The sequence below is a fragment of the Oryx dammah genome, unplaced genomic scaffold, assembly GCF_014754425.2.
Source record: "Oryx dammah isolate SB20612 unplaced genomic scaffold, SCBI_Odam_1.1 HiC_scaffold_12, whole genome shotgun sequence".
Classification (NCBI taxonomy): Eukaryota; Metazoa; Chordata; class Mammalia; order Artiodactyla; family Bovidae; genus Oryx; species Oryx dammah.
The window spans coordinates 14,501,953-14,646,131 of record NW_024070196.1 but is presented as its reverse complement, the minus strand read 5'-3'; the positions used below and the strand labels follow the sequence as shown (position 1 = coordinate 14,646,131).

At 39.4% G+C, this 144,179-nt stretch overlaps 1 protein-coding gene and 1 long non-coding RNA gene across 3 annotated transcripts; one reads left to right on the top strand and one right to left on the bottom strand.

Annotated features, from left to right (window-relative positions):
* Positions 1–30,103: 30,103 nt before the first annotated feature.
* Positions 30,104–110,478, bottom strand: LOC120870898. 2 transcript variants are annotated; one of them, XR_005722887.1, is made up of 5 exons: positions 110,313–110,478; positions 69,546–69,586; positions 42,661–42,718; positions 41,879–41,969; positions 30,104–30,447 (listed from the first exon to the last, which is right to left on the bottom strand). It is a non-coding gene; the product is annotated as an uncharacterized LOC120870898 (long non-coding RNA). The 2 variants fall into 2 exon arrangements; XR_005722888.1 differs by lacking the exon at positions 30,104–30,447 and adding an exon at positions 32,170–32,570 and having other exon boundaries at positions 110,313–110,454.
* A 583-nt stretch (positions 110,479–111,061) lies between these two features.
* Positions 111,062–142,681, top strand: USP38 (ubiquitin specific peptidase 38). The gene is made up of 10 exons (XM_040250453.1): positions 111,062–111,765; positions 113,291–113,426; positions 120,052–120,181; positions 122,606–122,707; positions 126,980–127,138; positions 129,009–129,202; positions 131,764–131,857; positions 134,355–134,461; positions 135,370–136,726; positions 141,483–142,681. The coding sequence occupies exons 1-10, from the start codon at positions 111,084–111,086 to the stop codon at positions 141,642–141,644; spliced, it is 3,123 nt and encodes a 1,040-aa protein (XP_040106387.1). The 5' UTR covers positions 111,062–111,083; the 3' UTR covers positions 141,645–142,681.
* Positions 142,682–144,179: the final 1,498 nt, after the last annotated feature.

Genomic DNA, 144,179 nt, shown 5'->3' with positions numbered 1-144,179 from the left:
TATGAATCTTTTTTCTGTAATTAGTAAAATGTTTCTATGCTAGTCTGAAAGGAAAAAGAACTCTTCCCCTTTTCCCAATATTTTACCTTCAGAAGAACTAGATAGAGAGGAGGAGGATGCAGGAAAAAAGCATAAGAGGACACGAGGCATCTCATTGTAGTCACAGTGATGCTGTATTAAGCTGCTAAGACAGCCTAGCAACTGCAGCTCTAAAATGTTCCTATGGTACAGATAAATTATAGCTCGGGCAGAAATCTAAATAGACATCTTAATAATAGATATTTGAAGAGGTGTATCATAATAAAATATCTCATATGTATTTAACACTTTCTCCTAAGAATTTTTACGACTATTACATTGAGTCTTACACCGAGCCTGTAAAAGAGTCTGAACAGATTTCTTTTAAAATTATTTATAAAAATCTTACCATTTTAAATATAGCAGTGTGTACATGTCTGCCAAAGGAAAAAAAAAATCTTACATACATTTTTACTGTTAAAAGTTCAAATAATACAGTACATAGATAAAAACACGAGGGACCCCCTTGGTAAAGCCCAGTGTCCTTTCAACCATTTGCCTGTGCGTTTGTGCACAAGCACACGCAAGCACAGAGTTCAGGGTGGCAGGTGTGCATATAAGTAAGTGGGGTATTATACATACTATTTTGTGAAATTCTTTTCATACTTAACAGCATAGTCTGGTGGTGTTGACAGAATCAAAAATCTTCCCAATCCTGGCCACACAGCCATCCATAATATGGAAGTACCACAAGTTATTAATTCATTCCCCTAGATGTATATCGGAGAAGGCAATGGCACCCCACTCCAGTACTCTTGCCTGGAAAATCCCATGGACGGAGGAGCCTGGTGGGCTGCAGTCCATGGAGTCGCTAAGAGTCGGCACAACTGAGCGACTTCATTTTCACTTTTCACTTTCATGCATTGGAGAAGGAAATGACAACCCACTCCAATATTCTTGCCTGGAGAATCCCAGGGACAGAGGAGCCTAGTGGGCTGCTGTCTATGGGGTCGCACAGAGTCGGACACAACTGAAGCAACTTAGCAGCAGTAGCAGCAGACGTATATCAGATTTTATTAATTAGGCTAGAGCTATAACAGATATGAAACTTTAACAGTTTAACTCAGTAAAGTTTATGGCCAAACTCAGGTCACAGTCCAGTGAGTCAGTAGGGGATATTCTCTTTCACATGGTCCTACAAGTATCAATCGCCTTTCTTCCTCAAGCAGATAGGAGGAAGAGAAAATATGAAGACACTCCACTTTTCACTGGATAGAAGTACTTTATTTCTCCTACTCATGTTCTATTGGTAAGAACTATTCATGGAGTCCACCAAAAAGACTGGAAAATTTGTTCAAATTTTTGCACAGGAAGTAGAAGAAGGCTTGGTGATTATTTAGCCAGTCTATCCCATGTAGATTAATTTCATTTTTTTCACTATTAAAAGCAATGTTATAGTAAATACCTTCTACATACATCTTTACATACTTATCCCAGTAGGATAGATAGTTACACTAGGAACTGCTAGGCAAAAAAATATACAAAAGATATTTTCTAAAATTTTGTTTTAAAATGGCTTATATATAAGACATGATAACATAAAATTCCTAGAAGAGAACATAGACAAAACTTTCTCTGACATAAATCATAGCAATGTTTTTTTTAAGTCAGTATCCCAAGGCAATAGAAATAAACAAATGGGATCTAATTAAACTCATAAGCTTTTGCACAGCAAAGGAAACTATAACCAAAACAAAAAGATAACCTATGGGCTGGGAAAAAATATTTGCAAGTGATGAGACTCACAAGGGGTTAATTTCCAAAATATACAAACAGTTCATACAACTCAATAATAAAAAGCAATCAAAAAATGGGCAAAAGACCCAAAGAGACATTTCTCGAAAGAAAACATGCAGGATGGCCAACAGACACATGAAAAGAGGCTCAGCATTGCTCATGATTAGACAAAATGCAAATCAAAACCACAATGAGGTATCACCTTGCACCTGTCAGAATGACCACCACCAAAAAGCCTACAAATAATAAATGCTGGAAAGGGTGTGGAGGAAAGGCAACACTACCATACAGTTGGTAGGGAAGTAAACTGGTGCAGCCACTATGGAAAATAGGCTGTTATTGTTGTTGTTTAGTTGCTCAGTCACGTCCAACTCCTTGCAACCCCATGGACTGCAGTACACTAGGCTTCCCTGTCCTTCACCATCTCCTGGAGCTTGCTCAAACTCATGCCCATTGAGTCGGTGACACCATCCAACGAACTCATCCTCTCCTGTCCCCTTCTCCTCCTGTCTTCAATCTTTTCCAACATCAGGGTCTTTTCTAATCAGTCAGCTCTTTGCATCAGGTGGCCAAAGTATTATACGAGGTTCCTTTAAAAACTAAAAACAGAGTTACCATATGACCCAGCAATCTCACTCTTGGACATAATATCCAGAAAGGATAAAAACCCTAATTTGAAAAAATACAGGCATGCCAATGTTCACAACATCATTATTTATAATAGCCAAGACATGGAAGTAACTTAATGTCCATTGACAGATAAATGGATAAAGATGTGGCATATATATACATTATATATATATGTATATATATAATATATAATGTAATATTATATAATATGTAATATCATTGTCACAAAAAATAATGAAATAATTCCATTTGCAGCAATTTGAAAGGACCTAATATTATCGTACCAAGTAAATCAAAGACAAATGTCATATGACATCACTTATATATGGAATCTAAAAATGATACAAATGAACTTATTTTCAAAACAGAAGTAGACTCAGACATAAAAAACAAACTTATGGTTGCCAAAGGGTAAAGGAAGAGGAGGGATAAATCAGGAGCCTGGGATTAATATACAGATACTACCATATATATAAAATGGATAACCAACAAGGACCTACTGTATAGCACAGGGAACTCTATACAATATTCTTTAATAATGTACATGGCTAAAGAATCTGAAAAGGAGTTAATGTATATATATATATGTTTAAGTGTATGTATAATTGAATCACTTGGTTGTATACCTTAACTAACACAGCACTGTAAATCAACTGTACTTCAATTAAGAAATTCTAATAAAAATTTTAAAATACAACAAAGTTTATCTCTACCTTTCTAAAATAAAAATAATATTTAATAGTATTAAATCAATCTTCTAGCACACATTACATACACACTAAGAAGCTAGCATTCAAAGCATTATATGATCTGGTCTTTATCATTAAAGATCTTTCTACTATACCCCATAAAGCCTTCCACTTCTCTGAGACTTTTACTTCTGAACATGTTAAGACTATTCATCTTAAATCCTGGATTGCAACTTATTATCTCTGGGTTCTTGGGAATACCATTTTGCTCACTCTGAGTCTTGTTTCATCATTTTGAAAAGAGGTAGCATTATAAACCTCCCAGTTTCTTGAAATGATTAAATAATGGAAAATGGTGTGGACGTGCTCAGCTGGGTCTGACTCTGAGACCCCACGGACCGTAGCCCTTCAGGCTCCTCTATCCATGGAATCTTCCAGGCAATAATACTGGAGCAGGTTCCCATCTCCTCTTCCAGGGGATCTTCCCGGCCCAGGGACTGAACCCGTGTCTCCTGGGTCTCCTGCACTGGCAGGCGGACTCTCTACCACTGGGCCACCTAGAAAGCCCACAGTGGAAAATGGCACACGTGAAAAGCCTCGGCATAATAAACACTCAATGACTGTTTGATTCTGCCCTTCCTTCTCTATCTCAGGCTATAATAATGCTCCTATTCATGAATTCTTATAATACTTGTTTATGTTACTTTTTTTGTTACCTAGCATATATAACCTTCTTCATTATTTATCTTTCCATGTGATAGCTTGTCTCCTCATTGCAACTATAAACAACTAGAAGCATACCATATTCTTTGGGTCCCCATTTCTCTGTACAGTGCCATACCATGTAGCCCCCAGCAAATGTTTGGGATGATGCCAATTAAACTGAGCATGCCAGTGGTGTGGAAGAGAGAAAGCAAAACAAACAAACAAAAATCCATCCCAGCTATTCAATTTTAGAAAAAAAAAAAAAAAACACTTGAAAACCTGTAGAGATATTGAATGATAGCATTTAAAAATTAAATAATCCACAGGAAGCTGGAAAATATTTGTGAACACTTCACTGAAAACCCAAGATAAACATATGTCTTAAAACACCAAGGTGTGTGTGTGTGTGTGTGTCCATGTCTATACAAGGTTAAAGGACTGTAGAAGCGTATTTTTCCATTTAATACAACTATTTGAAAAAGAATTATTTTAAAAGAAGAATAAAGGAAGGGAAGTAGGGGGAGTAAGGGAAGTCTGGGAAGAGAGAGGGAGAGAGAAAAAAGTAAAGAATCTTTCCAACACTAGAAAAGTGGTTCATTATTTACAAAATAGAAACAGACTCATAAACATAGAAAACAAATTTATGGCTACCAAAAGGGAAGGGAAGGAGGAGGAATAAACTGGGAGTTTGGGATTGACATGTACACATTGCTATATTTAAAATGGATAATCAACAAGGACCTACTATGTAGCACAGGGAACTCTGCTCAACATTCTGTAATAATCTAAATGGGAAAGAATTTTAAAAAGAATAGATTTATGTATATGTATAACTGAATCACTTTGCTATACACCTGAAATTAACACCACATTGTAAATCAACTAGAGTTCAATATAAAATTTTAAAAAAATTTAAAAGTATTCCAGCTAAAGAGAGCAGGGAAACTCAGGATGGATATAGGATACGTACAAGCTGGAAATGAGGCAGATCAAAGCGGAATTATGTGGAACTTTTGAAGAATGTTCCAAACCATCAGCACAACTGAAAACAACTTACGTGCTGCGTGCTTAGTCACATCAGTCGTGTCTGACTCTCTGCGACCCCATGGCCCACAACCCGCCAGGTTCCTCTGTCCATGGGATTCTCCAGGCAAGAATACTGGAGTGGGTTGTCATTTCCTTCTCCAGGGATAAAGTATGAAGTGAGTGAAGTGAAGTTGCTCAGTTGTGTCTGACTCTTTGCGACCCCATGGACTGTAGCCTACCAGGCTTCTCCACCCATGGGATTTCCCAGGCAAGAGTACTGGAGTAGGTTGCCATTTCCTTCTTCAGTTCAGTTCAGTTCAGTTCAGTCGCTCAGTCATGTCCGACTCCTTGCCACCCCATGAATCACAGCATGCCAGGCCTCCCTGTCCATCACCAACTCCCAGAGTTCACTCAGACTCATGTCCATCAAGTCAGTGATGCCATCCAGCCATCTCATCCTCTGTTGTCCCCTTCTCCTCCTGCCCCCAATCCCTCCCAGCATCAGAGTCTTTTCCAATGAGTCAACCCTTCTCATGAGGTGGCCAAAGTACTGGAGTTTCAGCTTTAGCATCAATCCTTCCAAAGAAATCCCATGGCTGATCTCCTTCAGAATGGACTGGTTGGATCTCCTTGCAGTCCAAGGGACTCTCAAGAGTCTTCTCCAACACCACAGTTCAAAAGCATCAATTCTTCGGCGCTCAGCCTTCTTCACAGTCCAACTCTCACATCCGTACATGACCACAGGAAAAACCATAGCCTTGACTAGACGGACCTTAGTCGGCAAAGTAATGTCTCTGCTTTTCAATATGCTATCTAGGTTGGTCATAACTTTTCTTCCAAGGAGTAAGCGTCTTTGAATTTCATGGCTGCAGTCACCATCTGCAGTGATTTTGGAGCCCAGAAAAATAAAGTCTGACACTGTTTCCCCATCTATTTCCCATGAAGTGATGGGACCAGATGCCATGATCTTCGTTTTCTGAATGTTGAGCTTTAAGCCAACTTTTTCTCTCTCCACTTTCATTTTCATCAAGAGGTTCTTTAGTTCCTCTTCACTTTCTGCCATAAAGGTGGTGTCAGCTGCATATCTGAGGTTACTGATATTTCTCCCGGCAATCTTTATTCCAGCTTGTGTTTCTTCCAGTCCAGCGTTTCTCATGATGTACTCTGCATAGAAGTTAAATAAGCAAGGTGACAATATACAGCCTTGATGTACTCCTTTTCCTTTTGGAACCAGTCTGTTGTTCCATGTCCAGTTCTAACTGTTGCTTCCTGACCTGCATACAGGTTCCATAGACACAAAGAACTGGTACTGAGTAGCTTCAGCTGCACTAGACAGAAGTATATCCTGCGTCCATTCAGTTTCAGCCCTGCCCGATTAATCAACAGAGTTATCTGACAGCCCCACTCCCAAGATGGAAGTTTGTCCCTCTGCAAGCATTCCTATTGTTCTTTGTTCTTTTTTGTGGAATTCCTTCCTGACATTTCCATAAGCTGTAACTTTAGTACATATTCAATATTTAACTGAAAAAATAGAAACATTTAGTCTCTTTATTTCATACCACCCTTATTCCATATTATATGGTTTTAAATTAGTCTCTGACTAAGATAAAAATATCTTTTGCAATATCCAAAAATCAACAAAAAGCCATTTGACCCTTGCTTTTTTAAAAAAATTAATTTATTTTTTATTGAAGGATAAGTGCTTTACAGAATTTTGTTGTTTTCTGTCAAACCTCAACATGACTCAGCCATCAGTTCAGTTCAGTTCACTCAGTCGTGTCTGACTCTTTGCAACCCCATGAATCGCAGCACGCCAGGCCTCCCTGTCCATCACCAACTCCCGGAGTTCACTTCAATTCACGTCCATCGAGTCAGTGATGCCATCCAGCCATATCATCCTTGGTCGTCCCCTTCTCCTCCTGACCCCAATCCCTCCCAGCATCATAGTCTTTTCCAATGAGTCAACTCTTCACATGAGATGGCCAAAGTACTGGAGTTTCAGCTTTAGCATCAGTCCTTCCAAAGAAATCCCAGGGCTGATCTCCTTCAGAATGGACTGGTTGGACCTCCTTGCAGTCCAAGGGACTCTCAAGAGTCTTCTCCAACACCACAGTTCAAAAGCATCAATTCTTCAGCGCTCAGCCTTCTTCACAGTCCAACTCTCACATGCATACATGACCGCAGGTAAAACCATAGCCTTGACTAGACGGACCTTAGTCGGCAAAGTAATATCTCTGCTTTTTAATATGCTATCTAGGTTGATCATAACTTTTCTTCCAAGGAGTAAGCATCTTTTAATTTCATGGCTGCAGTGATTTTGGAGCCCCAAAAAATAAAGTCTCACACTGTTTCCACTGTTTCCCCATCTATTTCCCATGGAGTGATGGGACCGGATGTCATGATCTTCGTTTTCTGAATGTTGAGCTTTAAGACAACTTTTTCACTCTGCTCTTTCACTTTCATCAAGAGGCTCTTTAGTTCCCCTTCACTTTCTGCCATAAGGATGGTGTCATCTGCATATCTGAGGTTATTGATATTTCTCCCGGCAATCTTGATTCCAGCTTGTGTTTCTTCCAGTCCAGCGTTTCTCATGATGTACTCTGCATATAAGCTAAATAAGCAGGATGACAATATACAGCCTTGACGCACTCCTTTTCCTATTTGGAACCAGTCTGTTGTTCCATGTCCAGTTCGAACTGTTGCTTCCTGAACCTGCATACAGATCTCAAAAGGCAGGTCAGGTGGTCTGGTATCCCCATCTCTCTCAGAATTTTCCACAGTTTATGGTGATCCACACAGTCAAAGGCTTTGGCATGGTCAATCAGCCATAGGTAGATATATATCCCCTCCCTTTTCAACCTCCCTCCCCATCCCACCCCTCTAGGTTGATACAGAGCCCCTGTTTGAGTTTCCTGAACCATACAGCAAATTCCCATTGGCTATCTATTTTACACATGGTAATGTAATTTCCCATGTTACTCTTTTCATACCCCTCACCCTCTTCACCCTTGCTTTATTGCTATTTCTAAACCAGTACTAGTGATAATGTTAAAGAGTGTTACAGCAGTGAAAATAGGATAAATATTTTAATAGACACAAACTTCTCTTTGACAACCATGAATACAGAGGTTTTGCTTTTTTTAAATAGGAATTCTTAGCCTCTGTTTCTGTTCCCAGAAAAAACAAACATCACTTTCGTGCCCTAATATTCACTGTGAATAAAAATGTAGGCTTTGCATTTGTGTTAATGAGGAGCCTCCCAGTGATCTCTCTGCATAGGTGTTGTATCATAGTGAGTTCTTGATCTACTCAGCTTCACCTGCATTGACATCCTACCTCCCCTACCAATGAACCATGACTTCATTGCCAATAGATTCTTCATTTACATAATGATTTGCATACTTAAAATTCCTTAACATAATTCTCATAATTATGCATCCTTCTGGGCATATGTATCATGATGATCCTGCCATGCTTCTGAAGATGTCAGGTGAGACTCATTGCTAGAACTTTATTAACTTAGTCAACAAATGTTAATGGAGGGCCTGCTTAGTGCCAGGTATTGCTCTAGGTGCTGGGAAAGAGACATGGAATATGATACAGTCTCCACATTCCAAGGGCCTACAATAAAATAAACGGGAACAGGCATGAAAAGAGGCAATTAAAATACAGTGGATAGATGTCTAACAAATGGCCTCTCTTTATTGCCTTCACAGCAAAAAGTGGTTGAGCAAACTCTCTTGTACACAATAATTATAAAAACTGGACAGACTATTTTAAAAACAATTATTGTCAGACACTAACAACCAAAAGGCCACAGAAACTAATGGAGACAGTACTAGGATGGATAAGGATTAAATCTGTGGCTGAGGTTGGTCTTCGTCCCTCCACTAAGTTTCTAAAGAATCCCTTGGTCATAAGAGAAATTAGAAAATTTAATGATAATAAAAATATAACAGATCAAAGTTTGTGGGCTGGTTCTAAAGCAGTGTTGAGAGGGAGATTTACAAATTTAAATAACCAATATTAGAAAAAAAGAGAAAGGCAAGCTCAATGATATAAGATTCCATTTTAAGAAGCTAGGAAAAAAAATAAACCCCAATTATACAAAAGGAATAAAATAATAAAGATAAGAGTAAAAATAAATGAAATATAAATTAGACTAGCAAGAGATAAACCAATAAAACCTAAAGATCAATAAAATCAATAAACTTCTACCCAAAAGGGAAAAAAATTCAAGACACAAATTACCAATTTCAATACCATTAGAGTTATGACAGACCATAAAAACTTAAAGTATTATTTTTCTCGGGCTGCTGAAAAAAATTGTTGCAATTTTATAGCTTAAAGTAACACAAATGTATTATCTTACTGTTCCAGAGGCAATAAATCTGAAATCAAGGTGTCAGCCGGGCCATATCTCCCCAAAATTAACAACAAACCAAAACGGACAAATTTTTTGAAAGATACAAATTACAAATAAGACACAAGAAAAAACAGACAATAAAAATAGTCCTACATCAATATAAATAGTCCTAAGTAAATTGCATTTTTAACTAAAGATCTTTCTACAAGGAACATTTGAGGTCCAGATGGCCTCACTGATAAATTGAAGTCAACATTTAATAAGAAATAAGACCAATCTTACACAAATTCTTTCAGAAAGTAGAGTCTACAAACATACATCCTGTGCAGGAAAAGGGTTAATGCAACACGCCTGGGTTGTTCAAACCCTGCACATTCTCAAGAACATCCTTTTTCTAGTATTGGCCCTTGGCCACCTCCTGGGATATGAGCTCTAAGCCCTTGGGATATTCTGACTGATAAGAAAGATTTTATATGCATGAAGCCTTGGATCACATGATACGAGTTTGATCAGATGTTCATGGGAATATGACTTATGATGAACACCTGTTTTTGCTTTGAAGCTCTATCTAAACATCAATACTCAGGTGAGCACCCCTGGTTGGTAACATGTGTCATCACACATCATTGTGAGGAGAATAAAAGACATCATGTGACTCCATTAAGAGGATACTTGGAAGCTCAGGTTTGGTTTCCCCTGGACTTAAACCCACGTACCTTGTCCTTTGCTGAATTTAATGTGTATTCTCTCACTGCAATGGGCTTCCCTTGTGGCTCAGCTGGTAAAGAATCTGCCTGCAATGCAGGAGACCTGGGTTCTATCCCTGGGTTGGGAAGATCCCCTGGAAAAGGGAAAGGCTACCCACTCCAACATTCTGGCCTGGACAATTCCACGGACTGTATAGTCCATGGGGTCACAAAGAGTTGGACACGACTGACTGACTTTCACTTTCACTTCTCACTGTAATAAACCAGATAAGTATACTAGTTTTCTGAGTCCTCTGAGACTTCCAGTGAGCCATCAAGCTGAAGATGGCCCTGGGGAATCCCAATACACTTCCCAACTCATTTAATATTATGAGGTCAATATTATCTTGATGCTAAAAGCAAAGGAATCATGAGAAAATTATAGACCTGTATTTCTCATGAATATATATGCAAAATTTCTTTTAAAATACTAACAGAAAGAATCCAATAATAGAGAAAAAGGATAATACATCATGAACATGCAGGTTTTATTTTAGAAATACAAGGTTGATTTAATATTTATAAATAAATCAATGTAATTATCCACATTAACATAATAAAAGAGAAAAGCCACATGATTTGTCTCAATAGATGGAGGAAAAGCATTTGAGCAAAAATTCACCAACCATTAATGATGAGTTCTCAACAAATTAAGAATTAAAGGGAACTTCATCAACCTGATAAAAGACATCAGTGGAGAATTTATAGCTAAAAATCTCATTTAATGGTGAGTCTCATACTGGGGGAATTATTTCCGAAACATTTTATATGATAAAGGACTCATATCCAGAATATATATGGAACTCACATTACCTAAATAAGAGAAAAACTAACAACCCAATATAAATATGTTAACTAACACTTCACCAAAGAAAATACATGAATGGCAAACACACACTTGAAAAGATGGTTGATATTATTAATTATCATTCCCTGGTGGTCCAGATGGCAAAGAATCTGTGCAATGCAGGAGACCTGAGTTTGAACCCCGAGTAAGGAAAATCCCCTGGAGAAGGAAATGGCAACCCACTCCAGTATTTTTCCCTGGAGAATTCCATGGAATTACAATGAGATATCACTACATCTCCATTAAAACAACTAACATTCCAAAACCTGAGAACACTAAGTGCTGATAACTGCAAACAACTATGAAGTCCGTTTCAGAGCTGATAAAAATGTTCTGTGTCTTGGCTGTGGGGTGGTGAGTATACACATTTATTGAAACACAGTGGACTGTACTTTAAATGGGTGCATTTTATTATATGTAGATTATACCACAATCACGTTTGTAAAAGTACAGCAAACACTAAATAAAAGTGTTCATACTACAGTAATGAATGAAATGAACACATTCAAGATACTCATTCTGTTTAAATAAATGCACTTACACCATATTCTCCTAAGCTCTTTTCTAAAGCATTAAGAACTTTCTCCATAAATCCTGCATTCACATGTCAGTATCCATTGAAAAATATATGATTACAACCTAGATATCCATCAGCAGATGAATGGATAAGAAAGCTGTGGTACATATACACAATGGAGTATTACTCAGCCGTTAAAAAGAATACATTTGAATCAGTTCTAATGAGGTAGATGAAACTGGAGCCAATTATACAGAGTGAAGTAAGCCAGAAAGAAAAACACCAATACAGTATACTAACACATATATATGGAATTTAGAAAGATGGCAATGATGACCCTGTATGCAGGACAGCAAAAAAGACACAGATGTGTATAGCGGACTTTTGGACTCAGAGGGAGAGGGAAAAGGTGAGATGATTTGGGAGAATGGCATTGAAACATGTATAATATCATGTAAGAATCAAATCGCCAGTCTGTGTTCGATGCAGGATATGGCATGCTTGGGGCTGGTACACAGGGATGACCCAGAGAGATGTTGTGGGGAGGGGAGTGGGAGGGGGATTCATGTTTGGGAACGCATGTACACCCGTGGTGGATTCATGTCAATGTATGGCAAAACCAATACAGAATTGTAAAGTAAAATAAAAAATAAATAAATAAATAAAATAATAATTCAAAAAAAAAAGAAAAAGAAAAATATATGATTATTTTCAATTTTTTATTGATAAGGAACCAAAGATAACTAGAGGTTTCTCTCAATATCCCTAACATCCAAAAGAGTTAATGCAATAGGAGGTCCAAATTTATATAATTATTCTTTCCCAAGATTAGATACCTGTTTTGACTTTTTCCCTTAATGTAGGGGTCCCCAACCTCTGGGACCTGATGAACTGAGGTGGAGTTGATGCAGTAATAATAATGAAGTACACAATAAATGTGATGCACTTGAATCATCCTGAAACTACCTCCCACCAGCCCCAGTCAGGAGAAAAAGCGTCTTCCACGAAACTGGTGTCTGGTGCCAAAAAAGTTGGGGACCACTGCCTTAAGGGCCTTGGTTTATTTTTCCTTCCTCTGTTTTCACTCATACAGCTCATCCAACTGTCTTTCATTAAACTCAAGGAAGATTTCATGTTCAGACTAGAAAACGGAAACACGTATGTTGTTTATATGCTCAGACATTAGCTTCTTGGGGCAGAGCTTCTTTGTATATTAATGAACCCTAGTGTTTGTGAAACTTAGGTCTTTTATTCTTACATTTAAAATTTTTCTTTTTTTTTTCTTAATATGTATTTACTTTTTTCTCTTCATCTCTCCACAAACTGGGGTAAAAGACTTCCAACTAAAGTATTGCAAAATAAACTCCACAGGAAATTCAGAGGTAGTAATTACAGGCAGTCTGACATTCCTGCTTGTTTAAGTAGGTGTTTTAAAAAATAATTGGCACAGCTTTACTTACAATGATCCCTATTTTTAATTTTTTTTATTTCTGCCATGTTTTTCAGTCATACCACTTTTAAAAATTCTTATATTTCTAACATTTGGAGGTAGTTTCTTGTGACAGTCATGATAAACTTCTTTGAATAAGTATTTTTCATATTTTAAATCTGAAGACCAGGCAGGATATGTTAAAAGTCTATTGCAAACTGGATATTTTAAATGTCTATTGCAAATGAAAATGGAATGGAATTGGTGAATTTAACTCAGATGACCATTATATCTGTTATTATGGGCAAGAATCCCTTAGAAGAAATGGACTAGCCCTCACAGTCAACAAGAGTCTGAAATGCAGTACTTAGATGCAATCTCAAAAATGACAGAATGATCTCTATTCGTTTCCAAGGCAAACCACTCATTATTACAGTAATCCAAGTCTAAACCCAAATCCCAACTAGTAATGCTAAAGAACCTGAAGCTGAATAGTTCGATGAAGACCTACAAGGCCTTTTAGAACTAACACCCAAAAAAGATGTCCTTTTCATTAGAGGGGACTGGAAGGCAAAAGTCAGAAGTCAAGAAATACCTGGAGTAACAGGCAAATTTGGCCTTGGAGTACAGAATGAAGTAGGGCAAAGACTAACAGAGTTTTGCCAAGAGAACACACTGGTCATAGCAAACACCCTCTTCCAACAACACAAGAGAAGACTCTACACATGGACATCACCAGATGCTCAATACCGAAATCAGATTGATTATATTCTTTGCAGCCAAATATGGAGAAGCTCTATACAGTCAGCAAAAATAAGACCAGGAGTGACTGTGGGTCAGGTCATGAATTCCTTATTGTCAAATTCAGACTTAAATTGAAGAAAGTAGGAAAAACTACTAGACCTAACTAGGTCATTCAGGTATGACCTAAATCAAATCCCTTACGATTACACAATGGAAGTGACAAATAGAGTCAAAGGATTATATCTGATAGACAGAGTGCCTGGAGAAATATGGACGGAGGTTCATGACATTGTACAGGAGGCAGTGTACGAGATCATCCCCAAGAAAAAGAAATGCCAAAAGGCAAAATGGCTGTCTGAGGAGGCCTTACAAATAGTTGAGAAAAGAAGAGAAGCGAAAGGCAAAGGAGAAAAGAAAACAACGTTTGAGTTCTTTTGAACGCAGAGTTCCAAAGAATAGCAAGGAGAGATATGAATGCCTTCCATAGTGATCAATGCAAAGAAAGAGAAAAAGAACAGAATGGGAAAGACTAGAGATCTTGTCAAGAAAATGAGAGATACCAAGGGAACATTTCATGCAAAGATAGGCATAATAAAGGACAGAAATGGTAGGGACCTAACAGAAGCAGAAGATATTAAGAGGTGGCAAGAATACACAGAAAAACTATACAAAGAAGATCTTCACAATGCAGATAATCACAATGATATGATCACTCACCTAGAGCCAGACAACCTCGAGTGCAAAGTCAAGTAAGCTTTAGGAAGCATCACTACAAACAAAGCTAGTGGAGGTGATGGAATTCCAACTAAGCTATTTCAAATCCTAAAGGATGATGCTGTGAAAGTGCTGCACTCAATATGCTAGCAAATTTGGACAACTCAGCAGTGGCCACAGGACTGGAAAAGGTCAGTTTTCATTCCAATCCCAAAGAAAGGCAATGCCAAAGAATGTTCAAACTACTGCACAATTGCACGCACCCCACATGCTAGCAAAGTAATGGTCAAAATTCTCCAAGCCAGGCTTCAACAGTATGTGAATCATGAAATTCCAGATGTTCAAGCTGAATTTAGAAAAGGCAGAGGAACCAGAGATCAAATTGACAACATCTGTTGGATCATTGAAAAAGCAAGAGAATTCCAGAAAAACATCTACTTCAAAGCCTTTGAAGATTGTGTAGATCACAACAAACCTTTTCAAAGCCTTTTGAAGACTGTGTGGATCACAACAAACTGGAAAATTCTTTAAGAGATGGGAATACCAGACCACCTGACCTGCCCCCTGAGAAATCTGTATACAGGTCAGGAGGCAACAGTTAGAACTGGACATGGAACAACAGACTGGTTCCAAATAGGAAAAGGAATACGTCAAGGCTACATATTGTCACCCTGCTTATTTAACTTATATGCAGAGTACATCATGAGAAATGCTGGGCTGGATGAAGCACAAGATGGAATCAAGATTGCCAGAAGAAATTTCAGTAACTTCAGATATGCAGATGACATCACCCCTATGGCAGAAAGTGAAGAAACAGCCTCTTGATGAAAGTGAAAGAGGAGAGTGAAAAGGTTGGCTTAAAACACAACATTCAGAAAACAAGATCATGGCATCTGGTCCCATCACTTCATGGCAAATAGATGGCGAAACAGTGGAAACAGTGACAGGCTTAATTTTGGGGGGCTCCAAAATCACTGCAGATAGTGACTGCGGCCATAAAGTTAAAAGATGCTTGCTCCTTGGAAGGAAAGTTATGACCAACCTAAACAGCATATTAAAAAGCAAAGACATTACTTTGCCAACAAATGTCTGTCTAGTCAAAGCTATGGTTTTTCCAGTGGTCATGTATGGATGTGAGAGTTGGACTATAAAGAAAGCTAAGAGGGCAGTCCCAAGATGGAGGAGGAATAGGACGGGGAGACCACTTTCTCCCCCACAAATTCATCAAAATAACATTTGAACGCTGAGCAGATTCCACAAAACAACTTCTGAATGCTGGTAGAGGACATCAGGCACCCAAAAAGGCAGTCCATTGTCTTCAAAAGGAGGTAGGAAAAAATAGAAAAGATAAAAAGAGAGACAAAAGAGGGAGGGTCCATCCCAGGAAAGGAGTCTTAAAAAAGAGAGAAGTTTCCAAACACCAGGAAACACTCTCACCGGCAAATCTGTGGCAAATCTTGGAACTTCAGAGGGCAACATAACCAGGAGGAAAAATAAATAATTAAAAGCCACAGATTACGTGCCTAAGGCAACTCCCAGCGGAGACAGCACAGATGCCTGCATCCGCCACTAGCAAGTGGGGACTGGACAGGGAGCCCCCGGCTGCATTGCTTAGGGTCAGGACCAGGCCTGAATGCCCCAAGGGCAATCTGAGGGAACTAACTACAGATAGCAACCCAGACTGTGGGATAAGCCTTAACCTAAGACACCGCCAGGCCCGCTCACAGAACAAAGGACTGAGCAGAGCTAGCGACTACGGACCAGCCATCCCCCGCTGGAGACAGGCAGGAGAGAGCAGCCAGAGCCAGAAAGGGGCAATCATGGCCCCAGAGAGGCATCATCTACCAAACTACAAGCAGGCTTCATTGCTAACCAAGACTCCTTGGGATTCTGGATGGTCGACATCCACCGGGAGGGTCGCAGCCAGGGATCAGCTCCCCAGAGGAGACACACAGCACATCTGAGAAGGTGCACTCATTGTACACCCAGAAAACCGAGCGACTGGGACAGGGGAGGTGATAAGTCGCAGCCTGCAACTGGGGGCGACTATACGCATCAAGGACCTGGTCACCTGAGCTGCTCGGACCTGGGACAAGCACAAAACTCAGGCCCAACCAAGTCTGTGCCTCTGTGGAGAACCCAGAACCTGAACCTGGGCAGCTTTGGCCTGGGAAGCTCACTCAACCCAGGACAGGCCTCAGATAGTCCCGGCAGAGCAACCCAGAGCCTGAGCAGTGTAGACTGGGAAAGCACACACGCTGTGAGCAGGGACAAACCCAGTGTGTGGCCAAGACACTCTGAGCACTCCCCACAGACACCAGTGATATTTGTTTGCAGTGTTTCCCCCTCCCCACAGCACAACTAAAAAGTGAGCCTAAAAAAAGTGACCACCACCGCCCCCTTGTGTCAGGGTGGAAATTAAGACACCGAAGGGGCCAGCAAACAGAAGCTAAAATAAACAGAGGGAACCATATTGGAAGTGACAGTTGCAATAGATTAAAACCCTGCAGTTAGCACTGACTACATAGGAAGGGGCCTATAGATCTTGAGAAGTGTAAGCCGGATCAAGGAACTATCTGAAAATGAACTGACCCCACTCTGTCCACAACCACACCAGAGAAAGTCCTAGATATTATCATTTTTTTAATTAAAAAAATTTTTTTAATTTTTAAGTCCTCTATTATTCCTTTAATTTTCATTTTTATAACCTAATATTACTTTGAAAAAACAAAAAGACCCTGTTTTTAAAGCAAACTTCATATATATATTATAATTTTTGTTTTTTTCTTTAATATTGTATTTTTGAGAATCTAACCTCTACTCTAGATTTTTAATCTTTGCTTTTTGGTATTTGTTGTCAATTCTGTACCTTTAAGAACCCAATCTTCAGTACCCAATTTTACTTGGGAGCAAGATTACTGGCTTGACTGCTCTCTCCCCCTTTGGACTCTCCTTTTTCTCTACCAGGTCGCCTCTATCTCCTCCCTCCCCCTGCTCTTCTCTACCCAACTCTGTTAATCTCTTTGTGTGTTCCAGGCTGTGGAGAACACTTAGGGAACTGATTAGTAACTGGATCTGTCTCTCCCTTTTTGATTCCCCCTTTTATCCTCTGGCCACCTCTGTCTCCTTTCTCCCTCTTCTTTTTTCTGTGTAACTCTGTGAACATCTCTGAGGGATCCAGACTGTGGAGAGCACATAGGGAAGTGATTACTGGCTAGCTTGCTCTCTCCCTTTTGATTTCCCCTCTACTCCTTCTGGTCACCTCGATCTCCTTCCTCCCTGTTCTCTTCTCTGTGTAACTCTGTGTACCTCTCCAGGTGTCCCCCACTGTGGAGAAACTTTTCATCATTAACCTAGATGTATTATCAATGGTGCTGTATAGATGGAGAAGTCTTGAGGCTACTGTAAGAATATGACTGAAAACCAGAGGCAGGAGGCTTAAGTCCAAATCCTGAGAACATCAGAGAACTCCTGACTCCAGGGAACATTAATACCTAGGAGCTCATCAAACCATACCTACACTGAAACCAAGCACCACCCAAGGGCCAACAAGTTCCAGAGCAAGACATACCACGCAAATTCTCCAGCAAAACAGGAACATAGCCCTGATCTTCAATATGCAGGCTGCCCAAAGTCATACCAAACCCACTGACATCTCAAAACTCGTTACTGGACACTTCAGTGCACTCCAGAGAGAAGAAATCCAGCTCCACCCACCAGAACACTGATACAAGCTTCCCTAACTAGAAACCTTGACAAGCCACACGTCCAACCCCACCCACACTGAGGAACCTCCACAATAAAGAGGAACCACAAACTACCAGAATATGGAAAGGCCACCCCAAACACAGCAATATAAACTAGATGAAAAAGCAGAGAAATACCCAGCAGGTAAAGGAACAGGATAAATGCCCACCAAACTAAACAAAAGAAGAACAATGATAGTGAAAATGATCCAAAATCTTGAAAACAAAATGGAGCTACAGATAAATAGCATGGAGACAAGGACTGAGAAGATGCAAGAAATGTTTAACAGAGACCTAGAAGAAATAAAAAAGAGTCAACATATAATGAATAATGCAATAAATGAGATCAAAAACACTCTGGAGGGAACCAACAGTAGAATAATGGAGGCAGAAGATAGGATAAGTGAGGTAGAAGATAGAATGGTAGAAATAAATGAAACAGAGAGGAAAAAAGAAAAATTAAAAGAAATGAGGACAGTCTCAGAGACCTCTGGGACAATGTTAAATGCCCCAACATTCAAATCGCAGGAGTCCCAGAAGAAGAAGACAAAAAGAAAGGTCATGAAAAATACTTGAGGAGATAATAGTTGAAAACTTCCCTAAAATGGGGAAGGAAATAATCACCCAAGTCCAAGAAACCCAGGGAGTCCCAAACAGGATAAACCCAAGGTGAAACACCCCAAGACACATATTAATCAAATTAACAAAGGTCAAACACAAAGAACAAATATTAAAAACAGCAAGGGAAAAACAACAAATAACACACAAGGGGATTCCCATAAGGATAACAGCTGATCTTTCAATAGAAACTCTTCAGGCCAGGAGGGAATGGCAGGACATACTTAAAGGGATGAAAGAAAATAACCTACAGCCCAGATTACTGTACCCAGCAAGGATCTCATTCAAATATGAAGGAGAAATCAAAAGTTTTACAGACAAGCAAAAGCTGAGAATTCAGCATCACCAAACCAGCTCTCCAACAAATCCTGAAGGATATTCTCTAGACAGGAAACACAGAAACGGTGTATAAACTCAAACCCAAAACAATAAAGTAAATGGCAATGGGATCGTACTTATCAATAATTACCTTAAATGTAAATGGGTTGAACGCCCCAACCAAAAGACAAAGACTGGCTGAATGGATAAAAAAACAAGACCCCTATATATGTTGTCTACAAGAGACCCACCTCGAAACAAGGGACAAATACAGACTGAAAGTGAAGGGCTGGAAAAAGATATTCCACGCAAATAGAGACCAAAAGAAAGCAGGAGTAGCAATACTCATATCAGATAAAATAGACTTTTAAAAAAAGGCTGTGAAAAGAGACAAAGAAGGACACTACATAATGATCAAAAGATCAATCCAAGAAGAAGATATAACAATTATATATGCACCCAACATAGGAGCACTGCAATATGTAAGACAAATGCTGCTGCTGCTGCTAAGTTGCTTCAATCGTGTCCGACTCTGTGTGACCCCATAGACGGAAGCCCATCAGGCTCCCCTGTCCCTGGGATTTTCCAGGCAAGAACACTGGAGTGGGTTGCCATTTCCTTCTCCATTGCATGGAAGTGAAAAGTGAAAGTGAAGTCGCTCAGTTGTTTCTGACTCTTGGCAACCCCATGGACTGCATCCCACCAGGCTCCTCCGTCCATGGGATTTTCTAGGCAAGAGTATGGGAGTGGGGTGCCATTGCCTTCTCCGAGACAAATGCTAACAAGTATGAAAGGGGAAATTAACAATAACACAATAATAGTGGGAGACTTTAATACCCCCACTCACACCTATGGATAGATCAACCAAACCGAAAATTAATAAGAAAACACAAACTTTAAATGATACAATAGACCAGTTAGACCTAATTGATATCTATAGGACATTTCACCCCCAAACAATGAATTTCACCTTTTTCTCAAGCGCACACAGAACCTTCTCCAGGATAGATCACATCCTGGGCCATAAATCTAGCCTTGGTAAATTCAAAAAAATTGAACTCATCCCAAGCATCTTTTCTGATCACAATGCAGTAAGATAAGATGTCAATTACAGGAGAAAAACTATTAAAAATTCCAACATATGGAGGCTGAACAACACACTGCTGAATAACCAACAAATCACAGAAGAAATCAAAATATGCATAGAAATTAATGAAAATGAAAACACAACAACCCAAAACCTGTGGGACACTGTAAAAGCAGTGCTACGGGGAAGGTTTATAGTAATACAGGCATACCTCAAGAAACAAGAAAAAAGTCAAATAAATAACCTAACCCTACACCTAAAGCAACTAGAAAAGGAAGAAATGAAGAACCCCAGGGTTATTAGAAGGAAAGAAATCTTTAAAATTAGGGCAGAAATAAATGCAAAAGAAACAAAAGAGACCATAGCAAAAATCAACAAAGCCAAAAGCTGGTTCTTTGAAAGGATAAATAAAATTGACAAACCATTAGCCAGACTCATCAGAAAACAAAGGGAGAAAAATCAGATCAATAAAATTAGAAATGAAAATGGAGAGATCACAACAGACAACACAGAAATACAAAGGATTGTAAGAGACTACTATCAGTAATTATATGCCAATAAAATGGACAACGTGGAAGAAATGGACAAATTCTTAGAAAAGTACAACTTTCCAAAACTGAACTGGGAAAAAATAGAAAATCTTAACAGACCCATCACAAGCACGGAAATTGAAACAGTAATCAGAAATCTTCCAGCAAGCAGAAGCCCAGGTCCAGACAGCTTCACAGATGACTTCTACCAAAAATTTAGAGAAGAGCTAACACCTATCCTACTCAAACTCTTCCAGAAAATTGCAGAGGAAGGTAAACTTCCAAACTCATTCTATGAGGCCATCATCACCCTAATACCAAACCTGACAAAGATGCCACAAAAAAAGAAAACTACAGGCCAATATCACTGATGAACATAGATGCAAAAATCCTTAACAAAATTCTAGCAATCAGAATCCAACAACACATTAAAAAGATCATACATCATGACCAAGAGGGCTTTATCCCAGGGATGTAAGGATTCTTCAGTATCTGCAAATCAATCAATGTAATACACCACATTAACAAATTGAAAAATAAAAGCCATATGATTATCTCAATAGATGCAGAGAATACCTTTGACAAAATTCAACATCCATTTATGATAAAAACTCTCCAGAAAGCAGGAATAGAAGGAACATAGCTCAACATAATAAAAGCTATATATGACAAACCCACAGCAAACATTATCCTCAATGGTGAAAAATTGAAAGCATTTCCCCTAAAGTCAGGAACAAGACAAGGGTGCCCACTTTCACCACTACTATTCAGCATAGTTTTGGAAGTTTTGGCTACAGCAATCAGAGCAGAGAAAGAAAAAAAAAGGAATCTAAATTGGAAAAGAAGAAGTAAAACTCTCACTGTTTGCAGATGACATGATCCTCTACATAGAAAACCCTAAAGACTCCACCAGAAAATTACTAGAGCTAATCAATGAATATAGTAAAGTTGCAGGATATAAAATCAACACACAGAAATCCCTTGCATTCCTATACACTAATAATGAGAAAATATAAAGAGAAATTAGGGAAACAATTCCATTCACCATTGCAATGAAAAGAATAAAATACTTAGCAATATATCTACCTAAAGAAACTAAAGACCTATATATAGAAAACTATAAAACACTGGTGAAAGAAATCAAAGAGGACACTAATAGATGGAGAAATATATCGTGTTCATGGATCAGAAGAATCAATATAGTGAAAATGAGTATACTACCCAAAGCAATCTATAGATTCAGTACAATCCTTATCAAGCTACCAACAGTATTTTTCACAGAGCTTGAACAAATAATTTCACAATTTGTATGGAAATACAAAAAACCTCAAATAGCCAAAGCAATCTTGAGAAAGAAGAATGGAACTGGAGGAATCAACCTGCCTGACTTCAGGCTCTACTACAAAGCCACAGTCATCAAGACAGTATGGTACTGGCACAAAGACAGAAATATAGATCAATGGAACAAAATAGAAAGCCTAGAGATAAATCCACACACCTATGGACACCTTATCTTTGACAAAGGAGGCAAGAATATACAATGGAGAAAAGACAATCTCTTTATCAAGTGGTGCTGGGAAAACTGGTCAAAGAGTAAAAGAATGAAACTTGTAAAAGAATGAAACTAGAACATTTTCTAACACCATACACAAAAATAAACTCAAAATGGATTAAATATCTAAATGTAAGACTAAAAACTATAAAACTCCTAGAGGAGAACATAGGCAAACACTCTCTGACATACATCACAGCAGGATCCTCTATGATCCACCTCCCAGAATATTGGAAATAAAAGCAAAAATAAACAAATGGGACCCAATTAAAATTAAAAGCTTCTGCACAACAAAGGAAACTATAAGCAAGGTGGAAAGACAGCCTTCAGAATGGGAGAAAACAACAGCAAATGAAGCAACTGACAAAGAATTAATCTCAAAAACATACAAGCAATTCCTGCAGCTCAATTCCAGAAAAATTAAACGACCCAATCAAAAAATGGGCCAAAGAACTATAAACAGACATTTCTCCAAAGAAGACATACAGATGGCTAACAAACACATGAAAAGATGCTCAACATCACTCATTATTGGAGAAATACAGATCAAAACCACAATGGGGTACCATTTCACGCCAGTCAGAATGGCTGCGATCCAAGTCTACAAGCAATAAATGCTGGAGAGGGTGTAGAGAAAAGGGAATGCTCTTACACTGTTGGTGGGAATGCAAACTAGTACAGCCACTATGGAGAACAGTGTGGAGATTCCTTAAAAAACTGGAAATAGAACTGCCATGTGACCCAGCAATCCCACTGCTGGGCATACACACCAAGGAAACTAGAACTGAAAGAGACACATATACCCCAATGTTCATCACAGCACTGTTTATAATAGCCAGAACATGGAAACAACCTGGATGTCCATCAGCAGATGAATGGATAAGAAAGCTGTGGTACATATACACAATGGAATATTACTCAGCCGTTAAAAAGAAGGCATTTGAATCAGTTCTAATGAAGTGGATGAAACTGGAGCCTATTGTACAGAGTGAAGTAAGCCAGAAAGAAAAACACCGATACAGTATACTAATGCATATATATGGAATTTAGAAAGATGGTAATGATAACCCTGTATGCGAGACAGCAAAAGAGACGCAGCTGTATAGAACAGTCTTTTGGACTCTGTGGGAGAGGATGAGGGTGGGATGATTTGGGAGAATGGCACTGAAACATGTATATTATCACATGTGAAACGAATCACCAGTCCAGGTTTGATGCATGATACAGGTGCTTGGGGCTGGTGCACTGGGATGACCCAGAGGGATGGGATGGGGAGGGACGTGGAAGGGGGGATTCAGGACTGGGAACACAAGTACACCTGTGGCGGATTCATGTCAATGTATGGCAACACCAATACAATATTGTAAAGTAATTAGCCTCCCCAAAAATAATTAATTAGTTAATTTTAAAAAGAAAAAATGTGTCATCCCCGAGGGGAATATTTGCATGATTAATAGCACATGATATACTACACAAATAACAGCACCACATCACAAAGGTTTGTCATGAACCCTCTGATGGCAGATAGTCCTATCTGGAGAAGGCAATGGCACCCCACTTCAGTACTCTTGCCTGGGAAATCCCACGGATGGAGGAGCCTCGTAGGCTACAGTCCATGGGGTGGCTAAGAGTCGGACATGATTGAGTGACTTCATTTTCACTTTTCACTTTCATGCACTGGAGAAGGAAATGGCAACCCACTCCAGTGTTCTTGCCTGGAGAATCCCAGGGACAGAGGAGCCTAGTGGGCTTCCGTCTATGGGGTCACACAGAGTCGGACATGACTGATGCGACTTAGCAGCAGCAGCAGCAGTCCTATTTGTGATTCTTGAAAAGTAAAATAAAATGAGTAAGGCTTACAAAAAAATAAAAGAAAGCTGAGCACCAAAGAATTGATGCTTTTGAACTGTGGTGTTGGAGAAGACTCTTGAGAGTCCCTTGGACTGTAAGGAGATCCAACCGGTCCATCCTAAAGGAAATCAGCCCTGAATATTCATTGGAAGGACTGATGCTGAAGCTGAAACTCCAGTACTTTGGCCACCTGATGTGAAGAACTGACTCACTGGAAAAGACCCTGATGCTGGGAAAGATTGAGGGCAGGAGAAGGGGACAACAGGATGAGATGGCTGGATGGCATCACTGACTCAATGGACATGAGTCTGAGTAAACTCCAGGAGTTGGTGATGGACAGGGAGGCCTGGCGTGCTGCAGTCCATGGCATCGCAAAGAGTCAGATACAACTGAGCGACTAAACTGAACTGAACTGATTGCAAACTGATAATTCTTCTCTTTGGGGCTCTTGGAGAAGTCCTGGATGCCTGGATTTCCATCACTATTAAAACTCAGGTTACCATTTTTCTTACAATTGTAAAGTGAACTCCGTTTTAAATCCCTTTTCATCTCCTTACTTCCAGTTCTGTCACTGACACTAATTACTTTGGTCAATTGCAATCAGTAAAGGTTCTCCCTCTGCTGTGGGCTAGTGATATTTTATTTTTATTTTCTAAAGGTTAGATTACCCCTCCCCACCTACCAGCCCGCCAACACACAGTATATTGTCTATGCTCCTAGGTCTGATTCCATGTACACAAGCTCCAGTTTTCCACATCCTCAGAACTTAGGAAGGAGGGCGCCCTGAGACCATAGTGAGCGTCCCAGTTACTATATAACAGGTTTACTTAGCCTCCATCATATTAATAAGTCAGTAAGATCACATTTTGGCTTATCTATCTACATCAGGAGAACTGAGGCAACATGAGTCAGCCATGGAACAGCTGAATATGCTGAAAAAGTCCCATTTCTAGAACTGGGAAGTCAAGGATTAGTCCATGGCAGTAGTGAAATGATGAAAAGCCCCATCTCACCAGCGTGCACTGCCGCGAAAACCTACCACTAGCAAAATGGCGCCAGTACTAAGTATGTGTCAAATGCCATGTGAAATTCTATGATGTGTACAATATGCAGCTCTGCTGGGTTTTCAGTCAACCTTCATCGCTTTCCCTCAGCGCCAGGATTGTGCGAAAGGGGATTACAGAAGGGGACGTGTTTTAATGTAATTCAAACAGGAGAAAAGAGACAGAGATGCCTTTAGCAGAATAACAGTAGGGCTTAGAAGCACTATGAACAGCCAATATTTTTGGTACAAACTTGATTTTTATTATACATGCTTTTACCGCAAGGCTAGACTGATGAGGGCAATTTTCCTTCTTACATGTACATGGATTAGAAGCATATCCAGGCAACCTTAACCAGAAAAAGACTGAAAAGAATTAGTAACTATATAAGACCCAAGACAGGGATAGGGAAAACTCCATCATGAGAAGAGCCTCCCAAGCAACAAGGAAATCACCAATTTAGGGAAAGGACTACTATGTGGATCTGACTGCACAGCCTTTCCTGTTTTCCACACATTCTTGGGGGTGCACGTGCTATGTGCTCAGTTGTGTCTGACTCTTTACAACCCCATGGACTGTAGTCCGCCAGGTTCCTTGGTCCATGGAATTCTCCAGGTAAGAATCCTGGAGTGGTTTGCCATTCCCTTCTCCAGGGGATCTTCTTGACCAAAGGACAGAACCTGCATCTCCTGTAAGTCTCCTGCCTGTAGCCAGATTCTTCACTGCTGAACCACCAGGAAAGCCCTTACTCCTGGAGGAGACAAGGGTTAAAAAGTCTTTCCCCTTGCTTTCTCACTGGAGTCAACAAACAGTGCGAGCTTCTTGCCTCCCACAGAATGGGACTAACCTGTATTATCCCACCCTTCTGTTGTATGCCACGTAATAAAGGGTTTAAAACAGACCAAGAAACAAAAATATCCTACTCTCAGGAAGTTAATGCTCTAAAGCTACATGTGCTGAGTTTTGTAATAGTACAGGTATTTTTTAAGCTTATTTAAGACACACCATCAGCTTAATAATTACTTTCCTGAGTGTGTGTGTTCAGTTGTAAGATGTATCTTTATTTCAGAAATATTCATTAGACAGAGGGCTAAATGGAATATTAACAACGGAAGTGCAAATATTGCCTATGTTGATGGTGCAAATTAAACCTATGTCTAATTTCCACTATTTGTAAAAATTTAAAAAGTGACAAACTCAATTAATATACATAGGGTAAAAATGCAATCAGATAAATCTTCTCTTGACCATGGTAGTTCTTTTAAAATAATTTTTCTGTGGGGGTAAAAAAAAAACACCGAGAAAGAAAAATACCACATACTGAGCTGGGGCAGAATTCTGGGATGTGATGTTATTAGCAGCACCTTCTGGGGAATAGTTGGTATTCATGATAAAATGCTGGAGCAATTTTATGACAGATGATAATGAGATTCAAACTCCTTTTGAGAAATTTGAGTAACATCACTCAGCTAATAGTCATCTTGCAATAAGCCTAATGATCTCTAAGTAGACATGCTTTTTTTTTAAGAAATCTAATTTAACAATGATTACTTAACCACTTATTTCCCCAGAAGATGTCTCTACCAAGAGTAAATCTTTGGATTGGCTTTCTTAGGTGTCTTCTCCCTATGGCAAGTTTGAAATAAAACTGACACATGCTTACAATCCTAGAAGTTGTTACACAAGAATTAAATCACAAGTGACACTGATGAATTAGGTGTGCCTCTGCTCTCCCCTGGGAGAGTCAGGACTTCCCTCGTGGCTCAGTGGGTAAAGAATTCGCCTGAAATGCAGGAAACACAGGAGATCTGGGTTCGATCCCTAGGTTGGGAAGATTCTCTGGAGTAGGAAACGGCAATCCACTCCAGTATTCTTGCATGGAGAATGCCAGGGACAGAGGAGCCTGGCTGGCTACAGTCCGTGGAGTCACAAAGAGCTGGACACGACTGAAGCGACTGAGCACACTGCTCTCCTCAAGGAAGACCATGGGATATGAGGGGCAATACTTGACAGAAAGAAGGCCTAGGACAAAACAAAACAAAAAAACAACCAGGAAAAAAAACAGGAGAGAATGGGGCTGGGGTGCGGGAGGGGTGGGGGTTGGGGGGAGAGGGAGGGAAGAAGGAAGAAAGAAAATAAAAGTTTTCATTCAGTGAAAGCTGGAAGCCAGAGGACAGATTCTCCTTTAACTGAGGAAGAAAGAAGCTTAGCTTGAGATGAAAAAAAACAGTGTAAAACTCAAGACACTTAGACTTCTTCATGCAAAAAGTTCAGCTTTGCCAATTCAAAGAGAAGAATACACATTTGGACGAGCATGCTCAGTGCCTCAGTCACGTCTGATTCTTTGTGACCCTATGGACTGTAGCCTGCCAGCCTCCTCTGTTGTTGGGATTTCTCAGACAAGAATACTGGAGGTGGGTAGCCATTCCCTTCTCCAGGGGATTTTCCTGACCCAGGGATCCAACCACGTCCTGCATCTCCTACGTTGGGAGGTGGATTCTTTACTGCTGAGCCACCTGGGAAGTCCCATACAAATGGGAGGGAGGGTAATTTAAACAAAGTATTCAAACAGGTAGAAAAATATATGAAACTTTTTTTAAGGCATTGTTCAAGTTTCTCTGACTCTATGCTGAATGTCTACACCTTTCTTCCTGATTTGTCCTCCCCATTGGTGGCAAGGTCTTTTTCATTGAGTTCCTAGAAAATTGCTCTCAGAAAGTCATACTCTGCAGCAAAGGGATGATACAGGAAATAATCAGCAGGACTGACCCACTGACCATAAACTAGCCTCATCCCACAGTGCCAGGGTCAGAGGGAGAAGCCTGCTGCAAGTTTCATTTCAGCTAATCAGATCTATTGACTATGGTGTGCCTTCTGGAAAGAAAGGAAGGGTAGGGACATTTTAGTAATAAAATAGCTTTAGGTCTGCCTGAGGCAGCAGAAAGGGTAGAATATCTTTTTCTCATGCTGTGGTGACACATCAGGTTTTCTATTTGCCAAGTAACAACTGTAGATTCAAGCAGGAATCTTCTGAAAATAGTGCTATGGCAAAGAGATAGAATTTCAGGTGCATGGCAAGCTTTTCATGGCCTCTCTTATCAATCAATAGACTTCTGTCTATCAGAATCCTCCTCCCTGACCCAACCAGAGAACAGATGATGCCTGAGTTAAAAAAAAAAAAAAGACACAATTCCTACAATCTCCAACTTCCTCAACTACTTCTATGATTCACTCAATAAATGTTCGCTGAGAGCATGTCACTTTTAGAAATTGCCCTAGATCCTATAAAGCATTTTAAAAATGAATAATAAATGAGGTGGAATCCCTGTATTCAAGAAAATTAGTCTTTTTTTCCCCAAATACATATATAACATCCAAAGATAAACAATTACATAAAAATTTTAAAGTTAGGAATTCCATGAGAGGGAGTTCAGAAATAGTTCCATGAGTATATGTAAATTTAATTATGTAAAAGATCATACTTCAAATCCCAACAGAAGAAAGGACAACCTATTGACTGTTATCTAGAAAAATTTAAAGAAATACCTTATCTGAACATAAAAACACATTAAAACACATCAGATGAATCTAAGAATCATAAAGCAAAACTATACATGTATTAGCACAATTTCTATTAGAACATTCTTATAATCTTTGCTTCTAGAAAAGGCCTTTCCAGGACTCCCCAGCTGGCCCAGTGGTTAAGACTCAACACTTACATTGCAGGGGATGTGATTTTGATCCCTGGTTATGGAACTAAGATCCTACATGCTGCAAGGCATAGCCAAAAGATTTAAAAAAAAAAAAAAATCTTAAAAAACAGAAAAGGTCTTTCCAAGCACAAAGAGAAAAGATGCCAAAATTTAATATTCTAAAAATAAGATCTTCTGAATAAAAATTTCACCATGAATAAAGTTAAAAACAAGCAATAGAAGAGAAAAAACATTTGCAGAATATAATAAATGATCATTCTTGAGAATAAAAAGTATAAAAAGTTCTAATTAAGCAAAAGAAGAAGGAAAATAACCCAATAAAAAAATGGGCAAAAGAGATGAACTGACAAACTATAAACCATTCACTCAACCAGTATTTATTGAGTCTTCCTCTATGACAGCCACTGCCCTAGCAAGTAGACATACAGCATGAACAAAAAATACAAAAAGGAAAGGAAGAGAATATAATTTATATGATTGGCAAAACTTACAGAGATGTGTAATATCAAGTGCTGGTGAGGATACGGAAAAATGGGCATGTCGTGAAGTTTGGGAGTACAAACTTCACGGAACTTTTGAAGTACTAAAAGTTTTTGATTGTGTATTAATGCCTATATACAGAAACTTTTTGCCTTTTCATACTGCAAAAGCCTGGCATGCTGCAGTCCATGGGGCCACAAAGAGTCAGAAACGACTGCGTCACTGAACTGAACTGATATATGGAATCTAGAAAAATGGTACTGATCAACCTACTTGCAGGGCAGGAATAGAGATGTAGACACAGAGAATGGGCTTGAGGACACAACAGGGAAAGTAGAGGGTGGGACAAATTGAGAGAGGAGCATTGACACATGTATATTACCGTGTGTAGAAGAGCCAGCTAGTTTGAAGCAGCCATACAGCACAGGGAGCTCAGCTCAGTGCTGTGATGACCTAGATGAGCGGGATGGGGATGGGTGGGAGGGAGGCTCAAGAGAGAGGGGACATGTGTGTACTTATAACTGATTCATGCTGTACAGCAGACATCAACATAATGTTGTAAAGCTGCTGCTGCTGCTGTTAAGTCGCTTCAGTCGTGTCCGACTCTGTGCGACCCCATAGGTAGCAGCCTAGCAGGCTCCCCCATCCCTGGGATTCTCCAGGGAAGAACACTAGAGTAGGTTGCCATTTCCTTCTCCAATGCATCAAAGTGAAAAGTGAAAGTGATTAAGTGATTAATTAAGTGATTAATTAGAAGTCACTCGATCTTGTCTGACTCTTAGCGACCCCATGGAGTGCAGCCTATCAGGCTCCTCCATCCATGGGCTTTTCCAGGCAAGAGTACTGGAGCAGGTTGCCATTACCTTCTCCGGTTGTAAAGCTATTATCCTTCAATTAAATTTTTTTTTTAAGTATTTGAAGTATTCTGTAAGTAACATCTTATGGAAAACCCCAAATGAATTATTTGGCCAGTTGAATACAAATTAGCAGGATCAAGTAAAGTCGTTCATATAGTTTTATAAGCAATTTCATTTCATAGAGTCTATCCTACAGAAATATTCATACCTGGCTGAAAAGCTGCAAGGACGGTGATATCAGACAGCTAGTATCTGTGGTGGGGAGAGAAAGTGGTAGCACGGGGTCCATGGAGGCCTCTCTCCACGCACTGCTGCCGAGTAGACTGAAGAGAAATTTAGAGCACGTAACAGGCTTCGGAGTCAAACTACATGGGGTCAAATTTGATTCTGCTGCCTTCCAAATGTACAAATCCAGATTCTCCTTCTGTGAAATAATTATTGTGCATAATTCATAAAATTGTCAGAATTCTGAGAATTCAATTAGGAAACCCATCAAAAATCACGCCAAGCAGGCACATAGAATTCATCTAGTAAGTATTAATTATTAATTAATTTTTGAAGTACTTGAATCAATTATAATGAGGCTACATTCACATGTTATTTGTGTAGTTGAGAAAACAATCAAAACCACTCTCTAACGAAAGGCACAAATGGAGGGCTGTGAGAATTCAGAAGAGTGAGAAACCTATCAATTATAAATTTTGCCACATCCTAGACCAGCTTCTGCCTTGAATGCAACAAATGCAGAAGAATAACAAATTTTGTTGGGCAGAACCACAAACCAAAATTTGTCTTACATCTCCTTCCATAAAAATGTAGAAAAGAAAAATATAACTAATCCAATGGTCTCCTAATTGGAGAATCTAAGTCTTCTGCTCCTCTAAAGATCTGTACATTTCTTTTTTTATTTTATCAAGTTAGACACAGTTATAAAACAGTCTCTTAGTAACTAAAGCAAGTTTCAAACTTCTGAAGAAATAATTCTCCTTTATGGGAATTATATTTTTTCCTAAGTGATTCATCATTCAGTTGCTCATTCATGTCCATTTCTTTGCAACCCCATGGGCTGCAGCATGCCAGGCTTCCATGTCTTTCATCATCTCCCGGAGTTTCCCCAAACTAATATCCATCGAGTCGGTGATGCCATCCAACCATCTCATCCTCAGTCATCCACTTGTCCTCCTGCCTTCAATCTTTCCCAGAATCAGGGTCTTTCCAGTGAGTCATTTCTTCACATCAGGTGGCCAAAGTATTGGAGTTTCAGCTTCAGCATCAGTCCTTCCAATGAATATTCAGGACTGATTTCCTTCAGGATGGACTGGTTGGATCTCCTTACAGTCCAAGGGACTCTCAAGAGTCTTCAACATCACAGTTTGAAAGCATCAATTCTTCAGTGCTCAACCTTCTTTATGGTCCAACTCTCACATCCATACATGACTACTGGAATGATCCCATCCATACATGACTACCTAAAATGATTACTATTACTTTAAAACTATGTATAAATTTTTACAACTGTGTTTTATCACTTGTTTCTTTCTAACAACAATTATTCTTTAAGGAAGTTCTCAGTGTTATACAACCATGCCAAATCAGAAGAACCACCTGGGCAGGCTATTAAATATATAGGTTCCCAGGATCCTCCTTTGGAGAGTTTGATTCCGTGGGGCTAGAAAGTGGCAAAGGAATCTGCAGTTTTAACAACCATTTGAGGCAATTCTCATCACTAGGCAAGGCTGGAAATGCCTGAGCTTGATTATCTGTGTCATAAGCTATGTCTCAATTTCACAGGAACCAGCTGATCCATGAGCTGAAATGTTTCTGTGTACCAGAGCAAGTATTGACAAATTGTGTTCCTGCTCTTCTGTATGGCTTTTTCAAAAGGCTTGTCTACAAATGTTATCTCGATTTCTTCATTCCCCAGTCTTTTTTTCTTTTTTAAGAAACAAAATATATTAATACATGTTGTGTGAATTTTTTTAAATTTTTTATTTCATTTTATTTTCATTATTGGAGTATAATTGTTTTATAACGTTGTGTTTAGTTTCTGCTGTACAAGTGAATCAGCTACATGTAAACATATATCCCATCCCTCTTGAGCCTCCCTACGACCCCCACATGCCACCTCTCTGGGTCATCACAGAGCACCGAACTGAGCTCCCTGTGCTATACAGCAGCTTCCCACTAGCTATCTATTTTACACACGGTAGTGTATATATGCCGATGCTTCTCTCCCAGTTCATTCCTTATCCTGTACCTCCATTTATATTGGCAAGTCTAGGTCCTTTACCTTTCCACAGAGTTTATGGTCAGCTTATCAAAAGCCCACCAAAAGAAAAACAAAGAAAATGCATAAACGTAAAATTAATTTGAGAAGAATCACCATCTTTTCACTCACCAAACTGAGTCCCAGTGCCACGGTTGCTCATTTTCTCACTGTATGCCCTTCAAGAAAGTTTCAAAATTCTCTCCATAAGAGTTACACGTGCTTCTGCAGATTTACTCCTAAGTAATCTTCAGTTTTTATTGCGAACATGAATAGGGTTCCTTGAGTGTGGGTGTGGATATGAAAGAAACAAAGGAAGAAATATATATTTATATAAAACAGAAAATGTGTGAAATATTGTAGATGTTGAACACTGAAAACAGCAATATAAAAAAACCATCTACTTCCTTCCCCACAAGAACCAAGACTTAACCAGAATCTCATGTGGAATCTTACCTCCATGATCTTATTTCTCCCTTCCTTTGATCGTTATAAATTCTATCGTAACTTTTGTGTTAGACATTCAGTGTTTTTCTTTACGGTGCTATCACCTATTTACGTATCTGTGAACAATACACTTATCAGGTTTTGATGGTTTTCAACTCAGTGAGATAAAATTATGCTGTATGTATTCTCTATACTTCATTCAGTCAAAATCATGTTTTTCAACTGAACCATACTGATACATGTGATGATTGCTCAATAACTGTCATAGCTGTAGAGTGTCTCCAAGAGTGAACATTCTAAATTTTGTCTCTTCTATTGTAGATGGCCATTTTACTTGTTTTCAGTTTGGGGCTATTATACAGAAACTGCTGGTATGAACAGTACTATATGTATATCTTTAGGGAACTGTACCAGTTTTTATCAAGTCTATGCGTAGGTGTGGAAATGCTGAATAACAGTGTCTACTTATGTTTAAATTGAAAACTATTATTAAGTAGTGTATCATTTTAGATGCCAAAATTGAGAATTTCTGCTGCTCCATATTAATGATAACACTTAGCATAAGGCTTCTTAATTTTTGCTCATTTGTTAAGTATAGAATGGTATCTGATTGCAGTTTTATTCGTAGTTCTTTAATTCTACTGAGCTAAGCACCTTTTCATAAGTATATTGGCCTTTTGATCTTCTCTTTTGTGATATGCCTGTTTAAAAATTTGCTTCTTTTTCAAAACTGCATCCCTCTTTTTTGTTGATTTCTAGGAAATCACTATGTATTCTGAATATTAATCCTGTTTCAGTTATATCTGATACTGAAAATTATCTTCCCACTATGACTTTTTATGCTCCCTTCATGTGTCTTTTGATGGAGAAGTTCATCATATAAAGTGAATAAATTTAGTCTTTTTCTCTGTAGGTTGCATTTTTTTGCATCCTATTTAAGAACTCCTTCCCTATTCCAATATTATAAACCTAATTTCTCATATTACTTTTGAAAAGTTTCACAGTTTTGCATTAAATATATGTCCTTTATCTACTTGGAATTCATATTTGTGTATGACATGAGGTAGGGATTGAATGAACTTTAAAAATTATGTCTTGCATATTCTATTTGCTTACTGCTGATGTATAGGAACAAGAGCAAATTCATCTGTATTCAGGAACTTTGCAGATTTTCTCATTAGGTCTAATAGTTACCTGTTATTGTTTATACCAAAGACTTTGACTGTGTAGATCACAATCAACTGTTGAAAATTCTTAAAGAGATGGGAATACCAGACCTCCTGAGAAACATGTGTGCAGATCAAGAATTAATAGTCAGAACCAGACATGGAACAATGGACTGGTTCCAATCGGGAAAGGAATACATCAAAGCTGTATACTGTCACCCTGCTTATTTAATTTACATGCAGAGTGCATCATGCAAAAAGCCAGGCTGGATGAAGCACAAGCTGGAATCAAGATTGCCAGGAGAAATATCAATAACCTCAGATACACAGATGATACCACCCTTATGGCAGAAAGTGAAGAGGAACTAAAGAGGCTCTTGATGAAAGAGGAGAGTGAAAAATCTCACTTAAAACTCAACATTCAAAAACTAAGATCATGACATCTGGTCCCATCATTTCATGGCAAATAGATAGGGAAACAAAGGATACAGTGACAGACTTCATTTTCTTGGGCTCCAAAATCACTGTAGATGGTGCCTGCAGCCATGAAATTAAAAGATGCTTGCTCCTTGGAAGAAAAGCTATGACCAACCTAGACAGCATATTAAAAAGCAGAGACATTACTTTGCAAACAAAGGTCTGTCTAGTCAAGGCGATGGTTTTTCCAGTGGTTATGTATGGATGTGAGAGTTGGACTATGAAGAAAGATGAGCACCAAAGAATTGATGCTTTTGAACTATGGTGTTGGAGAAGATTCTTGAGAGTGCCTTGAACTGCAAGGAGATTCAACCAGTCCATCCTAAAGGAAATAAATCTGAATATTCACTGGAAGGACTGATGCTGAAGGTGAAACTCCAATATTTTGGCCACCTAATGGGAGGAGCTGACTCACTGGAAAACACCCTGATGCTGGGAAAGATTGAAGGCAGGAGGAGAAGAGGATGACAGAAGATTAGATGGTTGGATGGCATCACTGGCCCAATGGATAGGAGTTTGAGCAAGCCCCAGGAGTTGGTAATGGACACGGAAGCCTGGCGTCCATGGGGCTGCAAAGAGTCAGACAGGACTGAGCAACTGAACTGAGATATTCTTAAGTTTTCTCTGGTGGAAATTTCTTCATCAACAGTTTTTTTTTTCTTTATTTCTGTCTAGTACTTTACCATTTATTTCATTATTGTATCTATTTCATTGGTTCAGACCTCCAGCACAATACTGAGTAGAAGCAATGATAATGAGAATTCTTACATAGTTCCTGATCTTAAAAAACAAAAATGTTCCTAAAGATACAGTTCTTTCTATTTTCTGCTGAGTTTTTTTTTTTATCATTGTTGTTTATTTTAAAATCATGAACACATGTTAAGTTTTACCAAATTATTTTTCTAAGGTGTAGTAGAGTGAATGATAACCCCTAATAGATAGCTTCATTCTAAACCCCAGATCCCGTGAATATTTTGTTTTATATAATAAAAGGTACTTTGCATAAAAATGGTACAGATTAACCTATTTGCAGGGCAGGAATAGAGACGCAGATGTACAGAACAGACGTGCAGACACAGGTGAAGGGGCAGGAAGGGGGAGTGGAACGAATTTAGAGTAACACTGACAGTATATACACTGCCATGTGTGAAATAGAGAGCTGGTGCGAAGCTGCTGTGCTGCGCAGGGAGCTCAGCTCGGTGCTCTGTGGTGACCTAGCGGGTGGGATAGGAGCGGGGGTGAAGTTCAAGAGGGATGAGATATATGTCTATGCATGGCTGATTCACTGTGTTGTACAGCAGAGACTAACACAATATTGTAAAGCAACAATCCCTCAGTTAAAAAGAAAAAAAAAAAAGAATTTTGAGACGGGGAAAATGTCCTGAAATAGCTGAGTGAATTCGATGTAATCACACTGATCCCTATAAAAGGGAGTCAGGAGCATTAGGGTGAGAGAGAAAGAGATTGGAATAGGCTACACTGCTGGCTTTGAAGATAGATGAGACCATAAGGCCATAAGAATGTGAGCAGCTCCCAGAAGCTAGAAAAAGAAAGGGAGTGAATTTTCCTCTAAAGACTCCAGAACAAATGCAGCCCTATCAGCACCTTGATTTTAGCACACTGAGACTGACTTTGGACTTCTGACTTCCAGAACCATAAGACACTAAATTTGTGTTATTTGAAGACAATAAATTTGTGATGATTTCTTTACAGCAGCAATACAGGACACAAGGGCTATTGTACTGAGTTTTAACCTTGCTTCACCTGTGATTAAGGTAAATTTTAGTGAATCATCCTTACATTCGTGAGATGACTCTTGCTTGGTTAAGGTATTTCTTTTAATTCAGTGGTAGATTTACTTTAGGAATATTATATTTAGATTATTGTAACTTTGTTCATAAATAAGATTAGCCTTTAACTGTCCTTTTTTATACTACTTTTTTGGGGTAGCACAATTACCTGGCCTCCTGAAAGGAACCAAGGAGCACACCCTCTTCTACTCTTGTATATGTTAATAAACACGTCTTATAAGATTGGGATTATTGTTTTCCTTAAAAGCTTCATAAAATTCAGCTATAAAAGGTTCAGAGAAGACTGCCATTAGTTGAGACACAAACATGTCAATTGGTTTGGAAATATCTGATACTCTAAGAATCATGGCATTTGTTTTGATAGAAAAAAGAAAAAGCCTGCCACTGTTGTTGTGTCAATATGTGAATGTTCATTCAGTGTTTTAGTGCGTATAAGTCTTTACAGGTTTTATAATTTCTTTTGAATCTATTTTCTAGAAAAGTATTTCAGTTCTTTTTCGATCATTAACATGTCTGTTTATAACATTCTCTTCTTAAGCTTTTACTTTACATGTAGTGATGCCTGTTATTTAATGCCTAATATTATTTGTGCTTTCTCTTTATTTATTCAGTCTTAGAAAAAGTTATTTTATTAGTATTTTCCATCTGACAATCAGCTTTTTATTTAGTCGATCTTATATTGCTTTTTAATTTCTATTTCTTTAATCATGCTCATATCATTATTATTTTCTTCTATGTCATTTGGGCTTACTCTATTTTTCTCTTTCAAAAATTTTAGGTGACTACTTAGCTTATGAATTTTTAGCCTTGTTCTTTGCAAATATGTTTAGCTATTCAAGAAAAACTGGAATACAAACAAATCATTGTACCCCCTTCTTGCCCATTAAAATTTTATTAAGCGAGTTCTTTACAGTAAACTCTGTGACAAAACTCACAACATTTTCCTTCATCTCTGTCAGAGAGGAAGAAAATTTCCTCTACCGTTCTGGGTTCTTCTGGATGGTCTAAGAATTAAATTGACAATGAGACAGATGAACAGGAGAAAATCAAACAGAAGTTTAGTAACATGTATACATGGGAGGGACCTAGGAAAACTGAGTAACTCGCCAAAATGGCTGAAACCCTCACCTGAAGTATCATCTTCGGCTTAAAAAAAAGAAGAAGAAGAAAAAAAGAAAAAGATATAAGGGGTAGTGGGACTTTGGGACTTGAGAGAGGAAGAAGGCAACTGCATGGAGACAGAAAAGCAGGCGTATGGTAAATAAATTTTCCTGGGCCATATAAAGAAAATGGTATGCAGAAAGAACTCTGATCTTTATGGACCACACCTAGTCTGAATTCTTTTCAAATATCTCGGAGATAGCTCTATTCTTTATCTAAATTCTTTAGGCAACTATGGAGGAGGGAAAAAGCAAGACTTCCAGAGCCTTCTGTTTCTTAAAAAAAATCAGCTTAAATAATCTTCAAGCCAAAAAGACACATTTTGGAACAGCAATTTTTGCTTCCCTATATCACAAATGATAAAAATCTTTTGGTCATTTCAGTCCCAAGAATAGTCTAATAATTGTAATACTTAAAACAGTTGGTCCCATGTAATAGTCAAAACTCTGAAATTCATGAAAAGTCAAAACATATTCCCAATGTTCATTCAGGCCTGCTTCAGAATCTGTTGTGCAAAGAGGGTTTTGGGGTGCACTGCTTCTGTGTTCCCCATCCTCTCATCCTCTTCCCACTGAGGATCTCTACCCCTCACCCCCACCCCAGTCCATTAGTGAAACCATGCAACTCTAATTGAGACTTGAACCTACGATCTTTTAATTGAGATCATACCTGGTCTCAGGACTTAATGAAGCTCAGGTTCTTAATGATTCAGAGAAGGAAGAATTCAGTCAGAGACAAAGTGACAGGTAGGAAGTGGATTTCTTTTGAAAGAAACACACAGGTTGCAAAGAGTTGGACACGACTGAAGCAACTTAGCACACATGCATGCACACTCCACGGAGTACAGGCCATTTCAGAAGGCAAGGGTGGGGATTTTTCCAGCAACTGGGCCACCACCCACTGTTGACATTTTATGTTTGACCTTGGAACCATCAAGGGACCTGTGGTTGTGTCATTTAGCTTGTTGATGTGTTGCAATGAGCACATACTAAGGCTCAAGTTCTAGTGGAAGTCTTGTCCACCATGGTGGACCTGGTTGGTTCTAACCATTTACATCGTGTCCTATGGCTACATCATTCTTTTAGAGTGTGCCCTGCCCCCTTCCCTCCTGTTTCACTAGCATGGCAGCCAGGAATTTTCAGAGTTCAAAGCAGGAAGCCCTTTCTCTGACAGCATCTAAGATTTTAGTGGGTGTTTATCAAGCTACCCTTCTACTCATTACATTGGTTAAGACTCTTTTAAAGACCCAAATTAGGGGACATTTTGCAATATAACTAGCCAGCTGGCCAGCACTCTTTAAGGATGTCATGGTCATGACAACAAAGGAATCGTTCTAGATGAAAGGAAACTGAGTAGGCAGGACAGTTACATGCAATGTGTGATCCTAGATTTGGATACAAAAAAAGGACGCAAGTTGGACAACTGGCAAACTCTGGATAACGTTTGTTAGTAGATAGTGCTCTGTGAATGGTAATTTCCTGGCTTTCATAATTGTACTGTGGCTATGTAAGATTGTAACATTTAGGAAACCTAAATGTATACAAGATTTTTTGGTACTATTTTTTTTGTATATCTGAAATTATTTTAAAATAAAATATGAAAAAAAAAGTCTATGTGCCTGTGATCTCAAGTTTAAATTTCTAGCCCAAATCTCTCCCCTGAACTCCAGACTAGTTTATCTAGTATGTCCAGTTTTCTGCTTATGTCCCTGTGATGTAACACAGACATTTCAAGCTTATAATTTCTTAACTTGAACTCTTACCTTATCTTCACAATCTCTTCACAATCAGGATAAAAGTCTTTATCCTGATCCCTAAATGCCACCACTACCTATCCAACCATATTCAATCCATCACTGAAATCTGTTGATCCTATTTACAAATATGTATCTCAAATCCATGTGATCCCCTCAATTTCTGTTGCCATGAATCTAGTCTAAGAGTCACGACCTTGACCTCCTGTGTCGTCTATTGTCACAGTTTCCCAACTAGCTTGTCTGCTTTGACTAGGGCCACCGTCCAAGCCATTCTCCAAACAGATTCCATGTGATACCTTTAAAATGTACATTAGATCATGACTCCCCTACTTTGAAAATACTTTAATAGTGTCTCATTGTACCTAGAATAAAATTTAAAATTCTTAAGTTGGTTTAAGGCCAATAGAGTCTATACAATTTGTCTGTCCTCCTTAACTCTCTTCTAAACACACAAACCACACTCTCTATCACTCATCAGGCTCATCAGTATGTGTGAGAGTCCTCAAAAACTGAGATCTATGTGTTGCCTCAGGATCTATGCAGTCGCTATTTCTTCTTCACTGGATGCCCCTTCTACTGCCTAGGATCCTCTTCCTAATAGGTTCCCCTTGACTAATTCCTTTCCACTCATCACATTCAAGTCTCAGATTAAATGTCACCTTTTAGAAGTTTTTCTTTTATAAGCATTTAGGATAACTTTTAATTATAACTTCATTTGTCACTTATTTAATGTCTGTGTCTACCACTAAACTTCAAGCTTGGTGAGAGCTAGAATCAGGTCTGTTTTGTCCTCCTTTATATACCAGTATTTAGCTTATGCTCAATAAGTACATGATAACAACTACTTTATGAACAGCAAGCTGAATTTGTTTTATAATGATGGTCTCTGTAGGTTAGAGATGAGGAATTATTTCCACACCTAAGCAGATGCAGAAGAGGTATCTTCTTCCATAACACAGTTCAGCATCTCCAGTTGGTGGGCATTCTGTGATTTAACATGAAATGAGTAGAGTGGCCTCACATGCTGGCTGGACAGTCATCTCCCCATCAATTCCCTCTGGTAACTGTAGTCTGCAATGCATTGGGAAGTGCACACTCGGCCTCTCCCAGTATGTCAGAAACATGCACACAACCACAACCATTTCTGAGTCTCAGAACTATGATGTTGAGAAGATCTAAATTATGAAGCAAAATTTGCACTTACTGTACTTGGGTCATAAAATTCTGGGTATAAGGTTGCAGTGGGAATGTTCTCATGTAATTTTCTGAACTTTGGAGGTACATGAGAGCTGGGTTTAGAGCCTTTGAAGATTTTGTTGGGAATGTATAAGTTCCAGAAGCAAAATAAGAAGAAATGAGAAGGGAGATTTCACTTTAAGGATTTTAATTTCACTGTGGAAACTTGATAATAATAAAAACAAAAAGTATTTAGATTTCAAGCTTTTCATATTATTGCCACTGTGTTAATAGGATTACTGGAATCTGTACATAATCCTCTTTAATTAACTGAGTTGCATAATCCAAGAAGGACTGTGAAACAGGGGGTGAAGTTTTTTTAGAAAGTGTGACCTAAGAATTAACATAATCAATACCATGTGGACTTATTTCAGAACCTCTTCTGATCATTTCTGGATCTTTTCCCATGGGAGACATTCTGGACCTTAGATTTGGCTTTTAAATTCAATGGATCAAAAAGATAAATAATGAAGTCAGAAGAGAACTTAGGCAGAATATCCTCTAACAAAAATTGTACCAGTGTTTTCTTAGGTCAGCCTCCCAAGGCAAAGAAATGAAGCAAAAATAAACAAATGGGACCTAATCAAACTTACAAGCTTTTGCACAGCAAAGGAAATCATAAACAAAACAAAAAGACAACCTATGGACTGGGAGAAAATACTTGCAAATGATGTGACTGACAAGGACTTATTTCCAAAATATACAGCAGCTCATACAACTCAGTAACAACAAAAAACAACCCAATCAAAAAATGGGCAGAGAGCTAAATAGATATTTCTCCAAATAAGACATACAGAAGGCCAATAGACACATGAAAAGATGCTTATCACTGCTAATTACTAAAGAATTGCAAATCAAAACTACAATGAGATACTACTTCACATCAGTCAGAATAAACATCATTAAAAAGTCTACAAATAATAAATGTTGGAGAGAATATGGAGAAAAAGGAATCCTCCTACACTGTTGGTGGAAATGTAAGTTAGTGCAGCCATTATGAAAAACAGTATGGAGGTTCCATTAAAAAATCTAAAAATAGCAAAAAAGACACAGAAGTGTATAGTGGACTTTTGGACTCAGAGGGAGAGGGAGAGGGTGAGATGATTTGGGAGAATGGCATTGAAACATGTATAATATCATGTAAGAATCGAATCGCCAGTCTATGTCCGATGCAGGATATGGCATGCTTGGGGCTGGTACACGGGGATGACCCAGAGAGATGTTGTGGAGAGGGGGGTGGGAGGGGGGTTCATGTTTGGGAACGCATGTACACCCGTGGTGGATTCATGTCAATGTATGGCAAAACCAATACAGAATTGTAAAGTAAAACAAAAAATAAATAAATACATTTTAAAAAATCTAAAAATAGAGTTATTAATCCCACTATAGGCATACACCCAATCGAAACTATAATTCGAAAAGATACATGCATTCCTATGTTCATAGCAGCACTATTTACAATAGCCAAGACATGGAAACAACTTAAATGTCCATTGACAGATGAATGGATAGACAAGGTATGGTATATACTATACCATGTTTGCAAATGACATTGCTCCTCACATCCAAAGGTCAGTGTGGGAATGCATTTTGGTTTTTCTTTCCTGGATGTTTCTTCTCTGTAGCCTAAATTATGGCAAGATTTCAGAAAAAGTAGTTGAGTCTATAATAATCAATAGTCCACTGAGTTTTAGGTGTCAGTCATTAAGGGATAAATTTCTGCTTTTCTTAATATAGACTTAAGGGGACACGGATCATGAAGACAGGACCTGAACTGACGGATGAAGCCAGGAAGGGAGTAAGGGGGCATCATGTAAGTCTGGACCAGCCTTAGAGACCAGGACAGCACAAATAAGCCACTGTATCTGTCTGGTTGCTGATGTCAGAAGTAATGCTCTGGATCTCTGCAGGCAGGAATAACTGCACCACATCTCTCCTCAGGAAAATTCCTGATAAAAGGAGCCCGGATGGGACTGCGGCAGGAGAATGGAAAGCCTGACAATCGGCGCCATTTCCTTTTTTGTTCAAAAACCCGACAAATGAAAGAGTTCTAAACTTAAACACTGGCTGGACTAAAAAGAATTGAAGTAAACCTTGTATATGTTACATAAGTCATGACTTCACCAAATGCAAGCTCCTTGAAGGAAGGGACTTTGGTTTTGTTCCCTGAGTTATACTCTATGCCTGGCAGTAGATATTTAATGTATTCATATTGATAATATGAAAGTATTCCAATCTCATCATGACTTCAGCAGGGCCAGGAGGACCTGTTTGGCTTGGAACCATCATGATAGAATATAACTCTGACCTTCCTTACCTCAAGAACAGCCAAATCCAGAAGAGTTCTTCCTTCTTCCTGGTAGTGAGACCAGTCCCTTAAAACAAGCAACAATCCTTGGGTTGTTCCAAAGACACACCACTGTCTGCTTATCTTCAAGTGAAGCCAGGACAGTAGATGTCTAGTATCAACTGTGTCAAGGACATAAGAGTGATACTGGACGAATATTCTAGTGCTGCACAGCCTGTCTTCCTTCTAAACTGAGAGCAATCACTTCTCCAACTCAGGCTTTGTACTAGCTGTTCTTTCTGCTTGGAAAGCTCATTCCCAGAATTACAAAACATGACTACTTCTTATCATCCCTGGCTTGGTATTAGTGTCGCCTCCTCAAAGAGGCCTTCCAACCTACTGTGGTACCTCAGTCACTCTATGGCATCAACACACTTTGTCAAGCAAGCTCATATTCTCCTTTTTCTTTGATGGTGTTTTGCTTTTGTTTGTATCTGATTTGTATCTGTCTTCTAGAATGCAGCTGTAGTCATCAGTTGGGTGACTTTGGCCAGACTCTCAGAGCCTCAGTTTCTTTGTCAAGTTAATAAGTATCAAATGAAATAATGACGGAGACTGTCCTGGCATATAGTCCATTTTCAAGAAGCACTGGTTTAGAAAAAAAAGGATTATTCAATTTAGTAAGCTTAATCTTTTGAAGGGGGAAAAAATAGTGACAAATACCATTTTAAATTCTAAGAAGAAGAAATATAATTTGCTATTCCATAAATAGGAAGATACTTCTTTCAACTTTATAGTGAGGAATATATGAAAAGAGTGATAAAGATAAAACTTTTTTCGAACCCATAGAGGGAATGATAATTAAATAACACTACAGTTTTCCTTTAATACAATTCTTTAGATGAATAAATAAATGACTCAGTGTTGCCAGGATTTTCCACTAGAAGCATTTTAGTTTCTCTTTAAGATTCAGAAACAGGTATAAAACCTTCCTAATTTTTTGAGAAAATTGTTAATTCCATGACTCAGGAGTGTTTTACAGACTTCTACAGTGTAATGAGCCCATCTTGTGGCCTTTTATAATATTGCTACTTTTAAAGTGAAACATATTTTTTAAACCATAGGTTTCAGTTCAGTTCAGTTCAGTTCAGTCGCTCAGTCGTGTCTGACTCTTTGCGGCCCCATTAATCGCAGAACGCCAGGCCTCCCTGTCCATCACCAACTCCCGGAGTTCACTCAGATTCACATCCATTGAGTCAGTGATGCCATCCAGCTATCTCATCCTTTGTCGTCCCCTTCTCCTCCTGCCCCCAATCCTTCCCAGCATCAAAGTCTTTTCCAATGAGTCAACTCTTCGAATGAGGTGGCCAAAGTACTGGAGTTTCAGCTTTAGCCTCATTCGTTCCAAAGAAATCCCAGGGCTGATCTCCTTTAGAATGGACTGGTTGGATCTCCATAGGTTTAGAGGTGTCATTTATTCAACAACTTCTGAGTACTCACTGTGCTCCAGGCATTTTGCTGACTGCTGGAGATGTGGTGAAAAGAGACTTTTAGGTACAGGTAATCACAGTAGGAAAGTTAAGTGCTACCGTACAGAAGTACAAACGCACTATACCAGAGTTAAGGGAAGTGCTCCAGAAATCAGAATGAAACTGGTATAGCTCCATTTCCAGGAATAACCCCGATCACTGGAGAAATCATGTATCACTAGACATTGGGTTAAACATTAATTTACAGTCTTCCATTCCACACGCAAGTATTATATGCAGATTTTTTTTTTTTAGCCACAGAAAGCTCAGTATATCTGGCTATAATCTCAATCACCCATTCTCAGAGTGTGACAAGCATAATATTTTAAAAATATCTTCCTATGTACGTCGCTTATTGGTAAGCAGGTTTCTATCTCCCTACACCTACTCACATCACAGCTTTGAAGAAATAGAGACACAGTGATCTTTGGGGAAGTGAAGGATAAGACAGAGAATATTTTAATCAGCCAGGGAGAGAAGGGGAAAGCTTGTCCTTTCCAATATGATGAAAGTGTGAATAGAGGAGAATGTGAAGAGAGAATGTGAATAGAAAGAGGGAATATAACTTCCCTGGTTGTCCAGCGGTTAAGACTCTGCAATTCCAATGCAGTGGGCGCCAGTTTGATCCCTGGTTGAGGAACTAGGATCCCACATGCCATGCAGGGCAGCCAAAAAACAAAGAAGTAGAGCAGATAAATGATCAGGTGTGCGCCCAACCTCCTGGCTTGAAGGCTCTGCAGGGGGAGGAGGAAGAGGTGACAGACTGGGAGGAGCATTCCTTATTCAGGACTCTGGGAGGCGCCCATAACGCAGAATGGCCCTTGACCAACAAATGGCCACACCCTGTATGGGTGAGACAGTGGAGAGGCATGGTCAGCCAGAGACAGGATCAACCTCTGTTCCTGGGAACAGGGCTCCTGGGATGAGAATGCACAGGCCATAGTTGGCGGAAAAGTTGAGCCACAGCCTCTGCTGCAGAGTGGACATCCCTGGCCAAGGTCAGATGGAGGGTATAACAGAGACTCAACAGGACTTAGCACTATGAGGAGCTAAAGAGAGGCCACATCAGCACAAAGGGGCGATCAGTACTGGACTGAGGTGAGAAAAACTGCAGCACAAGTTTACCAAGCAGAGAACTCAGCAGTAGACAGAGACAGAACTCAGGGATTCTAGCAACAAACATTACAAAAGCCTCAACCCATACCCAAGGAGGAAGGCTTTCAGCCCAAAAGCAAGGATGTCATATGGGCAACATCCATATACCCTGATGTCTGGGTCCCTCCACCCCTTCTGTTAAGAATATAGTCTTTACTCACTTCTACATCTTACACCCATGTATCATCTCATTCATCAAAACAAAAGGCTCTTCCTAAGAGTCCATCCTCCTTAAAGACAGAATTAGAAAAAGTTAACTATTTTAATATATGTTCTTTCCTAATACTTATATTATCATAAGATTGAACATAGGGTTTCATGGTAAAAGGACATTAAAAACATCAAAGGAAATAGAAAATAGATTTTAATCTTGACATCATTTCTCTGGAAAGATATCTTTGGTAGAAGTGTGCTTAAACAAGCTAAATTTTTCTTTCGGTTCTTTCTCATTGTTCACTTACTCCAGATGCTATGTGTATAATTAATACAATTATGATTTAAGAGAAGAGGGATTTTTTTTTTTTAATTCCTCCAAAGTTTTTAGATCTGGAGATCAGATGAATTTTTCAGCAATCCATTCAACTAATTTGTTTTAAGTATTTTCTAAGCATACTGTGCTGGGCACTAGACAGAACCAGTTATATTAGAAATTAAGAATGTAAGAAATGAAATAGCTTCTTAAGGGATTAGATCAAGTAAGCTGTCATAGTTTTATCAAGATGACTGATTCTCAAGCCAAGTACATTTTCCAAGGATTTAAGGTTTTGCTGACTTTTTCTCAGATCACCTGGTTATAGAATTGCTTTCCTGAAATTAAAGTAAGATTAATTCTCCAGTTAAGTGGCTTTATGTCAAGTATCAACATGACAGTTTCCTTTAAAAAAAAAAAAAAGTCCTTCTAAATAAACAGTCAATTTCCTGTTTTCCTCTTGTTCATTCATTCAATGGACTCAATAAATATTTATTGTCTGCTTCCATGTGGCAGTAAACGGTACTAGATGTTTGTGATGCAATCAGAAGCAAGACTTTCAGTTCCTATGTTTTTCTCCATGGACCCTCTCTATCTAAAGGGATCTGAAACTCTAGTCTAGATTTTAGACTACTCTAGACCTCCCAGTCTACAGGTCCATCTGCCTTTAGGTAGGGAAGGTCAGCCCTTTCCTGTGTCAAGCCATTCAATGGATCATTTGCATCCGTGTTGCTATCAACCACCTGTGGTCACGTTGCTCCAACACCATGCTGCGTCCACGGCCTCTTCCTCTAACTGGGTCTCACCTTCCTTGAGTCAGGGAAAAGGAAGGCACAAATCTTGCTCTGGATTTCTCAACTCCATCGTGGGGTTTCTGTTACCCCAAATGACCTACACTCTAGGGGAAAGAGACAAAAAAGTAAGAAGGCGTCTCACTTGGCACTCCTCTCCCTCATTCCAGCCTTCTCTGCTCAGGCCCCTAAAGAGCTTTTATCTTCTCCCTGTGTGAAGTGTCCTGTATCTTTCCTGCTCTGGAGCTTATAGTAACATTCTTCCTTAGCTCCCCAGTCTTTGGTTCTTAATTATTAAAGAATAGCTTTTGGAATTTGGGGAACCCTTTTCTCTTTGAGGGTGCCTAGTTTCACAGTTGAAACTCTGCCCTTCAAAACTATTTTCTCCCTATGGACTATGAATGTCAAAACTTAGAGTGACCTCATTATTCTAGTCTTTGTCTTCTTCCTCAATCAATGAATGGGTGAAGAACCACAGACAATGAGAATAATTTCAGTAAAGGGGGTCATGGAACCTCAGTCTAAAACTGCAGCAGCAGCAGTAGTAGGATTGTTGTTGTTGCTTAGTTGCTAAATTGTGCCCAACTCTTTGCGACCCCATGGACTGTAGCTCACCAGGCTCCACTGTCTATTGGGTTCTCCAGGCAAGAATACTGGAATGGGTTGCCATTTCCTTCTCCAGAGGATCTTCCCCACCCAGGAATTAAACTTGAGCCTCCTGCTTGGCAGGTGGATTCTTTACCACTGAGCCACTTGGGAAGCCAGAAGTAGGATACTGCTACTTACATTCCAGTAATTACCTGCTAAGCACCAGTTTCTCTCACTGGGCTGCAGTGTCTCTACAACAGAGACTATGTCTGTTTTTCCCTCTAGTGCTTCCCCAGTTAATAAAGACATAACTCTTGCCCTCAGTGTTCAGACAGACAGTTAAACAAACAATTACAAGGCCATGTGTTCTGCTCTATAACAAGAAACAATAAAGTGCCTTAGGAGAACATTTGAGGATGACTTACACCAGACTTGGGGAGGATCCCAGAAGAAGAGCTGGATAAGCTGGGACCTGACGGGTAAAGAGAAGTTAGTCAAATAAAGGTTATTTGTGAAGGACTCAAAAATTATGCTCTAGCATTTGGATTTATTTCTAAAGGCAATAGAAAACCATTGAAGGGTATAAATAAGGGACTGAAGGCTTTTATACTAAAAAGTCATTGTGTAGGATAGAGATTGAAAACAAAAGGATGTCTGGAGGTGGGAGAGGCTGTTAGGAAGTGTTTGGCTACTCTAGGCAAGTTTGCAGAATTCCAGGTGGCCAGGTCAAGGGTGACAGTGGGAATGGAGAGAAGGACTGAGTTGGTGATGAAACAGAGAAGGAATGAGAGGACGTCAAGACACTGGCTAGGTTTCTGACTTGAGTAACCGGGTGGTACCACTGGCTGATATAAAAGATAGGAGCAGAAATGGTTTCGTGAGCAATCTACAAAGCTATTTGGAATGCTTTTGCATAAAGGCCTCTGTGGTTATTCGTTCCTTACACATATTTTCATTGCCAGAGGTTCATTTTTACAAATTTCTCCTCACCAGCAATAGAAAGTTGCTCAGTCATGTCCAACTCTTTGCTACTCCATGGACTATACAGTCCGTGGAATTCTCCAGGTCAGAATACTGTATTGGGTAGCCTTTCCTTTCTCCAGGGGATCTTCCCAACCCAGGGATCGAACCCAGGTCTTCCACATTGCAGGCAGATTCTTTACCAGCTGAGCCACAAGGAAAGCCCAAAAAGTGGAGTGGGTAGCCAATCCCTTCTTCAGCAGATCTTCTCAACCCAGGAATCAAACCAGGGTCTCCTGCATTGCAGGTAGATTCTTTATCAACTAAGCTATGATGGAAACTCCCATTTTTACAAATTTCTCCCCACTAGCAATAATCGTGTTACCTTTCTAAGATTTAGGGAAAGTTAGAGACCTTCCTCGGAGAAGGTAATGGCACCCCACTCCAATACTCTTGCCTGGAAAATCTCATGGACAGAGGAGCCTGGTAGGCTGCAGTCCATGGGGTCGCTGAGAGTTGGACAGGACTCAGTGACTTCACTTTCACTTTTCACTTTCATGCACTGGAGAAGGAAATGGCAACCCACTCCAGTGTTCTTGCCTGGAGAATCCCAGGGATGGGGGAGCCTGGTGGGCTGCCGTATATGGGGTCGCACAGAATCGGACATGACTGAAGTGACTTAGCAGCAGCAGCAGCAGCAGAGACCTTCCTCTCTGGGCCTGGCATTCATCCCACGTAAGCTGGAGCTACAAACTTTCTCTGTAAAGAGCCAGATAACTGTTTAACTATGCTATCGTAGCAAAAACAAACAAAAAATAGCCATTAAAAATAAAACGGATGAGCTTGACTGTATTCTAACAGAACTCTATTCACAAAAATAGACAGTGGGCAGAATTTGGTCCATGGGTTGCAGCTTGCCAAGTCCTGAGTTAAAACTGTGTTTCCCAATATACTCTAGCAATGCATAACCTTTAAACACTTCTGGATGTACTTCCACTTAGAAATTTAAAAAATCATTTCTCCATTTGTGGGTAGTGTTTTAGCTTGGGCCACTATAACAAATGACCTAGATTGGGTGGCTCAAACAATAGACATTTATCTCTCACAGTTCTGGAGTCTGGGAAGTTCAAGATCAAAGTGCCAGCAGATTTAGTTTTTGGTGAGGGCCCTCTGCTGGGCATGCAGACAGCTGTCTTCTTGTACCTCACATGGCAGAGAGCAGAGAAAGGAGACAAGCTCTCTTCTTATTAGGTCGCTAATCCCATCGTGAGGGCTCCACCCTCAAGACCTAATTAACCTCCTCAAAGTCCCATCTCCAAATACCATCACACCATATATTTTCAACATATCAATTTTGAGGGAGACACAGCCATTCCATCCTTACTGCTACTGCTGCTAAGTCGCTTCAGTTGTGTCCGACTCTGTGCGACCCCATAGACGGCAGCCCACCAGACTCCCACCATCCCTGGGATTCTCCAGGCAAGAACACTGGAGTGGGTTGCCATTTCCTTCTCCAATGCATGAAAGTGAAAAGTGAAAGTAAAGTTGCTCAGTCCTGTCAGACTCGTAGTAACCCCATGGACTGCAGCCCACCAGGCTCCTCTGTCCATGAGATTTTCCAGGCAAGAGTACTGGAGTGGGGTGCCACTGCCTTCTCCATTCCATCCTTAATAGACAGTATATAGGACAAAGATGTAATTTGAAATTATCTTATTATTAAAGGCCATTGTGTTGCCTTTATAACCACAGCATCTTTATTTAAAATATTGATAATATATGAAACTAGATTTCTACTTTCTCCCCATTAACAGGTAACATATATTTTAGTTTTTACCCTTTGAGCCAAGCATCATTTTCCAAATGATAAGATAATAGAATAAACGTCGATTTCCTATTTGCAGGTTAGATAATACTTATTGCTCCTAAATAAAAATGTAATTTGGATACAGCTATCATTATATATTTTTCATTCTCAAATGAATAGGTATTTAAAGTACTGGCAATCGTTTAACATATAAAATGAGAAAATTAAATAATGCAACTTTTGTATTTGTTGAAAATCAGAGACAAAATTGGAAAAATTGTCATCTCCCACTTCTCAGCTCTAAACTTCCCAGCCCACAATGACATTATATTCTCCTGCTACAGATCCTCATACTCATCTAAACTTTTTATTTGAGGGGATGACACAGGAGCTGAAAGCTGAAATCAGGTTTGAGCTCAGATTTTAAGCCAGATCATGCCAGTCCTCTGCTCACAGTCCTCCATGGCTTGCCATAAAAAGTCAAAGTCCTTCCGCTGGCTTGCCTATAAGTCCCTGACCTCCGTTTTCACCTTCCTCCCCTATTTCAGCTTCTTTGCTCTTCTCAAACTTGCCTAGAGCCCTTAACCTGCCCTTTGCCTGGAGACCATTTCTGCCAGCTTAGTACATGGCTTATCTTATCTTCTCTTTGGAGCTTCCCTGATAGCTCAGTTGGTAAAGAATCCACCTGCAATGCAGGAGACCCGGGTTTGATTCCAGGATCCAGAAGATCTGCTGGAGAAGGGACAGGCTACCCACTCCAGTATTCCTGGGCTTCCCTTGTGGTTCAGCTGGTAAAGAATCTGCCTGCAATGCAGGAGACCTGCATTCAATCCCTGGGTTGGAAGATCCCCTGGGGAAGGGAAAGGCTATCCAGTATCCTGACCTGGAGAATTCCATGGACTTTTCTTTTCCGTCTCTGTAGAAATGCTACCTCTTCAGCCATACAGAACCTGGAGGGCATAAAATACCTGCAACTCCATCCTGCCCCCTTTCTTTCTGTTTGTTTCTGTAATACTTATCATCATCTTATTTATTATATGTATTTTTATTTACTGTCTGATATTGTATGAGGACAATTATTTCATTAGAAAAGACTCTGGTGCTATGAAAGGCTGAGGGTAAAAGGAGAAGGGAACAGCAGAAGATGAGATGGTTAGATAGCACCACCTACTCAATGGACATGAATTTGAGCAAACTCTGGGAGATGGTGAAGGACAGGGAAGCCTGGTGTGCTGCAGTCCATGGGCTCAAAAAGAGTCCAGACAAGACTCAGTGACTGAACAACAACTGTATGAGGGCAGAAACTTTGTTCAGCTCCCTGCTCTCAACCCACCTCCTAGAGCAACATCTGGCAAGATATATATGCTTAGTAATTATTTGTTAAATATGAATGAATAGCATCTTCTTCAGCTTGTACTTGTGTGATAATTTGATACTTACATTAGTCAAAACTGTAAACTCTATTAAGATAAAGTCTTTATCCATTTTCACTCATTTTATTTATTCAGCATATTTGTTGAGTGCCCACCCTATGTCAGCAATGTTCTAAGTACTGGACAAAGTTATGTTTTCATGGAGTCTATATTCTAAAAGCCACTAATTTGTCACCTATCTATAACCTGGTGACTGCTATTTAGTACAATGTAGCAGATTTTATTTTCCAAAGAATATACAACATTTGTCACCTGTTATAGGTTGAATTGTATCCCCAGAAAGATATATTGAAATCCCAACTACCAGTACCTAAGATTGTGTCCTTATTTGGAAATAGGGTTGTTGTAGTATAATTAGTTAAAACAAGGCCATAGTAGAGGAAGTGTGAATGTGTTAGTTGCTCAGTTGTGTCTGACTTTTTGTGACCCCATGGATTCAGGCCCACCAGGCTCCTCCATCCACAAAATTTTCCAGGCAAGAATACTGGAATGGGTTGCCATTCCCTTCTCTAGGCTATCCTCCCAACCCAGGGATCGAACCCAGGTCTCTCACACTGTAGGCAGACTCCTTACCCTCCGAGCCACTATACTAGAATAAAGTGAAAGTGAAGTTGCTTAGCTGTGTCCAACTCTTTGCAACCCCATGGGCTGTAGCCCACCAGGCTCCTGTATCTGTGGAATTTTCCAGGCAAGATTACTGGAGTCAGTTGCCCTTTCCTTCTCCAGGGGATCTTACCAACCCAGGGATGAAACCTGGGTCTCCTACTTTGCAGGCAGATGCTTTACCATCTGAGCCACCAGGTAAGGTGGGCCCTTAATCCAATAAGGTGTGCCAAAGAATTGATGCTTTTGAACTGTGGTGTTGAAGAAGACTCCTGAGACTTCTTTGGACTGCAAAGAGATCCAACCAGTCCATCCTAAAGGAAATCAGTCCTGAATATTCATTGGAAGGACTGATGCTGAAGCTGAAGCTCCAATACTTTGGCCACCTGATGTGAAGAACTGACTCATTGGAAAAGACCCTGATGCTGGTAAAGATTGAAGGCAGGAGGAGAAGGGGACGACAGAGGATGAGATGGTTGGATGGCATCACTGACTCAATAGACATGGGTTTGGGTGGACTCCAGGAGTTGGTGATGGACAGGGAAGCCTGGCGTGCTGCAGTCCATGGGGTTGCAAAGAATTGGATACGACTGAGCAACTGAACTGAACCAATCCAATACGACTGGTATCTCTATAAGAAAAGGAGAGAGAAAGACAGGGGGAGATGATCACCATGTGATGACAGAGGCAGAGATTGGAGTCATGCATCTACAAGCCAAGGACCGCCAAGGGTTAGCAACTATACCGGAAGCTGAGAGAGAGGCATGGAAGAGTTTCTCCCCGCCCATGGTGACACCTTGTTTTAGGATTTCCAGCCTCCAGAACCACGACTTCTACAGAATTTCTATTCTTTCAAGTCATGCAGTGTGTGGTACTTTGTTACAGAAGCCCTGATACAACATCCCACATGCTCTTCTTACTCATTCCACCAACCACGAGCAGAGTGACAACCCCTCCCCTTGAAGCTGAGTGGGCTTTCATGGCTGCCTCAACCAATAGAGAGGAAATGACACTGTGTGGCTTCTGAAGCTAGGTCATAAAGATGTCATAGCTTCTGCCTTGTTCTCTTGGGATCTCGCTCTTGAAACCCACCTATTATGCCATGTGGAAGCCCAAGCAGATCATGGAGGAGTAGTGGGAAGAGGTACCAATGTCCCTGATGCAGAGGCTGGTTGAACTCCCAGTTATATGGGTGAGCATCTTGAAAGCAGATCTTCCAGCTCCCAACAAAGCTGCCCCAGATAGAAACATGTGGAACAAAGATCAACTATTCTCACTGAGCTGACAAATTACAGCTTTCTGAGCAATGGAAATCACTGCTTTTGTTTGAAGCCATTAAGTTTGGAGGTGGTTTGTTATACGGCAAACATTCTGTATAACAATGTTTGTTATATAGAACATCGATACACATATACTTATTAAATATTTATTGAGTAAATAAATAAATGAACTGATACTTCATAGTGCTACTATGCCCTAATAAATGGGTACGTCCTTCAAAATTGATCTAGTTTAAATCTGGAATGTATTTATTTTTTATTATCTGAACGGTCAGATACCACATCAAAAGCACACACTAGTATAATCAAGAGACCAAGGTTCTGGAAGAAGGGGATGGAATCCTGTGAAAATGTAAAGATTTACTCTGGAGAAACTGAGCCCCATTATTTTCTGAGATGAAATGACAAAGATAAGAATTTTCCAACAGATTAGCTTCTGCACCCATACATTTTAATCCTTGCTTTTCATCCACTAAGCACTTATTTCTGTTCCTTGCCCCATTGGACATAAGACTTTTAGTCTCATACCTTTATATCATAACAATGGGTTAACTGACACAGCAAGTGCTAGGGACAGTCTTAGAACCCATCCCTATACCATGATAGCTGATAATACAGAAATGACTACAAACCACACGAATCAGTTCAATTCTTCAGTCGTGTCCGACCCTTTGCGACCCCACGGACTGCAGCACGCCAGGCCTCCCTGTCCATCACCAACTCCTGGAGCCTATTCAAACTCATGTCCATCACATCAGTGATGCCACCCAACCACCTCATCCTTTGCTGTCCCCTTCTCCTGCCATACGAGTATTATGCACTAAAAGCCAGCCCAATTACATTTCCTATTCTACTCTCAATTAGCCTCATGGCACATCACCTGGAGACTAGAGGAGACCAAGGATGCCACTTGAAGCTGCCAGCTCTTCCCCACCTTGATAACGGTGCTTTAGCCTCATCTACTCTCCTCCTCTACATCATCCCTTTCCCCATAGAAACGGATACTGACTTAGGAGGAAGGCAAGCAGGAGGAGGAAGTTGTATGAAGGGCTCCACATTTTTATCTAAGAGATATTAAACACTATTTAAAAAGCCAGTTTTAAATTATTGAGCCAGATAAGGTTTACATTGGGTATTAAGTTGGTTTCACTGCCTTCCAATTAGATGATGGAGGTTATCCGGAAAGATCAAAGTAATTGTAGGCTACATTCATTAACTATCATTTTTCTGCATGCCCAAGTTATAATGTAGGTTTTACCTTACTAAACTAATATTTATCGAATTGCAACCATGTGTCTGATATTGTGTCTCTCCTTTCTACAAAGCAGTTTAGAGAAAAAATCATGGGATTTTAATATTAGCATCTGAAGAGAATTGCAGAAAAAAATCTAGCTCTTCCAAAAAGAACATATTATTTGTCCAAAGTTATCAGTGGTTCGGTGGCAGAGCCAAGACTTAACTTTGGCTTCCTACTGCTAATCCTCCCACTTATTAGCATATGAAATTACCCAGCCCATAAAAAGTAACCAGCCCAAACTCCAGGGCTATTACTCTAACCTAGGGTAATTTTGTCTCTGCAGGGACAGAGGAGGCTTCTGTTAAGACTGTATCACAGCTTGAGTTCTTCTCCTGTTGAATCCTGCTCTTATCTTCTTATCTTCCCTTCAACAAGTGCTGATCCTAAGAATACTGCCCAATAAACCTCCTACACAAGGAATGTGTTTCCCAAGAAAGTCAACTTAATGGCAGACAGGACATAATCTAAGAATGCCACTGGGCTGCAAACACCAGTCATTTCTTATGAACAGTATTCCATTTCAACAAACTGTGTGTACTTCCATACAGTCTGGGCACAAACCACACATTAAAGCCTCAACGCCTCCATTAGATGGTCCTGACTTCAGACGTCAGCTGCAAGTTCAAGGGGTCCCCAGGACACCCACACTTCTAGTCAACTGGCTGCAAATTCAATGGTTCTCATGATGCCTTCAGGTTCTATTACTCACTGGTATGATTCAGAACTCACAAAAGCATTATACTTAAAATTATAAGGATCGAACCCAGGTCTCCTGCATTATAGGCAGATTTTTACCCTCTGAGCCACAAGGGAAGCCTGACTTGAAATTACAGTTTTATAATAAACAAACTCTGGAAAATTCTTAAAGAGATGGGAATACCAGACCACTTGACTTTCCTCTTGAGAAATCTGTATGCAGGTCAGAAAGCAACAATTAGAACTGAACATGGAACAACAGACTGGTTCCAAATAGGGAAAGGAGTACATCAAGGCTGTATATTGTCACTTTGCTTATTTAACTTATATGCAGAGTACATCATGGGAAATGCTGGGCTGGAGGAAGCATAAGTGGAATCAACAATGCTGGGAGAAATATCAATAACCTCAGATATGCAGATGACACCACCCTTATGGCAGAAAGTGAAGAACTAAAGAGCCTCTTGATGAAAGTGAAAGAGGAGAGTAAAAAAGTTGGCTTAAAACTCAACACTCAGAAAACTATGGCATCTGGTCCCATCACTTCATGCCAAATAGATAGGGAAAGAGTAACACACTTTATTTTGGGGGGCTCCAAAATCACTGCAGATGGTGAGTGAAGCCATGAAATTAAAAGATGCTTGCTCCCTGGAAGAAAAGTTATGACCAACCTAGACAGCATATTAAAAAGCAGAGACATTACTTTGCCAACAAAGGTCCATCTAGTCAAGGCTATGGTTTTTCCAGTAGTCATGTATGGATGTGAGAGTATAAAGAAAGCTGAGCACTGAAAAATTGATACTTTGGAACTGTGGTGCTGGAGAAGACTCTTGAGAGTCCCTTGGACTGTAAGTAGAGATCCAACCAGTCCATCCTAAAGAAATCAGTCGTGAATGTTCATTGAAAGGACTGACGCTGAAGCTGAAACTCCAATACTTTGGCCACCTGATGCAAAGAGCTGACTCATTTGAAAAAACCCTGATGCTGGGAAGGATTGAAGGCGGGAGGAGAAGGGGACGACAGAGGATGAGATGGCTGGATGGCATCACCGACTCAATGGACATGGCTTTGAGTAAACTCTAGGAGTTGGCAATAGAGAGGCCTGGCGTGCTGCAGTCCATGGGGTCCCAAAGAGTAGGACACGACTGAGCGACTGAACTGAACTGAACTGAATAAAGGATACAGCTCTGACTCTTCTCTAACTTGTAAAATACAGAATCAAAACCATTCATTACTCATCATTTATATTCTAAAATTTCATTGTACTTCCTAAAATTTTGTTACATTGTGTTTCTTTCTCAGTTACAGAAAATAATCTGGCACAAGAACAGACATCTTAGAAATTAATTTCAGCTTTCATAATAAAATCTAAAGGTCATGTTTCCATTTGTTTATTTTGTTCATACACTCCCAGACTAAATAAACTGTCCTTTCTCAGTCTCATATTAGGCATGAACATACTTTTTGAAACACTAAAATTATTTGATGTTAGGTTCTATATCTGTCTTTCAAAGTTATTGACATCAATGAAAATAAAGATGAAAACTTCTACACCTTTACTGCATGTTTTCCAATATCCTTAGTGAAGTCACCTAGGGTACCTTCTAGAGGAAGTATTTTTCACATTCATTTATTCCTTCAATGGCATTTTCAATTATTCATTTAATATGTATGCACTGGATATATCTAGGCATTTGATGGGCACTGTGAATGAAGAGATATTAAATTTTCTCTAGTTTGGAAAATGCTACAGTTATGTAGTTCTAAGAGACCCAAGATGACTTCTTGAATTTGAAAAAATAAAGGTTTAGCAATATAAGCAACTTACATCTTTTCATTCAAACTATTAAATTTCAAACCAGTGCCTTTTTCCCCTTTCATAACCTAGGTTAATGTGTCCCTAACATTATTTTATAGTAACAATTTCCATCTAACAAGCTAATCTACTTTTGGTATCAGTTAGGATTGTGTTTTTACCTCTGAATAACTAAAAATTTGACTAACAGTTGTTTAAGCCATGGGGGTTTATTAACATCATGCAACAGAAGTCTGAGGCTTGGCAGTTCAAAGGCTCGATGATGTTACCAAGCCAAGAGACTCCTTCCATCTCCTGTGCTCACAGCTTTGGCAGGGGGTGCATGTGTGCAAGGCAGCACTGCGCCCGCAGGCACCTGCTAGGAATCAGCTCATCCGGAAGAAAGGAGGAAAGAAATGTCTATTTATCACCTCTCGATCACATGGCTCATCCTAGCATCAACAAAGTCTAAGGAACATGAATCTTTAAGGTTTTCAGCTACTGCAGTAGAAGAAAAGAAAGGGGGGTTATAAAAGAATTTGATACAGCCCCATCTATAATATCGGCCACACTCTTCTGAGGCGGTTATTTTCCATATATCCCATCCCTCCACAAATCTACACACTCCAGATCAGAATCACCTTTGGGTGTCATATTTCTTAGGTTGGTTGAAGTGAGCAAAATCTGTGAGATATATACTATTTTGGATATAGAGAGAAATCCAATTTCCTTTTATTATGAAATATAGCTTGAATATCCAATTCTTAATATTGAGCATTCAGAGAACTTAAACTCACCTCTGTGTGTTCTAAACTATAAAGCACTCTTACATAAAACTGGTAACCATAGAGTCATTTGAGTCAATCCAGATAAACACCAGTCACTTTAAAATTCAGGTCTTTCTATTAACAGCAGCATTTGAGAACATGGGTTGGATTTTGGACCTAAAGTGGGCATCCTGGTAACACTGTAACTCTGGTCCGTAAGACCCTCTCAGGGAGAGAGGCAGAATCGTAGAGGAGACTGTAAAGCCACTTGTCAGGCAGTCAGAGCTGCCAAGCAGCACAACTCGAAGGGGGCTCAGGTCACAGACACTATTATGCAGCATGTAACATGCGAGGCCCAGGCAAGGGCCTTGCAAAGAGAGTGGCAAGCTCTGTTTTACATAGAGGAAAGCACTCTTTCAACACTATCACATAGGAATATGAGGAAAGTAAACAGGATAAGAGTTTGGGACTTCGCTGGTGGTCCAGTGGCTAAGGCTCCAAGCTTCCAATGCACGGGGCTCAGGTCTGATCCCTGGTCAGGGAACTAGAACCAACTAACACCTGGCCAAAAAAAAAAAAAAAAGATAATTTTTTTTTTTTTTTTAAGAGAGAGAATAAGAGCTCGAGATATCTTAGCTCACGGTGCAAACTACTGCCCTATTCTCTCATTCACTAAGAAAGAACCATCAGATTAGTCAGAATCATCAGATTACCCCAAATCAATCAAATCATCTCCTTCAACTAACAATGTGGAGAGAGGGACAGGATCTTCCCTGACAACCCGTCCCTCTAGGGCAGAGGTCTGCAAGCTATAGCCTTTGGATCACACCCAGCCAGACTTCTGTTTTTGTAAAGCTGTACTGGAAACAGCTCTGCGCGGTTCTTTACTTAAGGGTCTGTCTGCTTTCATGCTACAGTGACAGAGTTAAGTGGTTGTAACATAGACCACAGGGATCGCAAAACTGAAAAGATCTACTAGCTAGCCCTTTCCGGAAAATGTTTGCCAATCTCTAGACTTGGCAAGACTTTTTGACCATACTCACAATAAAAAATAGTTTTATTGTAATGCAGTCTGCTTCATATAATCATATATGTGTATATGTAGATATACAGATATATACAATTGCATAGGACAATAATGACTCCTTATTATGTGTTATATGGGCTTCCCTGGTGGTGGTGGTGGTGATTTAGTCACTAAGTCATGTCCAACCCTTGAGACTCCCTGCCTGCCAGGTTCCTCTGTCCATGGGATTCTCCAGGCAAGAATATTGGAGTAGGTTGCCATTTCCTTCTCCAGGAAATCTTCCCAACCCAGCAATCAAACCAAACTACGAGGTAAGCCCAGGCTTCCCGGGGGGCTCAGAGGTAAAGAACCTGCCTGCAATGCAGGAGATGCAAGAGAGGCGGGTTGGATCCCTGGGTCAGGAAGATCCCCTGGAGGAGGAAATGGCAGCCCCCTCCAGTGTTCTTGTTGGAGAATTCCATGGACAGAGGAGCCTGGCAGGCCACAGTCCATGGGGCTGTAGGAGTAGGACATGACTAAAGCAACTGAGCACACGCACACGTGTGCTATATGCTCTGGTCTCTTCTCTTCTAGTCCATGACATTTCTTACAGCTGGTCACACAACCCACTAAATTGACTGCAAACTGCACCCTCACCGATGCAGACATACAGGGAGAATGGTTTCTCCCTATACTTACATACACAGTAAACATGGAAAAGATTATAGCAATTACTATTTTTTTTTTTACCATAAATGTGAACATCTATTTTTTCTTTAATTTTATTTTATTTTACTTTACAATACTGTATTGGTTTTGCCATACATCAACATGAATCCGCCACGGGTGTACACGTGTTCCCAATCCTGAACCCCCTCCCACCTCCCTCCCCATACCATCCCTCTGGGTCATCCCAGCGCACCAGCCCAAGCATCCTGTATCCTGCATTGAACCTAGACTGGCGATTCATTTCTTATATGATATTTATACATGTTTCAATGCCATTCTCCCAAATCATCCCACCCTCTCCCTCTCGCACAGAGTCCAAAACACTGTTCTATACATCTGTGTCTCTTTTGCTGTCTCGCATACAGGGTTATCGTTACCATCTTTCTAAATTTTTGTCATTTATTAACTTTCTATTAAAAAATATTTTTGCAGTAAGGGAAAAAATACAGATTTGCCTGAGCTCAGTATTCATTTATGCAACCAGTACTTCAATAAATATTTATATAATACTTGTGTTCTGAGCATTTGTTAGGTTCTGCAGGTATAAAAGTAAGCAAAACAGACATGGGGCTTAGACTGCAGTAGGAGAAAAAGATTTGAAACAAATACAAAAACATATAATTACTAACTTTCATATGAAGGAAAACCACTAAGTCTCACATTTACAATGCATGCATGCATGCTGCATGCTCAGTCGTGTCTGACTTTTTGTGACCCCATAGACTATACCCCGCCAGGCTCCTCTGTCCATGGGATTCTCCAGGCAAGAACACTGGAGTGGGTTGCCATTTCCTCCTCCAGGGGGTCCTCCTAACCCAAGGATTGAACCGAGTCTCCTGCATTGGCAGGCAAATTCTTTACCCTGAGTCACCAGGTAAGCTTTACAACATGAGAGGTAGATGGAAATTAGTCCACTTTTAGAGAGTGAGGCTTTTCTACTTGGAATGGTTTCAGTAGGGAAGTGAAATGGCAAATGATAACTTTAAGAATGAGAAGTTAATTGGACAAACAGAATGGGAGGGGGAGAGTAGGATGCAAGTCAATTTTAAAGACTTCAGTTAACATTACACAGCATCTCCTACCCTTGTCTAAGCATTTTACACATATAAACTCATAATTCAGCTAGAAAGGGGCAGATATGGAGCCAGGATCCATGTCCCAAGACACTACTATAACCAAATGGCTTAATGAGATAAAATGTTATTGGTAGAGCTGGAAGGAAACCTTATAGGATGGGCAAAAGGCGTACTCCAACTATGCTTGTACTTAAACTTCTGAGTATACTTGGACAAACTACCCAGCTTCTCTGAACTTCACTTCCTTTATTATAAAGTTAAATGTTACAAAATTTAAATTAGACAGTATATTATACTATTGACTGACATAGGGGAAACTATATTAACTGATTTCTAAATTATACCCACTCTCTAAACTCAGAGCTCCTTAATTAAAGGCACGGGGCTAAATCTAAATTCATCATTCATTCAGCATACTCATATTCACAAATTATAGGGGGGTAGGTGTAATCCAAGTCTATGCTCCAACCAGTAATGCTGAAGAAGCTGAAGTTGAACGGTTCTATGAAGACCTAAAAGACCTTGTAGAACTAACACCCAAAAAAGATGTCCTTTTCATTCCAGGGGACTGGAATGCAAAAGTAGGAAGTCAAGAAACACCTGGAGTAACAGGCAAATTTGGCCTTGGAATGCGGAATGAAGCAGGGCAAAGACTAATAGAGTTTTGCCAAGAAAATGCACTGGTCATAGCAAACATCCTCTTCCAACAACACAAGAGAAGAATCTACACATGGACATCACCAGATGGTCAACACCGAAATCAGATTGATTATTCTTTGCAGTCAAAGATGGAGAAGCTCTATACAGTCAGCAAAAAGAAGACTGGGAGCTGACTGTGGATCAGATCATGAACTCCTTATTACCAAATTCAGACTTAAATTGAAGAAAGTAGGGAAAACCACTAGACCATTTAGGAATGACCTAAATCAAATCCCTTATGATTATACAGTGGAAGTGAGAAATAGATTTAAGGGCCTAGATCTGATAGAGTGCCTGATGAACTATGGAATGAGGTTTGTGACACTGTACAGGAGACAGGGATCAAGACCATCCCCATGGAAAAGAAATGCAAAAAAGCAAAATGGCTGTCTGGGGAGGCCTTACAAATAGCTGTGAAAAGAAGAGAAGCAAAAAGCAAAGGAGAAAAGGAAAGATATAAGCATCTGAATGCAGAGTTCCAAAGAATAGCAAGAAGAGATAAGAAAGCCTTCTTCAGCAATCAATGCAAAGAAATAGAGGAAAACAACAGAATGGGAAAGACTAGAGATCTCTTCAAGAAAATTAGAGATACCAAGGGAATATTTCATGCAAAGATGGGCTCGATAAAGGACAGAAATGGTAGGGACCTAACAGAAGCAGAAGATATTAAGAAGAGGTGGCAAGAATACACAGAAGAACTATACAAAAAAGATCTTCACAACCTGGAAAATCACGATGGTGTGATCACTCATCTAGAGCCAGACATCCTGGAATGTGAAGTCAGGTAGGCCTTAGAAAGCATCACTACAAACAAAGCTAGTGGAGGTGATGGAATTCCAGTGGAGCTATTTCAAATCCTGAAGGATGATGCTGTGAAAGTGCTGCACTGAGTATGCCAGGAAATTTGGAAAACTCAGCAGTGGCCACAGGACTGGAAAAGGTCAGTTTTCATTCCAATCCCAAAGAAAGGCAATGCCAAAGAATGCTCAAACTACTGCACAATTGCACTCATCTCACACGCTAGTAAGGTAATGCTCAAAATTCTCCAAGCCAGGCTTCAACAATATGTGAACCGTGAACTTCCTGATGTTCAAGCTGGTTTTAGAAAAGCCAGAGGAACCAGAGATCAAATTGCCAACATCTGCTGGATCATCAAAAAAGCAAGACAGTTCCAGGAAAACATCTATTTCTGCTTTGTTGACTATGCCAAAGCCTTGGACTGTGTGGATCACAATAAACTGTGGAAAATTCTGAGAGAGATGGGAATACCAGACCACCTGACCTGCCTCTTGAGAAATCTATATGCAGGCCAGGAAGCAACAGTTAGAACTGGACATGGAACAACAGACTGGTTCCAAACAGGAAAAGGGGTACGTCAAGGCTGTATAGTGTCACCCTGCTTATTTAACTTATACACAGAGTACATCATGAGAAACGCTGGACTGGAAGAAACACAAGCTGGAATCAAGATTGCTGGGAGAAATATCAATAACCTCAGATATGCAGATGACACCACCCTTATGGTAGAAAGTGAAGAGGAACTAAAAAGCCTCTTGATGAAAGTGAAAGAAGAGAGTGAAAAAGTTGGCTTAAAGCTTAACATTCAGAAAATGAAGATCATGGCATCTGGTCCCATCACTTCATGGGAAAAAGAAAAGTGTCAGACTTTATTTTTTTAGGCTCCAAAATCACTGTAGATGGTGACTGCAGCCATGAAATTAAAAGACACTTACTCCTTGGAAGAAAAGTTATGACCAACCTAGATAGCATATTCAAAAGCAGAGACATTACTTTGCTGACTAAGGTCCGTCTAGTCAAGGCTATAGTTTTTCCAATAGTCATGTATGGATGTGAGAGTTGGACTGTGAAGAAGGCTGATCGCTGAAGAATTGATGCTTTTGAACTGTGGTGTTGGAGAAGACTCTTGAGAGTCCTTTGGACTGCAAGGAGATCCAACCAGTCCATTCTGAAGGAGATCAGCCCTGGGATTTCTTTGGAAGGAATGATGCTGAAGCTGAAACTCCAATACTTTGGCCACCTCATGCGAAGAGTTGACTCACTGGAAAAGACTCTGATGCTGGGAGGGATTGGGGGCAGGAGGAGAAGGGGACGACAGAGGATGAGATGGCTGGATCGCGGACTCAATGGACATGAGTCTGAGTGAACTCCAGGAGATGGTGATGGACAGGGAGGCCTGGCGTGCTGCGATTCATGCGGTCGCAAAGAGTCGGACACGACTGAGCGACTGAACTAACTGAACTGAGGTGCTATGTATTGGAAGAAAAAAGACAAAAGAGGCATTCCTTCAAAATCCTGAGGGAAAATTATTTTCTTCCCATAATGCTACCTCCAATCTCTCTTTTAAGTGAGTCTAAGGATTCCCCTGGTGGCTCAGATGGTAAAGTCTCTGCCTACAGTAGGGGAGACCTGGGTTTGATCCCTGGGTCAGGAAGATCCTCTGGAGAAGGAAATGGCACCCCACTCCAGTACTCTTGCCTGGAAAATCCCATGGATGGAGGAGCCTGGTAGGCTGCAGTCCACGGGGTCACAAATGTTGGACAAGACTGACTGACTAAACTATGTACTATGTAAGGATAGAAAAGATATTTTATGACATGCAAGGTCTCCATTTTACTTCAAATAACCATTTCTTAGGTAGTTACTGGAGAATGTGCTTCACTAAAACAAAGAGGGTAAGCCAAGAAGGAGGAAGGCACGGGAAGCAGGACACAGGTGAAGGCAGAGGCATAGGGGACGCCCAGCATGATGGTGAGGGGGCTCCAGCAGGTCTACAGAGAGGCCAACTCCAACTGGGGGTCAACAAGGACCCTGAGAGGGCTGTCAACAGGGAAAACATAAATCTCACAAATTACCACTGATTGCATCTGACTGTGCTGAAAAGCATTTCAAACTTCTGTGGGAAACCTAGGGGCGAAATTTATAAAGGAGCACAGAAAGCAAAGCACGATATTTTAAATAAAGCAATTATTCATTCATGAAAGACAAAATTGGACAAGAAACATAAACATGGCTTAGCTATGAACAATATTTGTAAGTTTATAACTATGTATACAATTACTATTCATTTACACAAAAATTATGATATGGGGAGGAGAGAGAGAGAGAATGTGTGGCTGGGTATACAGGGGGTAGCAGAGGGGGATATCTGACAGTTATATCCTCAACTTCCACAGAAAGCAGTCAATCAAAAGAAAGTTTAAAATTTTCAAATCATTATCTCACCATTGTCTAAGTTTTACTTTTTTTTTTGAGTGTTTTAAGTAAATATAAATTAAAAATCAAGGAAGAGTAGTTAGACATACTGTAGAAATAACAGGAGAAAAAAAGCTAAAAAGAGTTGAAGGCAGTGGAGAGGAAATTGGGGGTAGGGGCAGGCAGAGGGGAGAATAACTGCTTTTCTTTTAAGCTTACAGTGGCATTTGTGCAACTGCATGCAATAAATAAAAACTTAATTTAAAAATGACATTTAAATTAAATAAGCATCTCTGCAGGCTACCAGGAAAAGTGTTTTAAGCTATTTAAATATCCCTGGGACTCTCTTAGAATATTGGACAATGATCATGACCTAGACCTCGCATAACAAAAGCTTAAGTGACTTTACAGTGAGTTTATTTGGGCTCACTTGGATTATACCTATGATGACACTATGAAGTATAAGTATCCCATTTTAGAGGTGAGAAAACCAGGTTAAATAATTCACTCAAGAGCATACTGCCAGGGACTTCCCTGGTGGTCCAGTGGTTAAGACTTGGCCTTCTAATACAGGGGGTACCCGTTCAGGGACCTAATTAAGATCCTACATGCCTCACAGCCTTACCAGAATATAAACAGAAGCAATATTGTAACACACTCAGTAAAGACGTTAAAAATGGTCCACATCCCCCAAAAAACAATTAAAAAAAGATAAAAAGCACACTCCCAGTACAAAGAGGTTATATATGTAGCTCCCACATAGCATCAGAGACATTCAATTTTTCTTGAATATCAAAAGCACAATTCTAGAAGTCAAAGAATTTTTCTAAGTGTCTAGCTTAACTTTCTTTCACTGAAAGGTAATCATGTTCAAAGTGAAACTGGAAAAGTTCTTCACTAAATCATCTAGTAGCACATTTCTACTTTGCTACTTGTTCTACTGGCCTATTTTACTTTATTACTGTTCTCTTATTTATTGTCAAAGATAAAATGTATTACAAATTCACAATTTGTGAAAAGTTATCAAGAGTAAAGAAATACATGAGCTGTAAAACTCTACAAAATCCTGAACATTTATTTATGGGGATGGCAGACAACAAACAATAATTGCGTACTGATGACCTGTGTGAATACCATATGCCCTGGAGTTAGATCTATTTTTAATAAACTAGTCATTTAACTGTGAAATTATAGAATATGCCTACAGTACATTACCGCCCACAGATTTAATTGAGGAAAATGTCCTTAACAGTGTGAACAATCTACGATGAAGAATTCGGCTGAGGGTTAAGACTTCATTCAACATTTGAACAGCTTCAAGTAACTCAAACATTAATTTTGCCTTTTGAAAACCCTTAACTTAAACACTCTTACAAAGTGCTTGTTTTTTTTTTTTTGACAAAACCAATGAAACTTGCCTCAAAAACTATTCTTAGTTAGGTCACTTAACTAAAAAGTAATGACTACAAATGGGGTAACTAATTTTCATAAGTTTTATCACATTTCTTATTTTCCATGTTCTATAGTGGGTTGGAGTGATGGAGACAAAAATAAAAGGCAATTTCAAATGAAGGGAATGGTTTCCTGCTTCAGTAATGCCTCAATATCTCTCAGTTTCATCTGTCTCTAGTTGGATCCCAGAACTTCCCATATGGCTCAGCGGATAAAGAATCTGTGTGCAAGGTATTTCGGCTTTGCCATTATTGCTAATCCCATATCCCAAATGTCTATTCTATGCCATGCTCTTCAAGTTCTTTCAAGAGGTTTTACTAAGTAGAGTACATGAAGAGATGGAGCCAAAGCAAAAACAACATCCAGTTTTGGATGTGACTGGTGATAGAAGCAAGGTCCGATGCTGTAAAGAGCAATATTGCATAGGAACCTGGAATGTTATGTCCATGAGTCAAGGTAAATTCAGTTCAGTTCAGTTCAGTCGCTCAGTCGTGTCTGATTCTTTGCGACCCCATGAATCCCAGCACGCCAGGCCTCCCTGTCCATCACAACTCCCGGAGTTCACTCAGATTCAAGTCCATTAAGTCAGTGATGCCATCCAGCCATCTCATCTTCTGTCGTCCCCTTCTCCTCCCTGAAGGTAAACTGGAAGTGGTCAAATAGGAGATGGCAAGACTGAACACTGACATTTTAGTATCAGTGAACTAAAATGGACTGGAATTGGTGAATTTAACTCAGATGATCATTGTATCTCCTACTGACTGGCAGCTTGAATCCCTTAGAAGAAATGGAGTAGCCAATATAGAAAACAAAAGAGGCTGAAACGCAGTATGTGGATGCAATCTCAAAAATGACAAAATGATCTCTGTTCATTTCCAAGGCAAACCATTCAATATCACACTCTATACCCTAACCACTGATGCTGAAGAAGCTGAAGTTGAACAGTTCTATGAAGACCTACAAGAACTAACACCCAAAAAACATGTCCTTTTCATTACAGGGGACTAGAATACAAAAGTAGGAAGTCAAGAGATACTTGGAGCAATAGACAAATTTGGCTTTGGAGTACAAACCAAGGGAAAGACTGAAAGAGTTTAGCCAAGAGAACGCACTGGTCATAGCAAACATCTTCCAACAACACAAGAGAAGACTCTACACATGGACAAGACCAGAAGGTCAATACCAAAATCAGATTGATTATATTCTTTGCAGCCAAAGATGGAGAAGCTCTATAGAGTCAGCAGAAACAAGACCGGGAGCTGACTGTGGCTCAGATCATGAACTGTGTATTGCCAAATTCAGACTTAAATTGAACAAAGTAGGGAAAACCACTAGACCATTCAGGTATGACCTAAATCAAATCTGTTTTGATTATACAGTGGAAATGACAAACAAATTCAAGGGATTCAACCTGACAGACAGACTGCCTGAAGAACTATGGGCAGAGATTAATGACATTGTACAGGAGGCAGGGATCAAGACCAAGCCCCAAGAAGGAGAAAGGCAAAAAGGCAAACTGGTTGTCTGAGGAGGCCTTACAAATAGCTGAGAAAAGAAGACAAGATAAAGGCAAAGGAGAAAAGAAAAGATATACCCATTTGAATGCAGAATTCCAAAGAATAGCAAGGAGAGATAAGAAAGCTTTCCTCAGCAATCAATGCAAAGAAAGAGAGGAAAACAATAGAATGGGAAAGACTAGAGACCTTGTCAAGAAAATTAGAGATACCAAGGAAACATTTCATGCAAAGATGGGCACAATAAAGGACAGAAATGGTATGGACCTAACAGAAACAGAGATATTAAGGAGAGGTGGCAAGAATACACAGAAAACTATACAAAAAAGATCTTCATGACACAGATAACCACGATGGTGTGATCCCTCACCTAGAGCCAGACATCCTGGAACGTGAAGTCAAGTGGGCCTTAGGAAGTATCACTACGAACAAAGCTAGTAGAGGTGATACAATTCCCGTTGAGCTATTTCAAATCCTGAAAGATGATGCTGCCCTCAATAGGCCAGCAAATTTGGAAAACTCAGCAGTGGCCACAGAACTGGAAAAGGTGAGTTTTCATTCCAATCCCAGAGAAAGGCAATGCCAAAAAATATTCAAACTACCACACAACTGCACTCATCTCTCACGCTAGCAAAGTAATACTCAAAATTCTCCAAGCCAGGCTTCAACAGTACCTGAACCGAGAACTTCCAGATATCCAAGTTGGATTTAGAAAAGGCAGAGTAACCAGAGAACAAATTAGCAACATCTACTGGATCATCAAAATAGCAAGAGAGTTCCAGAAAGGCATCAACTTCTGCTTTATTGACTATGCCAAAGCCTTTGACTGTGTGGATCACAACAAACTGGAAAATTATCAGAGATGGGAATACCAGACAACCTGACCAGTCTTCTGAGAAATCTGTACTCAGGTCAAGAAGCAACAGTTAGCACTGAACATGGAACAACAGACTGGATCCAAATAGGGAAAGGAGTACTTCAAGGCTGTACATTGTCACCCTGCTTATTTAACTTATATGCGAGAAACGCTGGGCTGGATGAAGCACAAGCTTGAATCAAGACTGCCGGGAGAAATATCAATAACCTCAGATATGCAGATTATACCACCCTTAAGGCAGAAAGCAAGAACTAAAGAGCCTCTTGATGAAAGTGAAAGAGGAGAGTGAAAAAGTTGGCTTAAAACTCAACATTCAGCAAACTAAGACCATGGCATCCAGTCCCATCACTTCATGGCAAATAGATGGGGAAACAGTCCAAACAGTGACAGACTTTATTTTCAGGGGCTCTAAAATCACTGCAGATGGTGACTGCAGCCATGAAATTAAAAGACAGTGGCTCCTTGGAAGAAAAGCTATGACCAACCTAGACAGCATATTAAAAAGCAGAGACATTACTTTGCAACAAAGGTCTGTCTAGTCAAAGATATGGTTTTTCCAGTAGTCATGTAGGGATGTGAGATTTGGAATATAAAGAAAGCTGAGCACCAAAGAATTGATGCTTTTGAACTGTGGTGTTGGAGAAGACTCTTGAGAGTCCTTGGACTGCAAGGAGATCAAACCAGACCATCCTAAAGGAATCAGTCCTGAATATTCATTGGAAGGACTGATGTCAAAGGTGAAACTCCAATACTTCGGCCACCTGATGAGGAGAGCTGACTCACTGGAGAAGATCCTGATGCTGGGAAAGACTGAAGGTGGGAGGAGAAGGGGACAACAGAGGATGAGATGGTTGGAGGGCATCACTGACTCGATGGACATGAGTTTGAGTGAGCTCTGGGTATTGGTGATGGCCAGGGAAGCCTAACGTGCTACAGTCCATGGGGTCGCAAAGAGACAGACATGACTGAGGGACTAAACTGAACTAATATGTAACAAGAGATTTAAGCAAAAAGACACATTATTAGAGAGAAAAAGAGGAGTTTATGAGGGAGGCTCAAGAAGGAGAGTATATATGTATACTTTTAGCTGAGTCACATTGTTGTACAGCAGAAATCAACACCACCTTGTAAAGCAATTATCCTCAAGTAAAATAATTTTAATAAAATAAAAAGAGGACTTACTGGAGCTCATGTAACTGGAGGAAGACTTGAACAGGAAGCATCTGTGAAAGGAAAAGAATCCAGTCAGCTCAAAACATCGTTACCATGAAATAACACACCTCCAAACGTCTCTTGTCCCTATGAGTTGTGAAAAATTAATCAACGGAAACCTCAATGAATAGATTTGGGAGACGAGAAGGGGAGATCTCATGCCCTGTGAGCACAGCAGAGTCTAACAGAAGAAGAGACTCCTCTTCTTTCCTGGCAAGGACGCAGTCAAGGAAGAGCCACAGCCTCGTCTTTGTTGACTAAAGCCCTCCCCACCTCCGTTTCCGTCTATAAGACAGTTCTCCTTTCCCTGCTGTGCAGGGGACATGCAGGTTGGCTCATCATGGCTATAGACCCTCAGATTGCAAGTCTGCTGATCCTAAATAAACCCATCTCTGCTAGAGAAACATCTGGCAGTCTACTTGCTTTTGTTTTAAAGTGGTTTTTTTTTTTTTTTGATGTGGACTGTTTTAAAAGTTTTTGCTGAACTTGTTCCAATATCTCTTCTGTTTTATGGTTGTGTTTGCTTGTTTGTTTTTCGCCATGAGGCATGTGGGACTTAGCTCCCAGAACAGGGACTGAACCTGAACCCCTGCACTGGAAGGCAAAGTCCCCACCACCTGACTGCCAGGGAAGTCCTGTCCTAGCCTTGGGCACATAAAGCAGAGAACAAAACCTAATGATAGCAGGAATCCACAAAATCCACGTTGAGTGGAGAGCGGGATGGAAATACCACTAAGGGAAGGGTCGTATTAAAAAAAAAAAAAAGGTGGGGAGATAACTGTTCACAGAGACAGAAGCAGGGGGAATATGTATGAGCTTGATAAGCATGCTACTCACTCAAGTCTGAAAGACCTACATGCATCTCTACCCATCTATTAACCCTCTCCTTTTGTAAAATAGGTGCTCCCTGCTCTTGTTTATGGAGAAGGCAATGGCACCCCACTCCAGCACTCTTGCCTGGAAAATCCCATGGACAGAGGAGCCTGGTAGGCTCCAGTCCATGGGGTCGCTAGGAGTCGGACACGACTGAGCGACTTCACTTTCACTTTTCACTTTCATGCATTGGAGAAGGAAATGGCAACCCACTCCAGTGTTCTTGCCTGGAGAATCCCAGGGTGGGGGAGCCTGGTGGGCTACCATCTATGGGGTCACACAGAGTCGGACACGACTGAAGTGACTTAGCAGCAGCAGCAGCAGCAGCAGCAGCTCCTGTTTAAGCTGAAAATCTTCTGAGGTGCTTACAGCTCATACTTTACCATCTCTTCTTTTGCCATCTCTCTCCATTATTTCCCCCAATCTCTCTTCTAATATGCTTTATCTTACCACACAAATAGCCCCAAATCTCCCATCCTAAAAGCCCAATGTTTCCTTTGGCAAATTCTTTCTTCTTTTCCACCAAGCTCACAGGAAAAGAAGCCCATGTACTTCCGACTTCCTCCCCACCTCAGCATCCTGGCTCAGCTTACACCATCTCACTGGACTGCACTTCTCGAGTCAAAAACGACTTCCTGCCACATCTAGTAGGCACATTTCTGGCCCCTGCTTTTGCAAGTCAGAATATCACAGTGCTTTAAGAACATCAACGATGCAATCACTTCCAGGGTTCTCAATCTTGACTTTGCCCTTATTTCATCTCTCTCTTTTCTTATCCATAAAGAATGGTGAATAAAAATACCTATAGCACAGATTTAACTTGAAGTGAAAGTGAAAGTGTTAGTCACTCAGTCATGTCTGACTCTTTGTCATCCCATGGACTGTAGCCCACCAGACTCCTATGTCCATGGAGTTCTCCAGGCAAGAATACTGGAGTGGGTTGCCATTTCCTTCTCCAGGGGAACTTCCTGACCCAAGGATCGAACCCAGGTCTCCTGCATTATAGGCAGATTTTTACTGTCTGAGCCACAAGGGAAGCCCCTTAAGTTGAAGGGGCTCAGAGTACAGCCTGACATATAGTAAGAGCAACATAAGTTGTAAGCTACTCATCATCATTATTTTTCTGAGCCTTCTTTTATGGTATTTAATATTATTAATAATATCCTTAAAATCTTTCAGTTTCCTTGGCTTCTGTGATATTATTCTCCTAAAGTTCTTCTCCTCCTCTGTCATCTTTTCAAGTTCTTCTTTCATTCAGTTGAGTTCAGTTCAGTCACTCAGTCATGTCTGACTCTTTGCGACCCCATGAATCACAGCACACCAGGCCTCCCTGTCCATCACCAACTCCCGGAGTTCACTCAGACTCACGTCCATCGAGTCAGTGATGCCATCCAGCCATCTCATTCTCCGTCGTCCCCTTCTCCTCCTTCCCCCAATCCCTCCCAGCATCAAAGTCTTTTCCAATGAGTCAACTCTTCGCATGAGGTGGCCAAAGTACTGGAGTTTCAGCTTTAGCATCATTCCTTCCAAAGAAATCCCAGGGCTGATCTCCTTCAGAATGGACTGGTTGGATCTCCTTGCAGTCCAAGGGACTCTCAAGAGTCTTCTCCAGCATCACAGTTCAAAAGTATCAATTCTTGGGCTCTCAGCTTTCTTCACAGCCCAACTCTCACATTCATTACCTGACTCTTAAGTACTGCCGTGCCCCAGAGTTAATTCTGGGTTCTTTTCATTTTTCATTTGACACAGTGTCCTTTGAGAAACTGTATCCACTCCCATGGTCCAAGTACCCTTGCTGCTGCTGCTGCTGCTAAGTCGCCTCAGTCGTGTCCAACTCTGTGCGACCCCGCAGATGGCAGCCCACCAGGCTCCCCCGTCCCTGGGATTCTCCAGCCAAGAACACTGGAGTGGGTTGCCATTTCCTCCTCCAATGCATGAAAGTGAAAAATGAAAGTGAAGTTGCTCAGTCATGTCTGACTCTTAGTGACCCCATGAACTGTAGCCCACCAGGCTCCTCTGTCCATGGGATTTTCCAGGCAAGAGTACTGCAGTGGGGTGCCATTGCTTTCTCCGCCAAGTACCCTTATAATGAACAATTCTCTGTGTTCACTCCCTCCCTCTCTCTCTTTCCCTCTCCAGCTGTCTGTCATTTCATCCAACAAATATGCATTGACAGTTATTCTCTACCAGGCATCATGCCAAGCATTCTGACCCAGATTCCTGCCAGAGCTCCAGAGCCACAAAACCCATTTGACCTCTCGTGATGTGTCTCAAAGGCACCTCACATTTGAGGTGTCCCGAAGTCCCTAATCTTTCAAATGTGTTCCTCATTCCGTATTCCCTGACCCAGAGATAAGGGCTTTCACTCACTAGAGTGCCCAATCCAGAATCCAAAGAGCTATACCTGAGCTCTCCACCAGGACCCTCTCTGCTTCTAATCAGTGGCTAAACTCTACCTCTTAAACATTTGTCTGTTCTATGGAGGTTGACAGGTCAGGAAGCAACAGTTAGAACTGGACATGGAACAACAGACTGGTTCCAAATAGGGAAAGGAGTACATCAAGGCTGTATATTGTCACCCTGCTTATTTAACTTATATGCAGAGTACATCATGAGAAACGCTGGGCTGGATGAAGCACAAGCTGGAATCAACATTGCCGGGAGAAATATCAATAACCTCAGATATGCAGATGACACCATCCTTAAGGCAGAAAGCAAAGAAGAACTAAAGAGCCTCTTGATAAAAGTGAAAGAGGAGAGTGAAAAAGTTGGCTTAAAACTCAACATTCAGAAAACTAAGATTATCTGGTCCCATCACCTCATGGCAAATAGATGGGGAAACACTGGAACAGTGCTAGACTTTATTTTGGGGGGTTCCAAAATCACTGCAGATGGTGACTGCAGCCATGAAATTAAAAGACGCTTACTCCTTGGAAGGAAAGTGATGACCAACCTAGATAGCATATTAAGAAGCAGAGACATTACTTTGCCAACAAATGTTCGTCTAGTCAAAGCTATGGTTTTTCCAGTAGTCATGTGTGGATGTGAGAGTTGGACTATAAGGAAAGCTGAGCGCTGAAGAATTAATTCTTTTGAACTGTGATGTTGGAGAAGACTCTTGAGAGTCCCTTGGACTGCAAGGAGATCCAACCAGTCCATCCTACAGGAAATCAGTCCTGAATATTCATTGAAAGGCCTGATGATGAAGCTGAAACTCCAATACTTTGTCCACCTGATGTGAAGAACTGACTCATTAGAAAAGACCCTAATGCTGGGAAGGACTGAAGGCTGGAGGAGAAAGGGATGACAGAGGATGAGAAGGCTGGATGGAATCACTGACCCAATGGACATGAGTTTGAGTCAACTCCAGGTGTTGGCAATGGACAGGGAGGCCTGGCTTGCTGCAGTCCATGGGGTCACAAAGAGTCGGATATGACTGAGCGACTGAACTGAACTGAACTGATGGAGGTTGAGTTCCCTGGGCTCTCAAGTCACAGCTATACCATTTTCTGACTCCATAACATAAGTTGTCTAGCCTCTCTAGACCTCATTTTTCTCTTCTGTAATATGGGGATGAATATTCCTTCATAAGGACGCGTGTATGTCTGTGTGTGTGTGTTTCGTTGCTAAGCCGTGTCTAACTCTTTGCAACCCCATGGATGGTAGCCCACCAGGCTCCTCTGTCAATGGGATTTCCTAGGCCCCACTGGTACCACCTGGGAAGCCCAAGAATACTGGAATGGGTTGTCATTTCATTCTCCAGGGGATCTTCCCGACCCAGGGATCAAACCCACATTGCCTGCATTGGCAGGAGGATTCTTTTCTGCTGAGCCACCAGGGTGCTACCACAGGGACATGGTGACTATTAAATGCAAGTCCATGAACAGTACACAGCACTGTGCATAGCACATAGAAAGCATTCAATAAATAAAGATTATATTATTAGCTCATCCTTACTGACACTGTATTTGTTTAAACCTCTGACCTTTTTTGGCTAGCATCCTAACCGGTCAGCAGTAGCGTCCCATCCAGTCTCCTTATATCTTACTTTGTCCCTCATCAGTCCTTTCTTCATACCACTACCCAAAAATCTGACATAAAACACACTCGCACAAAATAGAAATGCAGAGAACCCAGAAGTGAATAGTTCACAGCCTCTGAATTAATCACGTATGGTGGGGGGAAGTCTCCCCATATTGAATCTAAATGAAAATTAGTATCAGATCGATGGTAAAGATAAGGGCCTTGTAATCAATTTTCAAACACAAATCGCATTTCTAAAATGCTGGCAAACTTCCTCCATAGCAAATACTACTCATATCCATTAAGCTTGGCCAAAGTAAGTGGTTAAGGTCATTTACGAAAAGATTCCAATTCCTGATTCTTTGTTAATTGACCAACATATAAAGGACATGAATGTTTACAACTATCTTCAATACCAAAGGAAGCCCACCAAGAAGAAAAGCTAAATAACACCAAATTTTTGATAAGCATTTTTAAAATTCGGAATTGTCAACAACCTGAAAGTTTAATCAACCTTTTCATTATGCCCTGAAAAAAAAAATTGCATGAAGTGGCATTTTCTCTATTATTTAACATTTTTAGTCAAATACACTTACAAAATTATTATTATTCACTCGTTAAACAAACAAGGCTACACTAATTTTTTTTATTTTTTACCTCAAAAGTACCAGAGGGAAGAAATATTCAGAATACCTCACTTTTCATAGTTGAGTCAGCTGTGCTTTTAAAAGCTTCTGCAGCAAACCAAACCTTATGGAATAACTAATGTCTTCATTACTGCTTTCTCTGTAACTTCATCTGTCATATAATCCCATCTTGAGCTATGTTATTAAAAAGTTATAAAACATAGAGATAGGAAGATCAAGATTAGTTCCTTCACAAATGAAACCATAAAATCAATGAAGTGCCATTATTCATACACAGATAAAAGGAAATGTACAACTTTTGCTGATACTATGCCTCCAAAATACTTAAAAGGCAGAGTTTCCACATCATTGTACAAGTCCTGGTCACAAATTTCTTATCATGTGCATGTATTTGAAGAGTTGAGAAGGCAACTTGTTCAGAGAATTTGTTAAATGGCTAAAGACAAGAAACAACTCTAAAGAGAAGGTATTTTTCAAAATTGTATCTCTGTCCAAACTATAAGAATCTTATTTCCAAAATATATTTGTTAGTAAATAATGCGTCAGATTCTTCTGAAATATTTGCAACTCAAATTTATACATTCCTTACCCTGTCTAGAAAAAGTGCACAGATCTAAAGTGTTTATTTTTTGTGGCAGTCCAGCTTTCAGCTCATATGAAAAAAACAAACAGTGGCATTTAACTCAAAAATTCTAACAATGAATAGGACTAATAACGTATTTAACTTTTAGCCTTAACAGCAGTCCCCATAGGTTGCAATAAGAGAAAAACAGAAAGCATAATGTGATGAAAGAAATATACATGAATTTGATGAGATTAACAAATCTCTACAAAGTCTATTCAAACTGCTGATGAAACTTTCTGAAAGGTTACATGAATCATTTTTAACCTTTCAATTTTGGCCTACAGTTACTATATTCTTCAGAAAAATCATTAGCAATAATCAAGAGTTTCACGTTGAGAAAAGAAATCTTGAAAGAAGCAGTAGTTTCTCTTTCATTTGACCTATCAAGTCTCTTTCGACCACGTGCCCAATCTCTGGAGATAAATTCAGTAGCATGATCTCAAGAACACCCTCTCAGTCAGTCCCATTCTCAAACCAAAGATGACGGTGCTGCCAATATATTGCTGTTATGTTTTGATAGACAACTGTGGTAACATATTACTCCATTTAGTTAAACAGGCCAGATTCACCAAGGCATCTCTTTCCTTTGTATCACTCACCAACATGCTCTACCATAACCTTAGCTTTACTTCCCATTCTGTGCAACAGATGCTTGGAAACAAACATCCAATTATCCACGCCATAATTACTGTCTCTACTTTACAATACTCTACAAAGGCAGTGTGGTGTAGCAGAAATCACATGAAGTTTGAAATAAGGCAGATATTGGTTAGAATCCCAAGATCACTTACTAGATATAAGCCCTTGAGAAAATTACTCACCCTGAGTCCGTATAATTATCTGTAAAATAGGAGGAATAATACTTCATCAGCAAATTTGCTGTAAAACTTAAATGTAGTATATAAAGTACCCATCCCCACCAAATAATAAATACAAAGGCATACATGAAAGCAACAAGGTTTCATTCTCTTTCTGCACAGCAAGGTCATGGCTTTGTACTATCATCTATAAAAAGATAACAAGGCCTCCATGAATTATTTAATCTCACTCCCTGCAGTCCATTGTTATCGCCAATCCATTTCCCACTTCTGTTGCTTTCATTCCTAGCCAGGTGATCCTATGAGAATGCTCCAAAATACCTACATAGAAGGTATTAGGAGCCACAGTCTGGTAAGAAGGAGACATTAGAAAGACGATCTTAAAGCTGAATCTGTACAATAGGGATACTGTTTTGGTTCCAGTAAAAAGAGGGATTTTTGCATTGACTTTGTGCTTGCAAAGCAAGCAACTTGACTTTATATATGCTATATGTTACAGGAGTTTTCAGGAGGCTGATGGAGATACAAAGCACCTTAAAAAAAAAAAAATCTCCCTTCTCCAGACATACAGATGGCCAACAGTCACATGAAAAGATGCTCAACATTGCCAATTATTAGAGAAATGCAAATCAAAACTACAATGAGGTACCACCTCACATCATCAGAATGGCCATCATTAAGGTCTGTATCCTACATACCTAGAACCAGACATCCTAGAATGTGAAGTCAAGTGGGCCTTAGGAAGCATCACTACAAACAAAGCTAGTGGAAGTGATGGAATTCCAGTTGAGCTATTTCAAATCCTAAAAGATGATGCTGGGAAAGTGCTGCACTCAATATGCCAGCAAATTTGGAAAACTCAGCACAGAACTGGAAAAGGTCAGTTTTCACCCTAATCTCAAAGAAGGGCATTGCCAAAGAATGTTCAAACCACTGCACAATTGTACTCATTTCACATAGCAAGGTAATTCTCAAAATCCTCCAAGCTAGGCTTCAACAGTATGTGAACCGAGAACTTAAAGATGTACAAGCTGGATTTAGAAAAGGCAGAGTAACCAGAGATCAAATTGGCAACATCCGTCGGATCATAGAAAAAGCAAGAGAATTCCAGAAAAACATCTACTTCTGCTTCATTGACTACACTAAAGTTTTTGACTGTGTGGATCACAACAAACTGTGGAAAATTCTTTAAGAGATGGGAATGCCAGACCACCTTACCTGCCTCCTGAGAAACCTGTATGTACGTCAAGAAGCAACAGTCAGAACCAGACACGGAACAATGGACTCCTTCCAAATTGGAAAAGGAGTACATCAAGGCTATATATTGTCACCCTGCTAATTTAACTTCTATGCAGAGTACATCATACAAGATGCCAGGCTGGATGAAACAGAGGCTGGAAGCAAGATTGCCCAGAGAAATATCAACAGCCTCAGATATGCAAATAACATCACCCTAATGGGAGAAATAAAAAAGGGAACTAACTAAAGAGCCTCTTGATGAAGGTTAAAGAGAGTGAAAATGCTGACTTAAAACTCAACATTCATAAAACTAAGATCATGGCATCCAGTCCCATCACTTTATGGCAAATAGATGGGGAAACAATGGAAACAATGATAGACTTTATTATCTTGGGCTCCAAAATCACTGCAGATGGTGATTGCAGCCATAAAATTAAAAGACGCTTGCTCCTTTAATACTTACATAGCAGGTATGAAAAAGAAGAGACATCACTTTGCTGACAAAGGTCTGTATAGTCAAAGCTATGGTTTTTCTAGCAGTCATATACAGATGTGAGAGTTGAACCATACAGAAGGCTGAGTGCCAAAGAACTGATGCTTTCAAACTGGGGCTATAGAAGACTCTTGAGAGTCGCTCAGACAGCAAGGAAATCAAACAAGTCAATCCTAAAGGAAGTCAACCCTGAATATTCACTGGAAGGACTGAGGCTGATGCTGAATCTGAAGCTCCAATACTTCTGCCACCTGATGCAAACAGCTGACTCACTGAAAAAGACCCTGATGCTGGGAAAGACTGAGGGCAGGAGGAGAAGGGGGTAACAAAGGATGAGATGGTTAGATGGCATCATCGACTCAATGGACATGAGTCTGAGCAAACTCTGGGAGATTGTGAAAGACAGCGAAGCCTGGTGTGCTGCAGTTCATGGGGTCTTGAAGAGTTGAACACAACCTGGCAACTCAACAACAACGTGTTACTTTTTAATTTATTGTACATATGTTTACTGAGTACTTACTGTATGCCAAAACCTGAGAATAAAATGGTGAATAAAAACAGTATTTCCCCTTCCTTGGTGATGCTTACGTACAATCAGGGGAAAGCACCACCAATCCAATTATCATCAAACAAATTGAAAACATTAACTATGAAAAATGTTGCAAGGTGAAGAACATGATGCTGTAAGAAGGCCAATTTGCCAAAAATCAATTTGCAGCCAGCCAATTTGCCAAAAGTCAATTTTCCAAATGACTAATTCATTGAATTCCCTAACAGAAAATTCACTGAAAGACAGTTCATCCAAAACCAATTTCTAGAAAATCAATTTGATGAAAAGTAATCTTTCAGATCATCACTTCATCAAATGACCAATTTACTGAATTATTGGGGATTTTTTGAAGTCTTCATTTCACAGAAGTTTCAATGCAGTCCTTTCATGACAGCTCTTTAACCTCATATTTGACAGTCTGCCTGGGCTGGATAACAAACATTTCATGTTTTCACATTTCAGATGCCAAGTCCTTCTCTAAAGCCCAATGATCCAGTACTTTAATGTAAGCAAATGGCAGGTTGCTTCTTATATGTAGTTACTGTCTTTAGGTTTGAGCTTTTTCCAGAAAGATTGTTGCAAAAACACATCCTTGACCAGGGCGATGAACTGGTCTCCTGAAAGTTGGTTTTTGCTAAATTGGTTTTTAGCAAATTGGTCATTCATGGAACTGACCCTAAGTTTATTGTTTTTCAGTGAAATTACCTAAAGGTAATGCTTTGGAACTGGGGAATTTGGCCTTTCATGGCAGGGACAGAAGACTTCATTGAGGAAAACATAACTGAACTAAGGTCAGAAGGATAAATCTTAAAAACCATCAAGTAAAAGGAGGAAGGATCAAAAGGCAAAGAATATGGAAAAACTATTTGAAAGGGCAAAGAATGTTCAAACTATTGCACAACTGCACTCATCTCACATGCTAGCAAAGTAATGCTCAAAATTCTCCAAGCCAGGCTTCAACAGTACATGAACAGAGAATTTTCAGATGTTCAAGCTGGATTTAGAAAAGGCAGAGTAACCAGAGATCAAACTGACAACATCCATTCAATCTAGAAAACACAAGAGAATTCCAGAAAAACATCTACTTCTGCTTCATTGACTACACTAAAGATTTTGACTGTGTAGATCACAACAAACTTTGGAAAATTCTTAGAAATGGGAATACCAGACCATCTCCTGAGAAACCTGTATGTAGGTCAAGAATCAACAGTTAGAACTAAACATGGAACAACAGACTGGTTCCAAATTAGGAAAGAAGTACGTTAAGGTTGTATATTGTCAGCCTGCTTATTTCACTTATAAGCAGAGTACATCATGTGAGATGCCGGGCTGGATGAAGCACAAGCTGGAATCAAGATTGCCGGCTGAAATATCAGTAAACTCAGCTATACAGATGACACCACCTTAATGGCAGAAAGCTAAGAGGAATTAAAGAACCTCATGAGGAAAGTGAAAGAGGAGAGTGAAAAAAGCTGGCTTAAAACTCAGTATTCATAAAACGAAGATCATGGCATCTGGTCCCATCACTTCATGGCAAATAGATAAGGAAACAATGGAAAGAGTGACAAGACTTTCTTTTCTAGAGCTCCAAAATCACTGCAGATGGTGACTGCAGCCATGAAATTAAGACGCTTGCTCCTTGAAAGAAAAGCTATGACCAACCTAGACAGCATATTAAAGAGCAGAGACATTAGTTTGCCAACAAAGTTCTGTCCAGTCAAAGCTATGATTTTTCCAGTAGTCATGTATGGATGTGAGAGTTGGACCATAAAGAAGGCTGAATGCTGAATAATTGATGCTTTTGAACCATGGTGTTAGAGAAGACTCTTGAGAGTCCCTTGGACAGCAAGGAGATCCAACCAGTCCATCCTAAAGGAAATCAGTCCTGAATATTCATTGGAAGGACTGATGCTGAAGCTGAAGCTCCAATACTTTGGCCACCTGATGTGAAGAGCTGACCATTGAAAAACACCCTAATGCTGGGAAAGGCTGAGTGCAGAAGGGGATGACACAGGATGAGATGGTTGGATGGCATCACCGACTCGATGGACATGAGTTTGAACAAGCTCTAGGAGTTAGTGATGGACAGGAAGCCTGGTGTGCTGCAGTCCATGGAGTCGCAAAGAGTCAGACACAGCTAAGTTACTGAACTGAACTGACTGATTTGAAAGGAAGAAGCACTGAAATTAGGAGAGTTTGCAAAATGGTCAGTGTGGGTCAAGTACAAAGAACATGTGGGGAGCATAGTGTGAACTGAATCCAGAAATATGGCTGGGAGCTAGACCATGCTGCATCTCACAGACCATAATAAAAATTTATGTTCTTTGAAAAATGTGGAACTTTAATACATTTTATGTAGAGGAATGATATGACCAGATTACATTTTGAAAGATTATTCTGCAAGTGGTGTGTTTTAAGAATGTGGTGGTATAGGCTATTTTCTTACCCGGAAATTTATTATTGAAGTAGTTCAGAAGAGAGAAGGTAGTACTTAGACTAGGGAACAGAAAAAAGTGGAGCAAGTTATTTATGAGGTCAAAACAGCATAATCTGTTATGCAGTATTTGACATGGAGATGACAAAGAGGAATGTAGGGAAATGTCTTGGACAACTCCTAGATTTTTGGTTTGCATAGCTAGATTGTGGTGCCATTCCTCAAAAAGGGAAAACTAGAAGACCAGATTCGTATAAGATCCTCTCAATGTATTGCTGTATATTTGTACATTTTAGGTATCTATCAGAATATCTTCTTTCAAACTTTAAGTTACTGAGAAAAGAAATGTGAGTTTAATTGAGTCTGGATAAATTGAGTCTGTTGCTGTTGTTCAGTTGCTAAGTTGTATCAGACTCTTTTCAACCTCAGGACTGCAGCACGCCAGGCTTCCCTGGTCCTTCATTATCTCTCAGAGTTTCCTCAAACTCACATCCATTGCATCAATGATGCCATCCAACCATCTCATCCCCTGTCGTCCCCTTCTCCTCCTGCCTTCAATCTTTCCCAGCATCAGGGTCTTTTCCAGTGAGTCAGCTCTTCGCATCAGGTGGCCAAAGTATTGGAGCTTTAGTATCAGTCCTTCCAATGAACGAATATTCAGGGTTGATTTCTTGTAGGATTGATTGGTTCAATCTCTCTGCTGTCCAAGGGACTCTCAAGAGCCTTCTTCAGTGCCCTGTATGTGTGGGTATTCCATAAATCATAATCATCTTCATCCAGCCTCCATCATTACTAGATTTGGCGCAGCTAACTTACTCTCTCTGTGCCACAGTTTCCTCAGCCTTAAAATGGAAATAATACCAGTGCCTGCCTGAGAAGAAACTAGCTAGCAGTATTTCCACAATCCATTCTCTCCCTTTACTGAAGGGAGGCCCCTAGAAAAGATGGACACTGACCTAGTTGAGCCTCCTTATGAACATAATGACAAATCTCCTAGCAAATCTGAAGCAAAGTGAATTATGCCAAATTATCATGCCACCCAATGATGCCAGTGAGATCTCTGACTCTTGTCTGACTGGAGAATGCAATCTTTGTGTTAAGATTACGACATCAGGGGACACTAGTGAGGACTAAGCGAGTCCATGCTTGTGAAAATGCAGTGCCAAGCTTGGTTAGCAAGCACTCATTAAGCTGGTGACTATTAATAATACATTATTATAATACCAAAAAACAGTAAGAGCTATCATTTACAGAGTGCATATTATGTGACCAGCAATTAAGCTAAGTGTCTTCCATGGATTATCTCATTTAATCATCAAAAAGGCCCATGTTCTATGTTTTTTACCATTATGTAAGAAGCCCGAAGCCTGGAAATTAGTTTTCCCAGTCATACAGCTAGTAAATTGTGGCACTAAGTTTTACACTCAGGCAGTCTAACTCTCCAGTTGAGCTCTTGTCCCTAATTCCACCTCTGCTACACTTCCGCCTCTGAAAGCTCACTACAGTGTCCATCCAGGTACTATTTCAGTATGATGAAAGCATAATTTATTAAGAAGCACCAAAATGGCACTCAAAATGTTAATATAGTTTCTAAATATACATGAGTTCCACTGAGGGAGCTGCTAACCTCAGGAGAAGTAAAAACAGAGAAAACTATTATTTTTACTCCATTTCTCAACATGTAATGACCATTTGATATTCCACTGAGCACAGCCCCCTTTTGTGCTGCCCCCAAAAGAGGCATAGGGCTGGTCAGTTATGAAGCAATTAAATCAAACTGGAGTTTTAGGAAAGTTACCATGAGGTTTGGTGAGTTTCTTTTTCTCTCTATGCTCATATCACTTAAGTTATTTTATCTCCTTATTGTTAACTTATAAACAACAATAGGGATAAACAAAGCAAAAGAAGAGATACAAGTTAACTCAACTTTGCGTATAGCAATAATTAACAAATATGGCTAAAATATTATTTTGGAGGGTGAAAGAATATTGATTTGAAATCATGTTTAGAAATGACATAGGTTTTCCACAGCCTCTATTACATAAAAGTTATAAGCCACAGGCACTCAATTTAGTCTTATTTCATTCATTATAGCCATTCCCTTTTTAATAAAATCATCTGTATATTGGATACAAAATCTTATTCCCATGGAGTCTTACAACACACACAATACTGAGAATAAAATAACTAAATACCATTGTCTCTGGCAGGGACACAGGAAAGTGGACGACTATCTAATGTTACCCAAGAAGCACTATGGTAGCCTTGGTCCTGCCCACTGTGGTTTTCAGTCTAGATACCAAACAGGAAGCATTTTTCCTGCTAAACGGAGCAGACCACAGCCTTGAAGAAAACAGGATATGGCAAAGAGAACAAGGTGCACAGAAGCCATGTGAGGAAAGGGCCATATTTAAAGTAAGCTCTGCTCTAGTAACTCCAGATGCATAGGCAAAGACATTTCTGTTAACAGTTAATAAAGGCTTTGATACAAAAAAGGTCACCATTCTATGGCAGATTTGAATGGAACCCTCCAAAATATGATCAGGAGGACCTGGAAGAAAATAAATCTAGATTGGACCAGAACACAGAAGAATGCTTATTAAGAAAAAAAAAAAAATTGGCATCAGTATCCCATTCGTGAATAATTCATACTTAAATGTTATATGACTATATGGAAGTTAACTGTACATGAATATGCATATTTGTTGTTTTAGAAATCCCAGTATGAAGAAATTCTCTAAGTATCATTGGAGATACCAGAACTGAAAGGACCTATTGGGAGATGTAATCTGCCACAGGCAGTTAGCATCCTGCACTTTTTTTGCAAGGTGTGAAACGCATGCAAAGCTCTGATTGCTCTCTGCTCAGGCCATTTCTCAAAATTGTGTTTGCAGAGACCAATCTTGAGAGATAAGGTAATGCACCCATCATGAAGAAACAGAAGGCTTGCTTGCTGCTTGCTATAAAAACCATAGATTCCCAAATTTGGCTAGAATAGAGCTGACTGCGTGTGTAGGCTCCCCACTAGGCCATCTCAGTGTACTCTCACATGAATGAGGTGCAAGGGGAACCAATGCCAACACACTGATGCTCATGCACTGATAAAACAGTAACATGCTTGCTATTAGCTGGCAAGCATGGTAAAATCAAATTCCAGAACTGAAAAATCCTGCCTGTCCTTATAATGAATTTCTGGGGCCCAGAATAAGCGAAGTAAGCAGCATCTTTCATATGTCTTGGTTTTTTAAAATAGGCTTTATTTTTTAGAGCAGTTTTGAGGCTTAAAGAAAAATTCCCCAGATAGTTTAAAGGAATTTCCTATTCCTCCAGGTTTATACGCTATCATTAACTAAATGTGACACGCTTGTTACAATCAATGAAACAATATGATATACTAGGGTTTACTTTTAGGTCCTACATTCAGTGCGTTTAACAAATGCATAATAGCATGTCCATCATTACAGTATCACATAGAATAGTTTCACTAACATAAAAATTTCCTGTGGTCTACTTATTCAGCTCCTCTTTTCCCAGACTTCTGGAAACCCTGATTTTCTTTATTCTCTCCTTGGTTTTGCCTTTTCCAGAATGTCATACAGTGGGGATTATAAAATACAAAACATGTGGCCTTTTCAGACTTGCTTCTTTCACTAAGCAATATGCATTTCCCCCCATGTCTTTCCATGGCTTAACAGCTCATTTAATTGCATCACTTTGTGATCAGAGAAGATACTTGTATGCTCTTTGAAACTGTAACTGGGAAATTTTCCCATGTGACCTTGAGAAGAATGTTGTGCTGTTCTTGCTGGATACAGTGTTCTGTATGTATCTATTAGATCTAGTTAGAGTATTGTGTTAAGTCTTCTATTTCCTTACTTAATGTCTGTCTGTTCTATCCATTATTGAGAGTGTATTGAAGTCTTTCAACTATTATAGAACTGTTTCTCCTTTTATTTTTTCTGGTTTTATAATTGACATACATTGAATTAGTTTAAGGGGTGCAACAATGATTTGACATGCGTATACTGCAAAATGATTAAGACAGTAAGTATAGTTAATATCCATAACTTCATATAGCTACAGGTTTTTCCTTGTGATGAAAACTTGTAAGACCCACTCTCAGCAACTTTCAAATATACAATATGGTATTTTTTAACTGTATTCACCATGCTGTATATTACATCCACAAAACTTATACTGGAAGTTTGCACCTTTTGACTACCTTCACTCTTTTCCCCTACCCTCAACCTCTGCCTCTGGCAACTACCAATCTGCTCTCTGAGTTTGATTTTTTTAGATTCCACACATAAATAAAATCATTATTTTTGTTTACCTGATGTACTCCACTTAGCATTATGCACAGCTCACTTTAATTGTTTTGCTTCATATATTTTGATGATGTCATGAAGTACATAAGTATTTGTTACATCTTCTTGCTGCATTTAAACTTTTCTAAATGTTTTTGTCTCTTGTAACCTTTTTTGACTTAATGTCTATTTTGTCTGATAGAAGTATAGCAACACTTTCTCTCTTTTGGTTTTTATTTTCATAGAATATCTTTTCCCATTCCCTCACTTTCAATCTATTTGTACCTTTGGATGTAAAATAAACCAACTGGAGACAGCATAAAGTTGGATTCCGTGTTTTTAATCCACTCTTCTAATATCTGTTGTCATTCACATGTAAGTACTCACAAGGAGTACTATCATTTTTTCCAGCCTTACTGAGATATAATTGAAATAACACTGTGTAGACTTAGATTAGGGTGTACAATGTGATCCCTTGTTACATATATATATGTGAAATATTTACCACAATAAGATTGTTAAAATATTCCTCCTCTCACATAATTACCTCTGCTTTTGTTGTTGGGGTGACAATGGTTAGAACTCTACCCTCACAGAAACTCCCTAGAGTACAACACAATAACGTTAACTAGAGTCACCTTGTACTGCCTTAGATCCACAGGATTTATTCATCTTCTAACTGGAGTCTGTACTATTTAACCAACATTTCCCTACATCCCCTATTTCTCAGCCCCTGGCAATTACCATTCTCCTTTCTGTTTCTAGGAGTTTGTTACTTTTGGATTCCACAAGTGAGGTCATAAAGCATTTATCTTTCTTTCTCTGACTCATTTCACTTAGGAAAATGCCTTCAATGTCTATCCATTTGTCAGAAATGGAGAAGACAATGGCACGCCACTCCAGTACTCTTGCCTGGAAAATCCCATGGACAGAGGAGCCTGGTAGGCTACAGTCCATGGGGTCACGAAGAGTCAGACATGACTGAGCAACTTCCCTTTCACTTTTCACTTTCATGCATTGGAGAAGGAAATGGCAACCCACTCCAGTGTTCTTGCCTGGAGAATCCCAGGGATGGCGGAGCCTGGTGGGCTGCCGTCTATGGGGTCACAGAGAGTCGGACACGACTGATGTGACTTAGCAGTAGCAGCAGCAGTATTTCTTTTATATATATAAATAGTATTCCACTCTACAAATATACCTCATGTTCTTTATCCATTCCTCTGTCAGTGAACACCTAGGTTATTTCCATGTCTTGACTGTTGTGAAGAACGCTACAGTGAACAGAAGGTGTAGGTATAGCTTTGAGATAGTGATTTCATTTCCATACATACTCATCAGTAGGATGGGTGATATTATTGTTGTATCTTTAATCTTTTGAGAAACCGCCATACTTTTCCAATTGTGGTTATACCAGTTTACACTGGAATAAAGGTTACTAAGAGTTTTGCCAAAAGAACGTACTGGTCATAGCAAACACAAGAGAAGACTCTACACATGGACATCACCAGATGGTCAATACCAAAATCAGATTGATTATATCTTTGCAGCCAAAAATGGAGAAGCTCTATACAGTCAGCAAAAACAAGACCGGGAGCTGACTGTGGCTCAGATCATGAATTCTTTATTGCAAAATTCAGACTTAAAATTGAAGAAAGTAGAGAAAACCACTAGACCATTCAGGTATTACCTAAATAAAATCCCTTTCGATTATACAGTGGAACTGAGAAATAGATTCAAGGGATTAGATCTGATAAACAGAGTGCCTGAAGAACTATGGGCAGAGTTTCGTAACAATGTACAGGAGGCAGGGATCAAACCATCGCCAAGAAAAAGAAAGGCAAAAAGGCAAAATGGTTGCCTGAGGAGGCCTTACAAATAGCTGAGAAAAGAAGACAAGCTAAAGGCAAAGGAGAAAAGAAAAGATATACCCATTTGAATGCAGAGTTCCAAAGAAAGGCAAAGAGAGATAAGAAAGCCTTCCACAGTGATCAATGCAAAGAAATAGAGGAAAATAACAGAATGGGAAAGACTAGAGATATTGTCAAGAAAATTAGAGATACCAAGGGAAATTTTAATGCAAAGATAGACACAATAAAGGACAGAAATGGTATGGACCTAACAAAAGCAGAAGATATAAAGAAGAGGTGGCAACAATACACAGAAGAACTATACAAAAATGATCTTCATGACCCAGATAATCACGATGGTGTGATCACTCACCTAGAGCCAGACATCCTGGAATGCAAAGTCAAGTGGGCCATAGGAAGCAAAACTATGAACAAAGCTAGTGGAGATGATAGAATTCCAGTTGAGCTATTTCAAATCCTAAAAGATGATGCTGTGAAAGTGCTGCACTCAATATGCTAGCAAATTTGGAAAACTCAGCAGTGCCCACAGGACTGGAAAAGGTCAGTTTTCAGTCCAATCCCAAAGAAGGGAAATGCCAAAGAATGGTCAAACTACTGCACAATTGTACTCAACTCAAACACTAGCAAAGTAACACTCAAAATTCTCCAAGCCAGGCTTCAACAGTATGTGAACCGTGAACTTCCAAATGTTCAAGCTGAATTTGGAAAGGGCAGAGGAACCAGTGATCAAATTGCCAACATCCACTGGATCATCAAAAAAGCAAGAGAGTTCAGAAAAACATCTACTTCTGCTTTATTGACTATGCCAAAGTCTTTGACTGTGTGGATCACAACAAACTGTGGAAAATTCTTAAAGAGATTGGAATATGAGACCACTTGATCTGCCTCCTGAGAAACCTGTATGCAGGTCAAGAAGCAACAGTTAGAACTGGACACTGAACAACAGACTGGTTCCAAATCAGGAAAGGAGTACGTCAGGATGTATATTGTCACCTGCTTATTTAACTTATACACAAAGTGGTGGTGGTGGTGGTGGTGGTTTAGTCACAAGTCATGTCTGACTCTTGTGACCCCATGGACTACAGCCGACTAGGCTCCTCTGTCCATAGGATTTTCCAGGCAAGAATACCAGGGTGGATTGCCATTTCCTTCTCCAAGGGATCTTCCCGACCCAGGAATTGAACCCAGGTCTCCTACACTGCAGGCAAATTCTTTACCAACTGAGCTATGAGGGATCATCATGAGAAATGCTGGACTGGATGAAACACAAGCTGGAATCAAGACTGCCAGAAGAAATTTCAATAACCTCAGATGTGCAGATGACACCACCCTTATGGCAGAAAGCAAGAAGAACTAAAGAGCCTCTTGATGAAAGTGAAAGAGGAGACTGAAAAAGCTGGCTTAAAACTCAACATTCAGAAAACTAAGATCATGGCATCTGGTCCCATCACTTCATGGCAAATAGATGGGGAAACAGAGCAAACAGTGAAAGACTTTAATTTTGGGGGCTCCAAAATCACTGCAGATGGTGACTACAGCCATGAAATGAAAAGACACTTGCTCCTTGGAAGAAAAGTTATGACCAACCTATATAGCATATTAAAAAGCAGAGATATTACTTTGCCAACCCAGGTCTGTCTAGTCAAATCTATGGTTTTTCCAGTAGTCATGTACAGATGTGAGACTTGGACTATAAAGAAAGCTGAGCACTGAAGAATTGATGCTTTTGAACTGTGGTTTTGGAGAAGACTCTTGAGAATCCCTTGGACTGCAAGGAGATCCAACCAGTCCATCCTAAAGGAGATCAGTCCTGGGTGTTCACTGGAAGGACTGATGCTGAAGCCGAAACTCCCAACACTTTGGTCACCTGATGCAAAGAACTGACTCACTGAAAAGACCCTGATGCTGGGAAAGATTGAAGGTGGGAGGAAAAGGGGATTACAGAGGATGAGATGGTTCAGTGGTATCACTGAGTCAATGGACATGAGTGTGAATAAACTCTGGGAGGTGGTGATAGGGATGCCTGGCGTGCTGCAGTCCATGAGGTTGCAAGAGTCGGACATGACTGAGCGATTGAATGGAACTGAACAATTTACATTCCCACAAACAGGGCACCAGACTTCTTTTTCTATACATTCTTGCCAGCATGTGTCTTTCTGAGAACAATCATCATAACAGATGAGAGATAGTATCTCATTGTGGTTTTGATTTGCATTTTCCTGATAGTGATACAGAGCTTCTTTTCATATGCTTTTTGGCCATTTGTATGTTTTCTTTGGGAAAGTGACAGATTTTTGCCTTTTTGTCTTGTGTCTTGGGATTCACATCCAAAAAATGTCATTGCTAAGACCTATGTCAAGGAGCTTTTTCTGTTTCTAAAAAAGTTTCATTTCAGGCGTTATGTTAACTTAATTCATTTTGAGTTACACACTGAGTAACAGAGGGTGTAGCTTCATTCTTTTGCATGTGAATATCCAATTCACCCACCATCATTTACTAAAGAAACTATCTTTCCCCATTGAGTTTGCTTGGCTCCGTAGTTGGCCATATATGCACGGGTTTATTTCTGGGCTCTCAGTCATGACCCATTGGCCTATGTGTCTGTTTTCTGCCAGAACTATACTGTGTTTATTACCATAGCTTTGTAATATAATTTGAAATCAGCAATTGTGATGCCTCCAGCTTTCCGAGATGCCTTTAGCTAGGTGAGGTCTTTGTGATTCCACATGAAATTTAGGATAGTTTCTTCTATTTCTCTGAAAAACTCCACTGGAATTTTGATAGAGATTGCATTAGATCTATATATGATCGAGATTAGTGGTCCCCAATTTTTTTGGCACCAGGGCCCAATTTCATGGATGATAGTTTTTCCACAGACCAAGGGGATAAGGTGGTTCATGTGGTAATGTGAAAAATGGCAGGTAAAGTGCTGCTCACTTGCCCATTGCTCACTTCCTGCTGTGAGACCTGGTTTCTAAGAGACCACAGACTGATACCTGTTGGGAACCCCTGGGTTTAGGTAGTATGGCCATTTTGATTACTCTCTAGATTTATGGGGATGGAATATCTTTCCTTTTCTTCATGTCTTCGTCAATTTCTTTGATCAATGTCTTAGTTTTTGCAGTACAGACCTTTCACTTTCTCGATTAAATTTATTCCTAGGTATTTTATTGTTTTTGATACTATAAATGAGACTATTTTCTTTTTCAGACAGTTCATCATTAAAGTATAGTATTCTAAATAATTTTTGTATGTTGATTCTATATTCTGCAACTTCACTTAATTCATTTCATAGTTCTAACAGTTTTGGGGGGATTCTTTAGGATATTCTACATACAAGATCATGTCACCATCAAACAGTTTTATTTTTTTCCTTCTTAACATAGATGCTTTTTATTTCTTTGTCCTGCCTAATTGCTCTGGCTAGGAGCTCCAGTACTATGCTGACTAGAAATGTTGACAGTGGTCACCCTTGTTCTAATTTTAGAGGGAAATTTTTTGATTTTTCACCATTGAATATGAAGTTAGCTCTCAGTTTGTCATGTATGGCCTTTATTATGTTGAGTCAGTTGCTTCTATACTCAACTTTTCAGGTTTTATCATGAAAAAAATTTTGTCAACTGCTCTTTCTGCATCTAATGAGATCATGTGTTTCTTGTGTTCCATTCTATTAACATGGTATATTACATTTATTGTGTATATTGAGCCATACTTTCATCCCACATATAAAAACCACTTGATCATGGTGTATGATCGTTTCAGTGTACTGTAGAACTCGATTTAATCTTGTTAAGGAGTTTTACACCTATAATCATCAGAAATATTGGTCTGTAGTTCTCTTCTTTTGGCTTTGGTATCAGGGTAATGCTGGCCTTATAAAATAAATTTGGGAGTGTTCACTCCTCTTAAATATTTTGGAAGAGGTTGAGAAGAACTGGCATTAGTTCACTGTTAAACGTTTGGTAGAGTTCACCAGTGAAGCCACCTGTTCATGGTCTTTGATTGGAGTTATATGATTACTGATTCTGTCTCCTTGTCTGTTCAAATTACCTGTCTTCATGGTTCAGAGTCAGTAGGTTGTACTTCTGTCATGTTGCTCTGTTTTCTATATGTCTTAAACATTTTTGTCATCCATTTCCTGTATTACTGTCCTCTCTTGTGCTTGTGCTTAGTCACTCAGTTGTGTCTGACTCCTTGCAGACCCCAAGATTCTCTCATTGTCTTTGGCACTTCTATGGGTTGTTTAAAATGGAAGGTTTTTTATAGGAAGAAGTGTGGGGAAGGGAGCTATTAGCAACAGAACAGAAGGAATTACTTTAGGCTGGAGGACATTTGGGGGTGGATCAGGAAGAACCACAGGGTTTTATCATGTAGATTGCCTCTCTTCCTCTAGGGGATGGAGAAGGCCCACAGTGGCAGATTACCTCTGGTCAGATTGGTGCTGATCGAAAATTCCAGAATTGTTGATTAACAGCAAAACCATCCTTCAACTCGGTTCAGCTCAATCGCTCACTTGTGTCTGACTCTTTTTAACCCCATGGCTGCAGCACGCCAGGCTTCCCTGTCCTTCACCAAAACCCAGAGCTTGCTCAAACTCAAGTCCATCAAGTCGGTGATGCCATCCAACCATATCATCCTCTGTCGTCCCCTTCTTCTCCTGTCATCAATCTTTCCCAGCATCACGGTCTTTTCAAATGAGTCAGTTCTTCGCATCAGGAAGGAAAAGTATTGGAGCTTCAACTTCAGCATCAGTCCTTCCAATGAATATTCAGGACTGATTTCCTTTAGGATAGACTGGTTTGATTTCCTTGCTGTCAGAAGGACTCTCAAGTTCAAAAGCACCACAGTTCAAAAGCATCAATTCTTCAGCGCTCAGCTTTCTTTATGGTCCCATTCTCACATCCATACATGATCACTGGAAAAACCATAGCCTTGACTAGACAGACCTTTGTCGGCAAAGTAAATCACTGCTTTTTAGTATGCTGTCTAGGTTGGTCATAGCTTTTTTTCCAAGCAGCAAGCATCTTTTAATTTCATGGCTGCAGCCACCATCTGCAGTGATCCTGAAACCCAAGAAAATAAAATCTGTCACTGTTTCCATTGTTTCCCCATCTATTTGCCATGAAGTGATTGGACCAAATGCCATGATCTTAGTTTTCTTAATGTTGAGTTTTAAGCCAACATTTTCCTTTTTCATTTTCTTCTTTCATCAACAGACTCTAGTTCCTTTGCTTTCTGGATAAGAGTGGTCTCATCAGACTATCTGAGGTTATTGATATTTCTCCCAGCAATCTTGATTCCAGCTTGTGCTTCACCTATCCCAGCACTTTGTATGATGTACTCTTGATGAAAGTGAAAGAGGAGAGTGGAAAAATTGGCTTAAAGCTCAACATTCAGAAAACTAAGATCATGGCATCCAGTCACATCACTTCATGGCAAACAGATGGAAAAACAGTGGAAACAGTGGTTGACTTTATTTTTCTGGGCTCCAAAATCACTGCAGAGGGTGACTGCAGCCATGAAATGAAAAGACCCTTACTCCTTAGAAGGAAAGTTATGACCAACCTAGAAAGCATATTAAAAAGCAGAGACATTACTTTGTCAACAAAGTTCCATCTAGTCAAGGCTATGGTTTTTCCAGTGGTCATGTATAGATGTGAGAGTTGGATTATAAAGAAAGCTGAGTGCCAAAGACTTGATGCTCTTGAACTGTGGTGTTGGAGAAGACTCTTGAGAGTCCCATGGCCTGCAAGGAGATCCAACCAGTCCATCCTAAAGGAGATCCTTCCTGAGTGTTCATCAGAAGGACTGATGTTGAAGCTGAAACTCCAATACTTTGGCCACCTGATGCGAAGAGCTGACTGATTTGAAAAGACCATGATTCTGGGAAAGATTGAGGGCAGGAGGAGAAGGGGACAACAGAGGATGAGATGGTTGGATGGCATCACTGACTCAGTGGACATGGGTTTGGGTGGACTCCGGGAGTTGGTGTTGGACAGGGAGGCCTGGCGTGCTGCAGTTCATGGGGTCACAAAGAGTTGGACACAACTGAGCGACTGAACTGAACTGAACTCTGTATATAAGTTAAATAAGCAAAGTAACAATATACAGGCTAGAAGTACACCTTTCCAAATTTGGAATCCATCTGTTGTTCCATATCCAGTTCTACATATTGCTTCTTGACCTGCATACAGGTTTCTCAGGAGGCAGGTCAGGCGATCTGCTATTCCCAACTCTTTAAGAATTTTCCAGTTTGTTGTCATCCACATAGTCAAACTTTAGTGTAGTCAATGAAGCAGAAGTAGATGTTCTTCTGAAATTCTCTTGCTTTTTCTATGATCCAACAGATGCTGGCAATTTGATCTCTGGTTCCTCTGCCTTTTCTAACTCCAGCTTGAACATCTGGAAGTTCTCTCTTCACAAATTTTTGAAGCCTAGCTTGGAGAATTTTTAACATTATTGTGCTAGTGTGTGAATTGAGTGCAACTGTGCAGTAGTTTGAGCATTTTTTGGCATTGTCTTTCTTTGGGATTGGAATGAAAACTAACCTTTTCCAGTCCTGTGGCCACTGCTGAGTTTTCCAAATTTGCTGGCATATTGAGTGCAGCACTTTCATAGCATCATCTTTTAGGATCTGAAATAGCTCAGCTGAAATTCCATCACCTCCACTAACTTTGTTCCTAGTGATTCTTCCTAAGGCCCACTTGATTTCGCACTCTAGGATGTCTGGCTCTAGGTGAGTGATCATACAGTTGTGGTTATCTGGGTCATTAAGATCTTTTTTGTATAGTTCTTCTGTGTATTGTTGCCACCTCTTCTTAATATTGTCTCCTTCCGTTAGGTCCAAACCACTCCTGTCCTTTATCGAGCCCATCTTTGCATGAAATGTTCCCTTGGTATCTCTAATTTTCTTGAAGAGATCGCTAGTCTTTCCCATTCTATTGTTTTCCTCTATTTCTTTGCACTCATCACTGAGCAAGGCTTTCTTCTCTCTCCTTGCTATTCTTCGAAACTCTGCATTAAGATGGATGTATCTTTCCTTTTCTCCTTCGCCTTTGGCTTCTCTTCTTTTCTCAGCTATTTGTAAGGCCTCCTCAGACAGCCATTCTGCCTTTTTGCATTTCTTCTTCTTGGGAATGGTTTTGATCACTGCCTCCTAAACAATGTTACAAACCTCTGTCCACAGTTCTTCAGGCACTCTATAAGATCTAATCCCTTGAATCTATTTGTCACTTCCAATGTATAATCGTAAGGAATTTAATTTTGGTCATACCTGAATGGTCTAGCGGTTTTTCCTTCTTTCTTCAATTTATGTCTGACTTTTGCAATAAAGAGTTGGTGATCTGAGCCACAGTCAGCTCCTGATCTTATTTTTGCTGACTGTACAAAGCTTCTCCATCTTTGGCTGCAAAGAATATAACCAATATGATTTTGGTAGTGATCATCTGGTGATGTCCACGTGTAGAGTCATCTCTTGTGTTGTTGGAGAGGGTGTTTGCTATGACCAGTGCGTTCTCTTGGCAAAACTCTGTTACCCTTTGCCCTGTTTCTTTTGTACTCTAAGCCAAACCTGCCTATTACTCTAGGTATCTCTTGACTTCCAACTTTTGCATTCCAGTCCCCTATGATGAAAATGACATTTTTTTTTTTTTTTTGCTGTTAGTTCTAGAAGGTCTTGTAGGGCTTCATAGAACCATTCAACTTCAGCTTCTTCAGCACTAGTGTTTGGGGCATAGGCTTGGATTACTGTAATACTGGATGGTTTGGAACAGAGATCATTCTGTCATTTTTGAGACTGCACCCAAGTACTGTATTTTGGACTCTTCTGTTGACTATGACGGCTAGTCCGTTTCTTCTAAGGGATTCCTGCCCACAGGAGTAGATATAATGGTCATCTGAATCAAATTTACCCATCCTGGCCCATTTTAGTGCACTGATTCCTAACATGTTCTCTCTTGCCATCTCCTGTTTGGCCACTTCCAATTTACCTTGATTCATGGATCTAACATTCCAGATTCCTATGCAATATTATTCTTTACAGTGTCAGACTTTACTATCATCATCAGTCACATCACAACTGGGCATTTTTTTCGCTTTGGCTCCATCTCTTCATTCTTTGTGGATTTATTTCTCCACTCTTCTCCAGTAGCATATTGAGCACCCACCAATCTGGGATGTTCTCTGTCAGTGTCTTTTTTTTTTTTTTTTAACCTTTCATAGTGTTCATGGGGTTCTCAAGGCAAGAATACTGAAATGGTTTGCCATTCCCTTCTCCAGTGGACTACATTTTGTCAGAACTCTCCACCATGACCTGTCCATCTTGGGTAGCCCTACACGGCATGGCTCACAGTTTCATTGAATTAGACAAGGCTGTGGTCCAAGTGATCAGTTTAGTTTTCTGTAATTGTGGTTTCCATTCTGTCTGCCCTCTGATGGATAAGGATAAGAGACTTATAAGGATAGGAGACTTGTGGAAGCTTCCTGATGAAAGGTTGTTGCTGAACCACGAAAAGAGGCAGGGATTCTTGGCGTCTGGAGAAGAATTCAATCCAGGGCCAGAGACGAGGCTTGATCGCTCAGAGCTTTTGTGTAATAGTTTTACTAAAGTAAAGGAGATAGAGAAAACTTCTGACATAGGCATCAGAAGGGGCAGAAAGAGTACCCCCTTGCTAGTGTTAGCCATGGAGATATATACTCTCTAATTAGTTATTACAGTGAATCAAAAGAATGTCTGGAGGTTGTAAAGACCTCACTAGACCATCATCACCTTAAGATAATTTACACCTTAAGATAACAGGATTAGCCAGAAAGTTTTTTTCCAGACACTGACCTCAAGCAGGATATATTATTGTTATAGAATCCTAAGGAATGTAGAGGGACAAAAAAGTTTGTCCTTTCTTCCTCCTTGAGAATTCCAGACTCCTCTCTCCTTGGGGACCCCTGGACTTCTTATCAATCTGCCTCGGAATTGACTCTCTCACTGGGTTGGATATTAAATTTAGGTGTAGTGTCATGGAGGTTAGCACAAGTGACACTATTTTGGGCCTGTGATTTTTCTCTTTAACATCACCAAATGAGCAGAAGTATGTGTTGTGTGCCATTATTTGAGAAACGTTGTATCTAGATTATTTAATCCACAGAACATCCCTAACAATAAGAAAATATTCTCATTTTACAGATAGGAAAGCTGAGGTCTAAGTATGTGTCTCACCGAAGGCCACAACATAAAAGAGGGCAGTACAGTCACTCTATCAATACCTAGGTCTGTATTTAAAAATAGTAATATGTCTTCTGCACTAATATGTAACTGAAAATAAAAAGTATACAACATATAAAAAGCCAGAAAGATTATTTGGCCTGCTTTGTTACCAATTCTCTGGTTCTTTGTTTACCACCACCAAAGTCTACTTTTTAGAGCTAAAAGAGAACTTCAAAGAAACAGTCTGGATTGCTCTTCACATGAAAGGCTTTGTAAATAAAGCTGACTTAAGCACTAGCTTCTTAATATACAAATAATTTCTTCTACACTGAGAAAACAAAGTTCCCTGGTGAACTTTGAGAAAAAATATGTACAAAGAAAGGATATCTCATCTTTGAGAAAGAATATGTACAAAGCCTCAGAAGGAAGGCAATAAAACATTACTCGAAACACTTAATAACCTACAAGTTGGCAATGTCCACATTATGTAAGAAAACTCATCAAGACATAAACATATTCCAATTACAGTAAAGGAAAATAACACATAGTCCCTACAGATTTATAATGCCACTAAAAATCTTATTTCCTGTCTAATTTCTCTTTAACAATACTGATATTTGCCAAATGAGTATATCCCCAAAGAGACTTTTTTTTTTTTTTTTTACTAAAACCAAGATTCATTATTTAATAATTACTGAGTGCTGAGTACTGGGAGATACTGTGCTGGGTGCTGGGTAAGGAGCAGGAAGAAAGATAAAACATGACAAGTAGCCTCAGAGAACTTACTTTCTAAGGTATAAAAAAGACATTCAAAAATTACAGAAAAAATAATTATAATTGTGATAGGTGCTTGAGAGGAATACAGGATGATCTGAGGATATTTTATAGAATACTTGATCTATTTTGCGAAGTTAGGTAAAATTTCCCCTCAAGTTGGGACATTTAAATTGAGATCTGAAAGAAAATGTTAGTGATACTTGAGAAAAGGAACCTTGATAGGGAAGACCTATTATTAAAAACACACACACATCCATACAATAAAGAGCTTATGTAAATAACCAGAGAGGGTTTTTTACCAGCAGAAGTCATTGTTTTATTTCTATAAAAGATTCTCTGGTGGCTCACTGGTAAAGAGTCCATCTGCAATACAGGAGACACAGGTTCGATCTCTGAGTTGAGAAGATCCCTTGGAGAAGGAAACAGCAACCCGTTCCAGTATTCTTACCTGGGAAATCTCAAGGACCTAGGAGCCTGGCGGGCTACAGTCTATAGGGTCGCCATAGAGTCAGACACGACTTAGAAACTAAAAAGCAACAAAACATTCCAAAACTAATCAAATAATTTCCAGAAAACTTTCAAGGAAATATAATTTAAGGAACCACTTGGCTCTGCACCTTGCATATTTCATTTCATTTACTCTTACAATGAAACTATGAGGTAACTATTTGTATAGGCCTTGGTTTTATTCTTTCTATAATTTGCCAAACCGAAGTGTGTCTTGCACGCTGATTGTCATGACAGAAACTTTAAAAAGAACCTAAACAGTAAATGATAAAGTTCTCAGTCCTGCTTTCCATGTAAGTCTTCAAAACCTGTACACAAACACTGCATGATTATCCATTCCAATCCTCTCTGCATCTTAGCAAACTTGAGTCTTCAGACTCTGTAAATACCATAATCACATAAGAAGTAAAACTGCTGCCATTCCACAGCCACCTGCTTCCTTGTTCTTCACCTCCTTCCTACTGACATCACCCTGTGACTACATGGACCTCTTTGAGCCAATTGAAGCCTTCACTGTCCCCAACCAGAAAAGTTTTCACCTCTCAACATTCAAAAGCAGTGACAGTTCTCAGTTCCTGTTATAAATAAATGGAGACACACAGATCTAGTCTTAGGGGGAAAGATAAGCTTGTTGACCAGATAAGAATTATGTAAAAATTAATATTCCCACCCACTGCTTCTTCCAGTATCACATGTTGCCTGCTTGAGGCAAAATAGGAAGTATTATAGTTTTTTATTAATATGTGTCTATAGACCTTATTGCCTTCCCTGATAGCTCAGTTGGTAAAGAATCTGCCTGCAATGCAGGAGACCGCGGTTCGATTCCTGGGTCCAGAAGATCTGCTGGAGAAGGGATAGGCTACCCACTCCACTATTCTTGAGCTTCTCTGCTCAGCTGGTAAAGAATCTGCCTGCAATGCGGGAGACCTGGGTTTGATCCTGAGAGAGTCATTTCCTAGGCAGGTTGAAAAGAAGTCAACCCCTAATAGGGGTCCAGAATTCTCAAGGAGGAAGAAACGACAAACTTTTTTTCCCTCTACATTCTTTAGGATTATGTATCCTGCCTGAGGACAGTCTCTGGATTAAACCTTCTGGCTAATCCTGTTATCTTAAAATGTAAATTATGGGAGTAGGTCTGGTCTCTACTTCTTTGCATTGATCCCTGAGAAAGTCTTTCTTATTTCTTCTTGCTATTCTTTGGAACTCTGCATTCAGATGCTTATATCATTACTTTTCTCCTTTGCTTTTCACTTCTCTTCTTTTCACAGCTAGGAAATAAAGGAAAACAACAGAATGGGAAAGACTAGAGATCTCTTCAAGAAAATTAGAGATACCAAGGGAATATTTCATGCAAAGATGGGCTCGATAAAGGACAGAAATGGTATGGACTTAACAGAAGCAGAAGATATTAAGAAGAGGTGGCAAGAATACACAGAAGAACTGTACAAAAAAGATCTTCATGACCTAGATAATCACAATGGTGTGATCACTCACCTAGAGCCAGACATCCTGGAATGTGAAGTCAAGTGGGCCTTGGAAAGCATCACTAAAACAAAGCTAGTGGAGGTGATGGAATTCCAGTTGAGCTATTTCCAATCCTGAAAGATGACCCTGTGAAAGTGCTGCACTCAATATGCCAGCAAATTTGGAAAACTCAGCAGTGACCACAGGACTGGAAAAGGTCAGTTTTCATTCCAATCCCAAAGAAAGGCAATGCCAAAGAATGCTCAAACTACCACACAATTGCACTCATCTCACACACTAGTAAAGTAATGCTCAAAATTCTCCAAGCCAGGCTTCAGCAATACATGAACCGTGAACTTCCAGATGTTCAAGCTGGTTTTAGAAAAGGCAGAGGAACAAGAGATCAAATTGCCAACATCCAGTGGATCATCGAAAAAGCAAGAGAGTTCCAGAAAAACATCTATTTCTGCTTTGTTGACTATGCCAAAGCCTTTGACTGTGTGGATCACAATACACTGTGGAAAATTCTAAGAGACGGGAATACCTAACCACCTGACCTACCTCTTGAGAAACCTATATGCAGGTCAGGAAGCAACAGTTCGAACTGGACATGGAACAACAGAATGATTTCAAATAGGAAAAGGAGTACATCAAGGCTGTATATTGTCACTCTGCTTATTTAACCTCTATGCAGAGTACATCATGAGAAATGCTGGGCTGGAAGAAGCACAAGCTCGAATTAAGATTGCCGGGAGAAATATCAATAACCTCAGATATGCAGATGACACCACCCTTATGGCAGAAAGTGAAGAGGAACTAAAAAGCCTCTTGATGAAAGTGAAAGAGGAGAGTGAAAAAGTTGGCTTAAAGCTCAACATTCAGAAAAATAAGATCATGGCATCTGGTCCCATCATTTCATGGGAAATAGATGGGGAAACAGCGGAAACAGTGTCAGACTTTATTTTCTTGGGCTCCAAAATCACTGCAGATGGTGACTGCAGCCATGAAATTAAAAGATACTTACTCCTTGGAAGAAAAGTTATGACCAACCCAGATAGCATATTCAAAAGCAGACACATTACTTTGCCAACAAAGGTCCATCTAGTCAAGGCTATGGTTTTTCCAGTGGTCATGTATGGATGTGAGAGTTGGACTGTGAAGAAAGCTGAGTGCCAAAGAATTGATGCTTTTGAACTGTGGTGTTGGAGAAGACTCTTGAGAGTCCCTTGGACTGCAAGGAGATCCAACCAGTCTATTCTAAAGGAGATCAGCCCTGGGTGTTCTTTTGAAGGAATGATGCTAAAGCTGAAACTCCAGTACTTTGGCCACCTCATGCAAAGAGTTGACTCACCAGAAAACACCCTGATGCTGGGCGGGATTTGGGGCAGGAGGAAAAGGGGACAACGGAGGATGAGATGGCTGGATGGCATCACGGATTCAATGGATGTGAGTTTGCATGAACTCCAGGAGTTGGTGACAGACAGGGAGGCCTCACGTGCTGCAATTCATGGGGTCACAAAGAGTCGGACGGAGAAGGCAATGGCACCCCACATCAGCACTCTTGCCTGGAAAATCCCATGGATGGAGGAGCCTGGTAGGCTGCAGTCCATGGGGTCGCTAAGAGTCGGACGCGACTAGGCGACTTCACTTTCACTTTTTGCTTTCGTGCATTGGAGAAGGAAATGGCAACCCACTCCTGTGTTCTTGCCTGGAGAATCCCAGGGATGGGGGAGCCTGGTGGACTGCCATCCATGGGGTCGTGACACGACTGAGGCAACTTAACAGCAGCAGCAGCAAAGAGTAGTACAGGACTGAGGGACTGAACTGAGGTCTGGTCTTTACAAGGATTATATAACAATAATGTATCCTGCCTGAGGACAGTCTCTGGATTAAACCTTCTGGCTAATTCTGTTATCTTAAAATGTAAATTATGGGAGTAGGTCTCGTGAGGTCTTTACAATCTCCAGACATTTTTTGGATTCATTGGAGAGTGCCTGAGTCCAACTCCAGCAACCAGGGGTTCAACCTGAAGAGATGAAAGGTGTCGGCGATGAGGTAGCCTCTCAGTTTTCTTTTGGACTGCCTGGTTATTCCAACTTTAAGATTCTCTTTTATACTTTTACAAAAACATTAGGCCAGAGATTTGACATTTTCAGTTCCCCCTCTCCCAGATTTATTATCTCCATAAATCATTGTTGCTCTTCAAACAGAGTTCCTGCTTTAGTGATTCTCTGGGAATCAGCCTTATCTTCTATTATCTACCTCTTCTAATGTGTCCTATAGTTAACTTGTGATTACATTGTAACTCATGCTACATTCCTCAGTTTACTACTTATCTTCCTAAATCCTGTTTGCCCCTAACATCCTGAGCTCATTATCTCTTAAAAAGGCTTCTAGCTATAGCTAACTTCTATAAGCTATAGTAAAATATGCTAACTTTACAACATTCCTTAAATCTTTAACTTCTAAGTATTTTAATTATTTCTAAGCCCTAAATTCAGTAAACTCCTTTGCCATAAACACTCTCTCCTCACCAATAGGCTTCAGATAGCAATCCCTCCCATGGCCTCAAGCTACAGCCTATGTGCTCATCCTGGAACACTCTTTTGTAAAAGTCCTTGAACAAATGTCAATGATTAACTTTATGAATTATTTTCTGAGCAGAAGGCTTTGTGCCTTCTCATGCTCCTCTCAAAAACAATAAGCACCTTAATATTCCTTTTCAGTCAACTCAGCCAAGGAGAGGAAAAGACTAGTCAGAATTACAAGGCCTAACTCCTTCATCCTGGGATCCGTGCCTGCGGAATGAGGAGAGGGGGCTGGGGACAGTGCCTCCATTTTGTCAGTAATGCCTAACGCAGCTCGCAACAGGAGAATATATAATTCCATTGCTAACACTAGCAAGGGGGTACTCTTTCTACCCGCTTCTGACGCCTATGTCAGAAGCTTTCTCTATCTCCTTTATACTTTAATAAAACTTCATTACACAGAAGCTCTGAGCGATCAAGCCTCGTCTCTGGCCCTGGATTGAATTCTTCTCCTCCAGAGGCCAAGGATCCCGGCGTCTTTGCATGGTTCAACAACCTTTCAATCCCTGGGTTAGAAAGATCCCCTGGAGAAGGGAAAGGCTACCCACCCCAGTATTGTGGCCTGAAGAATTCCATGGACAGCCCATGGGTTCGCAAAGAGTCGGACACAACTGAGCGGGCTTCACTTTCATAAACATTATGTCCATTTTTTAGGTCTGGGGGCCCCCATGATTTCTTTATTTGAAATTCAAGCTCAGCCAGTTATAACTGCTGTGATGTTTTGGGATTATTTTTCACAAATCAAAATCTCAAGTTTCAAATTTTGTTTGAATGCAACAATATGTAAAATGTCTACAAATCAACAACATACTACTGCCATTCAAACTCTTCTCATGCAAGAGGGCAGAAAATCCCTGCCTAGCTTTTGAGAAAGATCCTCTTCAGATGATGAAAGTCTTTGAGATAGCAGCAATAATTGCTAGATGATGTAAATTGAAGGTAATGAATAATAAACTTTGATTATCTTCAAGGTCTTCAGATCCCTTCATAACCCCATAAACCACCCTGCACCCTTTACAAGGCAGACATTTGCCAGCCGGCATTTCACTCATGACTGATCCAAGCCCAGACTTGTCCTTGAATAGGCACTGAGGTTGCACATTTATTTCATTATGGTTTCCACTCTGAACTTAAAGCTTCTTTCAAAGACTTTCATCAGGATGAACCTCATGATGCCCTTTATGCTTGCTGATTTTAGTTGTCACAAGAAGCCAAAGTTAACTCTCATCTTCAAGACTCTAATTTCCGTAAGACTGAACATCACCGTTTTGGACCCATTTCTTATCCCTGTCCAGTACCTGAAAACTCTCCACTGGGACCTGTGAGACACAGTCATCAGCAAACGCGCCTTCTCTGTAAACATTCCCTTCCCTTCTTGCTTTAAAACCTGATCAACTCTGCAGCCCTCTCAACCCCCAAAGGCCACCACTACTAAGTCCGGAGGTGGAGATGACATGCCTGCTCCCCGTTGCTCCTTCCAGACCACTCTTCTTCTCTCCTCAATAAACCTGCTCATTTAAGTTTTATGACTTCAAATAATAGCACTAAGTCTCCTTCTCTGCTGCAGTGCTCAAACAGTCCCCAGGCCGGTCTCCCTTTCTCCTGTTCTCTGGAGATTTTAGTTCCTTACTCCCTGACACTGTCTCAAACCCTACTCCTGTCATTACTCTCAGTGGCCTTCAACATCCACAGAGACGATCTGCCTAATACATTGTCACCCAGTGCCTTGACCTTCTCTCCTCCACTGATTTTATTCTCCACCTTACTCCAGCTACATACTCATGTGCCCATACCTCAACTCTCATCTTTCCCAATAACTACCGTCAGCCCTCCATATCTGTGCATCCCGGATCCTCTAATTCAACCAACTGTGGATCCAAAAATACTCAGAAACAAATTCTAAAAAGTTTCTAAAAGCAAAACTTGAATTTGCTGTGCACTGACAACTATTTACATGACATTTACAGTTGACCCTTGAACAAGATGTAATTGAACAGTACAGGTCCTTCCATGTGGGTTGTTTTTTTTTAACTAAATACTATAGTATTGCATGATCCACAGTGGGTTGAATCTGTGGATGTGGAACCACGCATACAGAGAGCTGACTGTAAAGTTTTTTTTAATTTATTTATTTTTCATTGGAGGATAACTGCTTTACAGTATTGTGTTGGTTTCTGCCATGTATCAATGTGAATCAGCCATAGGTATACATATATCCCCTCCCTCTTGAACCTCCCTCCCACCTCCCGTCCCATCCCACCCCTCTAAGTTATCACATAGCCTGGGGTTGGGGCTGAGTCATACAGCAGATTCCCACTGGCTATTTATTGTATATTTGGTGATGTATATGCTTCAGTGCTGCTCTCTCAATTCCTCCCACCCTCTAATTCCTCCCCTTCTCCACAAGCCTGTTCTCTAGGTCTGTGTCTCCACTGTTGCCCTGCAGATAGGTTTATCCGTACCATCCTTTCAGATTCCATATATATGAGTTAATATACCATATTTGCTTTTCTCTTTCTGACTTTGACTGTAAAGTTACACATGGATTTTCCAATGCACAAAGAGTCAGGGCTCTTAACACCCACACTGCTCAAGGGTCATCTGTACTTTGTATTAGGTATGGTAAGCAATCTAGAGATGATTTAAAGTATACAAGAGGATGCACCAAGTATTTATACACGCAAATCAAATGCCATTGTATAAATGGGACTGAGCACCCACGGATTATGGCATCCATGTGGGACCCCTGAACCAATCCTCTGCAGATATCCAAGGACAACTGCACTGTCTCTCAATCATCTCAGCTTGGGGCATCTCACTTTCTGACTACTATCTCCTGCTTTTCCAGCTCACCACTTCTACTGGGAAACTATAAAATTTCAACAGTCCTCTGACCTCACCAGAACCAACAATTCATTGATTCTAATATATTTTTTCTTGTGTCTCATATCTAAACTTCTATCTTTATTCAGCTTAAACTGCATGGTCAATTATAACCACTCCTTTGCATACACTCTTAATCCTCCAGCCCTTTTCCTGTTTTTCCCTGTACTTGGCTAAACTACAACCCTGGTAATATCCAACCCTCTCTGCTTATTCTATGTTGGCACTTGTGCATGTACACTCGGCTGAAGGAAACAAATAAATTTGTTCCTAGTCTTCCAAATACCTTAATGTTGGAGCACCCCATCTTAGAGGTTGTTTTCTTTTTTCCCCTCTCCCATCTACACTAATTCCCTTACTGATCTCAGACACGCTGCAGTGCGCAAATTAGAAATCCTAGACCTGCCTTCACTTAATGCAGAGATTGACTTAGGGAGATTGAAATGTTAGAGTGGATTTGACAGTTAAGACCCAGGCATCCACACTAGGAAGGTCCAGAAAATATTCTCAGCACTACCATGAGAAACAGACTTCTGAGAAGAACCCCAACATCTCTGAAGAACTCTGTGATTGCTCTTCATTTTAGGCCAGACCTTACAACGGGGATTGCAGTTCCTGAATTGGAAAACCTAAATGCAATGGGAGTAACTATATCCTGGCTGGCAGGGATCTGCCAAAGGCAAGGACAGTATGGTGACCATAATGGACAGCAAAGCAGCAGCAATCAGAAGAGTCTGACTTGTATTAGACCTAAGGCATTAGCTAGTTGATCATCTCATTCCTAGAAATGCAATAGATAGGAAACCTACTAAATTCTTTCTTGATCTAAGCAGGAAAATTCTAGGTCAAGAGAACAAAAATTTAACCTGAACCATAAAAAGGCAGGTTTCAAGGTCCCTCATTCATTTCCTAGACTTGATCTGGTTTATAGACAGAGGTTAAAGCTCCTTCCTGCAATGCGGGAGACCTGGGTTCAATCCCTGGGTTGGGAAGATGCCCTGGAGAAGGAAATGGCAACCCACTACAGTATTCTTGCCTGGAGAATCCCATGGAAGGAGGAGCCTGGGGGGCTATAGTCCATGGGGTCGCAAAGAGTTGGACACAACTGAGCAACTTAACTAACTTTATTGATCCAGAACCCATTGGATGAACTGCCAAAAATTTATACTGTTAATCATTCTCCCAGCCTTTCCCAAAGTAAACCAAAGTTTTTGCCAAGGTAACTGTGATTGGGCAAAAGGAAATTGATTAGTGTTTTGGGGGACTAATGTCAGTGTTGACTCAGAACTAACATTAATTCCAAGAGATCTAAAACATCGTTGTGATCTAGCAGTCAGAGCAAGAGCTTATGGAGGCCAAGTGGTCAATGGAATTTTAGCTCAAGTCTGTTTCACACTGAGTGAGCCCAGGGGGTCTCTAACCTATTCTGTGGTTATTTCCCAATACCAGAATTATTGGAACAGATATACTCAGCAGCTATCAGAATCCCCACAATGGCTCCCTGACCTACAAAGAGAGGGTTATTCAAATGGGAATAGCAAGACTGAATCCATTAGAACTGCCTCTACCTAGGAAAATAGTAAACTAAAAGCACTGCCCTATTCCTGGAAAGACTGCAGTAGATTAGTGCCACAATCAAGGACTTGAAAAATGCATGATTCCCACTACATCCACATTCAACCCATCTATGTAACCCATGCAGAAGAGAGATGCATCTCAGAGAATGACAATGGACCATCATAAGCTTAATCAGGCAGATAGGCCAGTTGCAGTGCTCTCTCAGATGTAGCTCCATTGCCTGAGAAAATAAACACATCCCCTGGCACCTGACACGCAGCTATTGAGCTGACAAATGTTGTTTGCTTGCTTTTTCTCTATATCTATTGGTAAGACCAGCAGAAGCAGTTTCCAGCTAGCAAGGCCAACTGCAATACACTTTCGCTCTCCTACTTCAGGGGACTATGAACTCTCCAGTTCTAATTAAGGGGTCATAATCTAATTCACAGGTATCTTGACTACCTTTCTCTTCCAAAAGATAGCACATTGCTCCATTACACTGATGGTGTTATGCTCATATGGATCTGGGGTAGGAACTACTCTAGACTTAATGGTAAGATGTTTGCATACCAGTAAAAAATAAATCTGTACCAATGGCCTCATGGGGAGTTCCCTAAATCAGCTGACAGAGGAAGAGAAGCCTCTGGCCTTGTTTACAGATGATTTTGGACAATATACAAGCCCCACCCAAAAGTGGATGGCTGTAGTAATACAATCCCTTGTTCTGGGACATCCCTGAAGGGCAATGGTGAAGGAAATCCTGCCAGTGGGCAGACTTCAAGCAGGGAACCTGGCTGTTCACTTTGATTGGAAGGAGAAATGGCCAGATATATGATTACAGAATGATTCCTGGTCTATGGCCAATCACTTTTTCCCTAGCCACCTCTATTATCGCCCAATGTTCTCATGGACAAAGTGGCCCTGGTGACAAGGATGAAGGTTAGACATGGACTCAGAAACATGGACTTCCACTCCTCAAGGCCAACCTGGCTATGGCTACTGCTGAGCACTTTCCAACAGCGAAGACCAACCCTTGGGTTACCATGCCTTGAATGCCAGCCAGCGACCTGGTGGCAGGTTGATTACCATGGACTCTTTCCATCATGGAAGGGGAAATGTTTTGTTCTTACTGGAATAAATATCGACTCTAGATATAAATTTGCCTTTCCTGCACACAGTGCTTCTGCCAAAACTACCATCCATGAACTTACAGAATGCTTCATCCATCGTCGTAGTACTCTAGGCAGCACTGCTTCTGATCAAGAACTCACTTCACAACAAATGAAGTGAGGTACTGGACCCACATTCACAGAATTCACTGCTCTTGCCATGTTTCCCAACTCCCTGAAGCAGCTGGCTGGACAGAATAGTGGAACAGCATTTCCAGCGAGGTGACTAGAACTTGAAGAACTGTAGCCAAGTGTTCCAGAATGAATATATGCTTTGAATCAGCATCCAATACCCGGTGCCGTTTTTCTCATAGTCAGAATTCATAAGCCCAGAAACGAAAGGGTAGAAATGGGAGTGGTACCACTCAACTATTTCCCCTAGTGACTTACTAGCAAAATGCTTGCTCCCTGTTCTCGAGAACTTATGCTCTGCTTGTAGAATGCTTCCACCAGGAAATGCAACAGTGATTCCATTGAATTTCAAGTTAAGAATGCCACTAGGCCACCTTGAATTCCTCATATCTATAAATCAACAGGTAAAGAGAGAGTTACTGTGTTGGCTGGAGTGACTGATCCCGACTACCAAAAGAAAATTGGACAGCAACTCTATAATAGAGATAAGGAATGCACTCTGTCTGGAATAATATCCCTTAGGGCATCTCTTGGTATTACCATGCTCTGTGATTAAAGCCAGTGTAAATCTACAACAATCCAACCCATGGCCCAGACTCTTCAGAAATGAAGGTTTGTTTGGGTCATTCCACCAGGCAAAGAAGTACAACCAGCTGAGGTACTTGCTGAAGGCAAAGGGAATACAGAGTAGACAGTGGAAAAGGTTGTTAAAATACCAACTATAATCACATCTTCAGTGACAAAACCTGGACTGTTATTGTCACAAGCATTTATTCCTTATTTCATTATGAATGCATAATGTATTTGCTTAGTATATGTAATAAAAATATTTGCTTCAAATATATTTTAATATGTATAACAAATATTGTCTCTTTTCCTCGCATTCCCTTATTACGTAACATACGATATAAGGTATAATATTTAAAGTTAATTTTACATCTTAGATTTTAAATTAAATCAGTAAATTCACAATCCCACCATTCATTCCTCTTAATGTTTTACTTTCACCTTATTTTTGTCTTCCAATGTGGCACCATTCCCAGTAAAGTCAAACTTTTCTCTGTAGTTTTACTTTCCATCTATTGGAAAAGAAAAAGTTCCAAAGCTATTCCTGAACTCTAGCATGACTTTTACATCCACCAATTACCTCATTTCTCTTTTATCGTCAATCTCTTTCTACAAACTAACTCAATCTCAAGTTTCTCTACCCAGTTTCTATCCTGTTTAAACTGCTATTCTTTTCAAGATTATCCACCGATGTGTGCTCAGCCAATCAGTCATGTCCAACTCTGAGACTCCATGGACCATAGCCCTCCACGTTCCTCCATCTATGGGATTTTCCAGGCAAGAATACTGCAGCAGGTTGCCATTCCCTTCTTCAGGGGATCTTCCTGACCCAGGGACTAAATCTGCATCTTTTGTCTCTCTTGCATTGGCAGGCCACTGAACCACCTGGGAAGCCCCAAGATTACCCTCACTAATGTACTCAATATATTGATGTAACCACTTTGTAAACTGGTAGAAACCCAAACACCATTTAGCAAAGTAAACAACTCACAAGTCTGCTTTTTTTCTATCCTACATTTTAAATGAAACAGCTCTTTAAATTTTCGTCTGTATTACAAGCCATTAAAGGTCTGATTTCATAATCATAGGAGTCAAGTCTTAACGGAGACATAATTAGGTAATTTTTCAATTTAAAGGCCTCCGATGAAAGCCTAAATTCTTACTGAGAATCTTTGGAATTTAAATTGAAAAACTACAAACATGATGACTCCATCTATTCTTTATTGTTAGCCAGTGTCAGCATAACATAAATACTGTTAAGATTTCATCGGGTTTATTTTCAAAGTACTGTCATTCTTTCTCATCTATCATTTTCCTTACTCTCCTCCCATTCTGGGGACAACGTATTTTTCGCGATCCCACACTGTCATTTTCCCCATCGCTCAGTCGTGTCCGACTCTTTGCGACTCCATGGATTATACACTCTACGTTATTCTCCAAGCCAGAATACTAAAGTGGGTAGCCTTTCCCGTCTCCAGGGGATCTTCCCAACGCAGGGATCGAACCGGGGTCTCCTGCATTGCAGGCGGATTCTTTACCAACAGAGATATCAGGGAAGCCCCGACAGCTATCCCACGAAAGCTCATTAAAAAGATACCTGTTAAAGATCGTTTCTAAATGTATACCGTCGCCAGTACCGCCCTTACTTTAATAACCATACGTTAAGAGAAAGGAACTCGCATTTAGGAACCCTCTTCTGGGGTCGCACAGAGTCGGACACGACTGAAGCGACTTAGCAGTAGCAGCAGCAGTTCATTTCTTGATGAATGACTTCTCTTCAATCCGAATTTTGGGTCCTTTTCCTTATTTTCTCCCCCAAATGCTCTTCGGTTCACGTTTCCAAAACTTTATGATTCACAAGACTTGAACTGAATAAAACTTTCTCGGCCTTTCACATGTAACCCGACCCGAACAGAATAGACAAGAGATCCGAAGGTGGGAATCTTGGACTGATCACTTCCACCGCTCTCCGGAGCGGGTCCCGGCCGCACCTCCCGGAAAGCCGCCTATGACTTACACGTGATCCCCAGTGACGCCGGTGTCGCCGCGCGACTCCACGGGGGCGGCCGCGCCTGCGCGGCAGCGAGGAGGCAACACCGCTGGGGGATCCGAGCGGGGCCCGGGAGGGGGTGGCCGGGCGGAGACGGTGGAGGAAGAGACGGGAAGGAGGAAAGAGGTAGGGTGGGGTTGCGGAGGGGCGGGCCTTTCCGGAGGTTCCGAGGGCCTTCGCTTCCTGTTCGCTGGACCTTCTGAATCCGGGTCAAGGGTGTCCGCCTCCTCTTCTACCCGGCTGATCCGGCACCTTTCGTGACAGCCGCTCCTGACTCAACCCAGGCCGGGTTTCATCCCAGGACCGGCTGGAGCCCGAACGCCTACACCTGCCGCGGCGCGCGGAGGCTCGCTTCCTCACCCGGCGGCTGGCAGCCCCGGGCCCTGAGTGCCCGCCGCAGCTGGGGGGCCTCCCGCTGGCCCCTCCGCGCTGATGCTGAGAGAGACCGCGGGCCCGGGGCGGCGGCGGCGGCGGCGGAGTGTGGGCCTCTGGCTCCTTAGGCCCAGCGCGGACGGGGCCGGTTCTTAGACGCCCCAGACTTGCCAACTCCCGCCCGGACTCGGATGGGCCCCCCTGCCCGATAAATGTGGCTACTGAGGCGGCGGTGGCGGTGGTCGGTCCCGCTGCTGCTGCTGCTGCGCCCCAGGTTCGCCTCCGCCCCGGGGCTCTCCTGGCCCACCTCGGGGCCTTGGCCACCGGCTCCTCACCCCCTGGCCCGGGCCTTGCCGCGTGGCGACAATGGACAAGATCCTGGAGGGCCTGGTGAGTTCTTCGCACCCGCTGCCCCTGAAGCGGGTCATCGTGCGGAAGGTGGTGGAGTCGGCGGAGCACTGGCTGGACGAGGCGCAGTGCGAGGCCATGTTTGACCTGACGACCCGGCTCATCCTGGAGGGCCAGGACCCCTTTCAGCGGCAGGTGGGCCACCAAGTGCTGGAGGCCTACGCGCGCTACCACCGGCCGGAGTTCGAGTCCTTCTTCAACAAGACGTTCGTGCTGGGTCTCCTTCAGCAGGGCTACCACTCGCTGGACAGGAAGGACGTAGCCATCGTGGACTACATTCACAACGGCCTGAAGCTGATCATGAGCTGCCCGTCGGTGCTGGACCTCTTCAGCCTGCTGCAGGTGGAGGTGCTGCGGATGGTGTGCGAGAGGCCGGAGCCGCAGCTGTGCGCCCGACTCAGCGACCTCCTGACAGACTTCGTGCAGTGCATCCCCAAGGGGAAGTTGTCCATCACCTTCTGCCAACAGTTGGTTCGAACGATAGGCCACTTCCAGTGCGTGTCCACCCAGGAGAAAGAGCTGCGGGAATATGTTTCGCAGGTGACAAAAGTGAGTAACTTGCTGCAGAACATCTGGAAGGCCGAGCCCTCCACCCTGCTGCCTTCTCTGCAAGAAGTTTTTGCAAGCATTTCCTCCACAGGTAAGGGTCGTGGCCTTCACGGACAGCCTTTCTTGGAAATGTAGTTTGTGTCTCTTACATACACACTGTGTTCGTTTCCCGGCGCTGAAAACGTCTTCGTGGAAAAGCAGATCTTAACACCCTCATCCAGATTCTCTTCCACTTGCCATAATCAGCCTGTCACTTTGGACTTTAAAAAAAAAAAAAGGGCAGTGTTTCTATTTTAAAGGTTGAGAATGTCCAGGTCTAAGACCTTTGGCAGGAAACAAGTCGCTTAATTACTCAGCCTCTGCTCAAGTTATGGAATGCTTTGAGGATGACAGCTACTATATAAAGCATGTAAAGCTTTTATTCATGAGTGACTAATGGCAGCATAATCATGTTTACCGTATCATAATCGTGCTGTGATTTTGTCATCTTGTTGTCATGAGATTTTCCTTAGCTTCTGAATTTTCCCACATTTTAATTACTGGACTGTGCTGTTTGTTTTATTACTGGATTATCCTAGTTAACTGTGTAGTTGCTGAATATTGCTATTCTCTGTCCAAAGTAGTTTGTGAGAGCGGATGCCTGCTCCAGGTATATATAGGCCACGAATTGTGACCTTAGAACTACAGGAGGGGGTCAGGTGATACTTAACAGGAAAATGCCTTCTCACCTAGAAATTTTACCTGTGTGTTTACATTCCTTGTCCAGACATGGAGCTTCCAGCTCTGTAAGTTGTGCAACACTAGATCCAAAACTGTGTTCACTCCCTCTCTGCTTGCTACCATCATCCTTCCGGCTGTTGTTGGAAATTGAAGTTGTGAAGGAGGTGGAACCCCCTTTTATCTTGAGAATTAGAACTAAGACTAGAGTTTTAACAGTCTCCATGCTTTCTGTTGAATTAAATGCATTTATGAAAGAATTACCAACTGTGTATTTGCATCATCTGAGTTTTGGTTTATTTTTTAATTGTAATTGTTCTTACATTGCCTGTGTTGCTAGAACAATTAGATTTCCCCAGAACTTTCTCACCTTTAGCAGTAAAGGTGCTCACCTTGGCTTTGCCTAATTTTTATGCGTTTTAAGCAAAGTCCCCCTAAAATTCATCTTAATTTCTACTTCTTTAAGAGATTTAAAAAATTGTCCTTAGAGCAGTGTAATGACTACTGTAATTAATAGTGGTAAGCTACTTTGGAGGATCTAAGGAGTTAATTTAAATGATGGGTTGCATTTCTTTTCTGACTACTGCTTTTACAAATGACTATTTTAGCACGATAAAAACAATATTAAAGAATGCAAGAAAATAAAGTAACTTATGGACTAAATATGGTGATAGGAATAGTTTTTATGTTGCAGTAGTTCTTCCTGTAGAATGACCGTTCATTGCCATTAGCTCTTAATGTCTCATTTCTGCAGTTCAACATTCCTTGTATGTTAGCGTCTACACAGGAGGTGGAGCATAACAACCACTTGGTGGAAGGGGTGGTAAATTGTTCTCTCTACATACTTCATTTAAACCGTCTTGCCGTATTGCTTTGTTTTTTTCATTAAAACAATATAGATGCTTCATTTGAACCTTCTGTAGCTCTGGCAAGCCTCGTGCAGCACATCCCTCTTCAGATGATCACAGTTCTCATCAGGAGCCTTACTACGGATCCAAACGTCAAAGACGCGAGTATGACCCAAGCTCTTTGCAGGTACTTCTTCATAACATCGTAGATGGTAACTGTAGATTTGGGAGGAGAAAATTATTTTGCTGTGTTTTGTAGGTAATGAAAAACTTGGGGCAATGTGCAGAACTGAAATCATGGAATCAAATATATAAAGATTCTCCTAATTAATTGAAATGAATCATTTACCTTACTGTAGGCTTGCAGGCATTCCAGTAATTCACAAATACATTTTCAATTCAACATTTTTAATTACAAAAATATAACACACATATACACGTATTGTACAGTCAGGAGTTGGTTGGATTATCGATATATTTTACGAATTTCTTTGCTCAGTATCGTTTCCTGAAACCTATTTCCTCACTGTGGGATCTTCTTTTTTCTTCCTGACTAAGCCTGTACCTTTACTTAGTACATACTTTTACTTTCTCTTTCAACCAGGACCTCTGGGTTAGACTTTCTTAGTCTGTTCAAAGCGTGTTTTTTTCTTGCATATTCTCAAGTATATGATTTGGCAAGACACGTAATTCTAATCTGATAATCATTTTCTCTTAGCATTTTGAAAATAATACTGCACTATCTTCTGGCATTTGTTGTTGCTAATATGGAGTCTGCAGTCAGTTTGATTATCTTTCCTTTGTGAGTAGTTAGGCTCTCTTGGTATGTTTATGCTTTCTCTTTATCCTTGATGTTTTTCAGTTTTAGTCTTATATGTCTAGCTGTAAACTTCATGTTGTTTTTACTTCTCAGTACTCTTGTACTCTTGTGCTTCCGGTCATTCAGCTATTCAAACACATTTATTGGGCACTTACCAGGAATGCCAAGCAATGTTTAAAAGTCAAATGGATAGAAATACCTCTCCTCATGGACATCTAAGTTGGGGAAGCAGGCAGACAGTATCAACATATTATATTGATTCCAAGATACATCCTGATTTCAGAGATGTTGAAAGGTATAGTCATTGGTGTTTAAATTGCAGAACTTCTGTTGCTGCGGTGGTATATAACCTAATTATACATCCTAAAATTGATTCTGTTTTTAGATTTAATTAATACGATAAGTAAAATAGTATGATGAATGTTTTTGGAAAAAAAGTAGGAAAGCAATAAAGCATGGGGAATGGTTTGCAATTTTAAAAAGATAGACAAGGAAGCCCTCACTGAAAAGGTGACCTTGAAGTAAAGATATGAAGGAAATGAGAGTGCAGACCTTTTGGAGATATAAGGGGAGGACATCAATACTATCTAATAATTTACTCATTTTTCTTTCAAAGGTAAGATGTTATTAGTTATTTCCCTGTCTTCTTATTCTTGTTTCATATCTGTCTGGTTTTGTTTTGTAATTTTTTCTATTTTTTTTCCCCTGTATATGTGTATTGATAGCACATTTAAAGAAAATGTAAGGATTTGGAACAAAATGTTTTCTGCATTACAGATTATATTTTAAGTAATTATAAATTACAGTCATGAGGTAACATGTAAACTTCAGTATTGATATTTTATGTTGGGTTCTTGGAAATTTACATGTGTACAAATCTCGCTCTCTAGTTCTTTTTTTTTCTTATAGTTGATTTGTAATGTTGGGTATGGCACCCTTTTCATACTGTTCATGGGGTTCTCTGATGGCACCCTTAGTCTTAGTTTTTCAGCCTCTTCAAAACGATGATAGTTTTCAACTTAAGAATTTATTTTAAGATATATTTGGAAATTATCTTTTACCTACCTGTTTCTATGGGAAACTGTGATCCATTTTTTGTATTGCATTTCCAATTTATCTCCTACATGATCCTATTTAACTTACAGTGTACCTGGAGTAATTATTCTTGTATTATAAATATAAATGAAAAGGATAGTAACATTTACTTTTATCATACCCCACCCTCTACTCCCTCATGCTCTATATTTCACACATAGCGCTTGTCATGCTTCACTGTCATTTTCTGTAACCCACAGAAACCAAAATGCAGATACTGTACCAAAACTAGATGAGTAACACTGAAGGATGAAATAGGCCAGGTGTAACTGACCTGGTGGCTCAGTGGTAAAGAATCCATCTGCCAACACAGAAGATGCTGGTTTGATCCCTGAGTTGGGAAGATCCCGTGGAGAAGGCAACCCACTCCAGTATTCTTGCCTGGGAAATCCCATGAACAGAGGATGCTGGCTGGCCACAGTCCATGGGGTCGCAAAGAGTTGGACAGAACCTAGCAGCTAAACAACGACTGAAATAATAGGAAACAGGGTTCATAAGCACTTCTTAAAAGAGAAAGCTGATCCTCAACTTCTGTTGTCTTATTATCAAGGGGGAATTTTTTTTGCTTTTAAACTTTTTAATTTATATTGGCATATAGCTGAGGAACAATGTTGTGGAAGTTTCAGGTGGACAGCAGAGGGACTCAGCCATACATGTACATATATCCATTCTCCCCCAGACTCCCCTCTGGTCCAGGCTGCCATGCAGCATCGAGCGGCAGAGTCCCCTGTGCCATACAGTAGGACCTTGTTGGTTATCCATTTAAAATAGAGCAGTGTGTACATCTCAGTTCCAAACTCCCTGACTATCCCCTCCCTGATCCTTCTCCCCTGGCAGTCATAAGTTCCATTCTCTAAGTCTGTATCATAGGAAAATTTGAGTTCAGTGTTGCTAACCTGATTTTTCAAAAGAAGCCCAACGTCCATTTTTTATATGAAGTTTTCCAATTTTTAAAACATTGGAAAGAGTAAGACTGAAAGCTGGATCTAGCCCTTAAGCTGCCATATAAAAGTGAAAATTGCCTTTATTCTCTACAAAATAAGATGCCTTTCGTAATATTATGTTAGTCGTTCAGTCATGTCAAGCCTTTGTGACCCCACTGACTGTAGCCCACCAGGCTCCTCTGTCCATGGAATTCTCCAGGCGAGAATACTGGAGTGTGCTGCTGTTTCCTTCTCCAGGGGATCTTCCGGAACCAGGGATCAAAGCCTGGTCTTCCGCATTGCAGGTAGATTCTTTACTGTCTGAGCCACTAGGGATGCCCTGCCAGTTTTAATTTTTTTAAGTTGCATGTCCTTTTTTTAGCTCTAGAGGGAAATGGTTTCATTTAGTCAATAGATTTCAGCTCCATTTCAATGCAGATCAAAGATTAGAGATTAAAAAACAAAACAGAACTGTAACAACACTGTTCTTAATCCCACAGTCTAATGGAGGAAACAAGATTTATTACAACTACTGAATGTTCTTTAAATAGTAGGAAATTAAATCAGCCTATCAGGGTTAAGTGTCCTTAAAATTCAAATTGTAACCAATACACAGTGGATAAGATTACAGTAGTTAACCATAAAAATAACTGATTCTGGAGTGACTCTGTGTGAGAGGATTTGAGCCTGTGTATATCCAATCAAATTGAAGCAAGACTAGAATGTAATTAAAGTGTAGCCAAAAGTGTCTCTTTACCTGCCAGCAGAGCAGATAATGAGATCATTGCTTCAGATGCCAACACTGCTACTTATTGTGTGGCCTGTTGAATATTTCCTAACTTTCCCTATCAGTTTGAAGGCATACATCATAATTTAGAGTTATATTTTTAGCATTTAATGCAGTATCTATTATATAATAGAGACTCGAATATTTTTTGAATACTGCTGCTGTTGCTGCTGCTAAGTCGCTTCAGTCGTGTCCGACTCTGTGCGACCCCAGAGACGGCAGCCCATCAGGCTCCCCCATCCCTGGGATTCTTCAGGCAAGAACACTGGAGTGGGTTGCCATTTCCTTCTCCAATGCAGGAAAGTGAAAAGTGAAAGGGAAGTCGCTCAGTCGTGTCCAACTCCTAGTGACCCCATGGACTGGAGCCTACCAGGCTCCTCTGTCCATGGGATTTTCCAGGCAAGAGGACTGGAGTGGGTTGCCATTGCCTTCTCAGGGCTTCTAATTTGTGTCACTTCTGACTTGAAGTTACTTCTGACTTGAGGTATCTTTAGGGTGGTTAGGACATGGGTTACACATGGGATGAGGTAAAGACTAGATAGAGGCTTGTGAGAGGGGAGCCTAGAAGTGGAGAGGATGGAGGCAAAGGCTGATTGGGTGATTAGGGATGGTGAAAAGCCATGGCCAAGTGGAATTCGCTACTCTGCCCCCTCAGCTTTACTTGTACTCCCCTTGGACCTGAGCTAAAGGGAAACTTGGGCCCCGTGTGCTAGGGAGCCCAGTCTGGTTCCCCTCTGGGACTGTGCTCCCCACGGGGAAGAGTCTGTAGAGCCAAAGAGAGGTGCTCACTTGTTCTCCTTCTCTAAACCACAGTTCTTTCGTGTACACATTTATAGTAAATATATATATACATAAAACATGTACTCATGTTTTCTTTTAAACAAACAAATCAGTTTTTAAAAAGATTTACCAGCATTTTTTTTCTTTTTTAATTCAATAATAGCTCAGGTATTTTTGAGTTAGATCCTTGTGGATAGATTCATATTGACCTATCTCATATTTTAAAACTCTACCTAATGTTCCATAGTAGATATAAGTCATTTCCTTATGATAATTTTGCATTTTTTCTGTATTGTAAGCAGTGCTGCAGTGAATGTACTCCACACACAAATGCAAATGTGTCTACTTTCTACTCCGGGTATGTAGAGTGGCCACAGACTTGTGGAAACCAGATTGAGAAGTGTGGAACAGTTCTCAGGGACAACTGTAATGGCTTAAAATCATCATTGTTGGCCAGAAAAACAAGAAAGGGAAAAAGAAATAATGTGTGTAGAGTATAGAGGAAACATACAGATAACCGGTGGTAAAATCAGTATGAACTCTGGAGCCACTCAGTGTCTGATAGGACAGGTTAATCGTTAAGAGCAAAAATCTTACTAAAGATAACGCTCCAGTGTTAATGGAGATAGTTTATATCAATATGAAGGTCAGTCCTTTTGACGTGTTAGTTGCTCTTTTGGTCGTGTGTTTATGTACTATGTATTTTATATTTTGTACAATCAAAGGATGTATTTATTTCCTCGTCTTAACATTTAGAAGGGAGACATTCACAGTATTTCCAGTGTATTAATTCATTTAACCTTCTCATCAGTCCTGTGAAATTCATTCATAACCTACAGATGAGGAACTGAAACACAAAGAAGTAACTGATAAAAGTATTTAGGGACCCCCAGCTAATAAATGGTGAATTGAGATTTTTAAACCAAATCACTCTGACTTAAAAACCTGGTTTGTTTTACTATTTGTTTTATTATATATTCACCCAAACTGGATTACTGGATCAAAATCAAATAATAGGAACTTTTGGCCCAGTTGCCTTCCAGAAGCACTGTAGCATCTTCGTCATTGTGGTTGATATCTAACATAAGGGATAGTTTCCATCATACCCCGTATTACTTTATTTTCATTTAATTGGGTTGGTACTCAAAAAGGTGGTGGTAGTGGTTTAGTCACTAAGTCATGTCCAACTCTTGGGACCCCATGGACTGTAGCCTGCCAGGCTCCTCTGTCCATGGGATTTCCCAGGCAAGAATCCTGACTGAAGTGGGTTGCCATTTCCTCCCCCAGGGGATCTTTGCAACCCACAGATCAAACCCGAGTCTCCTGCATTGCAGGCGTATTCTGTACCAACTGAACCACCAGGGAAGCCCTGCTCAAAGAGGAAAGCACTCACTATTTCAAAATGAGGCCATTTCAGTATTTGTATACTTGGTGCCCTTTTGTTTATTTGAAATTTCTTTTTGTTGTCTTTGTATAGTAGAATTTTGAGAGAGATGAAGAGACCTGTTTCACAATTCAAAATATAGTCTTTTTTAACAGTACATTTTATATTTATTTAGATTGTAATCACCAGAAAGGAGAAATTTTGGTTCATATGCATGTCTTAGTTCAGATAGCCGTATTTGAACTGTTCTTAGAGTAAATTTGCCTAATAAATTGACACTACTGAAGAATAAATTCAAATTTTTGCATTTATGCAGAATGATTATCAGAAATTCTTTTTATACAAATGTGTTATATAACACTGTCAGTTGACAAGATTGGAAATCTCTGAGTACAAGCAGCCAATTGTTGGTATTATTTGATTTTGATCCAGTAATCCAGTTTGGGTGAATATATACAACAAAAAGGGCTTCCCTGGGGGCTCAGAGGTTAAAGTGTCTGCCTGGAATGAGAGAGACCTGGGTTCGATCCCTGGGTCGGGAAGATCCCCTGGAGAAGGAAATGGCAACCCACTCCAGTACTCTTGCTTGGAGAATCCCATGGAGGGAGGAGCCTGGTAGGCTACAGTCCATGGGGTCACAAAGAGTCGGACACAACTGAGCGATTTCACTTCATACAACAAAAATAGTAAAACCAGATTTTTAAATCAGTGATTTGGTTTAAAAATCTCAATTCACCATTTATTAGCTGGGGGTCCCTAAATACTTTCATCAGTTACTTCTTTGTGTTTCAATTCCTTATCTGTAGGTTATGAATGAATTTTACAGGACTGATGTGAAGGTTAAATGAATTAATACACTAGAAATACATCTTCAATAGTACTTTTCACATCCAAGCTCAGTAAATATTGAGTCACAAAGTGAGTGACTTTGTAACTACTACTGTAGTTACTCTTGTTATTCCTAAATGAATAATGTCAAAGCTATTGTCAGTGCTAATAGTTTTGTTATCCTTTAATTTTCAGAATGATTGACTGGCTGTCCTGGCCATTGGCTCAGCACGTAGACACATGGGTGATTGCACTCTTGAAAGGACTGGCAGCTGTCCAGAAGTTTACTATTTTGATAGATGTTACTTTACTGAAAATAGAATTGGTAAGTGGGAGTATATTAATCTTTTGGAATGTATAGAGCCATATAATACATGTGTGCTAAGTCACTTCAGTCGTGTCTGACTCTTTGCAACCCTATGGACTGTAGCCCCCCAGGCTCTTCTGTCCATGGGATTTCCCAGGCAAGAGTACTAGAGTGGGTTGCCATTTCCTTCTCCAGGGGACCTTCCTGACCTAGGGATCGAACCCGCATCTCTCTCTTACATATCCTGCATTGGCGGGTTCTTTACCACCAGTGCTATCTGGGAAGCAAGACCCATATAAGTCCATATAATAAGTGTTTTTATCTTTGGGTTGTCCCCTTTAAAGCATCTAGTTTTGGGTTTTCTTTTGAATAAAAATTTTGAATAGGCTTTAGAAATTTAAAATGCTATTTAAGATTAGGACATAATAATAATTTTGCTGTTTTCAAATATTTATTACAAAAACACAGTCTTCCCATTAGCTCTTGAATCCCAACTAATCAAGCTTTTACCACCATTTTTCTGCCAAAATGATCTTTGACACCTGTGCTCTCCAGTGTTGCTTAACTCGAGTTATTTCTCAAGCCTCCTCTCATCTGACCTGTTAGTCATTTGGCATAGTTGATCACTCGCTCTTGAAACACTTTCCTCCCTTGGTTTCCAGGATGTTATACTCTCCTGGATTTTGTTCTAGTTCACTGGCTTCTCAGTCCTGGTGTGGATCTTTCTAACTTTAGAGTGCCTTTGAGTTTCATCTCTGGTGTCCTTTCTTCTCAGTTCACACAGCCACCATGGCTTTAAACAACATCTCTAAGTTTATGGCTGATAGGTTTTTATTTCTAATTCATTATTCTCCTGTAAACTCCATATTCATGTATCCAGCTCTCTATATACTTGGATCTCAGGTTGTTTATCCACAATCTAATTCCTGATTTTTCCCTCCCAAACCTGGTCTTCCCCATCTTAAATGACTATTTTAGCCTTTCATGTCAGAGAAGGCAATGGGACTCGACTCCAGTACTCTTGCCTGGAAAATCCCATTGATGGAGGAGCCTGGTGGGCTGCAGTCCATGGGGTCGCTGAGGGTCGGACATGACTGAGCGACTTCACTTTCCCTTTTCACTTTCATGCATTGGAGAAGGAAATGGCAACCCACTCCAGTGTTCTTGCCTGGAGAATCCCAGGGGCGGGGGAGCCTGGTGAGCTGCCATCTATGCGGTCGCACAGAGTTGGACATGACTGAAGCAGCTTAGCAGCAGCAGCAGCAGCCTTTCATGTGCTCAGGCTCAACCTTGAAGCTATTCTTGTCTCTTTTCATGCTCTCTCAGCCCATATCTTACAAATCCTATTGACTCCACCTTTAAAATATATCCCGAATTCTACCATTCTCAACCAGCTACATCACTACCACCCTGGTCCAGATTCATCACTGGTTGTGCTAAGTCACTTCAGTTGTGTCCAACACTATGCAACCCTATGGACTGTAGCCCACCAGGCTCCTCCGTACAAAGGAATTCTCTAGGCAGGAATACTGGAGTAGGTTGTCATGGCCTTCTCCAGGGGATCTTCCCAACCCACAGATCGAACCTGGGTTTCCTGCCTTGGAAGCATCACCCCTTGCTATGTTGATTGCAGTAGCCCTGTGGCTTCTGCCCTTGATCCCCTTCAGGCATCACACAAGGTCCTCCCCGATCTGGGCCACTGCTGCTTCTCTCGTCCTGTCTTCCACTGTAACTGCCTCGATCTCCGTGCTTTATTTACACACACTGCCCTCCTCGTTATATCTCTAGTCCACCAGGCTGGAGGCCTCAGGGCTTTTGCAGTGCTGAGTATAATAAGCAGAGCGAAGGCCCTTCTCCCAGTTATCTGTCAGACTTAATCTCATTCCTTTCAGTTTTTTGTAGTCAGGGGTCACATTTATCATGAGGCCTTTTTTTAAATTCCCTATAATAAAACAGCAGAGCCTTTTGCCACTCAGCATTCCCTATTCAACATGCCTCGCTTTCATAGCATTTTTCTCTCATGTTACTTTTAATTGCCTCTACCCAGCCCTCTAGACAGTAAGCCCTCTAAGATCAGAGGTTTCCTTTGAATCCACTATTGTTTTCCCAGTATATACAATAGTGCCAGGCAGTAGTAGATGGTCAGTAAGTATTTTCTGAATGAATAATGGGCCAGGGAGTATCACCTTGTAAACATTGTTTGACAGATTTTTATTTGATGATGTAGTTTTAAGAGTTGGTGGGGTCATTATACTCCCTTGATCTCTGTCATATTATTTCCTAACTTTCTCCCTCTCCCAGAGTTTAATTATATATGTTATGATAAAACTTCCCAGGAGGGAGATAAGCACATAAATAATTTGGGGCCCTATGAAAGTAGCCACTGATTGGGATAATGGTTTCTATGCCAGATCTTAAAGTGGATGCTTGTCTTTGGGGCAGGTTTTTAATCGCCTTTGGTTTCCTCTCGTGCGACCTGGTGCTCTCGCAGTTCTTTCTCACATGCTGCTTAGTTTTCAGCATTCTCCAGAGGCGTTCCATTTGGTAAGTTACGATACAAGTTTGCTACTCCAAAAAACCGTGTCTTAAAATTTCAACTTAGTATTGAGTCGCATTTGTATTTTTGAAAAGATTATAGATTGGTCCTAAATCTATTTTCCTGTAGCTTTATGAGTCCTTTTAAAATTGATACTGTGAGATTTCCTCTCAAAGAACATATGTTAGAATGTTTTGGGTCTCACCAAAACTTCCACTTGGGATCACAACGAGCAATTGAAAGTTAAAAGTTGAAAGTTACTCTTGCACTTGAGAAGTGTCACTGTTCACTGTCTGTTGCACACATGAGCAGCGTAGAAGGAGAAGAAGGGTTTGAAACCACTGACTGCTCTAGAACTTCAAAAGCAGAATATCAGTCTTTATTGCCCTAGAATTAGGGCTTTGCATTCTCTCTCAGCTCATACCCTATAAATTCTGTTGATTCCTCCTTTAAAATATATCCAGAATCCTACCACTTTTAACGAGCAGTATCACTGGTTTTGGTTTGATTTCATATTATTTATTTGATTATCAGTTATTGCAAGTGAGAAATGACAAAATGTAACTTTGAGAACCTGTCCATTTTTCTGTCTAGGGCATCACAGGAAAGCAGTGCTTTATGTGGTTACTGACTTCCTCCAAGGTCTGATCTTCAGTTTTACAGAACTAGAAACTCAATCAGCACACCCACAGTTTAAAATGTTAGGAGGCCTGACCCACCACAAACATATTCAAAAGAGGCAAGAGGCAGATGAAATGCAGAATTTCAGTTGCTGATTGTTGGTTGGAAATTTAACTATCCTCAGAGAATTGTGTATCACATCAGCTACTCAGTGCCTCATTTCCACTGAAGGAAAATCTGCAGGCTTATCAGAAGTAAACCTTACTAACAAGTAATTACATTATAATACATTATCACTTAGGAGGAGTGATTTCTGTAGTTTATTGTTCTAATTGGTGAGCTTGATCATCAGTTAATAAACTTGTTATCCATTACACAAAACTCAAACTTGAGCTAATATAGCAAGAATACTAGCAAAATCATCCAAGGGAAAAAAACAACTATTTGTTCCTCCCGTCAGGTACAGTCATGTATCAGCTGTTTGAGAAAAGGTTTATATTTATTTATTTTCTGGGGAAGAAATCCATTCTAATGTTTATTACTCTCCACACATTCCTTATTCTCTCAGATAAGTCACTTTTGCTATACTCTAAACCTATTTCTTTGCTCAGTTTTTTAAAAGATGGAAGGGATCTCCTTACCTTTTGTTGCCTTCCCCCTCCCTGCAAAAAAGTAATTGAAATGGCATATGGTTGACTTTTAAATATTTGACTACTGAAATAAGTAAATATGAAATCATTTATTTAAAGAACAGTTAGAGCTAAACTAGGAAACTGTGATCTGGCTTAATAAGTCTAAAAACAAAGACTTAATTATTCTATCTACATACTGTGTATAGCCTGACCTACGACTCAACTAAAATTAACTTGGGCATCTAGTAGTGGGTCATGCAGCAGTTAAATCACCTGTAACTCTAAATAACTCAGCAAAGGACTCAGATATAGGAGTTGCTAAGTATGAACAGTAACCTGGAATCACTAGTGTATTATACATTTAGAATATTTTAAAGCAAACCAAGATTGATGTTACAGAGTGTGTTTTTATGGACCATTTGCTTTTCATATGCTTTTTATAAGTGACAAAAAAAAATTTAAATGGAAGAGAAAATATCAAGGCTTCTAATTAAATGTTAGACACATTTTCTCAAATACTAACTTAAGTTTAATGAATATCACAGTAATGTCTGCAAATATTCAGATTTGCTCATTCAGAAAAAAAAATCAATTTTCAGATATTTAGAAGATAATAACCTGCTTGGAGATCTGTCTTATATACTTCTGAAGAACTTAGTCTTATTTCTGAGTCAGTGATCATTTTTTACCATGTAAGACATAAAAGTAGATAACTAGGTATATTATCTGTCCACAAAGATCCAGTCTACCCTAGGAAGGCTTTTGGACGATTCAGTATTATAAATTAAATAATCTTTTTAAAAATTCTTTCTTCTCTTCCATCTTTGTCTCTCCTGTCACCTCTGAGAAACCATAATTTTGGATTTCTGACTATTTTAGCAAATATCTGATAGATATGGCTTTATGGAGAAAAATTATAATTCAGATTTGCTTTGAAATGTAGCAGTGGTGTGAACCATTAGGAACTGGTAGTTTTATGGTCAGATTAATGCCTTCAGTGGAGGTAAGATTAAAGAAAGTGGTGTGAAAGCAAAAGTATGATTTAAGACCTCAAAGCATAAGAGTAAAACCAGAGAGAGGAGAACGAAGAATAGCACTATTTTTTTAAGAATATGAATTTCTTTCTACAAGAAGGAAGGGGGCTGATTGGAATATAACTGTAATTGTTTGCTGTTTGATGGTAAGACCATAGAGCTGGCTGTAACTTCACTTTTGTCATGAGTTAGCCATGAACCAAATAGATCTTCTACACGGCTTATACCAAATAATGTTCTGCACTGCTTTTTGTTTGGCTCATTTGGCTACTTTAAGAGTAGTCTGAAGGAGGGCAAAAGGTGAAAGTAAGGAGACCATTTGGGAGGCTTTGCATGAATTTGAGGCAAGAGATGATTGTCAGTTGAAACAAGAAAAGTTCTAGGCAGCATATAGGTTTGATTCCATTTGTACAAAAAAATCATATATATGGTATGTGCCGTGACATGCCATACGAAGTTTGATATACAATCAATGTCTTTTGCTGGACAGTGGAACGGAGACTTACTTCATACATGTTTGTATCGTCAGATTTTCTTTATAGTAAGTGTATAATTCATTTACAACAAAATTAAACTTGTATAGAAACATAATATAACAATATAGGAAGTTAGGGCAATATATCATGAAATTACCCACAATCTCTTTACACTAATTTTTATGTTTTCCATTACAATGTTTTTTCCCCTAAATATTTTAACAAGGTTGTATTTATAATCAATATGTAATTTTTGTATCCTTCTTTTGAAATTAAACATCACATAATAAATATTTTCCCATGTTGCTGCATATATACACACACATACATACACAAAAGTTCTACGAAGAGAAAATAATAAGATGCTTTTTACATGTGCACTCTAAATATGTAGTATCAAATTATAATAATTAGTTGAAACAAGTGTAGTTCTGTACTAATGAGCCATTGCTGCAAAGTAACGTTTATTTTGTTAATAACCTCTTAAATATGTGATTGGCTCTGTATTGACTTTTTACCCTAATTTTATAATGAAAGGACATTGTTGTGCTTATTATCAGTGTTAATAGTTTTCTACATAATTATGAGCATGAGCATTTTAGATTTCACTTTAATTTCTAACCCCAGTTCCTTAAAAATAATGGACTTTCCTAATTCTCTTTATTTTTAGAATCATCTCTTCTTTTTTGGAGGTGGGGCATGGGGATCATTAGTAAGGATAACCATAGTTACATAAGACACCATCCCTAAAATAAAGGTAGTCCCTTGTCTAAAATAGAGGTGGTGCTGTAGCCTCAGCTGTAATTTTAATTGTATGGATAAGTTATCATGAAGATTTTCTTGAAGCAGTCTTTAATGTGCTGCTGCTGCTAAGTCACTTCAGTCATCTCCGACTATGTGACCCCGTAGACGCAGCCCACCAGGCTCCTGGGTCCCTGGGATAACATGTCTAATTCCTTCAAGTGAAAAATCTAAAATTCACACTAGATGGCGCTCTTAAGCTAATGCTTGGTTTATCTTTTAAACATTTGTCCCTATTAAACAATCTGGTAAATATAATAGCCCCAACATTTTTCAGTTTAAGCCGTTTTTAGAATGGCAGCAGTGACTTAGGCTCCTATTTATTACCTTAATTTTTTGTACCTTAGTTTTAAATGGAGTATAAGCATGAGGAGAGGGGTCTTATAGATTACAATTATATATGCTTCAAAAACTAGATTTACCTTGGTATTCTAGAAATTTTTAACTTCATAACGTTTTTAGAAAAAGGCAGTGACTGAACATAAAGAAGAGCTTTGGTAATCGTGTAACACTTGCATTCCATTTGTACTGGCGTGGGTTGCATTTCCTTCTCCAGGGGATCTTTCCCAACCCAGGGATCAAACCTGGGTCTCCTGCACTGCAGGCTGATTCTTTACAGTCTGAGCCACCAGGGAAACCCTATTCCATTTGTAGGCTAGGGAATTTGTTGCCAGTTTGTGTAAACTGAAGAATGTTTGTCTTTTTTTTCTGTTCAGATTGTTCCTCATGTAGTTAATTTGGTTCATTCCTTCAAAAGTGATGGTCTGCCTTCCAGTACAGCCTTCCTAGTGCAGTTAACAGAACTGATTCACTGTATGATGTATCACTACTCCGGATTTCCAGATCTCTACGAACCCATCCTGGAGGCAATAAAGGTATGATGACAGTTGCACCAGTCTTTGTGGAGCTGCAGCCTATGATATGGTAGATGAATGCGATGAAACCTTCCTATAACCAGCTATTCAATTTACCTTTTTATGGAAATGTGCTTTTTGTTTGAAAAATGCAGTTGGAACCGTGGTTCAATAATTCTTAGAGAGTGATGTCTTTCTTATGTGCTATTACTCTCCAAATTAATAACCAGATTTCTTCAGTTCTACAGTGCCAACAATGATAAGGCATATCTTTAAATTCGTAACAGCTTTGGAGGAAATTTGTTTTAAAAAAGGATATATTAATTTGATACATACATAAGTTGCTTCCCAATATCAGAAATGTCAAAATATGTAAGATACGTCTTAGATTCAGAGGAAGGCATTGTAATTACAGTATTTGACCTCTGTTTCTTCTCTGATTTTTATTTTTGCTATGGATTGTTCATGAGTGTTCATATATCTTAGAATCTTTGCTTGAATTATTTGTGAACTCACTGTTTTTCAACTTTGTGTGGATACTGGATCTAAAAAGCATTGATTCTGTTTGTCTTGAAAAATGGGTCACAGAAAGCGTACTTTCCTCTTAGTAAATGTATTGCTTCATCAGGGAACAGCAAAATAATTGGAGAACTTCCTTCAGCTAGATGTGTTCAGAAGTTGTTAGAAATCAGTTCTATTGATAATGTTCCTTTTTGAGGTCTGAAATAAAGTATAAGGTCTCATTATCTTTACTTCTGTATCTGAAATGAATACAAAGCATATTCTTTCTACTGTAGAGTTTCTAGTTAGACTTAGAATGAGTTTGGATGAGGCCAAAACACAAAACTGTTCAGCAAAGAAGGTATACTACTGGTATGTCCCTTGGACACTTCAGAAGTAAATGTCTGTCTTTATAAAGGTTTTTGTCATGGATTTGATAGCAATATTAACCTCTTTCTGCAATGCTGCTGTGTCCATAGATGAAAGCTACTGCTGTTTTTAAATGTCATTCTTCACCTCTAAAAGCTGAAAATTCTGATAACTGAAGTAGGCTCAGTTTGCACGGATCTCCCTGTTAAACTAAGGGAAGCATTTTCCATTAGATGTCAACAAGAACAATAAAATCAAAAGCTTAAAATTCCTTCAGAAAGTATTTTCTGAGGTTTAAGTGCTTTAGGTGGTAACAGCAGTCCAAAAAAGCCTTCAAGATTTTGCCAGCTTTCCTTAGTCTCCAGGACTCCACTCATGCTTGAAAACCACTGACACTGAACATTTTGTCTCATATGTCACAAAGCGGGGAAGAAACTGTATCTTGTAATAATTTTCTCTATGGTTAAACATGAGATGGAGTTTTGTTTTAAAGTCAGAGGTCATTGCGCTTAGATACTTTCATTTTTCATTCTCTGACTACTTTGAGATTTCATTTCTAAGGGTTAATACTGGGTAAATATTAGTAATGGATGATAAAGAGATATTTCTTATTTTACTACGAAATTTGAAAGCAAACTGTTAAGCTAATTCAGTTGTGTGCTAAGTCCTCATTCTACAGACTTTGAATAGCACTGCCACATATTCTCTAATGGCAGAGGTTTATTTTGAAAATATTTTGCTGGCAAATAGGAAGTAGAAATAGTTCAAATGTGACTTGAGTTCCTGTTTCTTGAGTATTCCTCAGCTTGATAAACTCTAGAAGATATTTATTCATTTTTGGAGACAATTATTTTTGCCATGTACTGTGATTTTTTTTCATGACTGGTCAAGTACTATCAGTGATGTCAGAACTAAATGGGAAAAAAGAAAGATTAAATGTCAGTGGAAGAATCTTCTTTATGGTGTTAATAACAAAAAATAGTTTATACTTTATACTACTTTTCCTCTTTATGATCTACAGGATTTTCCTAAGCCCAGTGAAGAGAAGATTAAATTGATTCTCAATCAAAGTGCCTGGACTTCTCAATCCAATTCTTTGGCATCTTGCTTGTCTAGACTTTCTGGAAAATCTGAAACTGGGAAAACTGGTCTTATTAATCTAGGGAATACATGTTATATGAACAGTGTTATACAAGCATTGTTTATGGCCACAGAGTAAGTTTAAATTTGAACTTTAAAAAATTTTTTTCATTTTAACTGTAGAAATTGATGCATGCTGATGAAATGTAAGATGGTGAGATTATCTTCAAATTATTTCTTATATATGGCAGAAAAAATATTAATATTTTCATATAATTGCCTTATTCAGAAACAAAATTGCTTTTAGTACCTGGAGCTATTAAAATGCTAATTTATATAAATTATACTTCATGTTTATATTATTTATTTCATTTAGAGTCTTTCAGTTACTCTGACTTGATATTTATTAATATATCAGAGGAAGTGATTGAACTTACTTCACAGAGTTTAAGGGTCCTCAAGTACTAATTTGTTATTATCCTGTAAGACTGAATTTTTTTTTTAACCTGTGTATCTTTTGAGGTGGTCATATTTAGTTTTTTCTGCTTGTAGGTATTTTGCTGTTTCTCAGATCAATAACTTCTTCACTGCCCTTAAAGAAATTCAAGCTCTGCTTCCCATCCCAAGTTGATAGATACTGAACAGATGTATAACAGACATGTTCCTTTGCTGTCTTACAAATTTACTTTCAAATACATTTTCATTTGCAGCCAAGCAGATAAGAAATCAGTGGCTGTTAGCTATATGAATTTAATCTGTAAAGGTACAAACTACTGATGAACTTTTGCTGAAGGCAAAAACCTGGTTGAATTTTTCTCTTCTATACCAATAGGATATTCATGGAACTTGACCAAAGATGTTTACAAATTGAAATCTAGGCCTTTTAAGTTTTTGTGCCTTCCTAGAGGTATCATACCCTCCCGGAGGAGGGTTTGGCAGCCCACTTCAGTATTATTGCCTGGAGAATCCCATAGACAGAGGAGCCTGGAGGGCTGCAGTGTGGGGTTGCAAAGAGTCGGACATGACTGAGCGACTGATCACAGAGGAATCATAAACTAAAAGCTGAAGAGTTTAGCTTTATTTTCTTTCCTGGTCTCAATATATACAATCAAAACTAAGGCGTTTTCATTTGGTCTAATGGTTCGTTTGTTTTTAGGAATTTTTTCTTATGTTCTAAGAAAATAATTTATTCATAGACACAACTGATACTAGGCATAAAACCAAAATAATCCATGTCTTACCACCAGAGGTCATCTAATCCAGCCATCTAATTTTACAAATGATAGAGAAAGCAAAAACTCAAAGCAGTTATAACTGACAGCTACAATTCAAAGAGCACATCTTATTTTATAGCAGCCAATACTGTGTCAGAATAGGCGGACAGCATATTTTATTTCTTTGGTAATATGTAAATTCTTAAATAAATCTAGGAGTACATAAAATAAAAATCAGATGTTCCCATAAGTATCTGTTGTTTTGCTTGCATTGTTCCAGACCTATTTTTGTACAGTGATAAGATTTATCTAGTATAAAACAATTGCATTGGTTTTTAAAAATATGTTTACAAAGAATCTTGTTTATTCTTTTCCAGCCACTTATTTTTTTTCTTTTGATGATTTATATTGGAAATAGTCCCATGTTAGTGTAGTGACAGAGCTATGTCATTCTGATTAAATAGATGTGCCACAGTTAATCTAATCATCCTCCTAATGATGAATATTAGGTTGCTTTGCTTATAATTAACATCTGCCCATATGCCTATGATATAGAGGCTATTCTTTGAATAGGTGTTTCCACATTGGTCTCCAGAAAGGTTATAGCATTTGAACTTGCATACTAATACATGATTGTACCTGTGACCCCATACCTTTAGCAGTACTTGATAAAATCAGTATTAAAAAATCTTTCCAATCTGGACAAAAGTGTCTTTGTGCATCTTGGCTGACTTTTACAGTTTTTTGCCCTCTCTAGTATCTTTGTTCACTTGTGTCTCTTTTCTGAATGACCTGTTCTTTCCATTGTGCACCTTTCTGTTGGGTCCTTTTCTTTTTCCTACTGATTTATCCTGGATGTATATGTGCTTTCTTCTCATCAGAATGATACATTTATCAAGTGTTTTGTTTGCAATTTTTTATTTTATGTAGTCAGATCTGCTATTTATCATTTATAGCTTCTGAATTTTAGGACACCTTCCTCTCTAAACTCCCTTTACCCCATTTTCTTCTGTTAAATACTTCAGTATTTTCATATTTTACATTTAGCTCATTACTTCTCTGTGGCATCTATAATGATATGAAATCTTGTTTAATTCCATTTTTTTCCCAAAAGGATACCCAATTGTTCTGTACTGTTTTTTGAAGTTTCTTCTTTTCCCATTCAGCACTAGTACTACATTCTTTAAAACTCTAACTTTATCATAGTTTTGATAACAGGACATTTTTTTATATTTCATGCAGAGTTGAAAGAATTTAAAAGTTGTTTACTCAAGTTACTAGTTAATAGCTTCATCTATTTCTATTTGCACCATTTTCTTCTTCACTACATTGTAGGCAGTGACTTTGCCAGGTAAAGGGCCTTCAGGTAAGTGAAATTTTACTTTAAGGATAATAACTTGAACTAACTTCCCTTTAGCTTTTAAAAAGTACATCATGTGTACACATGTAAACAAAAAATCATTATATTTTACTGTCTTCCAGTTTCAGGAGACAAGTATTATCTTTAAATCTAAATGGGTGCAATTCATTAATGAAAAAATTACAGCATCTTTTTGCCTTTTTGGCTCATACACAGGTGAGTGTAAGTGTCTATAGTATGTATATGTTAACTGAATTGATAATCTTCTTTAAACTTCACATTATACCAAATTTGATTAACCTTTTTAACTGAATAATATGTTTCTCTCCCAGCACAACAGATCCACATAGAAATCTAAAGAGATACTGCCTAAAATCAGGATATGCCTTAAGTTCTTACTTCTCCCTTCTACTTTCCATTATTGTAGATGAATATTTTACTGACCCATTATTCTAATTATTATAGGTAAAATCTGATTTCCTATCCAAAAAATAGCTCCTTCATGAAGAAATATTTTAAAATGCATCTTTAATATTAAGTTTATAGATATTAATTTGGTAGATTTTCATAGTAATGAACAATTTAACATGAATAATTAAAATAATTTTGTAGCATCTTGGCTTTTTTTCCCTCCCACTTCTAATGTATATACCCTTTCATTATGACTAAACTTTTGAACTTAATGGATAAACTGTTTACCTGTTAGAAGTTATGGAGCTTAAAATTTTGTGATCTTTTATGTCCACAAATTAATCCAAGGAAATAAGTTTATGCTAATAGGAAGAACGTCATGTAAATAGCCATTTATTGAGAGATGTAATATGAAGTCTGATAAGCATTCAGAAAGGAATCCTTATGCTCAAGGAACTTGTACTTTTAAGTTTTGAGTAATACCTATGAATAATACAAATCATTTACAAATAATATTTTCTGGTTTTACTGTTTTCATTTCACAGAGGTCTAAAGGAATAGGTAGTTACAGCCAGAAGAGAAGATAGATTTAGAATTGATGGAATTGAGTTGTTAGGAATGCTTTGTTTCCTACCTACAAGCTGAGAAATATCTCGAGTATAACTTCTTAAATGGAAGGAGTCAAGAGTGGCATGAGTGATGGCCTGAAATACTCAGAGGATCATTTTACTATTCTCTGCCTGGAGGAAATATGTCCACAAATTTAACACCTCAGGACCAAAGGAGATGAAATCTCCTCCCTGCAACTTCCAAACATTGTTTTCTAGTAAATGGATGTATGTACTTGCTGTATTTACTGTATGCTGTATTTACTGTATGTTGTATAGAGTTTGCCCCTGAACATCACAGTCTCTGAACTGCAAAGGTTCTCTTACACATGGATTTTTTTCAATAAATATGTACTACAGTACTACATAATCCATGTCTGAGTCCACAGATGCAGAACCACAGTATGGTGAGCCTATTGTAAAGTTATACATAGGTTTTTGACTAAGCAGAGGGTCAGCACCCCTAACCCCATGTTGTTCAATGGTCAGCTGTATAACATGTATGCATATGGTAGGTGTATGTGTATCTATGCGTATATGTGTAGAAATAAATACATTATATATACTAACGTAAGTCAGAGCTATTAGGAAAAAGCCTTAGGAGTCTTCCATATTCTCAACAAAAGAATTAACAAGAGAACCTAATTAAACTTCTGCCATAGTTGAGACCCTATCTGACAAGTAGATTAGGTAGGTAGATTCTCCCTATATGATTTAAAAGGCTTTTCTCCTCATAATTAATAAAGCTAATATGTATTGAGCATTTAAATTCGTCTAGTTCCTGTGCTAGGTGGTTTGCATATATTATCTCTTAATCCTCAAAATCAATCTATGAGGTAATAAGGTAGTGTCCCTATTTTACAGGTGAAGAAACAGGGCTTACATGACCTGCTTTCCTGGCCATGCAAACAAGTGGCAAGACTGGAATATGAATCAAATGATTTCTGAAACCCATTGCAAACAATCCACCAAATTCCTTTTCTTCAAAATGCCATAAACACGCCTATTTTGATAGAAATGTTTTCCTTAGCTGAGAACCCTGTCATATACCACAAATACTCAAATTCTAAATTTTCAAGTTATAATCACAACTTTGCAGATGTCTTTTCCAGTTTTTTTGTTGTGGCAAAATCTAGGATTTCAGCCTACCTTGCTCTAAAGTCCACAAGCAATCACTTCACTAAACTGCTCCTATGCTAAAACAAATAAAATCAGCAAAGTTCCTGACCAGTGTGTTCATATTCCATACATTTATGACATGTGTTCCCAAAGAAATTTTCACCTAAAATCAGTATGCATGGCTTTGTAGTGTGTCCCTTATTAATCCAAAATATATATCCACTAACTTTTTTTTTTTCCGGTTTTTTTTTATAATTGTGGATTCAAGCACATCAGAGAGAAAAGGGCAGAAGCATTGTATTAAGTTAAAGAGACTTGGGGTCTGATAAAAATCCCCTCTGCTACTAGTTTAGCTATATGACCTTGGGCAAGTCACATACTTTCTCTAGATCTTAATTCTGATCTGCAGAATGAGAAGTTAAGACTGAAAGTTACCTAAATATATTTGTTTGGTCCTTTGTAATAAAGGTTAAGCCCATGTAATTGTAGTAATCTTTATTAAACATTATATATTAAGATTTAGGTATTTAGTTCATGGTGTGAGAATCACTTCCTTGTATTTTCTCGATCAACAGAGAGAAGCATATGCACCTCGGATATTCTTTGAGGCTTCCAGACCTCCATGGTTTACCCCCAGATCACAACAAGACTGTTCTGAATACCTCAGGTTTCTACTGGACAGGTAAAAAGTATTTCTAGAGCTGTGATTTGAATTATGTTCTTTCTTAACAGATTATTTCTATTGAATATTGTTTTTACCTTTAAAGACATTATTTCTAGTGTTAAACTCTAAAATGCCTTGCATTTATTATATTTTTTTAGGTGTTTTTAATTTAGTTTCTTTTTAAAATTTTCTTACTTTAGCTGTTCTCAAAGTGTAATACAAGAACCCCTAGGGGTTCCCAAAACACTTTCAGGGATCTTTCCCTTTCCGACTACATATCTGTGTATCTGTAGTTAAGGCCGCGACTTTCTTCAAATGCTTCATCCAAAACAACAGAGCACAATAGTCTGAATGCAGAGCAGATACAAGGATCCAGCCTGCCTTCTGTTAAGCTGGATGCTTGAAATATTTGCAAAATGAGCCATTCTTCTCACTAAATTTTTTTGGGTTTAGAAAATATAACTGTTTTTCATTTAAAAATGTTATTTATATTAGCATGTAATGAGTTTATCATTTATTATTGTGTAGCACTTTATTACTTTTATTCTCAATTTTTGAATACAGTAAATATTGATAGATACAACCACATACATGATAGCTCTCAGGTTCCTCGGTTATTTTTAAGAATATAAAGGCATTCTGAGATAACAAAATTTAATAACTTCACCTTTAGACCAACTATTTTAAGTGGGTTTGATCAATTTTATTGTCTTCTTCCCACTTAGGTAATAAAACCTATTATTTCCCGGTCTTTGCCTCCTTTCTGGAATGTAAATGACTAGTAAAGTTAGTTGATTTTTTAAATAAGCATTATATTTGATAATAACAATTTGGCTGTTTATATAAGGCAAGCCACTCATATTTTTGAGTGGAACTGACATTTAAGTTTAAGCGAAGTAGCTATATAATGATATACTCTCCTGCAGGCTCCATGAAGAAGAAAAGATCTTGAAAGTTCAATCCTCACACAAGTCTTCTGAAAGTCCAGGATGCAGTGAAACTTCTTTACAAGAGGTAGCCAATAAAGCAGCTGTCCTAACAGAGACCCATTGCACAAGTGACGGTGAGAAGACGCTAATTGAAAAAATGTTTGGAGGAAAACTGCGAACTCACATTTGTTGTCTGAACTGCAGGAGTACCTCACAGAAAGTGGAAGCCTTTACAGATCTTTCACTGGCCTTTTGTCCTTCCTCTTCTGTGGAAAACTTGTCTTTTCAAGATCCAGCATCATCACCCAGTACACAAGATGATGGCCTAACACAGGCCAGCGGGCCTGGTCCTTCAAAAGAACCAGGTGTCTGTAACCTGTCAGCCGTTGCCATTGCCTGTGACTCAGCTGTGAATGAAAGAATGGTGGACAGTCCTGATGAGTTCTGCTGTACTGAAGACACTTCTGCCCCTAATGACTCTAGCAAGATGCTTGTTAATAAAGATGTACCTCAGAAACCAGGAGGTGAGACCACACCTTCAGTGACTGACTTATTAAATTATTTTTTGGCTCCAGAGATTCTTACTGGTGACAACCAGTATCATTGTGAAAACTGTGCCTCTCTGCAGAACGCCGAGAAAACTATGCAAATCTCAGAGGAGCCTGAGTACCTTATCCTCACTCTCTTAAGATTTTCCTATGATCAGAAGTGTCATGTGAGAAGAAAAATACTAGACAATGTGTCACTGCCCCTGGTTCTGGAGTTGCCAGTTAAAAGAACTCCTTTCTCTTCATTGACAGAAAGTTGGTCTCTAGATGTTGACTTCACTGACATTAGTGAGAATCTAGCTAAAAAGTTAAAGCCTTCTGGGACTGAAGAAGCTTGCTGCCCAAAACTGGTGCCCTATCTCTTGAGTTCTGTGGTCGTTCACTCTGGTGTGTCCTCAGAAAGTGGGCATTACTATTCTTATGCCAGAAACGTCACAGGAACAGAGTCCCCCTGCCAGACGTGCCCCCAGCCTGAAACGCTGGTGTTTTCCTCCTCCCGGAATCACTTACTAGGGAGAGCTAGTCCCACCACAGTGATTGAACAGGACTTGGAAAATAAGGACATGTCAAAAGAATGGTTTTTATTTAATGACAGCCGAGTGACATTTACTTCATTTCAGTCAGTCCAGAAAATTACGAGTAGGTTTCCCAAGGACACAGCTTATGTACTTTTGTATAAGAGACAGAACAGTACTGATGGTTTAAATGGTAACAATTCAACCACTGGACTCTGGGTAAATGGAGAACCACCTCTACAGAAAGAACTAATGGATGCTATAACAAAAGACAATAAACTATATTTACAGGTAAGTTGGAAACATAATCATCATTTGTGGAAGCTATTTAAGCAACTGATAAATGGTTGAATGCTTGCCTTAATTTTGAAATCCACCTTTTACACTTCCAAGGAATTTACAAAGTGGTGATTTTGAAATTTGAATCTGGGTTCATATGAAATGGGTTCAACCTATATAACTAGATTTTCTTACTTGCTAATATTATGAATTAGGTATGGAGAGTCACAGTTAGATGCAGTATAGAAGCCCTTCTTTGTTTTCAATTAGAAAAGATCTGATCATTATAAAATCATGCCATTCAGAAATATAGGAAGTTTAATAAAATGGAAATATTTTCCTCTTCCTTTTAGTTCCACCTGCCAGGGGAAACAACTGCTAAATTTGTATTTATTTCTTCTTGACCTTTGTACAAATATTTTAAGAACTATTTATTGACAAGTGGTTAAAAGGAGACTAAAAGGTAGAATATGTACACAACAGATGTTTGTGTTCTTTAAGGCCCTGATTGGTAGAATCAAGGCAGTAATACAACAGTAAATAAAACTATGGAATAAGGATTTCATATGAGCTGAATTTACTTACACTTTTCACAAAGATTTTTCTTACTTTAAAGTTAATATAGACCTTGCTGAAAGTATTTTTCTTTGAAACCTGCCAACTTGCTATCAACATAAAAGACCAACAGTAAATAGGAGTTAAAACTGTAGGTGTATTATAAACACACCAAATGATTTTATGAGTTTAAATATGTAAGTTTCTAAAAATTTTGTGTTACAGACTCTTAAAAGATACAGAATAAGAGAAAAAACAGCACTGATTTGTGGGAAAGTTTACTGTATTATGAAATATTCAAATAATGATACATGATACATTTTTAAAGGAGTATGGCAGTGTTCTAGGATTACACAGAAACAATACATTTTGCAGGAAACAAAAATAAGAAACTCAGGATATTCCTTATTCACTACCAGAAAGGCTTATGATCAAGGTAATAGAATATATTCAACCATGTACTTCTCGCTAGATATCAGATAAGCCATTAGATAGGAATCATCAGGATTCTTGAACACTGGAAAGATGGAGTGAGGGTAAGAAGATAAGGTTGAAATAGAATTTCTACAATATAAAATATGAAAATAAGGCCCAGTGCAATCTTGACTTTTGAAATATACAAAAACTACTCTAATTTCTATAATTGGAATGCCAAAAACTTAGCCCATTACATCCTACTTTACAGTGTTTGTGATGAGCCATTCTTTTCATTATTATTTTATTATTCTTATGTCATTATAAAGAAAAACCATTATGTACTTTGTTGATTCAGTGTCTCGTGTTGTGCAGTTGTTCTAAATTCTATTTTAAGTCTCAGATTGTCCAGTTGTCTAATGCAAAAAAGTTATCACTTCATTTTACATTAAAGTTATTACCTGTTTTAAGATATTATTTATTTACCTGTATTAAGACTCTTAGGCTATTAAAGCTTCATATTAAAGTGCCTTTTTGAACCAAATTACAATAACAAATACCCAACTAGAAATTAATTAGAAATAAATTAATTAGAAACTTAAATATATTTAGACTTCATATTATTTAATCTCAACTGCAGTAATATAATGGATAAGTTTTGAATGGTGATGTTTCTCATACTGTGTAACCAAATCATTCTGGTGTTTTAAGTGTGCGTTAGGAACTATGGTGCTTCTTCTGTTGTGAACGTGTCTTCATAATTGCCTGGCAGTGAGACTGTGTGGTGAGATTTTCTATATAGCAGTTTTCAGCTGTCATTCTTTAGTTTTGAACACTTGAAACATATATGTGTATATTTTTTCTCTCATTTCCAGTACTGTTTTTACATTCACTCTTGAGTTGTAGTTAAAAGTGTGTGCCCATTTCATAGTAATAGAGCTTTGTAATAGATTGCTATGTTTGGGATACAACTTTGACTTTAAGAAATGGCATTCTGCCTAATTATAAAATAGTTGTAAAAAACTTACCAAATCTTAGGAAAAGTAAGGCTATGGAGTTAAGTCACAGCTAGATTTACACAAGTGTTAGAAAGACTCTTGCTCTTTATAGTATTGGAAGGACTGGTGGTTTTGAAAAACCTAGGCAAAAGAATTCTACCACACAAACTATTTTCTACTCTGTATCATAACCTTACACACAGGAAAGCAATGCAAACTGTGGATCTTGAAGTATATCTGGGAAAGGGCTTGTTCCTCATATACTTCTACCCCCAGCTTCCATTAGGAGTATCTCCATTCTTTTAGCGTCTGGACTACAAACATCATGCTTTCTGCTAGGATCCAGCGTGAGAAAGGATGTGTGAATGGTTATCGCCTAACCCCACGTGTTCCACCCTAACTGCAGATAATCCTCTCCTTTCTTGTTCAATTTCTTTTCTTTCTTTGGAGGAGGTGGGAGTTTGTCTGAATATTTTTCTTCATCATACATCATACATAAGAGTATATATTGTATATACATACATAAGAGTATATATTGTATCTCATACATAAGAGTATATATTGTATCTGTGTAATTTAAAACAAAAGAGCTGGATCAATTTTATGTTTATAGATTTACTTAAATGAGAGATCTAAATATACTGAAAGGTTTTTGTCCCAAAGCAACAGTAGCTCCTTTTTGTTACTTGACCAATAGTCCACTATTGAAATAAGAATTAATTTTAGTACTTGATATAAAATTGGGTAAAATTACTTATAAATTTGTGAATTTACCTAATATTCTCATCTATATTAAAAGAAATAAAATGAAAAGTGGTTTCCCCTACTTTTATCCATAGTTGAAGCTTATCTTCTGAAAACAGAATATCATATGCTTTTCTCCATCAGCCATGTATTTATATAAATAACTACAAAAGTAAAAATGGAATCTTACTTCCTTGAGAAGCTCTATATCTTAAAGTATAATATAATATAGGTTTCAGGTGTCTCAGAAGCAGTGGGGTTACTCAGTTTTGTGTTGTGTAGGTTCTTCAACGTAGTTTCTGGTGAGAAATCCCTTTTCAATAGAGTCCTGGCAAGATCTTCTTGAGCAGAACTCTTGAACTCTGCCTTGCATATTTACTCAGTTTATTTATTTCATTAGGGAACAAGATCTGTATCCTAAACCAAATATTGTTTCGTAGTTACAGAGCCATATTTTCATTGCTTGCTTAGATAGCTTAATATATTATAGAGCCAGAATGGAGTATTTCTGTTCTTATTTTTGTGTCTATTTCTGATACCGCTGTGGCAGCTTTTATTTTTAATCTGTCAAACATATGTAATCTTACTCTAACTTTACAAATTGAAGAATAAATTAATATAATCCCTGAGAAATACTGTGTGGTTAGACATGATACAGAGGAGCCAGCAGTTACAGATGTTGTGACCGATAGAGTTAATGGAAAAATGGTTTTTGAGAAATATCCTGTAAATTAAGTTTTAAAAGCCTTTCTAAGGGCCTATCAGAGACTGGTTAATTAAGCCATTCTGCCATAAGGATTTCTTATCTATGATCACATTCAGCCATAAAATATGTGGTTGTTGATCATTTTGTATATTGGGAATTGCAGAGCAGTCATGTATGCTTACTGAGAAACCAGAGTGTCCATGATATAGAGAGAGATGTCAAGGTATGCCTGAGGTTTTTCCTCCATAATAAAACTCAGGCATCTCATGAAAAGGGTAGAATAGTCAACTAAGAAAACTTAGCTAGAAATTGAACATGACATTGCCAGGAGGATCAAACTAATTGGACTTTAAGTTGAAAAGCTGGAAATAATACAGTTTTTATTATTACTGTTGATGGCACTGTGAGAATCCTTCAGGGTGATTTTATATAATCAGTTAAGGGTTATGCTGTTACCAGTCAGTGGCTTTTAGACCTTGTTGACACTAATAACCTCATTTGAGAGCTGTAGACTCTTTCACAGAAAATGGACCTATGCCAGGATATTTTGCCTATTCTTCCTAGGAGTTTGTGTCAGTTTTAGAATCCAGTTCAACACCTTGCCAAATTAATTTGCAGTTTATAAATAAATGTTTATTCATATTTGTTCCTTTCATGGCTAAGTACCTAACAGTGTTCTAGTTTGAGATCATGAATATTTACTGAGCACTTAATATATGTCTGGCACAGAGATGAATATGAGTCCTTATAAAAGTTCTAATAATCTGGTAGGGGATGGTTTTAAGTAATACTGTAAGAAGACAGGCTCCATTTTCTTTAGCAGTGTTTTTGAGATGAGATCTGTTATTTACTGAGAAATATTCTGAGGAAAGGGCAGGAAAAAATTGAGCCCTCTTTCATTATTTATACCTTTTACTGTAATCACCCACTTCCAAAACAGCTCCACTTGACGGAAAGTAAATAATCCATTGTCATAACGTTTGAATTTTGTGTTCTGTGTATTAGGAAAGAAATCCATTCTTATATTTGTTGATGAGCTGTGCAAGAACTGTGATGTTTCTGTAGAGAAATCTGAAGACTGTGGGGCTTCAGTTAAAGTGGGGTATTGACAGAGAATGGCCTTTAGGATTTATCATTCTGTAGAATTACACCAGGATTTTGCTCTCTATCTTGTTTGCTCCATCTGTGATTATGTACTTTAGTACGATTTGATAAGGATTAAGTATTTTTAAAGTTACTGAGATTTGAAGGATACTTAAGGATTAAAGCAACTGAAAAATATTTTTATAGATGATATACCCATCCACAGTATTTAGAGTTTTAATGTCATAAAAACTATTTTAAATTTCAGGAACAAGAGTTGAATGCCCGAGCCCGGGCCCTACAAGCTGCATCTGCATCCTGTTCATTTCGGCCCAATGGATTTGATGACAACGATCCACCCGGAAGCTGTGGACCAACTGGTGGTGGGGGTGGAGGCGGATTTAATACAGTTGGAAGACTCGTATTTTGATGCTGAGAGAGTCCAAAATGCACTGGTCACAAAACATCCAATACCATGACTGTTAAAATGTCAGACTGTAACAAATATCATCATATCTATCTTTTATTTTTCTTTTCATTAGACCCTTATACTTTAAGAAAACACACTCAGTGCTTGTTTTATTTTCTTGACAATACATTTATTAACAAAATGCATCATGGGAAAAAAAATCTACCTCTTAAAACTCCATTTGCTTTTATGGTTAGACATGCTTGACCAAAAATTTTCAGAGGAAAATATGTACCTGGTCCCTAATGAAGCTGCATTAAATTTAGTTAGAGGCATTTAAATGGTCCTGTGCTCAGTTTTACCGAACAGAAAATAGATTTCACTTAGCATCCTTTATAAAAGAATTGTGTGTTGGAGGTGAAGGAAATATTGTTTAAAAAGAAAGAAAATATTTTATTCCCTTTGTAGTTACCCCATTATTAAATTCAAGTCTTTGAGAATACTAGCGATGATACAGTCTCTTATGAAGGCAATAACATAAACTTTATCGAGCTGTGGTACTTTGTCTCTGCATTTCAAGTAAAAATGTTTTAAAAAAGGATTATTTATACATATGTGCTGAATTTGATCTTAAGAAAGGTGCATGATCCTGTAGGAGTCACATTTTTACCTAAGAATTGCTAACTTTGTAGTATTTCTAATTGAGGATTTTAAAAATTCTATTTCAGGGAGTATATCTTCTGTGTGTTTTGAAGGAGGTGAGTTCTGTATGTGCCTTGCAGTACTGTAATTCAAAAATAAGAATCTTTGGCTGCAGAAAAGGTTTTCTAAAATGAAATGTTAGGAAGTAATTTTTTGTGCTAACATTAAAATTGTAACTTTTAAAAGGTATTAGATTTTCCTGAAGTAAAATCTGATGGTTCTAAATCAAAAAGTGTGATAGTTTGTTTTTAACTCTTATAAGAATTCAGAGCAAATGAACTAGATCAAGTAAAAAAAATTTTTTTTGATTTTTTTACTTAATCCTCAGAATATTAAATATTGACCATATATTTTCAGAGTTGTACATTTGGGCTTTTTTTTTTTTGAGTCATGTGTTTTGCACAATTGTTTCTGTTTCACAGTTTCAGATAAAATGTCAAAATGTCAGCCCCTGCTATCCCACATTTTCTTTGCCAGGAAACTGGAAACAAGTCACTTCTTCTAGGTCTTGATTATACAGTATTCGGGAATTATCCCAGTTGTCTCCATTCCTAAAAGTTTTAACTTACCCATCGTGTACATAGTTCTGAAGATTGGTCATATATTTATTTTTAAAACATTTTAAGGAAAGAATGTTCTTTGTTGATTTGGGATTTATCTTTTTCCCAAGCTTTTAATGGCAGTGGTTAAAAACAGATACCCTCATCTTCATTCTACTACTTCCCATTCCTAACCTGTTTCTGGTCATCAGGAAGATTAGAAAAACTGATTGGATTAGTTTAAAACTGGAAATTCTTTACAGAATTGAGATTTCTCTTCCCTACAAATCACTGAACCAGAAGGAATTTTATCAAGTTTCTTTCCTATGGACTTCCTGTTGTTCTAATAGTGAATGTCTAAGTTATGTGTTCAGTTATCCACTGGCTAGAAAATGATTTATAGTCAGACTGTATCAATCGGCATCTATTGAAACTGGTAAAGTCATTTAATATTTGGTGGGTTGATATTGGATTCAACTGCTTCTACTAGGAGCTTGCATAACGACAATTAAACCTACATAAAGTTTTATCTTTGAATAGCAAGTCATTCAAGGATTTTTATGTGTCAAGGTAGTTGAATATTCAAAATGATAACAAAGATGAAATTCTAGTTATGTAATATACTGAGCATGGGGACTTCCTTGGTAGTCTAGTGATTCTGTGCTTCCAATTCAGGCATGGGTTTGATCCCTGGTTAGGGAATTAGAATCCTAGGTGCTGTGTGGTGTGGCACAAGGAAAACAAAAACAAAACATACTACTGAGCATATTTAGATTAACTTCATCAGTCAGTTCAGTTCAGTTCAGTCGCTCAGTCGTGTCCGACTCTTTGCGACCCCATGAATCGCAGCACGCCAGGACTCCCTGTCCATCACCATCTCCCGGAGGTCACTCAGACTCCCGTCCATCGACCATGATGCCATCCAGCCATCTCATCCTGTGTGGTCCCCTTCTCCTCCTGCCCCCAATCCCTCCCAGCATCAGAGTCTTCCAATGAGTCAGCTCTTCACATGAGGTGGCCAAAGTACTGGAGCTTTACCACTACCAAAAACTGGAAGTTAAAGATTTCCTTTTAAAATTACAACTATAGTAATAGTTATTTGGAAGCAACCTAAATGTCCATCAACAGATGAATGAATAAAAGAAAATGTGGTTATTTATATATAGTGGAATATTACTCAGCCATAGGAAAGAATGAAATACTGCCATTTGGAGCAACATGGATAGACTTCGTTTATCATACTAAGTGAAATAAGTCAGAGAAAGACAAATATCATATGATGTCACTCATGTGGAATCTAAAAAAATTATGCAAA

Bases quoted from the DNA above. Each gene is read 5' to 3' on its own strand.
- USP38 (XM_040250453.1), top strand. From the start codon at position 111,084: ATGGACAAGATCCTGGAGGGCCTGGTGAGTTCTTCGCACCCGCTGCCC. The intron at 113,427-120,051 runs GTACTTCTTCAT...TTTAATTTTCAG, and splicing joins ATGACCCAAGCTCTTTGCAG to AATGATTGACTGGCTGTCCT. The intron at 127,139-129,008 runs GTATGATGACAG...TATGATCTACAG, and splicing joins CCATCCTGGAGGCAATAAAG to GATTTTCCTAAGCCCAGTGA.